The sequence below is a fragment of the Myxine glutinosa genome, chromosome 7 (genome assembly GCF_964187855.1).
Source record: "Myxine glutinosa chromosome 7, kmMyxGlut1.1, whole genome shotgun sequence".
Classification (NCBI taxonomy): domain Eukaryota; kingdom Metazoa; phylum Chordata; class Myxini; order Myxiniformes; family Myxinidae; genus Myxine; species Myxine glutinosa.
Genome location: NC_136267.1, coordinates 34,148,041 through 34,290,849, shown reverse-complemented (window position 1 = coordinate 34,290,849; position 142,809 = coordinate 34,148,041). Strand labels below are relative to the sequence as shown.

General features: G+C 44.5%; 6 protein-coding genes and 2 long non-coding RNA genes across 10 annotated transcripts in view; 1 reads left to right on the top strand and 7 right to left on the bottom strand.

Moving 5' to 3' along the window:
• The window catches only part of LOC144892796 (uncharacterized), a 4,841-nt gene extending 132 nt beyond the window's left edge, over positions 1-4,709 (bottom strand). The window contains exons 1-3 of the long non-coding RNA XR_013623948.1: positions 4,571-4,709; positions 3,393-3,937; positions 1-8 (exon numbers count right to left, since the gene is read on the bottom strand). The exon at positions 1-8 is cut by the window's left edge and continues 132 nt beyond it. This is a non-coding gene — a long non-coding RNA (uncharacterized LOC144892796). The remainder of the gene's footprint in view (positions 9-3,392; positions 3,938-4,570) is intronic.
• Positions 4,710-4,890: 181 nt separating this feature from the next.
• Positions 4,891-26,849, bottom strand: LOC144893051 (uncharacterized). Its single transcript, XM_078782666.1, has 14 exons — positions 26,808-26,849; positions 26,423-26,482; positions 25,487-25,549; positions 24,965-25,001; positions 22,591-22,712; positions 22,205-22,247; positions 21,927-22,082; positions 21,115-21,248; positions 19,126-19,314; positions 16,478-16,666; positions 16,094-16,273; positions 15,783-15,962; positions 6,017-6,121; positions 4,891-5,019 (listed from the first exon to the last, which is right to left on the bottom strand). The coding sequence occupies exons 1-14, from the start codon at positions 26,847-26,849 to the stop codon at positions 4,891-4,893; spliced, it is 1,629 nt and encodes a 542-aa protein (XP_078638792.1).
• A 25,837-nt stretch (positions 26,850-52,686) lies between these two features.
• Positions 52,687-58,181, bottom strand: LOC144892795 (eukaryotic translation initiation factor 4 gamma 3-like). Of its 2 annotated transcripts, XM_078781126.1 has the most exons (4): positions 57,990-58,181; positions 56,992-57,315; positions 56,771-56,869; positions 52,687-53,095 (listed from the first exon to the last, which is right to left on the bottom strand). In XM_078781126.1, the coding sequence occupies exons 1-4, from the start codon at positions 58,149-58,151 to the stop codon at positions 53,009-53,011; spliced, it is 672 nt and encodes a 223-aa protein (XP_078637252.1). In that variant the 5' UTR covers positions 58,152-58,181; the 3' UTR covers positions 52,687-53,008. The 2 variants fall into 2 exon arrangements, with proteins under 2 accessions (XP_078637252.1, XP_078637251.1); XM_078781125.1 differs by lacking the exon at positions 52,687-53,095 and having other exon boundaries at positions 56,470-56,869.
• Positions 58,182-58,309: 128 nt separating this feature from the next.
• On the bottom strand, positions 58,310-74,225 carry LOC144893050 (uncharacterized). The gene is made up of 12 exons (XM_078782665.1): positions 73,927-74,225; positions 73,405-73,441; positions 71,039-71,160; positions 70,653-70,695; positions 70,375-70,530; positions 69,563-69,696; positions 67,289-67,477; positions 64,652-64,840; positions 64,268-64,447; positions 63,957-64,136; positions 58,661-58,765; positions 58,310-58,438 (listed from the first exon to the last, which is right to left on the bottom strand). Exons 1-12 carry the CDS (start codon positions 74,026-74,028, stop codon positions 58,310-58,312), a joined length of 1,566 nt encoding a protein of 521 aa, XP_078638791.1. The 5' UTR covers positions 74,029-74,225.
• Positions 74,226-79,963: 5,738 nt separating this feature from the next.
• On the top strand, positions 79,964-84,373 carry LOC144892794 (uncharacterized). Its single transcript, XR_013623947.1, has 2 exons — positions 79,964-80,039; positions 84,039-84,373. It is a non-coding gene; the product is annotated as an uncharacterized LOC144892794 (long non-coding RNA).
• A 12,104-nt stretch (positions 84,374-96,477) lies between these two features.
• LOC144892793 (eukaryotic translation initiation factor 4 gamma 3-like) lies at positions 96,478-101,808 on the bottom strand. 2 transcript variants are annotated; one of them, XM_078781123.1, is made up of 4 exons: positions 101,617-101,808; positions 100,583-100,906; positions 100,362-100,460; positions 96,478-96,944 (listed from the first exon to the last, which is right to left on the bottom strand). In XM_078781123.1, exons 1-4 carry the CDS (start codon positions 101,776-101,778, stop codon positions 96,858-96,860), a joined length of 672 nt encoding a protein of 223 aa, XP_078637249.1. In that variant the 5' UTR covers positions 101,779-101,808; the 3' UTR covers positions 96,478-96,857. The 2 variants fall into 2 exon arrangements, with proteins under 2 accessions (XP_078637249.1, XP_078637248.1); XM_078781122.1 differs by lacking the exon at positions 96,478-96,944 and having other exon boundaries at positions 100,061-100,460.
• A 128-nt stretch (positions 101,809-101,936) lies between these two features.
• Positions 101,937-117,691, bottom strand: LOC137411800 (uncharacterized). Its single transcript, XM_078782664.1, has 12 exons — positions 117,393-117,691; positions 116,871-116,907; positions 114,496-114,617; positions 114,110-114,152; positions 113,832-113,987; positions 113,020-113,153; positions 110,747-110,935; positions 108,109-108,297; positions 107,724-107,903; positions 107,413-107,592; positions 102,288-102,392; positions 101,937-102,065 (listed from the first exon to the last, which is right to left on the bottom strand). The coding sequence occupies exons 1-12, from the start codon at positions 117,492-117,494 to the stop codon at positions 101,937-101,939; spliced, it is 1,566 nt and encodes a 521-aa protein (XP_078638790.1). The 5' UTR covers positions 117,495-117,691.
• A 23,646-nt stretch (positions 117,692-141,337) lies between these two features.
• LOC137430524 (eukaryotic translation initiation factor 4 gamma 3-like) overlaps positions 141,338-142,809 on the bottom strand; it is a 5,321-nt gene continuing 3,849 nt past the window's right edge. The window contains exon 4 of the mRNA XM_068121341.2: positions 141,338-141,822. Within this exon, the coding sequence (XP_067977442.2) occupies positions 141,736-141,822 (87 nt within the window). The 3' untranslated portion in view covers positions 141,338-141,735. The remainder of the gene's footprint in view (positions 141,823-142,809) is intronic.

Genomic DNA, 142,809 nt, shown 5'->3' with positions numbered 1-142,809 from the left:
CAATTATGCTAAGGAAGGGAAGAGCATACCTGTGTTTATGGATGCAGGTGGTTTGTTATTTATTTTATTTTCAAACAAAGTCAAGGCTCGTATAAGCGCCAACACACACTCGTATAAAAACATATAATAAAGGGAGCAGGACACAAGAGGGGGAGAGAGGGAAGCACAACAGTAGAGAACATGCACATTGGGAGATCTGTGGAAGGGAGAGGGCTGTGGCGGGGTACACGGTATAAACAAGATGGACGCTACAGGGGATTTCAGGAAAGAAAACGGAATTTCAAGAGGTGGGCTTGGCATGGATTAACGGGGGTGAAAAAGATCAATGTTTTGGATGTGGGAACACAAGAGATGGTGGTGAACAGCTGTTTTGAAGACCTGGAGGTAGAAGTGGGATTGAAGAGAGTGAAGGAGTTTGTTGCAGATGCGGGAGAAAAGAGGAATGAAAGAGTGAAGGTGAGCAGAGAGCCTAGATTTTGGCAGTTTAACCATAAGAGGGTTGCAGGCAGATCTTGTGCGACCTGTAGGAATATTTGGGGTTCAGAGCACAGACAGAGCTGTGGGAGCAAGGCCGGAGAGGAGTCGGTAGAAGACAGAAAGACCACCAACCTGCCTGCAGTGAGTAAGTGAAAGGCCCTCGGAGTTAACTTCATCACAGGAGATTCCAATGATGCTGAAAGCTTTCGTTTCAACAGCGTGAAGCCGAGCTAGGTGTGAGGCAGGAGCACCGGCTCAGAGGGGAGAACAGTATTCCATTGAGCTGCGGATGAAAGCCTTGTATGTGATGAGAAGCTCAGGTGTGCCAAGGAAGGACTTCGCACGACGGAGGATGCCCAGTCGGCGACTGGCTTTGGAGGCCAGCTTGGAAATGTGGTCTTCCCAAGAAAGATCATGGCAGATAGTGAGACCCAAGAGCTTGAGCGACAGAACTTCTTGGAGAGGATTGTTGAGAAAGTAGATGGGAGGGTTGTCCAGTCGGTCTTTTCGGAGAGACATAGTAAGAGTGTGAGATTTGTCAGGATTGAAAGGCATGTTCCACTTGTTTGCCCAGTCTGTGATTTTGTCTAGGTCTGCAGAGAGTGAGGAGGCTGCAGACTGCCGATCTGAGGGATGAGGAATGGAGCGGCAGAGAGTGGAGTCATCAGCAAAGAGATAGAGAGGATTTTCAAGAGAGTCGGAGAAATCATTGATGAAGCCCAGAAAAAGCACAGGGCCCAGAACACTGCCTTGGGGATCTCCAGCCTGAACAGGAAGGGGAGATGAGAAAAACCCATTCAGGGCCACACGTTGACTATGACCGGAGAGGAAGTCCGCAAGCCATGAGTGGAGGTTTCCATAGATACCATAGGATGGGAGATTGGTGAGCAGAGCTGGGTGCCAGACCGTATCGAAGGCACGTGATATGTCAAGGGGGACAGCTCTGATTTCCTGTTTGGCATTGAGGACCTCCATCCATTGCTGAGACGGCAGAAGCAGCATGTCCAGAGTGGAGTGACCTGGTCTGAATCCAAATTGATGATCAGAGATCAAGCCATTAGTGAAGAGGAAGGATTTGATATCAGAAGCAATATTGGATTCCATGAGCTGATAATTGGGAGCAGGCTGATTGGTCTGTAGTTGCAAGGATCTGTTTTTGCACCTTTTTTGTGAAAAACGGTAATGTTGGCTGATTTCCAAGCAGATGGCAGATGCCCTTGAGCAAAAGAGAGGGTGAAGAGAATAGAGAGAGGGTGAAGAGAATAGAGAGAGGGTGAGATAGAGCGGCAGAGCAGGATCTTAGGACCCGTGGGCTGATGTCGTCTGGTCCAGTTGCAGAATCAGAGTCGAGGTTTGAAAAAACTTCTCCACCTTGTCGGGAGAGAAGGACACAGAGCAGCTGGGTATGACTGGGTAAGGTGGGAACAGAGAGAGATGGGTTTGGGACATAAGATTTTGAAGCAAACAGAGTTGAGGCATTTGACTTTGTCACGTGCGGTGTCAACTGTGTCACCATTTGAGGTAAGGGAGGGGGAACAAACACCAGAAACGGATTTGACCAGACGCCACCAGGATTTGGAGGAAGGAGACAGGTTTGAGAGTTCATTCTTGAGTTTGGAGAGATAGTGCTTCCTGGCACTCCTGAGGGTAGACACACACTTGTTCCGAGTTTGGTGGAAGGAACTGAGATTGCCTTCAGTTGGATTAGCCTTCGAAGAGGCAAAGGCAAGTTGTTTCAGGGCAACTGCCTCAACACAAGACTCAGTGTACCATGGACGGGAGGAAGGGTAAGACAACTGAAGACGAGATGGGATAAATCTGTGCATGAGAGAGAGCAGTTTGCTTTGGAAGAATTCCCAGGAAGAATTGATGTCAGAGGCAGTAGAGATGGGAGACCAGTCCAGGTGATTGATGGCTGCTTGCAGACCGTGCCAGTCGGCCTGAGTGAAATGCCAGACTCGTCGGCGCTGAGGAGGCTCTCTGAGAATGGCCAGAGAGATGTTCACTTTAACAAGCACATGATCAGAATAACCGATTGGAGCAGAAGAAGAGCAGCAGACATTTGCAGGGAAGTTTGTCATAACCAAGTCTAGAAGAGAAGATACTCCATTGACTGAGATCCGGGTCGGGAAATTTACAGATTGTGTCAGTCCCAGTGTGTCACAGAAGTCCTTTGCCGCGATGCCATGGCTTGTGAGAGAGGAACCCACACCCAACCAGCTGGCGTGATGACATTTGAAGGGGAGGGTTGAGGGGGGAGATTAGAAGGCAAGGGGTGTGGGGGGGGGGGTATTTAAAGGGGAGAGTTTATGGGGGAGAAATGAAGGGAAAGGGTGTGGGGGGAGTTTTGAAAGGGAGTGGTAGCGGGCAGGTAGTGATGGAATGGGGGTATAGAGTGGGATGCTGGTAAGAGATAGGGTTGGTAGGATCGGGGCGAGTACCAGGAGAGGAGGGAACAGACAGGGAAGGGTTTGGCACTGAAGATGTACAAAAGTAGCGATTAATGAAATACGAACATCAACTGCAAACAAACTGGGGTTCTCGGGATTTTCAAGTCAGATACATTTGAAAACGTTGGAGGAAGGGTGGAATGAAAGTGAGTTTAGAGTTTTGAGAAGGGAAAAACTGTAAGAGGTTAAACTTTTATAAAGGGAATGATTTAAAAGAGCGATTTGAAAACAGCCTTTTGAAAAGAAGAAGAAGAGTGAATTGTAATAGAAGAGAGTAAACAACGCGGAAGAAGGAAGTTTAAACATTTTAAAACAAAACAGTGAAGACCGTCTGGGAATTCACTGAAAAGAGGGCAGGGAGTCTAAAGATCAGCATGACCGAGCTCGAGGAACCGGGACGGTAGACGGCTTGAGACAGGTATTCATTGTGAATTGGCACACCTGAGGACGATAGGTGTGACTTACCATACGAAGATCTACCAGATCCTGGAGCATGAAACGGATGCGTGGCACCATTTTCCGCTCCTTCATTAATTTGTCCAAAAAAGTGAAATACTCATCCATCTGTGAAGACAGAAAAACATGGTGCTCGGTGAGCAAAACGAAGACGAGCAAGAAGGATGATTTTAAAGGGGAAGTTGAAGAGTAAAGGTGTTTATGGAAACTCCAAAGTGAAGGTTCATTACCATTTTGGCTTGCGTCGAGTCGATGACCTTTCCAGCAATTCCAATGAGACGACAGAAGCACTCGAGAGATTGCTCATTCCCATCCTGGAGCAATCCCTTACCTGTGTTGGTGATAAATGATTCGTCCAATACCTGTGCGTTGAAAAGCTCCCCGATGAAGACCACGTGGCCCAGCGCGCGCTGTCGACCTTTCTCTTTGGATGCGTCATCATCCGAGCTGGAGTTCGCATCATTCCCCATTCTCAACTCATTCTTGCAGCTTTCAATGAGGAGCGTGTGGAAGTTGAGGACCTTTCCAGGTTTATCTCTTCCTTGTACCTCAATCTATGAAAACATCAAAGAATGGTGGATGTTGTTGAAGAAAAGGGGGTACCTGTTTATTAAATACTTTCTAAACAGGTGTGGGTCAAGGGAGATAAATTGAGAAAATCAAAAGTGAAAAAAAGAAGGGAAGGAGTGCAGTGAGGCCTATAATAGAGGGAGTGAAAAAAAGAAGGGAAGGAGTGCAGTGAGGCCTGTAATGGAGGGTAAACAAGTTTGGGAGGAAATATCACCAAGGAAATGAGAGTAATGCACACTGTGTATCAGTTTGTGAAAGGGGAGTGGGGAAGGAGGGGGTGGTAGGAGGAGGTGGTTGGAGGTGGGAGGAGGAGGTGGTAAGAGGGGGTGGTAAGAGGGGGTGGTAGGGGGTGGTAGGAGGCGGTGGTCGGAGAAAATGGTAGGAGGGCAATGGTAAGAGGGGGTGGTAGGAGTAGGTGGTAGGAGATGGTAGGAGGAGGTGTTAGGAGGGGGTGGTAGGAGGGGGTAGGATGGGGTGGTGGTAGGAGGGGGTAGTAGGAGGTGGTAGGAGGTGATAGGAGGGGCGCAGAGCAGATATTTCACAAGTTTCAGAAAATGATGTCTGTTGGTATGGTGTTCTTCCTCTCATGAGTTGTGGTAGTGGTTAACTTAACTCACCTTTGCAAGGTGGTGACACACGTGTGCGTACACCTCAGAAAATTTGGATTCCTTTATCGCCTTGTCCAGGACAAGCTGTACAATGTCCTCAAGATCTTCTTCTTTGGTGATATTGACCGTCTTCATCTGATTTATGAGGCGGCCAAAATTTTCCGGTGTCATTTTGTTGAGGAGAACTCGAAACTGTCGACATACATCCTTGGGGAAGGAAATGGGAATAAAACAAAGGAGGTGTCATTGGTGAGGTGTCAAAATAATAAATGAGAGAAGAAAGGAAAGTTTGATGTTTTAACGTGAAATCGACACAAATGAGCATCCTCTCAAATAGAACACACCAAACTCACTTGATCACAACTTGTGATCCCTGTTTTCGTGCTGGGCCTCCAGGCATTGTTGGAAGTTTTGAGGTCCAGACCACTTGGGATGACGTACTTAACAACGCGGGCACCCTGTGGAAACAAATGAAGAGTTTTTCAAATAAAACAGCAGCAGAAAAACATGAAAGTGACAATACTGTAAAGTGGACACCGCACCTGCTCCAAAAATGATAATATTAATAATAATAATCATCTATCTATAATTCCAGTAATCTCTGTGTGTTTGTATGTGTGTATGTGTGTGTGTATGTTTGTCTGTGACCGCTGTTTCTCGACAACTTCCGGTCCGATATACTTGAAACTTGCCAGGTATATTGCTGGGGACCCGAGGATGTGCCTTTTCAAGGTTTGAAATTAATCGGACAAGTACTTACCGAGCTATGGCGATTTAGCCGTTCGCCGTTCGCTTTGGCGTTGCGAATGGACCAAACCATTCATGTAAATAGAGGGGGGGGGGGGGTTCTGTGGTCGTTCGCTTTGGCTTTGCGAATGGACCAAACCATTCATGTAAATAGAGGGGGGGGGTTCTGTGGTTGTTCGCTTTGGCTTTGCGAATGGACCAAACCACTCATGTAAATAGAGGGGGGGGTTCTGTGGTCGTTGCGAATGGACCAAACCATTCACATCGAATCATCGAATCACATCGAATGGACCAAACCGTTCGCTTTGGACCAAACCATTGCATGTAAATAGAGGGGGGGGTTCTGTGGTCGTTGCGAATGGACCAAACCATTCATGTAAATAGAGGGGGGGGTGGTTCTGTGGTCGTTACTGCCACGTGGTTTCAAAGTTTTTTTTTGTTGTTGTTGTTTGCACGCATGTTTTTTTGCACCCACGTACGGGCACGCCCTAGGATGTTTACACACACACACCCCTACACAAATTTTTTTTTTTTTTTTTTTTGGCAAGGAACGGGCACCCACGTACGGGCACGTCCTAGCTTATATATAGTACGGGCATGCCCGAGTAATAATAATCATAATAAATGAGAGAAGAAAGGAAAGTTTGATGTTTTAACGTGAAATCGACACAAATGAGCATCCTCTCAAATAGAACACACCAAACTCACTTGATCACAACTTGTCATCCCTGTTTTCGTGCTGGACCTCCAGGTATTGTTGGAAGTTTTGAGGTCCAGACCACTTGGGACGACGTGCTTAACAACGCGAGCACCCTGTGGAAACAAATGAAGAGTTTTTCAAATAAAACAGCAGCAGAAGAACATGAAATTGACAATACTGTAAAGTGAACACCGCACCTGCTCCAAAAATGATAATATTAATAATAATAATCATAATAATCATCATAATCATCATAATAATAGCAATCATCCAATTTATCACTGGAGAAGTCTTTGTTTGTGTGTTTGTTTGTGTGTTTGTCTGTTTGTGTGTTTGTTTGTGTGTTTGTTTGTGTGTTTGTCTGTTTGTTTGTCTGTTTGTGTGTTTGTCTGTTTGTGTGTTTGTTTGTTTGTGTGTTTGTTTGTGTGTTTGTTTGTGTGTTTGTTTGTGTGTTTGTTTGTTTGTGTGTTTGGTGTTTGTTTGTGTGTTTGTTTATTTGTTTGTCTGTTTGTGTGTTTATTTCTGTGTTTGGTGTTTGTTTGTGTGTTTGTCTGTTTGTGTGTTTGTTTGTTAGTGTGTTTGTTTGTGTGTTTGTTTGTGTGTTTGTCCATTTGTGTGTTTGTTTGTGTGTTTGTCCATTTATGTGTTTGTTTGTGTGTTTGTTTGTTTGTTTCTTTGTGTTTGTCTGTTTGTTTGTGTGGTTGTCTGTTTGTGTGTTTGTTTGTTTGTGTGTTTGTTTGATTGTTTGTTTATTTGTTTGTCTGTTTGTGTGTTTGTTACCTCCGCCACCAAAGGTGGATGGAGATTATATTTTCACCCCTGTCTGTCTGTCTGTCTGTCTGTCCGTTTGTCAGTTTGTCTGTCCGTTTGTGAACAAGATATCTCAAAAATTTGTGGATGGATGCGGACGAAATTTGTCAGAGACGTGAGCAGGACGAAATTATTAGATTTTGGTGAAGCTCCGGATCCAGCTACTATAATTTTTAAGCGATTCTTCACCATCGGGAGATTGGGCCAAAAATGCTACAAAGCCGGATTTGTCAAAAAGTTGTGGACGGATGATTTTGATTAAATGCGATTCTGTATTGTGATTTTCTGGTCTACTCTGGGATACAAAACGTGACCTGTTCACCTTGCGGAGGTATGTCTCTACTGAGTGCAGTTATAGTTTGTTGTACACCGCACATTTCTTATGTCATCTCCAGGCATTGCAAAACGTCATTGCCGGGCACCGAAGGGGGCTCGGCAGTGACGCACGCTGAAAGGGAGTACTCAGTTTTCACTCTGGTTGTTTGTTTTCTTGGTTGTTGAACACCGCACCTTTCCTATGCCATTTCCAGGCATTGCAAATCGTCATTGCCGGGCACCGAAGGGGGCTCGGCAGTGACGCATGCTGAAAGGGAGTACTCAGTTTTCACTCTGTTGTACACCGCTCCTTTCCTATGCCATCTCCAGGCATTGCAAATCGTCATTGCTGGGCACCGAAGGGAGCTCGGCAGTGACGAACGCTTTTTTTTTTTTTTTTTTTTTTTTTTTTTTTGTATACAATATCGAGGCTCGTGAAAGAGCGAACATTAATCACACAGAAAGACAAACCGACACATAAAACATATAACATAGGGAGCGGTAGACAAGATGGGGAGAGAGGGGGGAGGACACAAACACAACATTTGAGAGCAGGGACCGAGAGACATGGAGACATCGAGAGATCTGAGAGAGGGCGAGGGCTTTGGGGGGAGGGGGGGGCGTGGGAAGGGGGCAGTGGGAGAGGTATAAAACATATGGACACTGCCAGGACTTCCAGGAAAGAAGTTGGAATTTCAAACAAGGTGGATCTGGGGTGAATTAGCGGGGGTAGAAAAGATCAAGGTTTTGGATGGGGGAAGATAAGAGATGGTGGTGAACAGCTGTTTTAAAGACCTGGAGGGAGGAGTGGGATTGAAGGGAGTGAGGGAGTTTGTTCCAGAGGCGGGAGAAAAGAGGAATGAAAGAGTGAAGGTGAGCGGAGAGCCGAGATTTCGGCAGTTTAACCATCAGAGGGTTGCTGGCAGATCTTGTGCGACCTGTAGGAATATTTGGGGGACAGAGCACAGAGAGAGCTGGGGGTGCAAGGCCGGAGAGGAGTCGGTAGAAGACAGAAAGACCACCTACCTGCCTGCGGTGAGTGAGTGAAAGGCCCTCAGAGATAGCTTCATCGCGGGAGATTCCAATAATTCTGAAAGCTTTGGTTTCAACAGCGTGAAGCCGAGCTAGGTGTGAGGCAGGAGCACCGGCCCATAGGGGAGAACAGTATTCCATTGAGCTGCGGATGAAAGCCTTGTATGTGGTGAGGAGCTCAGGTGTGCCGAGGAAGGACTTCGCACGACGGAGGATGCCCAGTCGGCGACTGGCTTTGGAGGCCAGCTTGGAAATGTGGTTTTCCCAAGAAAGATCATGGCAGATAGTGAGACCCAAAATCTTGAGCGACAGAACTTCTTGGAGAGGATTGTTGAGAAAGTAGATGGGAGGGTTGTCCAGTCGATCTTTTCGGAGAGACATAGTAAGAGTGTGAGATTTGTCAGGATTGAAAGACATGTTCCACTTGTTTGACCAGTCTGTGATTTTGTCCAGGTCTTCAGAGAGTGAGGAGGCAGCAGACTGCCGATCTGAGGGAAGAGGAATGGAGCGGCAGAGAGTGGAGTCATCAGCAAAGAGATAGAGAGGATTTTCGAGAGAGTCAGAGAGATCATTGATGAAGACCAGAAAAAGCACGGGGCCCAGAACACTGCCTTGGGGAACTCCAGCCTGAACAGGAAGAGGAGATGAGAGAAACCCATTCAGGGCCACACGTTGACGACGACTAGAGAGGAAGTCCGCCAGCCATGCGTGGAGATTTCCATGGATACCAAAGGAGGAGAGTTTGGTGAGCAGAGCGGGGTGCCAGACCGTGTCGAAGGCACGTGATATGTCGAGGGAGACAGCTCTAATTTCCTGTTTGGCATTGAGGACCTCCATCCATTGTTGAGACAGCAGAAGCAGCATGTCCAGAGTAGAGTGACCTGGTCTGAAACCAAATTGATGATCAGAGATCAAGCCATTGGAGAAGAGGAAAGATTTCATATCAGAAGCAATGATGGATTCCATGACTTTGCTGATAATTGGGAGAAGGCTGATTGGTCTGTAGTTGCTAGGATCTGTTTTTGCACCTTTTTTGTGCAAAGCGGTGATGTTGGCTGATTTCCAAGCAGATGGCAGTTGACCTTGAGCAAAAGAGAGGGTGAAGAGAACAGAGAGAGGGTGAGATAGAGCAGCAGAGCAGGATTTTAGGACCCGTGGGCTGATGCCGTCGGGTCCAGTTGCAGAATCAGAGTCGAGGGTTGACAGAAACTTTTCCACCTTGTCAGGAGGAAAGGACACGGAGTCCAGGAGCAGCAGGGTACGACTGGGTATGGTGGGTACAGAGAGGGATGGGTTTGGGACACAAGATTTAGAGGCAAACACAGAGTTGAGGCATTCAGCTTTTTCACGTGCGGAGTCAGCTGTGTAGCCGTTTGAGGTAAGGGAGGGGATGGAGGGGGAACAAACACCAGAAACGGATTTGACCAGACGCCACCAGGATTTGGAAGAGGGAGACAGATAAGAGAGTTCGGTCTTGAGAACGGAGAGATATTGTTTCCTGGCTCTCCTGAGGGTGGACACACACTTGTTTCGGGCTTTGTGAAAGGAAATGAGATTTCCTTCCGTTGGATTTGCTTTCCAGGAGACGAAGGCAAGTTGTTTCTGGGCAACAGCCTCACCACAAGATTCCGTGTACCATGGACGGGAGGAAGGGTATGACAACTGAAGACGAGATGGGATAAATCTGTGCATGAGAGAGAGCAATTTACTTTGGAAGAATTCCCAGGATGAGTTGATGTCAGAGGTGGTAGAGATGGGAGACCAGTCCAGATGATTGATGGCTGCTTGAAGACCGTGCCAGTTGGCCTGAGTGAAATGCCAGACTCGTCGACGCTGAGCAGGCTCCCTGAGGATGGTCAGAGAGATGTCCACTTTAACAAGGACATGATCAGATGTTCCGATCGGAGCAGAAGAAGAGCAGCAGACATTTTCAGGGAAGTTAGTCATAACCAAGTCCAGAAGAGAAGATGTTCCGTTGACTGAGATCCGGGTCGGGAAATTGACAGATTGTGTCAGTCCCAGTGAGTCGCAGAAGTCCTTTGCTGAGGAGCCATGGCTGGTGAGAGAGGTACCCACACCCAGCCAACTGGCATGATGACAGTTGAAATCACCACATATGAGGAAGAGAGAGTTGGGATGACTAGATAGAAGTTGGTCCATATCATCAGACAGCGAGATGTAGATGGAGTCATCACTGTTTGGTGGACGGTACAACACACATATGAACAAGAGGTGGGAGCGAAGGGGAAGCCGTAGCCAGAGGTATTCCTGGGGGTGAGGTGGAGAGAGTGCAGTGCAGGGCGAGTGAGGAAGAGAGTTTTTGATAAAGATAGCAACCCCGCCTCCAGGACGAGGCTCAGGTCTATCATACCGGAGGAGGGAGTAGCCCGGGAGAGATACTATGGAATCAGAGACATCATAAAGGAGGAAAGTTTCTGTTAAGCAGATCACGTCTGGTTTGACAGAAGCAACCTGTATGGAGAGATCGGTTAAGTTTGAACGAAGGCCCCGGATGTTTGAGGTCCATACCGTTAATGAAGAGGAAGGGGGAGCATCAGATACAGAACAGGGGGGAGGAGGGGTAGGGTAAGATGTGGAAGAGGTGGAAGAGGTAGGGAGAGCTGTTGAAGGTGTGTCAGAGATTTCAGAATAGCTCGGAGAAAGGGAAGGATGGGGCGGACAAAAGGTTTGATGGTGATTGGGTGAGCCACAATGAGGTGTTATTTGAGGAGGGGGAAGAGCGAGGCAGAAGGTTGGGGGAGATGGAGGTGAGAGTTTGAAGGGGGAAGAAGCGGGGAGGACGCTTTGAGGAGGGGGAGTGAGCGGGGGGAAATTGAGAAGCAATGAGGGTGGGGAGATTTGAAGGGGAGGGGTGAGGGGGGAGTTTGGGAGGGAAGGGACAAGGGGAGGGATTTGAAAGGGATGGGATATGGGGGAGATTTGGAGGGGAGGGGTGAGGCAGGATTCTAGGAGGGGAGGGGCGAGGGGGCGTCTTGGCGGGGAGGGGTGAGGGGGTAGTTTAGGAGGGAGGGGGCAAGGGGGGAGATTTGAAAGGGATGGGTGATGGGGAAGATTTGGAGGGGAGGGGTGATGGGGAAGATTTGGAGGGGAGGGGTTATGGGGAAGATTTGGAGGGGAGGGGTGAGATTGGATTTTTGAAAGTGTACGATTTATGGGAAACGAACATTTATTGCAAAATGAGTTTCTTGTGACCTTCGAGTTAAAAATACGTTTAAGGACGCTGGATGGAGGATGGAGTGCAGGAGAGTTTAGGGAATGTAGAACAAAGGCACTATAGGAGATGGATATTTTTTTTGGGATGAATTGATTTGGTGAGCAAGTCGAAAGCAGCCTTTTAAAGAAGAAGAAGAAAAAGGTGTTATAAAATATGACGGAATACATAACTTGAGGGGAAAGTGTAAACATTGAAGGTTAATGAGTGAAAACTATCTGGGGAAATGGGGGAGAAACACGTGGTCGAAGAACGAACGAACGAATAAGAATGAATAAACGAATGAGAACAGAGAAGGAAATGTTTTTTTTTTTTTTTTTTTGAGTTGAGATTTACACAAGGAAGTAGGCTATGGGTGAAAAGCCTGGGAATACAGAGAACGAAAGTTATTGGATCACAAACGACGGACCACTGAGAGAAAAACAAAGCCTCAAGGTTGTACAGTGCACACTGTACAAGGCCTTGCTCACGACACGGCAAACAGACGATCAATTTATGAAAGATAAACACCGAGAAACAACCAAAGTTGCACACAATAACTTCACACACCGAAAGATAAATACAGTTTCGACGAAATACAATTGTGAACAGACTTAACTTCGAAAAACGTGGAGACCGTTTGGAGCTTCGAAAATCCCTGCCGCCGTCTCCAAGATCTCGCGAGATCGAGATCATGTTGTGATCAAGAACGCTGAAAGTGAGTACTCGGTTTTCACTCTGGTTGTTTTCTTGTTTTCTTTCTTGTTTGTTTGTCCAGACCAGTGTTTCCCAACCTGTGGTACACGTACCACTAGTGGTACGCGAGGGCCTTCCAGGTGGTTCGCGACAACCTTTAAAAAAAATGATTTGGCCTGATAATTTTTTTATTTCTGATTTCTGATATATTTCATGATTTCCGATGTGCTGTGAGCAAAGTTATGCCCCGCATCGACCAGCTGGTGGAGAAGAAACAGATGCAGCCCTCGCATTAAATTGAAATAAGCCTGATATCTTATCGAATTGAGTTTTTCTGGAACCAGGTGGTACGCGGATTGGGTTTTTCTGAAACCAGGTGGTACGCGGCGACGGTACGGGACCTCCAAGTGGTACTCGATCAGAAAACGGTTGGGAAACACTGGTCCGGACGATATCTCAGCCATCCTTTGAGCTAGGAAGCTGAAATTTCGGCACAGTAGTGAGCAAGTCCGTTGTCAAAAATATTATTTTTTTGTTTTTTGATTAATCAATTAATTGAGGAGTTATTTAATTATTAGCGATTAATTAAGTACTTATTTAATTAATTAAATTTCCTTTCTCTTCTGACCATTAACTCAGGCACCTTTTGAGTTAGGAAGCTGATATTTGGACATGCCAATGACCAGGTGATTTGGCTGCAAAGGCTATTTTTGATTTATTAATTAATCAATCAATTAATCGATTAATTATTTAATTATTCGATTAATGACTAAAAAATTTTTTTTTTATAAGTTACATATTCTGATGAAATGGTGGTGGTTTATGTGTTCTCTGACCGAATTGATTAATAATTTAATTTGTTTATTATTATTATTCATTTATTAATTTATTAATTATTTAATTATTTAATTATTTGATTCATGACAAAAAAAATTTTTTTTTTAAAGTTACAGATTCTGATGAAATGGTGGTGGTTTATTTGTTCTCTGACCGAATTGATTTATAATTTAATTTTTTATGATTATTATTTATTTATTTTCATTATTAATCATTTATTTATCTTCTTTCTCATTTGGCCAATATCTCAGGCACCTTTTGAGCTCAAAAGCTAATATTTGGACATGAGTGACCAAGTGATGTGGCTATCAAGGATATTTTTGATTTATTGATTAATAAATTATTAATTAATCAATTAATCAATTAATGGATTAATTATTTGATTAATGACAATTTTTTTTTTTCTTCCCAGTTACAGATTCTGATGAAATGGTGGTGGTTTATGTGTTCTGTGACCGAATTGATTGATAGTGCAATTTTTAAATGATTATTATTTATTTATTTTCATTATTAATCATTTATTTATTTTCTTTCTCATTTGGCCAATATCTCAGGCACCTTTTGAGCTGGGAAGCTAATATTTGGACATGACAGTGACCAAGTGATGTGGCTATCAAGGATATTTTTGATTTATTGATTAATCATTTAATCGATTAATTATTTATTGGTGAATCAATTAATTATTTAATTTTTTATTAATGACTTATTTAATTAAATTTCTAAAAGATACATCTTCGGATGAACACGAGTGGTTTAGTTATGCTATTAGCCAATTGATTAAGAAAATAATTTGTGATAATCTTTTATTGATTTTAATTCTACAATTAATCAATCAATTAGCGTACACCTCTCCCTCCCAATGCAGCCTCGATGAGGTGCACTGCGGTATTGTCGGGCGCCAGAGGCGCCCCGGCAATGCCGCGCTGTAGGATATTTAATTATTTGGCATGGGGGCGGTGTACTTTGAATGTATCTGTACTTGTCTTTCTTTCTTGTCAATCAATTAATCAATTAATCGATTAATTATTTAATTATTCGATTAATGACCAAAAAAATTTTTTTTTAAGTTACAAATTCTGATGAAATGGTGGTGGTTTATGTGTTCTATGACCGAATTGATTAATAATTTAATTTTTTAATGATTTTTATTCATTTATTTTCATTATCAATCATTTATTTATTTTCTTTCTCATTTTGCCAATATCTCAGGTACCTTTTGAGCTCAGAAGCTAATATTTGGACATGAGTGACCAAGTGATTTGGCTGCAAAGGCTATTTTTGATTTATTAATTAATCAATTAATCGATTAATTATTTAATTATTCGATTAATGACCAAAATTTTTATTTTTTCAGTTACAGATTCTGATGAAATGATGGTGGTTTATGTGTTCTGTGACCGAAATGATTGATAATTTAATTTTTTAATGATTTTTATTTATTTATTTTCATTATTAATCATTTATTTATTTTCTTTCTCATTTGGCCAATATCTCAGGCACCTTTTGAGCTGGGTAGCTAATATTTGGACATGAGTGACCAAGTGATGTGGCTATCAAGGATATATTTGATTTATTGATTAATCATTTAATTATTCGATTAATGACCCAAATTTTTTTTTTTCAGTTACAGATTCTGATGAAATGGTGGTGGTTTATGTGTTCTGTGACCAAAATGATTGATAATTTAATTTTTTAATGATTATTATTTATTTATTTTCATTATTCATCATTTATTTATTTTCTTTCTCATTTGGCCAATATCTCAGGCACCTTTTGAGCTGGGTAGCTAATATTTGGACATGACAGCGACCAAGTGATGTGGCTATCAAGGATATATTTGATTTATTGATTAATCATTTAATCGATTAATTATTTATTGATTAATCAATCAATTATTTAATTTTTTATTGATGACATATTTAATTACATTTCTAAAAGAAACATCTTCGGATGAAGCACTAGTGGTTTAGTTATGCTATTAGCCAATTTATTAAGAAAATATTTTGTGATAATCTTTTATTGATTTTAATTATACAATTAATCAATCAATTAGCGTACACCTCTCCCTCCCAATGCAGTCTCTATGAGCTGCACTGCGGTATTGTCGGGCGCCATGGGCGCCCGGACATGCCGCGCTGTAGGATATTTAATTATTTGGCATTGGGTCGGTGTACTTGAATGTATCTGTACTTGTTTGTGTGTTTGTTTGACATCCATGCACTCCTGAACCACTGGACAGAATGAGTTGAAAACCTTTGGTTGTATGAAGGGTGTGCACAGGAAAGTTTTAGAGGGTAAAAACAATTCAGTCCCCAGGGTTCAGGGTGGACGTGTACACCAATTCTCTCTATGTAAATGTTTATCGTGTCGCGCCTCCTGGTGGTGAAAGTCGATATTACAAGTTAGACTAAAATACGCCATTTTCGACGGAATTAACCCGAACCTGAGGACGAGTTCTTCACCAGTAAATATCGTGTTCCAAAGTAAAACCAGATTGGAAAATGATTCGAATGTTCAGAAATGCGAGTTGGTTTCCGTGTTTTGATGACTGCCCAACAATGTTGTTTTTAACCTTTAAAGTTACCCCATAAACTGTTATCATAAACATTGTCAACCCATAAGCATTGTCAACCCATAAAGAGCGTTGGGCCACTATCCTCCAGTAAATGAGTTTAAACTGACGTCAACCAAAAGAACGAATCATGACTTTTCTTACAATGTGTAATTCCCAGGTAACTTATGGAAATCTTGCTTCTAATTGGTGGAGAAAAGCCGTTAACAAAAAGCATTTATGGCCGAACGAGCAGTAAATGGAGCACTTCATGGGTTAACTGTAGTATTTGTGTTGGCTTCTTGAGATTGTGCTGCGGTACCTTATTTGGCTGTGATCGATACACCTGCTGCTGGTTCTTTCGGCACACCTGTTCCTTCTCTTTCAATTTCTCCATCCACTTGAACAGCTCGTACATCGCTTTCATGGCGTTGTGGTTTTTAACGGCCACGTCTCTCCAGCGGTTGTCTCGATCCTCCAAATCCGTCTCCAGCTGCGTCACCTGCAAGTGATTAAAACACATAAGACACATCAAGGGAAACATTATCTTCAACTCTTTGGTATCTGCTCTTTTGTGTTCACCAGTTACACATTGCAGAGCAAGTCCCACATTGTTTGATAACGGTTGCTCACCTGTTGATGGTAATCAACATCCTGGTGCTCCTGCCTCTCTCGCTGTTCTTGCTGCTGCTGTTCCAATGCAGCAAACCTGCTGCTCAGGTGTGATTGATGCCCTGAAAGTCCTTCAAATTGGACAGCGAGCCCATGGTGTTTATGCTCATTTGCTTTCAACAGCTCAGGTAGCAGGTCGACCTGTGCGACAGAAACATGACGGTGTCATTGACAGGAAAGTTTGTTTTCTGTTCTACTTTCAATCAACAGTCTTCCACTTGTGAAAGTCTCATGAGCAGCATGAATCCTACAAGGTGTTAAAACTCATCAGAACATGTGCAGGTGAGCATGATGTTCACCACCTTGGCCATCTGTAATCCAACATGTTGGATAACGGTTCTTTACCTGTTGGCAGCTCTCAACGTTCTTCTGTTGCTGCTCCTCATGTTGTTGTTGCTGCTCCTCGAGCTGAAGTTCCACTTCCGACAAGGTGCTGGAAACTTTCGTGAGATCCGCCGAAAGTTCGTTGTTTTTCACGGTGATCTCATCGAATTGATCATCTTGCATGATCAAGCGTTGTGAAAGAACCTCGACCTGTGTGGTAGAAACATGACAGTGTAATCAACAGTTAAAGTTACTGTTTTCTGATCTACACATAATCAATACTTTATGGAGGTGTCTTCTCAAGTCTAAAGTGGGATCAATTCTGGTTTCAGTGCAAAGTTCACATGGAATCACACTAAATACGCCATTTCGTGTCTGATCTGATGAATTTTTGACGCCAACACATTCTGTCGTTACTTATCCAAGACCAATCTCAACCAAACCTGACAGGATGACGAAGGGTTGCACAATGACGGTTGTAGCACATTCATTTGCCCCGCTCCCCAAGGGGGTTTTCTCCCCCCGGGCGAGTTTCCCCGCCATTGCCGTCAATGGGGTTGAACGTTGAGGTGTATATAAATGTTAAATTAGCTTTATCGTGGCGTTTTTCCAAAGAAGATTTATCGTGGCGTTTTTCCAAAGACGCTTTTAATAACAAAATTAATGATAATCGCATATTATTGATGCTAATACAAAATAATATTCATACTAATAATGTCCGACTTCCCCAAGGTGTTTTTCCTGCAGTGATAACGTGTATAAATATCTTATTGCTATAATGGCGTTTCTGTGTGAATTGTGATCAACAGCTTCTACTGGAAGTAAAAATACTAGTACCGACTGCAAAGCCGCAATGAGCTGGCGAAGCCAAAGCCTCTTGCCACTATTTTACCCATCACTATGGTATCAGTAGGTTAGGTAGTTGATAGTAGGTCGGTGTAGGTACCGTACCTGGTATGACTTGGTAAAAGAGAAGAGCAGACAGTCCTCCCCAATACCTGCATACAATAAATGTCACAAGAAGCTTAAGGAAGTAACTATACGATGTGCTAGCTTAAGGCCTATTTTAAGAAATTTTAACTGGGCTTAACATACGTTTTCACAGTATGTGTGTAGTCTTCTAACTTCAGTCGCTGTCAGGACTGGTTCTCTCCGGGCACTGCGGCTTCCTCCACCAGAAGAAGTTAGCTTGCAGTGATGAATTCGGTGAATTCCGTCTCAACTTCGGATATTTCCGGCCGTGACAAACTATCCGTATTTCTAAACTAAATATGTAAACGCTTATACCGTATTTCTGGCCGTGAAAAACTATCCGTATTTCTAAACTAAATATGTAAACCGCTTATACCATATTTCTGGCAGTGAAAAACTATCCCCGACGACCACGAGATTTCTAAAAAATAATTCTTCGTCAATTTTAGAATATTGGATGCCGATTTCACCCTCCGAAACACGTAATAAGCTTTGAAATTTTCCTTTTTCAAATGCTCGAATCTCATTGGTTTTGGTGTTTGGTGACGATTTTCGGTGAAGATAACGAGGTTGGTCTTAACGTATTTTAATTACAAATTAGAGGTTCATGAGATGGTGAATCAAAGAAAGACGGGTGAAACAAACTCATATTGAACTTTTTCGCAATTGGTTTATGCAAACTTCCGCATCCGGTCAATGGCGGCCTCCAGTGCGTGATTTGGTTTTAGAAATATTTTTTCAAATGCTCGACTCTCATTGGGTCCGGTGTTTGGTGACGCGTTTCGTTGAAGATAACCAGGCCCGTGTGGGCCGAGGTTGGTCTTAAAGTATTTTAATAATAAATTAGAGGTGCATAAGATTGTGAATCAAACAATGACGGGTGAAAGAAATTCCTATTGAACGTTTTCAATTTGTTATGCATACTTCCGCATCCGCAAGATGGCGGCCTCCATTGCGCTTCGGAATTCTCAAGCCAAGGCATAATCAGGTTTTCGACATAATACGTACGCGTTTATTGACAACACCGGCTTCGCCGGCTATTATGAACTACAAACACGTGTGATTAACTTTTTAAACAGTCGCTAATGCTCTTTAAAACACTAAATTAAGAAATTTGGAGGAATCCCAACATCCGTGAAGTAAGGTTTACTTACAGAACTGAGCGAAGATCTACTGTACTCTAAATAACCCACAAATGTTGGGTTAATAACATGGCCTTTCCTGGCGCTAACGTGGCGTTTTTCGTAGTGAACTTTTGAAACAAGCTCCTTCTGTTTAACGCGAAACTGAAAGGGACAAGCTCGGGCTGTGCTCCTTTACCAAGCAGCTAGCTCGCGCTTGCCAAGCCAGCCGTTCCTTCACGGTTTTGAATGGAGTGCTTGCTTAAATGCTTAAACCACTTGACGATCTCTCCACAAGAAGCTTGGTAAATGAACACACACCCAATGTTCTTGAGACCCGACCATAGATCGACTGTAATCGAAATACCCCAAAGAGGAATGACCCTTCCTGGCTCTCCTGTAGTTAGCAGGTGGACTAGTTTCACAAATCTCAATCAACAGTCTTCCATTTGTGAAAGTCTCAAGAGCAGCATGAACCGTGCAAGGTGTTAAAACTCATCAGAACATGTGCAGGTGAGCATGATGTTCACCACCTTGGCCATCTGTAGTCCCACATGTTTGATAACGGTTATTTACCTTTTGGCAGCTCTCAACATTCTTCTGTTGCTGTTCCTCATGTTGTTGTTGCTGCTCCTCGAGCTGAAGTTCCACTTCCGACAAGGTGCTGGAAACTTTTTTGAGATCCGCCGAAAGTTTGTTGTTTTTCACGGTGATCTCATCGAATTGATCATCTTGCATGATCAAGCGTTCTGAAAGAACCTCGACCTGTGTGGTAGAAACATTGCGCTCACGAAGAGACAGAAATAGCATAATGAAGATAATAATTCACACATACAAGCAACGATAATTATAATTGGTTGGTAATTAGTGGTAATTAGTGGATTCCAGCTCTAATTGGTGTTCCTTTTTCTGTCCCTTCTGCAGCTCTCGTTTCGCTAGCAATGCATCTTTTTCTTCCTTTCCCTGATTCTCTTCTTCCTTTACTCCTTGCATCTCCTCTTCTTCCTTTTATTGAAACTCCTAGTCTCGGCAGAGCAGATATTTGGCCACATTGCTGGTCAGGTCACCACTCCAGCTCAGCGTACGAAGTTGGGGCAGGAATTTGAAATGTGTTCAGGTTGCCAGCGATAGTTTGCCTCCTCTTTGTGAAGTACATCGTGGGATCTTTAATGTCCACCAACTAATTCCGGCATACGGATGACCAGTTTAACGTCCATCCGAAGGACGACACACACATTGATGAATCACAGGGCCTATGAAACACCGGAATGACAGTTTATAGCTGGGTTGGGATTCAAACCCAGGCTAGACAGCTCACACCAACGACTAAGATATCTCATGGGAACTAAAAAGGAAGAAATAATTGGAATAATAAATAAATGGAGTAATACCACCAATTATGTCATCACGTAATTATAGCACCACCGACTTGCGTCGCCTCAACTCACACGTACATCACTTGATAAGACTGAACTTTTATTCTCGAACGTTTTCAGAACTTACAAGACTGATAGAAACACCATAATACATCACAAAGTACAAAATTGGGAAATCGCAAAATCGTCGACAGAACGACTGTACGTTTGTGAACTTGAAACTTGTACCAAGTTTGATTTAAATCCATTCAGAAGATCTCAAGAATCACATTTTACCTGACAATGACCTCTGACCTCACTAAAATCACAAAATCACCTCAATTCTCACATTTGATGCCAAAATATAAGAAGTTCATCTTTGCATCATAATATATACTTGTACCAAGTTTGGGCAAAATCCCATTGCCGGTTCACAAGTTAGAACAGCAAAAGATTTTTTCCGAAACAGGACCTCTGACCTCTTCCCCCCAAAATTTAATCGGTTCATGTTTACATCATTATAATACCTGCACCAAGTTTGATTTAAATCCCATCAGCTGTTCTCAAGTTATCACATTTTTACCTGGCGTGACCTCTGAACTTTAATTTGTTGATGCCACAATCCAATCAGTTCATGTTTGTATCATAAACACTAACACCAAGTGTGTTCAAAATCCCATTACTGGTTCAGGAGTTGGCGCAGCAACATAATTTTTTACTTAACATGACCTGTGACCTTTGACCTCTTGACCAGAAAATCTAATCAGTTCATCTTTACATCATTATACATACCTGTGCCAAGTTTGAATTAGATCGCTTCAGTCATTCTCAAGTTGTAGACCTATCACAGATACCTTTTGACCCTTTAACCTCTTGACGCCAAAATCAAATAATTTAATCTCAGCATCATAATACATCCTTGTATCAACTTTGGGCAGATCACATCACTGGTTCACAAGTTATTGCGGTAACAGGATTTTACCAAACATGACCTCTGACCTTTCACCTCGTGACCCCAAAATCTAATCAGTTAATCTTTACCTCATTATACATACCTGCACCAAGTTTGACTAAGATCCCTTCAGCAGTTCTCAAGTTATCGCGGTAATGAAAACCTATCACGGACGGACGGACGGACAACCTGAAAACATAATGCCTCCGGCGACTTCGGTAACAGAGGCACAAAAAGGAAATTGAATGTCTTGCTTACCACCACCTGCTGTACCTCGTACTCTCCAAGATCAGGTCTGCAATAACTACCATCAATGGAAGTAGTCTCATCACCGGAAGTACTCTCATCACCGGAAGAACTCTCATCATCTTCACCATGACAGAGAGAAGATCCTGGAAAGAAGAGGAAAAATGAACATGAAACAGATATTGTGACAGAAAAAGATCAATGGACAGAATATCACTAAGTTCAGATATGGGGGAGATTGGGAGGGGAGGGGTGAGTTTGGAGATTAGGAGGGGAGGGGTGAGTTTGGAGGAGAGGGGAAATTGGGAGGGGAGGGTGGAGTTTGGATTGTAGAAAGTGTTGGACGGTTAGTGGAAAACGAACATTTATTGCAAAATGAGTGTTGCCTTGTTCAGTTACATTATCTGATACTAGTGATACCAGATGGTGAGTAATATCAGACCATCCCTGTTGCTCAAGGACTGGGGAGGAACTTTTAGATGTCAGGATGTATTTAGTTGATCCAGGTGATCCCAGTGCATTCTTACAGGCTGACTGGCCAAGTTCACACTGTACAGGTATTCCTAGTTGGTTGGGTATTCCGATTCTGACTGAATCCGATTCAATCATACACCATCGGGTGTTTACATGTCGGGATGCATGAACAGTGATGATCACTTGCTGATTGTTTGTCGTGAACCAAATGGACATCAAATTGAGGATTGTACAAAACTCTAAATTTCCATTCTCCATTCCATGAGACACAAGAGACACATTCTCTCGGGCCTCTGATCTGATGCCATATGATCTGAAGCCGCTCTGCATCACTGTGGATAAACCATCACCTCTCTGTAGCATGGCCGTCTGATTCTGAAGAGCTGGTGGTCGCGATGTGTGATGCTGCTGTGATTCCATGATCACCATAAGAGCATCCACTTCCGGGATCCCATCATTCCGTCTCCCGGTGCTTCTGCTCTTCGTGTAGTTTTTTCCCGTGCAGGCTGTGAATGAGTTAACAAAATCATTACCAGATGGAGTGGCAATTCCTCAAGTTAATTTAATTTTATTATTAGTGTACTTTCGTAAAATGTCCCCAATCTCAATTCCAGAAGCTTGAACTTACAGCATTTGTTGCGATGTCGGTGATTCTGGAAGCCATTTATGATCTGTAACACAAAGAGCAGCAAACAATACACATTAAGAGAGGACCTTGTGTCTTGGCATATTTTTGTTGGGTTGTTGTTTTGGGATATTTTAAAATTTAAAACCTGACATTTCTCAATCTTGACTGAGACTAATCACAAACCCCACGGTCTACTCCTCCACCAAGTAGCGATGGATCCTTGGGTATATGACCTCCTGCTGTTTAGCATCACTTGTTCAATCTGAGGTGTAATTCCGTTTGGGACTGCATTTTATCACTTGAACTTTTTCACCCAAAATAAACTCTGAAATGGTCTGTCAACGAGATTGTTAACCAAAGCCCATGAGCTTATATCACTTTTATACCTCGATGATGAGGCTGAGGAACACGACAAGTGTAATAAATTTTTGGTAATTCATCATCATTCCCATCTGCCAGTGTTGAGTGGCGGCTCGGTTGAAGTACTCGCTCCAGGAAGATGTTAGTCCTGTAAACAAGAGCAAAGAGAGTGTTAAAAGGCTTATTTCAACTTTCATTGATTCAAAGATACATACATCAATTAGGGGACAAGGATATTGATATAAACATCTGTGTACTTGAATGTGAATTACAAAGACATTGGTAGACAATGAACAATTCCATCGCACGAGGGACCTGAACACCTATCTTCCTTGGCAACATGAGCGAGGAGTTCAGATAAAGACCACCAGCAGATTAACCCAGAGAAAGTGGTTTCTTGGTTTCATTGTGCTTCAAATAATAGGAGATAAGTTATAAATGATCAAAACTAGACAAGGTAATTTACCCAAAGTTTTACCTGAAGAAAAGGTAATTTACCTGAAATTTGCCTGAAGAAGGGAACTTCCGCTTCCGGTTTTGCAGGCGAAGTTGTGTTTTTTCGAAGATCTCCACGCTCTCCATGCTATCAAAGTTAAGTAATTGTTCCCGTTTGTATTTTTGTCAAAACTGTATTTTTATGTCACGGTGTGTGTACCTACTGTGTGTCTCTAGGAAGATCTTGGTGTAAATCATGCACACCTGTATAAAATCGTCGGTTATTTCCTGCCGCGATTTTGAGGCCTGGTCTTTCAAGTTTACTGCCTTGAGGCCTTGTTGTCTTCTCTCAGCGGTCGATTGTGGTCCATTTATTTTCGTTCTCTCACAGTTTTTCCGAGTCTTCTTTTCACCCCATACTTCCCCCGAACATCTTACCCTTTGTTTAAAATCTTAATTAAAAAAATACATATATATACATTATTTATTTCCTTCTTTGTTCGTGTTCGTTCGTTCTTCCAACGTTTTCAAAAGGATCTCTGACTTGAAAATCACAAGAAACTAATTTTGCAATAAATGTTCGTTTTCCATTTATAATTGTCCAACACTTTCTAAAATCCAAACTCATCCCTCCCCTCATAAACTCCACCCTCGCCCCTCCCCTCCTAAACATCCCCCTCACCCCTCCTCTCCTAAACTCCCCCCTCACCATCCCCTCCCAAACTCCCCCCTCACCTCGCTCCTCCTAAATTACACCTTCACCCCTCTCCTTAAAAACTCCCCTCTCCCCTTCAAATCTCCCCACCCGACTTTTTTTTCTCCAATTCTCCCTTCTCCCCCCTCCTCCTCAAAGCGTCCTCCCTGCTTCCTCTCCCTTCCAACTGTCAACCTCCATCTCCTCCAACCTTCTTCCTCTCTCTGCCCCCCCCCCCCTCAAACAACACCTTGCTGTGCCTCACCCAATCACCATCAAACCCCTTGTCCTCCTCATCCTTCCCTTCCTCCAAACTATTCTGAAATCTCTGACACACCTTCAACAGCTCTCCCTACCTCCTCCTCCTCTTCCACATCTTACCCGACCCCCCCCCCCTCCCCTGTCCTGTATCCGATGCTCCCCCTTCCTCTTCATTAACGGTATGGACCTCAAACATCTGGGGCCTTCGCTCAAACTTGATTGATCTCTCCATTCAGGTTGCTTCTGACAAACCAGACTTGATCTGCTTAACAGAAACTTTCCTCCTTGAAGATGTCTCTGATTCCTTAATATCTCTCCCTGGTTACTCCCTCCTCCGGTATGATAGACCTGAGCCTTGTCTTGGTGGTGTGGTTGCTATCTTTATCAAAAACTCTCTTCCTCACTCGCCCTGCACTGCCCTCTCTCCATCTCACCCCCAGGAGTACCTCTGGCTACGGCATCCCCTTCGCTCCCACCGTTTTTTCATGTGTGTGTTGTACCGTCCACCAAACAGTGATGACTCCATCTACATCTCGCTGTCTGACAACATGGACCAACTTCTATCCACTCATCCCAACCGTCTCTTCCTCATATGTGGTGATTTCAACTGTCACCATGCCAGTTGGCTGGGTGTGGGTACCTCTCTCACTAGTCATGGCTCTTCAGCAAAGGACTTCTGCGACCAACGGGGACTGGCACAATCTGTCAATTTCCCGACCCGGATCTCAGTCAATGGAGTATCTTCTCTTCGAGACTTGGTTATGACGAACTTCACTGCAAATGTCTGCTGCTCTTCTTCTGCTCCAATCGGTTCATCTTACCACATGCTTGTTCAAGTGTAAGCTCTTTCACGAGCCTCGATCTTGTATACAAAAAAAAGAAGTGAATAAACATACTTACATTTGTGGTGTTCTGTTCAATGCGTGTGAATTCGATTCAATCTGCAATCTCATCATGTATGGCAAATAGAACAAAGATGAAAATGAACATAATGGAACATAATGACTTACCCTGAGAGAGTTTTGATATCCAGTTTGTTTTCCGGGGCTGCGTTAGAATAGAAAGAGCAACAATGTCAAAAAGGATAGGTTTTCACTCATCTTCTTCTTCGAGTTTGAGTCCTCGAGTCAAAGTTGTACTCTCTCACACAACAAGCGCACACAGATGCACTCATGCACACAGACGTGCACACACACCACAGGATGGTCTACCAGCCAATCTCCTCAGCCCAAGGGGTATCCACTCCATGCTGATGACAACCAGTGAGCCAGAAATATGTCCCTGGATTGATCCATTTCCTCAAGAGGTGGGCTCCTGATTTGCCAAATAAAAGCCTTCTGAAGGCGTCTAGGCTGATTGTTGCTACAGTTAGCGGTGTAGCAGCTGGTACTGTATCAGGCAGCGGTGGTTCTGTGTTTTATTACAAACTGCAACTGAACTGGTTTACCGGTTTAATGTTATATATAAATTTTAACCTTCATCCCAATATGGTATTTTATATCACGTACCTGGAGTCATCCATGCCATCTTACCTTCAAGAAAGGAACAAGGTTGAAGAGTCTTTTCAAGGGATGGTCGGAAAAACTTTGAGGTTTCTGGAGGACAGACACAAACAAAATATCTTGATGTACCATCTGCACTGCTAATCCCAGTGAACATGCAAATAAATAACAAGACGCAATCACGTCTCTCACCCACAATTGGAGGGTATAACCAATCCGCTCTCACCTAACCAATTACCCCAGGTGGCTAGGATTATCAAATAAATCAAGTCCCATGCTCTTCCAGCGAAGAAAGCTGCATCAAGTAACCAAGAAAAGCTACACACGGTTATAATCTCATACAAACATGGGAATCCCAATGCCCCCCCCCCCCCTCTCGAAACCATCTTATCTTCAAGAAGGGAACATAGTTGAAGAATCTTTCCCAAAGATGGTCAGAAAGACCTGGAGGCTCCTGTACGACAGACAGAGATAAACAAAACATCTTGTATCAGTCAAAGTGAATTTCCTGAATTGTGTTTTACTGTCGAAGGGAAAGTACCACCCGGAAATGTGTACGATGTAAACTCAGAGCTCGATACAAATTGTCCATCAGCTCTTTCTGATGCACATGTGGTCACTCAGAAGAACAACATTGGGACGATTGTACTTGACGAGATTGTTTATGTTTGTGGCGAATGATGTGTGGAGACCACAAGGTTTTAAAACACCACGTCATAAGCTCTGTCTGGACAATGTTATTATGTTGTGGAAGTGTGCGGTGGAAGAGATATCGACTCAGGAGATACAAAGTTATTCCACAGCCGACTCACCTGCCTTTCCCACTTCCCTACCTGTTTGTAAGGTTCCTGCTGGTGTCCTTTATCTCTGCTCTTTGAATTTTACCTCCTCTTATAAAACACTTGTGTACTGTTGCTTACACGGAAAATTTGTCACATATTGATGGAGTGTTGTTTGACGTCATACCTGAAACGTAACGAGGTTTACCAGACTCTCGGAGATGTATCCGAAATATCCTGGCAGCTTCTATATGAGAGATGGAAGCAAAAAACATTTTGGATCAGGAAAACTTATTTGGACCAATTGGTGGTGAAATCGGACACACACACACACACACACACACACACACACACACACACACACACACACACACACACACACACACACACACACACACACACACACACACACACACACACACACACACGACGAAGTCGGTTCGAAAAACTCAGCTCCAGCGAGGTGGAAACGAGCACTTGCACATTTTACCATCCACATGGAAGGTTTTCAAACCGCACCTTTAAACCAGGTAAAACGTACACGTAAATCTTCTCACTCGTTTAAGGCTCACCTGTTGAAGTCCTAGCAGGTAACCGAGGTTGAAGTAGAGCATGAAACAACAAATCAAAGCAACGAGAAAGAAACACGTCCTCGCCATCTTGAAGCAATGTTTCAAATGCGATAAATAACTGTCGCTCTGTGACGTCACACACTCATGCAGTCACGCCCATTGATGACTTCACAATGAAGGATTCTGTTGGCTGTCGGTTCTAATAGTCGAATTGAAGTCGAATTTCACCCCAAATCCACTTTTTTGAAATACCAACTTCTTTCCTGGAAGTTCTTGGTGTCCTTTCGTTTTATACCTATCCTGCCTCCCCCCAATCCCTCTCCCTCCCACACATCTCCCGATGTCCCTGCTCTCAAATGTTGTGTTTGTGTGCCTCCTCCCCTTCTCTCCCCATCTTGTCGACCGCTCCCCTTTTTATATACTTTGTTTGCTTGTTTGTTTGTTTGATAAATGTTAGCTCTTTCACGAGCCTCGACTCTGTATACAAAAACAAACCAAAAAAAAAATGGAATTTAATGTCGAGTATGTTCGTTAACCCATTGATGATGAGTGCTCGTCATTTGTTTCCGTATATTTTCCATTATAATTATTGTGTTATCGTGTTATTCCGTCATTTTAAAATTATTGTCACCATGGTTACCAGTCATTTCAGAGCCGGTCTATCCCTCTGCCGATGTAATGAATGTCTTCAGGACTGTCTATATATTATGTACGCATTTCTGCTAAATTTTACGAATCATGAGCTTTGGCAGGGCTGGGAGGATTGTACGTTCGTTATTATTATTGCCAAATGATGTTACTCTTATTATTGTTGTTAATATTATTAGTATTAATTATTATATACTTTGTTACAATGTTATGATTCTTTTTGTTGTTTATTTTGAATGACATGCCATGGAAGGACCTATTAAGCTGCTCTCTATACACCTGAACATGATGTGTGTTAAAAACATTGAAAGCCTAATCAACTCAGGAGGTCATAACGATCATTCTGTTGTATCACATTCCACATCAGAACGCTCAAGTAAAACTCCACAAAAAACATGGCACACACACACACAAAGGTGGATATATCGAGACCTGGCAGGAATCCGTTCAACCTCTGAAACCCGCATGTGGAGATAACAACCAACGTCACACACATTGACACACACACACACACAAACAGGACCATTCGGTTCAGAAAACTCAGCTCCAGCGAGGTGGGAACGAGCAGCTAGCTGTGCATGTCACCATCCACTTGGAAGCTTCGATTCTCAAACCACACTTCTAAACACGTTAAAACGTACACGTAAATCTTCCCACTCGTTTAAAGCTCACCTGTTGAAGTACTTGCAGGTAACCGAGGTTGAAGTAGAGTGTGAAACAGAAAAGCAAGGCAACGAGGAAGAAACACGTCCTCACCATCTTGAAGCAATGTTTCAAATGCGATAAATAACTGTCGCTCTGTGACGTCACACACTCATGCAGTCACGCCCATTGGTGACTTCATAATTAAGGGTTCTGATGGCTGTCGCTTCTAATAGTCGAATTGAAATGGAATTTAATTTCGAGTATGTTCGTTAACCCATTGATGATGAGCCCTCTTCATTTGTTTCCATATATTTACGCCCGCCAGGAAGTAATGCATCCGATGGTGTCCGTCCGTGTGTGTGTGTGCGTGTCTGTGTTTGTGTGTTTGTGAACAAGATATCTGGAAAAGTTCTGAACGGATTTGGATGAAAGTTGGTGGGATGATTTCCCTTGGGATAAGGAAGAATTGATTAGTTTTTGGTGAAGCTCAGGATGTTATTCCGGATCCAGGAATTTTCTTTGGGAATTTTTTCGGGAATTTTTTTTTCTGTTTTCCTTTAAAAACCATTTTCTCTGCAATAATTGGAGCGATTGAGAGCAAATTTTCACCATAGGAGGGACTCGGTCTGTACAATATTTTTATGGTAATTATGACGTCACAGGCCATGTGGTTCGGCCGCCATATTGTTTTGAGTGAAAAACACTAAAATCCAATTTTCTCCAAAACGCCTGAACAGATCGAGGCCAAACTTTGCAGGCAGAATCGCATACCCATGACGAAAAAAAAAGTCAACGAGCATGACGTCATGCATCACATGGTTTCAGAGTTATATAACGTTTTTAAGCACAAACATTTAAAACCTAGCTCCTCCCTCATTTGTGATCCAATCGAGGGGAAACTTCACAGATCTGTTCAGCATATCAGTCTACTAAAATGTCCTTTTGGAATTTGCGATAGGTCACGTGGTTTGGCAGACATCGTTAATTAAACGCAAATAATAAAAACATTTATATCTCTTGAACCGTGAAACGGTTCATTGATTGCATTGCAAACGATCATTGATCGCTGTGAAACTTCATACTGTAGTAGAAGTCATGAAGAGTAACAAGTGTGCAAAATTTGAAGATCATTGGATGTATGGTCTGGAAGCTAGAAGTTGTTATTGTGTGAAGAAGAAGAGTCTTCGACCGTGGCGGATTAATTATTTATCACATGTACAGACTTGCAGGCATCGTTTGACACAATCTCCCGGGATAATTTGAACCTCAAATAAAATTATAATTCCAGATTTGTCAATGGCTGAGGTATATTAACAAACGAATAAAACAGATTTGGCAAAATTCGAACTTTTTTTTAAAAGATCGTATATTCACCCAGGGTTGTGAGAGGCTGAAGAAGAAGAAACCTCGCATGGGCTTCCCAGACCAAATAAATAATTCTCGTTCTGGCTCTGCGATTTTCAGGTTTATTACTCCCGCAAGGGAGTCCGTGTGTGTGTTCGTATGTTCATGTGTTCGTGTGTTTGTGAACAAGATATCTGGAAAAGTTCTGAACGGATTTGGATGAAAGTTGGTGAGATGATTGCCCTTGGGATAAGGAAGAATTGATCATTAGTTTTTGGTGAAGCTCAGGATATTATTCCGGATCAAGGAATTTTTTTGGGAAAGATTTTTCTGTTTTACTGCATTAAATCTTTTATTCTTATTCTTAAATGATGTTTTTCTCCTCCAATTCCGAGATATATCAAAATAAATTCTCTGACAGTTAGGGCCTACTTTCTTTTTCATTTATTGTTTTGGGGAGAAGGGATGTTAAACAAAACGTATTATTCCAACTAAACCCACAGCGGGAGTATGCGCTCTACTTAGTGGCGTTCTAGTTCCCATTATAATTATTGTGGTATCCTGTTATTCCGTCATTTTTCAAATATTGTCACCATGGTTACCAGTCATTTCAGAGCCGGTCAATCCCTTGGCCTATGTAATTAACATCTTCAGAACTGTCTATATTTTTGCGGCCCTGGGTTTCGTGGCTACTAACGTGGCTACTAACAGTTACTGTTTCTCAGCTGTCCCATTGCAATTCCTGCAATTTGGCATGAATGCAGACGTTTCTTATCACCTCAAACATGTTTTTAATAAAGCTTGCTCATGTTCAGCTTCTAAATCATTTGGTGAATGATGGCTGTTTGCTTTGACCTTCTGATGGGAAGAGATGGTAAAGCTACTGTGATCTCAATGCAAATTTGATGGATTGTGCTCCCAAACCAACAGAAATCTCTTCCATTGAACTTCAAGTGTTGACCACAGCAGAGGAACGAAATCTGCACAATTCATTTGTGGGTTTTGCAGTAGCTTAATAGGATTTGTGTTTACCCAATAACCATTGGAGCACATGACATTGTATGCGTGCGTTCCCACAGTCCGGGCTTTTTGCGCTTTGTGAATGTGCTTTGCAAGATGGCCCCGCACGAACGCGAGGCCTTGCTGCAGTTCACTACAAGTTGTTCATCGCTACCTCCTGGTGGCATGTCGAACCTACATCCCCGTCTCACGATTGTCAGAAAGGTGAGTGAAGTGCAAAGTGCAGAGTATTCCAATTAGAACCCCTCCTATCGTGCGTGGCAATGACATGTGCTTGTCTGTGTTGTTATTGCATAGTCTTATTAAAAGTTTTTTACTGCGTAGCCCATCGGGCAAAGCCATCTATAACAGTGTTTGTCTGTCCGTATGTATGTATGTATGTATGTATGAATGTATGCCCCCTCAAACGTACACCAATCAGAGTTGAGGATCTGGTCACGTGACAGGGGTGATGTGATGTCATTTCGGCAGTGCGACGGCTGACTCCACACACCGCCATTTTGATTCCTATGCCGTTTGATTCCTATGGTGCATCCTGATTCAGAAAGTGGATGGGAGGGTTGTCCAGTCGGTCTTTTCGGAGAGACATCGTAAGAGTGTGAGATTTGTCAGGATTCAAAGACATGTTCCACTTGTTTGCCCAGTCTGATTTTGTCTAGGTCTGCAGAGAGTGAGGAGGCTGCAGACTGCCGATCTGAGGGATGAGGAATGGAGCGGCAGAGAGTGGAGTCATCAGCAAAGAGATAGAGAGGATTTCCAAGAGAGTCGGAGAGATCATTGATGAAGACCAGAAAAAGCACGGGGCCCAGAACACTGCCTTGGGGAACTCCAGCCTGAACAGGAAGAGGAGATGAGAGAAACCCATTCAGGGCCATGCGTTGACTACGACTAGAGAGGAAGTCCGCCAGCCATGCGTGGAGATTTCCACAGATACCAAAGGAGGAGAGTTTGGTGAGCAGAGCGGGGTGTCAGACCGTATCGAAGGCACATGATATGTCGAAGGAGACAGCTCTAATTTCCTGTTTGGCATTGAGGACCTCCATCCATTGTTGAGACAGCAGAAGCAGCATGTCCAGAGTAGAGTGACCTGGTCAGAAACCAAATTGATGATCAGAGATCAAGCCAATGGAGAAGAGGAAAGATTTCATATATGAAGCAATGATGGATTCCATGACTTTGCTGATAATTTGGGAGAAGGCTGATTGGTCTGTTGTTGCTAGGATCTGTTTTTGCACCTTTTTTCTGTAAAGCGGAAGAACAGGATTTTAGGACCCGTGGGCTGATGCCGTCAGGTCCAGTTGCAGAATCAGAGTCGAGGGTTGACAGAAACTTTTGCACCTTGTCAGGAGGAAAGGACACAGAGTCCAGGAGCAGCTGGGTACGACTGGGTACGGTGGGTACAGAGTGATGGGTTTGGGACACAAGATTTAGAGGCAAACACAGAGTTGAGGCATTCAGCTTTCACGTTTCACGTGCCATTTTTCACGTTTTTCACCCTCTCATCAACTGGCAGAATACTCAGGTCCTGTGGAAACAATGATGTTAAGGATAAATGAATTATGGATAAAACCACAGAATGGTAAATAATTTGGTATAATTTTAATAATAAAGGCACTGTAATTATTTATTTATGACTAAGGCTAATATAGTTAAAGATATGGTACTTTGAAATAAAGTTTTTTTTGAAGATAGTCAATGAATGACCTTCAAAAATTAATGGTCTTCAAGAACTTTAAAAGGATGATTGCTCCGAAAAGTCTAGCAGAAGACAATGGGAAACAGATGTGCCTCATTAAAAGATTTGATATGTGGACCTACTCGGCGGGAAGTCCACCCATCGCAGCATTCACTCGACCAATCACATTGTATCCCTCAATCTTTGCTCCCTCCCACCCCAATATTTCATTCGACCAATCCCCACTTCCCTCATCCCTCCCACCTACACTTTGCTTAACCAATCCTACTGCTCTCCTCCCCTTTTCTTCATGCGACCAATCCCATCTTCGCTCCTCCCTCTCCACTTTCTCCTCCCAGTTTCAGCAAGTATAAAAGTTATGACTAACTTCAAATGTTAGGATTTTCACTTGGGCTGTCGATACTGTATGTTGATGTAATTAGGATTTCACTTATTTTTTATGTTGATGTAATTATGATTTCACTTATTTTGTATGTTGATATTGTACTTAGGATTGCACTTGGTTTGTAAATACAGTATGTTGTTCTGTGCACGAGCCACAAGCTTGCTGGCAGATCTTTTCTTTTTTAAATGAACAATGTAAAATGTTCAATTGTTTTGACGGTTCTTGTAAGGTTCTAGCATGACTAATTGAGTCAAGACATGGATAGAAACAATCACAAGCTTTCACCTCATTCTATCCAGCGGTTTAGGAATGCATAAACGTCAAATAAAGAAACGTGCAATGAAACAGACACTTCTCACATTATAGTAGAATGACAAGTAAAGAGTGCGGTACAGGATTATGTGTACATGTAAAGTTGTATTTACTCCTGTTCACAAGTTCCTTCAGCATTAAAAATGTATTTCTCCAACGAATAGGAATATGCATGGAGTATAAATGTATTGTTATGTTTATGGAGGTAGGTAAGGTAGGTTTGAGTTAGGAATAGCATGGACCGTGTGATGTGTAGGAGCATTTCGTCGGGAAATAGGTCGGGAAAATGTCGCTTAAAGTTCTCACATTATAGAAGAATCGTTGCACATATGTACATGTCAAAGTAAAAGTTTGTTTTTGTCTTTAACCACTTCATGTGCTAATCATAACAGAGACGGAGAACTTCAGTTGTTTCATATTTTTTGATAAAACGTTTGTTAATATTTCTTCACATACACTGTATGACATTACGTGCTTTAGAACAATTTATAACAATTTATAAGACTTTTTTCAAGTTACAGTTATAATTTAAAACAAAACTTGTGTGGAACAAGTCTCTTTTGGTTTGGTTGGAACAAGAGACAACCTGTCATCAAACTTTTCGGGGGTTCCCTTGAGCGGTCTTTTAAACCATGTTCGTACCAATATTTCCACTCATTACCACGAAAAATACTGTCCTGTCCACAGCTGGGTTACCACCAAGCCTTGGATGGATGAGCCGAACCAGCTTTAACTCCCGAGGTGATTTACAATTTTGGCGGTTATTGACCCGCGGGACTGAAGAACCACGAAGCGTTTATTCTCGTGAACGCACGGGTTTATTTTGAAACCCAATCAAGAATAATACAACAAAAAATGTAACAATAATTATTTTCAATAAAATAAGGCACGGAATGAAAATAAAGAAAATAAATGCCGAGGTAAAAATGATAAGGGAGGATCCTCCATACAGACACAAAAACACACACAGGGTAAGGTAAGAAAGTAAAGTTCACACTCCTGCACTCAACTGGCCCAAAATGGATCCCATGCTAAGTCGGCAGTTGTTGGAGCCCGAAGCCACACAGGTGGGAAGCCTAGAAAGGTGGCGGCAAAACCAAAAGCCGATGGCACCCGGGATCGAGGCGATCAGGGAGCACAGCCCTCGTTCTTTTCTCCTCTGTCCACCACTTCACACTCGTTCACGAGAGATATTTTTTTAAAATCTTGTTCTTTGCGAAAGGAAGCACGACCACATCCTGCAGCATACCAGCACACCCGAGACAACGGGCCTCCTCACAGTCACACTGCCAAAGCCAGAATCTCGAAGCTTCTTCTTCACACTTCGCCCACCTCATCGGGCCACATCACTCTGGAGGGGTGGGGGGACGTGGCCTGCCGACCCTGTCCAAGCCTTCCCCCCCACCCACCCGCCCATAAAACCATTGTAGCTCCGCCTCTTCTAGGCAGGTCTTTTTGCTATCGTGTCCATTGGAGCATGAATAGCTTGCCCGGCTGATGTTATAAGTGTTAGGGATAGCCACAGAGGGTATTGCGAACAGGGGAAAGTATCCTTAACCCCGACTACGAATTAACACGGCATTAGCCCCGTGCTCATATTCTGGGTCGCTGTCTTCTTTGGCTGTTGTTTCCTCCATGCGATGCAATTCTTTCAAAATGGTTCACGTGGACTGTGAAGGACGAAGGACGGGAACAGTGGTGAGTTTGAGGTGAAGGTGGGAGTGCATCAGGGGTCGGTACTAAGTCCACTACTATTTGTATCTGTGATGGAGGTGCTGGCTCGGAACGTAAAGGAGGGTTTACTGTGGGAATTGTTGTATGCAGATGATCTGGTGTTGATTGCAGAAAGTATGGATGGACTGAAGCAGAAGATGAACAAGTGGAAGGAATGTATGGAGACAAAAGGTCTGAAGGTGAATGTTAGAAAGTCTCTGATATTATGCGTACGATATACGTGAACGTTTCCTGCTTTGCTTATGAATGTTTTCTTGCAATATGTTGATGCCATGTTGGTGTAGTGCGAGCCTGTAATTCTTACTTTTTTCTCTTAATTTGCACCGGAAAGGGAGGAGACTTCCGGCTTCTTGCTGATGGCTCATGTGAGCCACTGAACTATAACACTACGTGGAACGGACGGTGCCCGTGATCCGCTGAAGCCACCGACATGTATGGCGCCCCCTATCGTATGCACCCAGAAAAATGAATGCCCCCATAGCCTTTGTGGGTAGGTGTAAGTTTTCCAAGATAAATTTTGCCATTATTTTCATCGCAAGAACGTACTAAAAATATTGAATCCATGATTATCAATGTTACACACATGACTAATACTGTAATGTACACTGTACTTGCACAAAATACAAGGCAAAACATGGCTATCAAGGTCGAGTTTAGGTAATTTTGTGGCATACTGTCCATAATTCACACACAAAGCAAATTACAATAAACATGTCAAAAAAAATTAAAGGAAGTGTAGCACAACAAAGCGCTTAAATTGCATCATATACTTCATACATGTACACATACATAGATATAATAGTGAGTAAACATGCATAAATGTCCATGATAGGTACATGAACATTTTCTGTACAGTGTATACAGTAACAAATATGTTGCATTTCAGAAATGAGCTGATGAGAGTGAGGCAAGAACTTTCAACTGTAGTTATACAAATAACAAGGCAAATTACTGTACACAGTCAAGTGTCAAAGCTTCATACTATTAAAAAAATTACCAGTGACAATAATTTTCACTATCATTAAGATCATACATGTCTTTGAAATATCTGGATGTTGTATGCTAATAAAAAAAAAAATCCAATTTATTATCATTTTCTACATAATATAAAGTCCATGTCTACTGATGACGAAACAAAATTGTTTTGGCTAGGAGCTTCCTTACTTTGGGCCCGGTAGCAGCATCTGTTTTTACCCTTCCTAAGTGGTAGAGCTTGATCTGTCCATACCGTGATGCAATTTTCTTGATCAGGCTGTGAATGTGGTTGTTGTCAATTGTAGTATCAAACTGGTGACGGTGCAACTGAGGAAATAAGTTCATGTGGCTTGTGTTCTCCAGAACTGAGGAAGAGATAGCAGATGTCACTCCACGGCCTTGAGGAAGCTTTCCTTGAGTTATTCTTAGAAGTCGCTGGAAACATTTCTCTGTTTCTCTACATACAGATACTACGCTAGCTGATGGCCTCTGCAGCCTCCCGCGATCTTTCATGGTGACAAAGTCATGAGCATTGCCATCAGAAGATGACATTGCATTGGCACATTCCATACAGTCCATATGCAGCCTAAGAGATTTCACAATGTATCCACTGATGTAGTTGACAGCCGCATCCTTATATTCTGATAAGGGCTCAATATGTGGCATGTCACTGTAGTCATGATCTGTCTTGCTGGGTTGTCTGGGAATGAGATCATACTTTCGAGTAATGTTCATAGTTGTGACATCATTGACGCTCTCAGTGTGAAGAATGGCTGTGTCATCACGAAGAATACAGTTCCCAGTGCCATTTTTTATGTGATGTCTCATCAACAGGCGTTTGTATGCAGCTTTGAACTGTCTTGCAGTGGGGTTGTTGTTGAATCCTCCACGTGCTCTGAGGGCGGAAAAGAACAATTCAATGTGATCCTGAGAGAATTTATACGTTAGTAGGTATTTGAGTGGGGCATCGGTTGGTGCGACAAGTTCTTGATACATGTTTAAAATGCTTCTGATGCTAACAACGAAGCCAACAAAACCAGTCTTTCTTGGTCCTTCACACATTTTCCTACCAGATCCATCTTTGAGACCGAGAAGGAAGACTTCAGCATCATGCAATCGTTGTTGAATGGATGCATGGTTGTCCCCTTTCAATGGTGCTTTCAGCCCCCTTCCAAACGGATTTCTGCTGTTTAAAGCATCGAAGGCTGAATCAACATGCCGAAGAAACTCTATAGTTGCACTGCAGCCCTGGAATTGTGGAAGTTGAAGTTTTTCTTCGCAATATTGCAGAGCATCAGCAACACTGGCACTGAATATTTGTGCTGCCAGGTTCACTTTCATTTTCTGCGTTCTCCACTGAATGTGGGCATTTTTTACCTTGTTCCCAAGTCGGAGTCCTTCAGATCCTTGAAGTTTGTGAAGCTCTTCAATGTATGTCCATTTCACACTTTGACCATCCTGCGTTCTAAAAATCCCACCATCTGCAAATGAATTGCGAAGTAGTTTCAGCATATGGCAGACGTCAAGTATCACATATACGCGCACGGAAGGGTCAGCTGGGTGTGGAAATGAAGGATCCATTCCATTGATGTTCACGTTTGCTCCTAGTACCTTCATCATTGCAATATGGCAGGATGGCCCATCGCACGTTAATGACACAGCACGTACACCAATGTTATTCAGTCGCAACAGACATTCCAGAACCAAATTTGCCCTTTCTGCTCCCGTCATTCCATCTATGAGGAAATATGCTAATGGTATTTTCCAAGATTCATTCACTGAGACTGCCATGAGAACAAGGGCATCTTTAGCTAATGGGGTGGCATCATCTGTTGCACCATTTCCAACATCTACATAGCCATGATATTTGCCTTCAGCAAATTCCACATGCTTGTGAATAGACATCTCGTCCAACATCAAGGCGATGATAGTCTCCTTTCCAGTTTCTCTGTTTCTGGTCACTTTTCCTGCTAGTGAGGAGAATGCCTGTTTCGTGAAACCTGGATCACCATCAATCCTACTGTACCATCTCCGAAGTTGGCGTGGGTGGGGTATGCTCAAGTCAAAAGTTTTTCTGACATATTCATAAGCCTTTGCCGAGTAGAATTGTAGTGTGAGTGCAAAGGACTTCAGCTCCTCAGGATAAGCAGATGATCCCTTTCCCTTTTTGCATTCAACGATTCTTGTCATCAAATCTTTAGGTATGCCATCAATGGTGCCATCAAGCAAGTCCGCGCAATTGGTGGAAATCAGGTTTTCATTCCGTAGCTTTGTGCTGTGAAGTGCTTGGAGCATAGCACAGACCTGGCTGTTGGCATCCATCTGTCCCTCCGCATGTTTATCAGCCATTGCCTCAACCGATCTGGGTTGCATCGTGGAAACCTGAAAAAAAAAGTGATTACATGTAAGTGACAAAAGGGTGACAAGGGAAAAAAATGGAAAAAAATTGGCGTTTCCTTACCTGTGAAATGTCAACCCTTTCTCGCGATTTTCACGAACATCTCGATTCGTGCAGTTGATTGCAGAACAGGATGGCATTCTGTTTTACTCTAGTATCATGTCACCGAAGTGAAACAACTAAGAACAAATGTGCAATTATGAAAGAAATCTCTATATAAATCTTGCAAGATGTGTACGTCGTTCAATCACAGCGATACAAAAGCAATACGCTTTTTGCGTGACTAAATCCCATAATGCATTGCGATCCCGTGGCTTCATGTAAAACTCACTGCCTATGGGCCTTTTGTGTGTGTGTTCGCAGACTGTCCGTTCCACGTAGTGTTATAGTTCAGTGATGTGAGCGAGTTGATTGCCGCCATCTTTGCCTTGTTTTATTAAATGTTGTGCTGAAAGGGAGTTTAGTGTCTCGTCCTGTCCGAACCGTTTGATCACGGCCCTTTTCCTGGATCCACTGTTCTCTAGTATCCTCCGTACTAGCTAGCCTTTACCGTAGGATTTCAGACCCTACTTTTCATGGTCCTTTGAGCCGGATAACGAACAGCTGGACAAGGAAATCATGGACGAGAATGTCGCCGCTACCCTGACTGCGGAGTGTACTCAAACAGCAGACAATACCAGCGACATTATCCCGGTTAGTCCTTTAACGACTCATGGCACGAATCCATTTGTCTCTGTTTCGGTGGCCGCCGTCAGCCCCGCGCCTGTATCAGCCACCGAATTACCGGATCCGGCCATCATCAGCATTGGCAATGAATTAACGGCGTCTTCCCGACCGGAAAAGAATATACGTATCCCTGAACGTTTGAAAGACTATGTTCTTAACTACGTACCTTCAAACACGAGTGGTTCTTCCCTTAATCAGGAGTGTGGGCCGAGTTCTTCTTCCCGACGACATTCGTCAGGAAGCCACCGACCAAAGACTGCCTCACTATGCAGTGCACATAGCTCACGACGCAGCTATTGTTCCAGCTACAGCCGTACATCCATTACATCCCAACTCAGTGGTGTACAATCAGCTATTCTAATGGAAAAACGAAAACAGTATGAACTGGAGGAACTGACATGTCAAGTTGGGGAGGATGAGAGAGCTGAGAAACGTGGACAGCAGCTGCAGGATGAAGTCCTTCAGGCTCAGGAGATGGAGCGCCAGGCTCAGGAGATGGAGTGCCAGGCTCAGGAGATGGAGCGCCAGGCTCAGGAGATGGAGCGCCAGGCTCTGAGGGAACGCGAGACCTTGTCCGTCCAGCTAACAAGACAGAGACATCTGAGGAAGGCCGAATAAGAACTGGAGGAAGCACGGTTGATAGTGTCGTTCTTAAATGCAGGAGATGAAGCGCCCACCTCTCCAACCGGGCGTCCAACCGTTACCGCCCAGCATACGATTCTGCACGGTGGTGGAGCGTCATGTACTCCCTCAGTTCAACCAAACAAACCATTGCCAACGCAGCTGCCGCTACTGCGGCCAGAGCCGGAAATTGCCATCACTGCCGACCTGCAATCCACATCTACTCCTCGATTAATCATCAATGACAATCCATCACCGAAAGAGAAGGTGAAGCAAACTCATCCAACTGCATATTCATCCGCAACCACAGCTCCATTCCAAGCTTCAAATTTTCATCCTAACATGTTACCATGTCATCATGCACCCTATCTACCACCCTCGACTTTACCACATGGGCATCCAGTTCACCCATCTGAGACGCCTGCAACACCCAACCTCATGGACCTACTAATAGCTTCATCCTATAATAATAATAATGCATTTATTTTATATAGCGCTTTTCAGGAAGCCCAAAGACGCTTTGACAGAGTGCAAAACATAATGCATAGCAAAACATAAAAACAATTGCAAAAAAAGAAGAATCAATAGGGAAATATTCAAAGCACAAAGGAGGGAGAAGGAGAGGAGATAGTCAGGGGTTAGATGCTGTGGGTTAAATGTTGAATGCAGTGTTGAACAGGTGGGTCTTGAGTGATGTTTTGAATGTGGTGAGTGAGGAGGAGTCTCTGATGGTGTGAGGTAGCGAGCTCCAGAGGGTGGGAGCAGCGATGGAGAAGGCCCTGTCCCCCCAGGATCTAAATTTTGTCCGGATGGGGGGGGGTCAGGAGGTTGGTACCAGCAGAGCGGAGGTTGCGGGTGGGAGTGTGTCTGGAGAGGAGGTCAGCCAGGTAGGATGGGGCCAGGTTATGGAGGGCTTTGTAGGTCAAGAGGAGGATTTTGTACTGGATTCTCTGGGAGATGGGGAGCCAGTGAAGCTTGTAAAGGACGGGGGTGATGTGGTCACGGGTCCGGGAATGGGTGAGTAGACGGGCAGCGGAGTTCTGAATGTATTGGAGTTTATTGGTGATTGTTGAGGGTGAACCATAAAGGAGGCTATTGCAGTAGTCCAGACGGGAAGTGATGAAGGCGTGGATGAGGGTTTCTGCAGCCACGGAGGAGAGGGATGGACGGAGACGGGCGATGTTTTTCAGGTGAAAGAAGGCTGTCTTTGTGATCTGTTTAGTGTATTTGTCGAAGGAGAGGGTTTGGTCAAAGATGATGCCAAGATTCCGGATGTGAGGGGAGGTGGATACTGGGAAACCGTCGATGTTGAGGGCAAAGTTATGGGTGGACTTGGTGAGCGTTTTTGGGCCAATGATGATTATTTCAGATTTATCACAGTTAAGTTTGAGGAAGTTGATTTGAAGCCAGGATTTTATTTCAGTGATGCAGTTTGTCAGGATAGAGTGGGTGGCGGTGGAGATGGACTTGGTGGAGATGAAAAGCTGGATGTCATCGGCGAAGCAGTGGAATTGGAGACCATGACGGCAGATTAAGTGACCGAGGGGGGACAGGTAAAGGATGAAGAGGAGGGGGCCAATAACTGAACCTTGGGGGAGACCTTGGGGGAGGGGAGCAGTGGGGGATTTGCAGTTATTGATGGAGATGAATTGACGTCTGTCAGAGAGGTATGATTTAATCCAAGAGAGGGCAGTGCCGGTAATGTTAAAGGTGGTTTCAAGTCGGGTGAGGAGGATGGTGTGATCGATGGTGTCAAAGGCGGCGCTGAGGTCGAGGAGGATGAGAATGTTGAGGTTGCCAGCGTCAGAGGAGAGGAGAAGGTCGTTGGTGATTTTGAGGAGAGCAGTTTCAGTACTGTGGTTGGAGCGGAATCCGGATTGGAATGTTTCATACAGGTTATTGGCAGAGAGGTGACGTTTGAGTTGAGTGGCTACAGCGCGTTCCAAAACCTTTGACAGAAAGGGTAGGTTGGAGATGGGTCTGAAGTTATTTAGGGTGTCAGGGTTTAGTCCAGGTTTTTTCAGAATGGGGGTAACAGCAGCAATTTTGAGGGATGGTGGGACGATGCCTGTAGACAGGGAGGAGTTTATTGTTGCAATGATAAGTGGAGAGAGAGCAGGAAGGGAGGCCTTGACAAAGCTGGAGGGGATGGGGTCAAGAGTGCAGGTGGCAGTTTTCATTCCGATGAGGAGTTCAGAGAGGTCAGTAGGGGAGACTGGGGAGAATTGAGACAGGGGATGGCAGGATAAGGGGGGGCAGGTGGTTTGAGGGGTAGCGGGTGCGGCGGTGGTCAAGCTGTTGTAGATGTTTTCAATTTTGCGTTGGAAGAATGAAAGGAAGGAGATGCAGTTGTCTATTGTGAATGACTGGGTGGTGGTGTTCAGGGGGCTGAGGAGTTTGTTTATTGTAGAGAAGAGTGCTTTTGGGTTTCCGGAGCCAGAGTGGATAATTTGAGAGTAGTAGGCGGAGCGGGCGCGGGAGAGGGCATCTTTATAGTGTTGTATGTGGTCCTTGTAGGCCTGGGAGTGAACTGTGAGACCTGTTTTATTGCGGAGTCTTTCAAGTTGGCGAGCACGAGTTTTCATCAGGCGGAGTTCAGGGGTAAACCAGGGAGCAGAATGGGTGAAAGAAACTGTTTTGGTTTTTATAGGCGCAAGTTGGTCAAGGCAGGAGGAGAGAGTGTGGTTGTAGTAGTCAGTGAGGTCAGAAGGGGTGTGGAGGTCAACGAAGGGAGAAGTGGACATTTTTTCAGAGAGGGTGGATGAGAATGAGGTAGGTGAAAGAGCGTTTAGCTTACGGAAGTTGATAGTGCGATAATGCCTTGGTGCTGGGGTGGGGATGTTGATGGTCATAGTGATGGCTAAGTGGTCAGAGAGGGTGAGGTCAGAGCCAGAGAGATGGTGCAAAATTAATCCAGTAGAGCAGACAAGGTCCAGAATGTGACCACGGTTATGGGTAGGAAAGTTGACATGTTAAGTGAGGTTAAAGCAGGTGAGTAAATCAGTGAAGTCAGTGGTTATTGTGGAGTCAGTGGAGTCCATGTGGATATTGAAATCACCGAGGAGGAGGATTGAGGGAGAGAGGGAACATAGCTGGGTCAGAAAGTAGGAGAAGTCAGACAGGAATGATGGGTGTGGTTTGGCGTACCAAAACCGAGTCTGCCTTATTTCCACAGTGGCAGAGAAAGTGACTTTGCCCTTCTCAAGCTTGCATTGGATCGCCTGATAAGTAATCACACCTACTTGTCAGGGGAGTACAAATATCAAGTACTCTTAACCCACCTGAAGCTACCAAGTGCATACAAACTTGCTCAGGCCTACGTGCATGATCCAAAGCCATACACGGTGGCCTTACGGGCCCTGCGGGACAAGTATGGACAGCCAAGGCAACTCGTACAGAGCGAAATTGGTGCCATCATGAACATGGCACCAGTGAGGACTGGAGATGCAGAAGCCTTTGAAGAATTTGCTCTCGCAGTGCACTCCCTTGTGGGTATGTTACAATCCCTCGAGGGTGAGCATGGATCTGAACTACGATGTGGCTCACATGTAGAAAGGCTAATTAGCAAACTGCCTCCGAGCTATCGTGATGGATTTATTGAGCACTGCATTAACCAAGGACTTTTAAATGCAGATTCTAATCAGACCTACACGTTGCACCATCTGGCAGCTTGGCTGCAGGCGAAGGCCCGAGCTAAACGTATAGCGAACCAAGCTGCTGTCCTCTACAAATGTGAGGGCCAGGGATTAGAGAGAAAGGAACAGCATTCTTCATCTTTCAAGAAGAAAGAATCACAGGCCTCAGTGTTTCACAACTCTGAGTCACCAATAGCTGGCACGAGGCCACAGCCATTGCGTAATGTTTCTTCAACAACCAAGACCCAGCCTTATTGCCCTCATTGTGACACCAGTGATCATTACCTCGGTTCCTGTGCGGAATTCAAGAAGCTTTCCACAGACCATATTATTAAGTGGATAAGGGAACATGACTGTTGCTGGAGGTGCGGTAGGTCACACCCAGCTGATGGCTGTACACTTCGGAAGCCATGCATTGCTTGCAACGAGTTGCACCTAACCATCCTACATGATGCAGCGCAGAGATCCAGCGATACCGTCCTCATGACAGGCTCTGCACCATCTGCAGTGTACCTTGACAAGCCTTCCCGTCCACATGATGTCCTGTTAAAGGTCGTAAAGGTGCTTCTTCGTGGCCCACAAGGGTCCATAGAGACCTATGCCATTCTAGACGATAGTTCAGAAAGGACTATGCTTTTGAATTCAATAACGGAGCGGCTGAACCTGGTGGGTAAACCTGAAGCATTACTGCTCAAGACAGTGCGAGAAGATAAGTTGCAGTGTACCGGGGCTTCTGTCAAGCTTCAGATATCATCGGTCGAGAACCCGAACCAGAGGTATGGGATAGATGCAGCATTCACTGCCACAATGCTGCGCTTATCTGAGTATTCGTACCCAGTGGCCGATCTTCAGAAACGGCACCCCCACCTAGCTGGGATATCACTCCCTTTGATTAACAAGGCTCAACCAACAATATTGATCGGGTCAGACTATCCGCACCTCATCTTACCAAAGCAACCTGTGCGATTTGGCCCCATGGGTGCTCCAGTAGCAGTTTGTACCAACCTGGGCTGGTCACTACAAGGACCGGTCAGCGTACTAGAGCAAAGTGATGTGACTGAGCTCCGGAAGTCAACCTTCTCTGGAACAATGTCGGTGGACATTCAGGCCTTCCCTGACCCTTCACAGTACAAGACTTGGAACACTATGGTTGTGGCTGCACAGCAGTGTCCCAACGGGGTGGACTACGATCAAGACTATCTTACCTTAAGCGCTCACCAGCATGGGGAGATAGAGAATCTTCTGCTTCAACGCTCACAGCACAATAGTTTTCCGGACGAAGTCCAGATACTTGCCACGGGTAGGGATTTACCCATCAGAGGTCGACTGGCATCTCTCTCACCTAAATTTTTTTTTTTTTTTTTTTTTTATTTTTTTTTGTATACAAGATCGAGGCTCGTGAAAGAGCGAAAATTAATCACACAGAAAGACAAACAGACACATAAAACAAATAACATCGGGAGCGGTAGACAAGATGGGGAGAGAGGGGGAAGGACACAAACACAACATTTGAGAGCAGGGACCGAGAGACATGGAGACATCGAGAGATCTGTGGGAGGGAGAGGGCTTTGGGGGGGAGGCATGTGAAGGGGGGAGGCATGTGAAGGGGGGGAGGCATGTGAAGGGGGGGGGGGGGGGTGGGAGAGGTATAAACATATGGACACTGCCAGGATTTCCAGGAAATAAGTTGGAATTTCAAACAAGGTGGATCTGGGGTGAATTAGTGGGGGTAGAAAAGATCAAGGTTATGGATGGGGGAAGATAAGAGATGGTGGTGAACAGCTGTTTTAAAGACCTGGAGGGAGGAGAGGGATTGAAGGGAGTGTGGGAGTTTGTTCCACAGGCGGGAGAAAAGAGGAATGAAAGAGTGAAGGTGAGCAGAGAGCCGAGATTTCGGCAGTTTAACCATCAGAGGGTTGCTGGCAGATCTTGTGCGACCTGTAGGAATATTTGGGGGACAGAGCACGGAGAGAGCTGGGGGAGCAAATATGATATGAAAAATAAAGAATATGACCGTACCCTTGGTCTCATCAGAGTAGGAGGAAGACTACGCCATGCGGATGTCCTTACACAAGATGCTGTGCATCCTATTGTTTTAGATCCTCCTCATCCAGTAACCAAGCTCCTCATTCAAGAATGTGATGACCAACTGCTTCACTGTGGTCCGGAGAGAATTCTTGCTGAAGTACGGAGCAAGTACGGGATTCTGCGTGGTTGAGAGGCTATTCGTTGACACCAACATCAATGCCACGAGTGCCGAAGATGGCGTGCCAATCCAGAGGTGCCAAGGATGGCTGATCTACCTTCTGCTCGGTTACGACTATACAAGCCTGCCTTCTACTCTACTGGAGTGGACTGCTTCGGTCCTTTCACCATAAAAATTGGAAGACGAACGGAGAAGCGCTGGGGTATAATCCTCAAGTGCCTCACTACCCGCAGCGTACATCTGGGCCTCCTGGAGGGCCTTGATGCTGAAGCCTTCCTAATGTCCGTCCGTCGCCTCATCGCCCGTAGAGGGAAACCTCACGAGACCTTTCCGGGCTCAGATGACCGTGCTCGAACTGCCAGCGTTCAAGTTCGTGGCAAGAACTATGTTCGACCACTTGCTAAATTGATCCGGCTGTCGAAGCTTCAATATGATGGGTGAGGGGTGAATGGACTGAAAGACTTTCCCTTTTTTCAAATTTATTCCACAAATTTGGGGGTGGCTGTAAGAAAGTCTCTGATGTTATGCGTACGATATACGTGAACGTTTCCTGCTTTGCTTAGGAATGTTTTCTTGCAATATGTTGATGCCATGTTGGTGTAGTGTGAGCCTGTAATTCTTACTTTTTTCTCTTAATTTGCACCGGAAAGGGAGGAGACTTCCGGCTTCTTGCTGATGGCTCGTGTGAGCGAGTTGATTGCCGCCATCTTTGCCTCGTTTTATTAAATGTTGTGCCGAAAGGGAGTTTAGTGTCTCGTCCTGTCCGAACCGTTTGATCACGGCCCTTTTCCTGGATCCACTGTTCTCTATTATCCTCCATACTAGCTAGCCTTTACCGTAGGATTTCAAACCCTACTTTTCAGTGAATATCGGAAAGACGAAGGTGATAGCAAGTGGTAAAGCATGTGGTGAGGTGGAAAGAACTGGGAAGTGGCCGTGTGCTGCGTGCTGCTTTGACATGCAGGCCCTCATGGCGCAGCTACAGGCGGTCATACAATTGGAGATGGCAAAGAGTAGTAAGCAGATGGACAATAAAATGGATGCTCAGAGTAATAAACTTGAAGAGCAAGTGGGAAGCCAAATTGGGAAGTTAGACAGCAAAATTGGGGGAATGAGAAATGATTTGGGAAGCAAATTGGGGGGATTAGGAAGCAAATTCGGGGGATTAGGAAGCAGATTGGGGGATTAGGAAATCAAATTGAAGGGTTTAGAACCCGAATAGGTGGCCAGATAAAAGCATTTGGGAAGGACTTTGACCGCAGGTCAAGTGGGAATAGCGCATTTGTACGTGACAGGAGCGCAGGAGAAGCGACGTTGAGCAAGGCAAAGTCACGTGGACCGGGGTAGAGATCGTGACCCGGGGTATAGGGAAGCCGGCGACTGCCGAAGTAGAGAAAATTTTAATAGAGCCAGCGGTCGGCGAGGGAAAACACATTGAAATTAAAGAAAAAGAAATGAGAATCGAATCAATCGAACAAATAGTCGAAATTGAAAATGAAAAGACGACGGAGGTAGTCCAGGAATTGAAGGGAGAGATGGATAATGCACAGAGTCCGTGCTCGCATCATGATGCCGTGCTTAATCCTTATAAAGATTTGCAGGTGTTGGAGCGAGGAGGAAGAGGAAGCGCCCAGGTGAGTCGGGCTGTGGTTGGTGCAAAAACAATTTTCGCGCGCTTGGGATGCAGGCGTAACCCGGGCGCTCGTAAAAGGGCCATGGTGCGCTGTGTGAATGGCAATGGCGCGCGTGTGAGGAAAAGGTGTGTGAAGGTGAACGGCGCGCGTGTGCGAATGACGACAGAGTATGGGAGTGATGGGGTGAATGCGAGTATGCGACAGAGTAGTGCGAGAGTGAATGCACATCGGAGTGTGGAAGTGGAACGACGAGTGATACGGAGAGTGAGATGGATGAGGAGCGGGTGCGAGGATGCACACTTGGAATGGTTGAGCGTGTGCGAGGAGGCACACCTGAGTTGGTGGTGGAGCGCGTGATGGGGGGTGTTACAGGGGATGTAACGGAAGAGTGCACGCCCGTGGGGGTTACGGAATACGTAACGGGGGTGAGTGCACGTGAGGTGTGCGAACGAGTGTGCGCCAAGGTGTGTTATGGAGTGTGCGAACAGCGAGTGGTGTGTAACAGAGAGTGCGGTGGTGGAATTGACGGAGTGTATGGGATGTATGAGTAAAGAATGGAACGAGTGGTGTGAGCATGCGAGTAGGGCATTGACGTTGACCGGGGCAGCGTTTAAGGCTGACGGATAGCCGACACGAGCCCTCGGTCCGTGACGGGCGGTGTGTGCTGCGGGAACCGGCGGGGATCGGTGTCGCCTCGCTCCTGTTCGGAGAGTCGTGCACGATTCGGGCCGGGCCCCGCCCTGCACGGTCGAGTCAGCGCTTTGCCAGGCAAAGCGGGCGGCTCGGTTCGAGAGGAAGGAGGAGGGGCCGGCGCGGCGCCCCCTTGTGGTGGCGGCGCTCCACCCGGGCAAGGCTAGGCCATCGCGCTTGGGAGCGCAAGGCCCCGTGCCGGGATGGTGCTTGGAGCCTTGCCCCGAGCAAATCTCCCCCCCCCCCCTGAACCAAATGCCGGACGGACCCAACCTGCAGCAGACCAAACCACCCGTATTCATTGCTCGGCTTTGTGTAGCCGAGCTTTAATGATGTATTGACGTTCCGGGTGGCTCAAGTTTAATGGACTGTGATGGCGATAGTGATAGTGTAATAGGGAAATTGATGGCAAATGGTATATGGTGTAGAGGGATGGTAGATTTACCATCCCTCACATCGTATGCGGGGGCAGAGGAGCTATAGTTTTATGGGGTAGGGCAGTGAAAACCAAGCCAGGGAGGGTTTGGATAATGATAGGGATTTAGAAAGATGACCATAGGTAACTGTAGATTTAAGTAGCGACATCATACCTGTAGTAGGGGACGTAGGTAGATTAGTTTGGATGATAACGACGTGGGATGTGCAATAGTATAAGGGAAGACGGGAAGCACTAAGTTAGTGGGAAAACCAGGTAGATCAGATGATGCAGTGTGTGTGTAGGAAGTGATTGAGCAGAGTATTGTGAAAGGTGTGATTGTGCATTGAGTTGAGTGTATTGTATTGAGTGAATGGTCCTGGAGGGAAGGAGGGTGCAAGTGCCACCAGATGTGCAGGTGCCACCAGGTGTGCAAGTGCCACCAGGTGTGCAGGTGCCACCGGGTGTGCAAGTGCCACCAGGTGTGTGGGCACAAGGTGTGCAAGTGAAAGTACCGGTGAATGAAGAATGGTTACATGGAATAAATGGTATGGAATACATGGAGTATGGAATGGATGGTGTGGAGTGAGTAGTGTGGAATACATGGAGTGGAGTGGTTGGTGCGAAAGGAGTGGATGGGGAAGGATGGACCCCCCCTTCACGAGTACCCGGGTAGGGTAGTTTAAAAGTTAGGTAGAGGGAGTAGGTAAATTGTGTTTGGATATTGGCATCTGTGGTGCGAGAGTCGCAGAGTACTGCTTGGATGGGTGCATTCGTGGAACGAAATTGGCTGGGCATGTGGCCTGTTAGTACGTATGGTTAAATGGGCACTCCGCCACTGTTAGTCTGTCGGCCAGGTGAGGCCGCAGGTAGGCTCTGGGAGCCAGTAGAGTTGTTCAATGGTGCCCGACGATCCGGAGGACGGACCCGGGTAGCCCGACGCCAGAGAGGGCGGTAGTGGGGTAAGGGAGCCAGAGGGCCTTCCCCAGGTAGGTTACGGTAAGGAGCAGGTAAGCTCGGGAGACAACTGCAGTGGCGAAGGTGTGCAGGTGAGCGGACCTGCTGGGAGCTCCACACGACCCAGCCTTGAAATTGTGCGAGGGCACAGGGTGAAGAATCGGGGGAGTGAGACCCCAAATTGGTGAGCACCAGTTTGGTCAATGGGAGTTCGATTTTTAGAACCACATAGTGTAAAATGGCCAATGGTTTTGCAGGGAAAGACCCCGGGTAGAGTAAAAGTGTTAAAGTCATTTAGAAGATAGTTAGGATTGAAGTCTCTTCGCACCATCTGCATCCACTCACCAGGGTGATAGGACTCAACACCACCGGTTTTTTGCAAATGTCTGGTATGTTTTTTTTTTTTTTGTTTTTTTTTGTATACAAGATCGAGGCTCGTGAAAGAGCGAACATTAATCACACAGAAAGACAAACAGACACATAAAACAAATAACATCGGGAGCGGTAGACAAGATGGGGAGAGAGGGGGAAGGACACAAACACAACATTTGAGAGCAGGGACCGAGAGACATGGAGACATCGAGAGATCTGTGGGAGGGAGAGGGCTTTGGGGGGAGGCATGGGAAGGGGGGGGGGGGGGTGGGAGAGGTATAAAACATATGGACACTGCCAGGACTTCCAGGAAAGAAGTTGGAATTTCAAACAAGGTGGATCTGGGGTGAATTAGTGGGGGTAGAAAAGATCAAGGTTTTGGATGGGGGAAGATAAGAGATGGTGGTGAACAGCAGTTTTAAAGACCTGGAGGGAGGAGTGGGATTGAAGGGAGTGTGGGAATTTGTTCCAGAGGCGGGAGAAAAGAGGAATGAAAGAGTGAAGGTGAGCAGAGAGCCGAGATTTCGGCAGTTTAACCATCAGAGGGTTGCTGGCAGATCTTGTGCGACCTGTAGGAATATTTGGGGGACAGAGCACAGAGAGAGCTTGGGGAGCAAGGCCGGAGAGGAGTCGGTAGAAGACAGAAAGACCACCTACCTGCCTACCTGTGAGTGAGTGAAAGGCCCTCAGAGATAGCTTCATCGCGGGAGATTCCAATGATTCTGAAAGCTTTGGATTCAACAGCGTGAAGCCGAGCCAAGTGTGAGGCAGGAGCACCAGCCCATAGGGGAGAACAGTATTCCATTGAGCTGCGGATGAAAGCCTTGTATGTGGTGAGGAGCTCAGGTGTGCCTAGGAAGGACTTCGCACGACGGAGGATGCCCAGTCGGCGACTGGCTTTGGAGGCCAGCTTGGAAATGTGGTTTTCCCAAGAAAGATCATGGCAACAAGAAATCTATGTTGCAATCCTTCTTGGAGAGGATTGTTGAGAAAGTAGATGGGAGGGTTGTCCAGTCGATCTTTTCGGAGAGACATAGTAAGAGTGTGAGATTTGTCAGGATTGAAACACATGTTCCACTTGTTTGACCAGTCTGTGATTTTGTCCAGGTCTTCAGAGAATGAGGAGGCTGCAGACTGCCGATCTGAGGGAAGAGGAATGGAGCGGCAGAGAGTGGAGTCATCAGCAAAGAGATAGAGAGGATTTTCCAGAGAGTCGGAGAGATAATGTAAGACGCATCATGACGTGGGGGTGACATTGTGCTTGCTATTCCATCTCTTCCGCCTTATGAGGGATTGATGGTAAATTCGGAATAAAGGGATTAATGAGAAATTGAGATTGATGACGAATTTGGTGTCGAGGGGAGATATGGGGAAGACAAGACGTAGCGACGAATTTGTAAATTGTGTAAATATGGGGTAAGGGCAAGGGTAGATTAGGTGACAGGGGGGGAGCATATGCTAGGGCCGATCTCTCTCCGCTCGCTCTCCAACGCACCTCACCTCTGCATTACCTTGTGTTAACGTGTACTCTTGCGCCCTTGCACCCCGCTAACCCTGCTTTGTCTTCCTTCCCCACTCATGGACCGTGGGCTTTGTGTGCCGAGGGGAAAGTGTGCAGGTGTCGCAGTTGTGTGCCCGCACCCTCGCTGCTGCCTGCCTGGACCGGTACCACACTTATGGACCGCACGTTGTTGTGGCCGAGCACCACCATATGGACCACAGGTCTGTGGCCGAGCACCACATTCATGGACCCCACATTTTGGGGCCTGGCACCTCTGCTGGGGACCGGCCGTTGTGGCCAGGGAGATCTTGCTTGCGGACCACGGCAAAGGTGGCACCTAAGCCAAGCAGGTGAACCACCTTTAGTTGGCCCCTGCTGGCCCTAATTTAAAAAAAGTGGACGCGTTTTGTGCCTTTTTAAATTATTACCAAATAGGCCACAAGCAAAGAAGTCATCCAGAACCAGCGGCCCAGCAGAGGAGACGTCGCAAGGCTTCGTTTATTGCAATGTATGACTGTGCACCGGATGGTGCTTTTGGTGCTTTTTGTGCATATTGGTGTTTTGGTGCTTTTTGTTCTATGGTGCTTATTGGTGCTGGTGGTATCGGTGCAGTGCAGTGTATGCTTTCCTCTTTTCAAAACATCTTCTTTTTGTTTCCCAAAAGACAGGTCCTGGGTTCACGTTTGTAAATACCAAATCGTGTCTTTGTAAATAATGCTCCCCACCGTCCATGTTTAGTTTTGAAATTAATTCCGTGATTCGGTTATCCTGTGGGCGTGAATCTGTTCGATAGAATGCAACGCAGCAGGCGGGACATACTTAATGGTTTTAAAAATGTCGCACTCAGGGTGAAGTTAATAGTAGAGGGTTACCACACCTGAGTGTCACACTAAGTTAAAGTTCTTTCGGGCCGGGACGGCCCTGGAGGTAATGAGGGTGCAGTGTTGTGGTTTTTAGAACCCTCCACTTTGTAAATATCTGTAATATTCCCTTATAAATAATCCCCTGTAAATAATCCCATTTTTGGTGTAAAGGTCAAAGGTCGCACCCTAGTTAGGCCACGAGCAACACGTAGCACACCTTAGGATCTCTATAGATATCTCATTAGTATGTGTGTAATTAAGGCTGTGTTCCCAATAGTTTGAATCTATGTTGCATCAAGATCCGGATTCGGCTCCTAGAATTTTTTAAGTGATTCTTCACCATCGGGAGATTGGGCCAAGAACGACATAGCAGGATATCTCAAAAAGTTGTGGACTGATGATTTTGATTAAATGTGATTCTGTATTGTGATTTTCTGAAGCGCGTGCGATTTGGTCTCTTCCGAAGACAGAAGCCTCTTCCGGAAGATTGCTTTGCGCCGAACAGGCAGCAGAGAAGCAAGATGGCGGCCAAACATGTATTACTCGCGCTCATGATGGAATAATTAGACAAAGATGACAGGACATCACAAGTTGATGCAAATATCCAGATTGTGTTTTCACTTGCAAGTTTTGCTGCTTAAGTATAACCTCTTCTCTTCCGCCTCTTCCTCTTCTAACCGCCTCTTCTGCTGGATAACGGAAGAGGCAGAAGAACTTCCGAGAAGAGAAGAGTCCATATCAAACGACGGGAAGGTCTACTCTGGGATCTCCGTTCTTATTTCATTCAGCATTATTATCCGGAAGTAAAGGTTCACGTGTTCATTTCACGTGTGCAAAAACAAACTCCATTTTACGTGTGCATGGACGTGTAATTCACATATGTAAAATAAATAAATTATCAGATGGGAAATTGCTGATTGATATTTCGTTCGGGCGATTATACACCGCCCAAAGGAAAAATTTCACCGATAAACAGAGTGAATTCACCGAGCGAATTTCATCGAATTTCACCGAGTTTCAGGAAATTACAGAGATATTTCTTCGTTTTAATTTTATTAGTTACAAGCAGAAGTACACGGCGTTGCCGGGTGGGGGAGGGAGGAGGGAGGGACGGGGGAGGTGGGGGCGCAGGGGGATGGAGGGGGGAGAGGGGAAGGGCACGTACACTTTAAATATGTATATACATGTGGGATGTGTGTAGGTGTACATATGTGTGTGTGTGTGTGTGTGTGTGTGTATGTGTATATGTGTGTGTGTGTGTGTGTAAAAAATGTGCATATATATATATGCGTGTGTGTATGTGTATGCATGTGTGACGGTGTACGTGTGTGTGTGTGTATGTGTGTGTGTGTGTGTGTGTGTGTGCCATGTGCTGTGTCATAAAAGAGCAGCACATGGTAACTTCAGTGGTGGTGTGATCTCCTTCATCGCTGTTGTTCTGCACGAGCTTCCTCACGTATCGTTTGGAGGTAGTTTGGTCGCTCGACCTTTCGGCGTGGAATCCAATTATACTAAGGAAGGGAAGAGCATACCTGTGGTTATGGATGCAGGTGGTTTGTTATTTATTTTATTTTCAAACAAAGTCAAGGCTCGTATAAGCGCCAACACACACTCGTATAAAAACATATAATAACGGGAGCAGGAGACAAGAGGGGGAGAGAGGGAAGCACAACAACAGTAGAGAACATGCACATTGGGAGATCTGTGGAAGGGAGAGGGCTGTGGCGGGGTACACGGTATAAACAAGATGGACGCTACAGGGGATTTCAGGAAAGAAAACGGAATTTCAAGAGGTGGGCTTGGCATGGATTAACGGGGGTTAAAAAGATCAATGTTTTGGATGTGGGAACACAAGAGATGGTGGTGAACAGCTGTTTTGAAGACGTGGAGGTAGAAGTGGGATTGAAGAGAGTGAAGGAGTTTGTTGCAGATGCGGGAGAAAAGAGGAATGAAAGAGTGAAGGTGAGCAGAGAGCCTAGATTTTGGCAATTTAACCATAAGAGGGTTGCAGGCAGATCTTGTGCGACCTATAGGAATATTTGGGGTTCAGAGCACAGACAGAGCTGGGGGAGCAAGGCCGGAGAGGAGTCGGTAAAAGACAGAAAGACCACCAACCTGCCTGCAGTGAGTAAGTGAAAGGCCCTCGGAGTTAACTTCATCGCAGGAGATTCCAATGATGCTGAAAGCTTTCGTTTCAACAGCGTGAAGCCTAGCTAGGTGTGAGGCAGGAGCACCGGCTCAGAGGGGAGATCAGTATTCCATTGAGGTGCGGATGAAAGCCTTGTATGTGGTGAGAAGCTCAGGTGTGCCAAGGAAGGACTTCGCACGACGGAGGATGCCCAGTCGGCGACTGGCTTTGGAGGCCAGCTTGGAAATGTGGTCTTCCCAAGAAAGATCATGGCAGATAGTGAGACCCAAGAGCTTGGGCGACAGAACTTATTGGAGAGGATTGTTGAGAAAGTAGATGGGAGGGTCGTCCAGTCTGTCTTTTCGGAGAGACATAGTAAGAGTGTGAGATTTGTCAGGATTGAAAGACATGTTCCACTTGTTTGACCAGTCTGTGATTTTGTCCAGGTCTGCAGAGAGTGAGGATGCTGCAGACTGCCGATCTGAGGGATGAGGAATGGAGCGGCAGAGAGTGGAGTCATCAGCAAAGAGATAGAGAGGATTTTCAAGAGAGTCAGAGAGATCATTGATGAAGACCAGAAAAAGCACAGGGCCCAGAACACTGCCTTGGGGATCTCCAGCCTGAACAGGAAGGGGAGATGAGAGAAACCCATTCAGGGCCACACGTTGACTACGACCGGAGAGGAAGTCCGCAAGCCATGAGTGGAGGTTTCCATGGATACCATAGGATGGGAGATTGGTGAGCAGAGCTGGGTGCCAGACCGTATCGAAGGCATGTGATATGTCAAGGGGGACAGCTCTGATTTCCTGTTTGGCATTGAGGACCTCCATCCATTGCTGAGACGGCAGAAGCAGCATGTCCAGAGTGGAGTGACCTGGTCTGAATCCAAATTGATGATCAGAGATCAAGCCATTAGTGAAGAGGAAGGATTTGATATCAGAAGCAATATTGGATTCCATGAGCTGATAATTGGGAGCAGGCTGATTGGTCTGTAGTTGCAAGGATCTGTTTTTGCACCTTTTTGTGTAAAGCGGTAATGTTGGCTGATTTCCAAGCAGATGGCAGATGACCTTGAGCAAAAGAGAGGGTGAAGAGAATAGAGAGAGGGTGAAGAGAATAGAGAGAGGGTGAGATAGAGCGGCAGAGCAGGATCTTAGGACCCGTGGGCTGATGTCGTCTGGTCCAGTTGCAGAATCAGAGTCGAGGTTTGAAAAAACTTCTCCACCTTGTCGGGAGAGAAGGACACAGAGCACAGGAGCAGCTGGGTATGACTGGGTAAGGTGGGAACAGAGAGAGATGGGTTTGGGACATAAGATTTTGAAGCAAACACAGAGTTGAGGCATTTGACTTTGTCACGTGCGGTGTCAACTGTGTAACCATTTGAGGTAAGGAGATTCATCGCAGGAGATTCCAATGATGCTGAAAGCTTTCGTTTCAACAGCGTGAAGCCTAGCTAGGTGTGAGGCAGGAGCACCGGCTCAGAGGGGAGATCAGTATTCCATTGAGCTGCGGATGAAAGCCTTGTATGTGGTGAGAAGCTCAGGTGTGCCAAGGAAGGACTTCGCACGACGGAGGATGCCCAGTCGGCGACTGGCTTTGGAGGCCAGCTTGGAAATGTGGTCTTCCCAAGAAAGATCATGGCAGATAGTGAGACCCAAGAGCTTGGGCGACAGAATGACAAACACCAGAAACGGATTTGACCAGACGCCACCAGGATTTGGATGAAGGAGACAGGTTTGAGAGTTCATTCTTGAGTGTGGAGAGATAGTGCTTCCTGGCACTCCTGAGGGTAGACACACACTTGTTCCGAGCTTGGTGGAAGGAACTGAAATTGCCTTCAGTTGGATTAGCCTTCGAAGAGGCAAAGGCAAGTTGTTTCAGGGCAACTGCCTCAACACAAGATTCAGTGTACCATGGATGGGAGGAAGGGTAAGACAACTGAAGACGAGATGGGATAAATCTGTGCATGAGAGAGAGCAGTTTGCTTTGGAAGAATTCCCAGGAAGAATTGATGTCAGAGGCAGTAGAGATGGGAGACCAGTCCAGGTGATTGATGGCTGCTTGCAGACTGTGCCAGTCGTCCTGAGTGAAATGCCAGACTCGTCGGCGCTGAGGAGGCTCTCTGAGAATGGCCAGAGAGATGTTCACTTTAACAAGCACATGATCAGAATAACCGATTGGAGCAGAAGAAGAGCAGCAGACATTTGCAGGGAAGTTTGTCATAACCAAGTCTAGAAGAGAAGATACTCCATTGACTGAGATCCGGGTCGGGAAATTTACAGATTGTGTCAGTCCCAGTGAGTCACAGAAGTCCTTTGCTGAGATGCCATGGCTTGTGAGAGAGGAACCCACACCCAACCAGCTGGCGTGATGACATTTGAAGGGGAGGGTTTAGGGGGGAGATTAGAAGGGAAGGGGTGTGGGGGGGGGGGGGTATTTAAAGGGGAGAGTTTATGGGGGAGTTTTGAAGGGAAGGGGTGTGGGGGGAGTTTTGAAAGGGAATGGTAGCGGGCAGGTAGTGATGGAATGGGGGTATGGAGTGGGATGCTGGTAAGAGATAGGGTTGGTAGGATCGGGGCGAGTACCAGGAGAGGAGGAAACAGACAGGGAAGGGTTTGGCACTGAAGATGTACAAAAGTAACGATTAATGAAATACGAACATCAACTGCAAACAAACTGGGGTTCTCGGGATTTTCAAGTCAGATACATTTGAAAACGTTGGAGGAAGGGTGGAATGAAGGTGAGTTTAGAGTTTTGAGAAGGGAAAAACTGTAAGAGGTTAAACTTTTATAAAGGGAATGATTTAAAGAGCGATTTGAAAACAGCCTTTTGAAAAGAAGAAGAAGACTGAATTGTAATAGAAGAGAGTAAACAACGCGGAAGAAGGAAGTTTAAACATTTTAAAACAAAACAGTGAAGACCGTCTGGGAATTCACTGAAAAGAGGGCAGGGAGTCTAAAGATCAGCATGACCGAGCTCGAGGAACCGGGACGGTAGACGGCTTGAGACAGGTATTCATTGTGAATTGGCACACCTGAGGACGATAGGTGTGACTTACCATACGAAGATCTACCAGATCCTGGAGCATGAAACGGATGCGTGGCACAATTTTCCGCTCCTTCATTAATTTGTCCAAAAAGGTGAAATACTCATCCATCTGTGAAGACAGAAAAACATGGTGCTCGGTGAGCAAAACGAAGATGAGCAAGAAGGATGATTTTAGAGGGGAAGTTGAAGAGTAAAGGTGTTTATGGAAACTCCAAAGTGAAGGTTCATTACCATTTTGGCTTGCGTCGAGTCGATGACCTTTCCAGCAATTCCAATGAGACGACAGAAGCACTCGAGAGATTGCTCATTCCCATCCTGGAGCAATCCCTTACCTGTGTTGGTGATAAATGATTCGTCCAATACCTGTGCGTTGAAAAGCTCCCCGATGAAGACCACGTGGCCCAGCGCGCGCTGTCGACCTTTCTCTTTGGATGCGTCATCATCCGAGCTGGAGTTCCCATCATTCCCCATTCTCAACTCATTCTTGCAGCTTTCAATGAGGAGCGTGTGGAAGTTGAGGACCTTTCCAGGTTTATCTCTTCCTTGTACCTCAATCTATGAAAACATGAAAGAATGGTGGATGTTGTTGAAGAAAAGGGGGTACCTGTTTATTAAATACTTTCTAAACAGGTGTGGGTCAAGGGAGATAAATTGAGAAAATCAAAAGTGAAAAAAAGAAGGGAAGGAGTGCAGTGAGGCCTGTAATAGAGGGAGTGAAAAAAAGAAGGGAAGGAGTGCAGTGAGGCCTGCAATGGAGGGTAAACAAGTTTGGGAGGAAATATCACCAAGGAAATGAGAGTAATGCACACTGTGTATCAGTTTGTGAAAAGGGGAGTGGGGAAGGAGGGTGTGGTAGGGGGTGGTAGGAGGTGGTATGAGGAGATGGTAAGAGGGGGTGGTAGGAGGTGGAAGGAGGCGGTGGTCGGAGAAAATGGTAGGAGGGCAATGGTAAGAGGGGGTGGTAGGAGTAGGTGGTAGGAGGAGGTGGTAGGAGAAGGTGGTAGGACGGGATGGTAGGAGGTGGTGGTAAGATGGGGGTGGTAGGAGATGGTAGGCGGTGGTGTTAGGAGTGGGTGGTAGGAGAGGGTGGTGGTAGGAGGGGGTAGTAGGAGGTGGTAGGAGGTGATAGGAGGGGCGCAGAGCAGATATTTCACAAGTTTCAGAAAATGATGTCTGTTGGTATGGTGTTCTTCCTCTCATGAGTTGTGGTAGTGGTTAACTTAACTCACCTTTGCAAGGTGGTGACACACGTGTGCGTACACCTCAGAAAATTTGGATTCCTTTATCGCCTTGTCCAGGACAAGCTGTACAATGTCCTCAAGATCTTCTTCTTTGGTGATATTGACCCTCTTCATCTGATTTATGAGGCGGCCAAAATTTTCTGGTGTCATTTTGTTGAGGAGAACTCGAAACTGTCGACATACATCCTTGGGGAAGGAAATGGGAATAAAACAAAGGAGGTGTCATTGGTGAGGTGTCAAAATAATAAATGAGAGAAGAAAGGAAAGTTTGATGTTTTAACGTGAAATCGACACAAATGAGCATCCTCTCAAATAGAACACACCAAACTCACTTGATCACAACTTGTCATCCCTGTTTTCATGCTGGGCCTCCAGGCATTGTTGGAAGTTTTGAGGTCCAGACCACTTGGGATGACGTACTTAACAACGCGAGCACCCTGTGGAAACAAATGAAGAGTTTTTCAAATAAAACAGCAGCAGAAAAACATGAAATTGACAATACTGTAAAGTGGACACCGCACCTGCTCCAAAAATGATAATATTAATAATAATAATCATAATAATCATCATAATAAATGAGAGAAGAAAGGAAAGTTTGATGTTTTAACGTGAAATCGACACAAATGAGCATCCTCTCAAATAGAACACACCAAACTCACTTGATCACAACTAGTCATCCCTGTTTTCGTGCTGGACCTCCAGGTATTGTTGGAAGTTTTGAGGTCCAGACCACTTGGGACGACGTGCTTAACAACGCGAGCACCCTGTGGAAACAAATGAAGAGTTTTTCAAATAAAACAGCAGCAGAAGAACATGAAATTGACAATACTGTAAAGTGAACACCACACCTGCTCCAAAAATGATAATATTAATAATAATAATCATAATAATCATCATAATCATCATAATAATAGCAATCATCCAATTTATCACTGGAGAAGTCTTTGTTTGTGTGTTTGTTTGTGTGTTTGTCTGTTTGTGTGTTTGTTTGTCTGTTTGTGTGTTTGTTTGTCTGTTTGTGTGTTTGTTTGTTTGTGTGTTTGTTTGTGTGTTTGTTTGTTTGTGTGTTTGGTGTTTGTTTGTGTGTTTGTCTGTTTGTTTATTTGTTTGTCTGTTTGTGTGTTTATTTCTGTGTTTGGTGTTTGTTTGTGTGTTTGTCTGTTTGTGTGTTTGTTTGTTAGTGTGTTTGTTTGTGTGTTTGTTTGTGTGTTTGTCCATTTGTGTGTTTGTTTGTTTGTTTGTGTTTGTCTGTTTGTTTGTGTGGTTGTCTGTTTGTGTGTTTGTTTGTTTGTGTGTTTGTTTGATTGTTTGTTTATTTGTTTGTCTGTTTGTGTGTTTGTTACCTCCGCCACCAAAGGTGGATGGAGATTATATTTTCACCCCTGTCTGTCTGTCTGTCTGTCTGTCCGTTTGTCAGTTTGTCTGTCCGTCTGTCCATTTGTGAACAAGATATCTCAAAAATTTGTGGATGGATGCGGACGAAATTTGTCAGAGACGTGAGCAGGACGAAATTATTAGATTTTGGTGAAGCTCCGGATCCGGCTACTATAATTTTTAAGCGATTCTTCACCATCGGGAGATTGGGCCAAAAATGCTACAAAGCCGGATTTGTCAAAAAGTTGTGGACGGATGATTTTGATTAAATGTGATTCTGTATTGTGATTTTCTGGTCTACTCTGGGATACAAAACGTGACCTGTTCACCTTGCGGAGGTATGTCTCTACTGAGTGCAGTTATAGTTTGTTGTACACCGCACCTTTCTTATGTCATCTCCAGGCATTGCAAAACGTCATTGCCGGGCACCGAAGGGGGCTCGGCAGTGACGCACGCTGAAAGGGAGTACTCAGTTTTCACTCTGGTTGTTTGTTTTCTTGGTTGTTGAACACCGCACCTTTCCTATGCCATCTCCAGGCATTGCAAATCGTCATTGCTGGGCACCGAAGGGAGCTCGGCAGTGACGCACGCTGAAAGGGAGTACTCAGTTTTCACTCTGGTTGTTTGTTTTCTTGGTTGTTGAACACCGCTCCTTTCCTATGCCATCTCCAGGCATTGCAAATCGTCATTGCTGGGCACCGAAGGGAGCTCGGCAGTGACGAACGCTGAAAGGGAGTACTCAGTTTTCACTCTGGTTGTTTGTTTTCTTGGTTGTTGAACACCGCACCTTTCCTATGCCATCTCCAGGCATTGCAAATCGTCATTGCTGGGCACCGAAGGGAGCTCGGCAGTGACGAACGCTGAAAGGGAGTACTCAGTTTTCACTCTGGTTGTTTTCTTGTTTTCTTTCTTGTTTGTTTGTCCGGACCAGTGTTTCCCAACCTGTGGTACACGTACCACTAGTGGTACGCGAGGGCCTTCCAGGTGGTTCGCGACAACCTTTAAAAAAAAATGATTTGGCCTGATAATTTTTTTATTTCTGATTTCTGATATATTTCATGATTTCCGATGTGCTGTGAGCAAAGTTATGCCCCGCATCGACCAGCTGGTGGAGAAGAAACAGATGCAGCCCTCGCATTAAATTGAAATAAGCCTGATATCTTATCGAATTGATTTTTCTGGAACCAGGTGGTACGCGGATTGGGTTTTTCTGAAACCAGGTGGTACGCGGCGACGGTACGGGACCTCCAAGTGGTACTCGATCAGAAAACGGTTGGGAAACACTGGTCCGGACGATATCTCAGCCATCCTTTGAGCTAGGAAGCTGAAATTTCGGCACAGTAGTGAGCAAGTCCGTTGTCAAAAATATTATTTTTTTGTTTTTTGATTAATCAATTAATTGAGGAGTTATTTAATTATTAGCGATTAATTAAGTACTTATTTAATTAATTAAATTTCCTTTCTCTTCTGACCATTAACTCAGGCACCTTTTGAGTTAGGAAGCTGATATTTGGACATGCCAATGACCAGGTGAATTGGCTGCAAAGGCTATTTTTGATTTATTAATTAATCAATCAATTAATCGGTTAATTATTTAATTATTCGATTAATGACTAAAAAAATTTTTTTTTATAAGTTACATATTCTGATGAAATGGTGGTGGTTTATGTGTTCTCTGACCGAATTGATTAATAATTTAATTTGTTTATTATTATTATTTATTTATTAATTTATTAATTCTTTAATTATTTAATTATTTGATTCATGACAAAAAAATTTTTTTTTTTAAAGTTACAGATTCTGATGAAATGGTGGTGGTTTACTTGTTCTCTGACCGAATTGATTTATAATTTAATTTTTTATGATTATTATTTATTTATTTTCATTATTAATCATTTATTTATCTTCTTTCTCATTTGGCCAATATCTCAGACACCTTTTGAGCTCAAAACTAATATTTGGACATGAGTGACCAAGTGATGTGGCTATCAAGGATATTTTTGATTTATTGATTAATAAATTATTAATTAATCAATTAATCAATTAATGGATTAATTATTTGATTAATGACAATTTTTATTTTTTTCCCAGTTACAGATTCTGATGAAATGGTGGTGGTTTATGTGTTCTGTGACCGAATTGATTGATAGTGCAATTTTTAAATGATTATTATTTATTTATTTGCATTATTAATCATTTATTTATTTTCTTTCTCATTTGGCCAATATCTCAGGCACCTTTTGAGCTGGGAAGCTAATATTTGGACATGACAGTGACCAAGTGATGTGGCTATCAAGGATATTTTTGATTTATTGATTAATCATTTAATCGATTAATTATTTATTGGTGAATCAATTAATTATTTAATTTTTTATTCATGACTTATTTAATTAAATTTCTAAAAGATACATCTTCGGATGAAGCACGAGTGGTTACCTTGGCAAAAGCGGAAGGTTATGTTTTAGTTATGCTATTAGCCAATTGATTAAGAAAATAATTTGTGATAATCTTTTATTGATTTTAATTCTACAATTAATCAATCAATTAGCGTACACCTCTCCCTCCCAATGCAGCCTCGATGAGGTGCACTGCGGTATTGTCGGGCGCCAAAGGCGCCCCGGCAATGCCGCGCTGTAGGATATTTAATTATTTGGCATGGGGGCGGTGTACTTTGAATGTATCTGTACTTGTCTTTCTTTCTTGTCAATCAATTAATCAATTAATCGATTAATTATTTAATTATTCGATTAATGACCAAAAATTTTTTTTTTAAGTTACAAATTCTGATGAAATGGTGGTGGTTTATGTGTTCTATGACCGAATTGATTAATAATTTAATTTTTTAATGATTTTTATTCATTTATTTTCATTATTAATCATTTATTTATTTTCTTTCTCATTTTGCCAATATCTCAGGTACCTTTTGAGCTCAGAAGCTAATATTTGGACATGAGTGACCAAGTGATTTTGCTGCAAAGGCTATTTTTGATTTATTAATTAATCAATTAATCGATTAATTATTTAATTATTCGATTAATGACCAAAATTTTTATTTTTTCAGTTACAGATTCTGATGAAATGATGGTGGTTTATGTGTTCTATGACCGAAATGATTGATAATTTAATTTTTTAATGATTATTATTTATTTATTTTCATTATTAATCATTTATTTATTTTCTTTCTCATTTGGCCAATATCTCAGGCACCTTTTGAGCTGGGTAGCTAATATTTGGACATGAGTGACCAAGTGATGTGGCTATCAAGGATATATTTGATTTATTGATTAATCATTTAATTATTTGATTAATGACCCAAATTTTTTTTTTTCAGTTACAGATTCTGATGAAATGGTGGTGGTTTATGTGTTCTGTGACCAAAATGATTGATAATTTAATTTTTTAATGATTATTATTTATTTATTTTCATTATTCATCATTTATTTATTTTCTTTCTCATTTGGCCAATATCTCAGGCACCTTTTGAGCTGGGTAGCTAATATTTGGACATGACAGCGACCAAGTGATGTGGCTATCAAGGATATATTTGATTTATTGATTAATCATTTAATCGATTAATTATTTATTGATTAATCAATCAATTATTTAATTTTTTATTGATGACATATTTAATTACATTTCTAAAAGAAACATCTTTGGATGAAGCACTAGTGGTTTAGTTATGCTATTAGCCAATTTATTAAGAAAATATTTTGTGATAATCTTTTATTGATTTTAATTATACAATTAATCAATCAATTAGCGTACACCTCTCCCTCCCAATGCAGTCTCTATGAGCTGCACTGCGGTATTGTCGGGCGCCATAGGCACCCGGACATGCCGCGCTGTAGGATATTTAATTATTTGGCATTGGGTCGCTGTACTTTGAATGTATCTGTACTTGTTTGTGTGTTTGTTTGACATCCATGCACTCCTGAACCACTGGACAGAATGAGTTGAAAACTTTTGGTTGTATGAAGGGTGTGCACAGGAAAGTTTTAGAGGGTAAAAACAATTCAGTCCCCAGGGTTCAGGGTGGACGTGTACACCAATTCTCTCTATGTAAATGTTTATCGTGTCGCGCCTCCTGGTGGTGAAAGTCGATATTACAAGTTAGACTAAAATACGCCATTTTCGACGGAATTAACCCGAACCTGAGGACGAGTTCTTCACCAGTAAATATCGTGTTCCAAAGTAAAACCGGATTGGAAAATGATTCGAATGTTCAGAAATGCGAGTTGGTTTCCGTGTTTTGATGACTGCCCAACAATGTTGTTTTTAACCTTTAAAGTTACCCCATAAACTGTTATCATAAACATTGTCAACCCATAAGCATTGTCAACCCATAAAGAGCGTTGGGCCACTATCCTCCGGTAAATGAGTTTAAACTGACGTCAACCAAAAGAACGAATCATGACTTTTCTTACAATGTGTAATTCCCAGGTAACTTATGGAAATCTTGCTTCTAATTGGTGGAGAAAAGCCGTTAACAAAAAGCATTTATGGCCGAACGAGCAGTAAATGGAGCACTTCATGGGTTAACTGTAGTATTTGTGTTGGCTTCTTGAGATTGTGCTGCGGTACCTTATTTGGCTGTGATCGATACACCTGCTGCTGGTTCTTTCGGCACACCTGTTCCTTCTCTTTCAATTTCTCCATCCACTTGAACAGCTCGTACATCGCTTTCATGGCGTTGTGGTTTTTAACGGCCACGTCTCTCCAGCGGTTGTCTCGATCCTCCAAATCCGTCTCCAGCTGCGTCACCTGCAAGTGATTAAAACACATAAGACACATCAAGGGAAACATTATCTTCAACTCTTTGGTATCTGCTCTTTTGTGTTCACCAGTTACACATTGCAGAGCAAGTCCCACATTGTTTGATAACGGTTGCTCACCTGTTGATGGTAATCAACATCCTGGTGCTCCTGCCTCTCTCGCTGTTCTTGCTGCTGCTGTTCCAATGCAGCAAACCTGCTGCTCAGGTGTGATTGATGCCCTGAAAGTCCTTCAAATTGGACAGCGAGCCCATGGTGTTTATGCTCATTTGCTTTCAACAGCTCAGGTAGCAGGTCGACCTGTGCGACAGAAACATGATGGTGTCATTGACAGGAAAGTTTGTTTTCTGTTCTACTTTCAATCAACAGTCTTCCACTTGTGAAAGTCTCATGAGGAGCATGAATCCTACAAGGTGTTAAAACTCATCAGAACATGTGCAGGTGAGCATGATGTTCACCACCTTGGCCATCTGTAATCCAACATGTTGGATAACGGTTCTTTACCTGTTGGCAGCTCTCAACGTTCTTCTGTTGCTGCTCCTCATGTTGTTGTTGCTGCTCCTCGAGCTGAAGTTCCACTTCCGACAAGGTGCTGGAAACTTTCGTGAGATCCGCCGAAAGTTCGTTGTTTTTCACGGTGATCTCATCGAATTGATCATCTTGCATGATCGAGCGTTGTGAAAGAACCTCGACCTGTGTGGTACATGACAGTGTAATCAACAGTTAAAGTTACTGTTTTCTGATCTACACATAATCAATACTTTATGGAGGTGTCTTCTCAAGTCTAAAGTGGGATCAATTCTGGTTTCAGTGCAAAGTTCACATGGAATCACACTAAATACGCCATTTCGTGTCTGATCTGATGAATTTTTGACGCCAACACATTCTGTCGTTACTTATCCAAGACCAATCTCAACCAAACCTGACAGGATGACGAAGGGTTGCACAATGAAGGTTGTAGCACATTCATTTGCCCCGCTCCCCAAGGGGGTTTTCTCCCCCTGGGCGAGTTTCCCCGCCATTGCCGTCAATGGGGTTGAACGTTGAGGTGTATATAAATGTTAAATTAGCTTTATCGTGGCGTTTTTCCAAAGAAGATTTATCGTGGCGTTTTTCCAAAGACGCTTTTAATAACAAAATTAATGATAATCGCATATTATTGATGCTAATACAAAATAATATTCATACTAATAATGTCCGACTTCCCCAAGGTGTTTTTCCTGCAGTGATAACGTGTATAAATATCTTATTGCTATAATGGCGTTTCTGTGTGATCAACAGCTTCTACTGGAAGTAAAAATACTAGTACCGACTGCAAAGCCGCAATGAGCTGGCGAAGCCAAAGCCTCTTGCCACTATTTTACCCATCACTATGGCATCAGTAGGTTAGGTAGTTGATAGTAGGTCGGTGTAGGTACCGTACCTGGTATGACTTGGTAAAAGAGAAGAGCAGACAGTCCTCCCCAATACCTGCATACAATAAATGTCACAAGAAGCTTAAGGAAGTAACTATACGATGTGCTAGCTTAAGGCCTATTTTAAGAAATTTTAACTGGGCTTAACATACGTTTTCACAGTATGTGTGTAGTCTTCTAACTTCAGTCGCTGTCAGGACTGGTTCTCTCCGGGCACTGCGGCTTCCTCCACCAGAAGAAGTTAGCTTGCAGTGATGAATTCGGTGAATTCCGTCTCAACTTCGGATTTTTCCGGCCGTGACAAACTATCCGTATTTCTAAACTAAATATGTAAACGCTTATACCGTATTTCTGGCCGTGAAAAACTATCCGTATTTCTAAACTAAATATGTAAACCGCTTATACCATATTTCTGGCGGTGAAAAACTATCCCCGACGACCACGAGATTTCTAAAATATAATTCTTCGTCAATTTTAGAATATTGGATGCCGATTTCACCCTCCGAAACACGTAATAAGCTTTGAAATTTTTCTTTTTCAAATGCTCGAATCTCATTGGTTTTGGTGTTTGGTGACGATTTTCGGTGAAGATAACGAGGTTGGTCTTAACGTATTTTAATTACAAATTAGAGGTTCATGAGATGGTGAATCAAAGAAAGACGGGTGAAACAAACTCATATTGAACTTTTTCGCAATTGGTTTATGCAAACTTCCGCATCCGGTCAATGGCGGCCTCCAGTGCGTGATTTGGTTTTAGAAATATTTTTTCAAATGCTCGACTCTCATTGGGTCCGGTGTTTGGTGACGCGTTTCGTTGAAGATAACCAGGCCCGTGTGGGCCGAGGTTGGTCTTAAAGTATTTTAATAATAAATTAGAGATGCATAAGATTGTGAATCAAACAATGACGGGTGAAAGAAATTCCTATTGAACGTTTTCAATTTGTTATGCATACTTCCGCATCCGCAAGATGGCGGCCTCCATTGCGCTTCGGAATTCTCAAGCCAAGGCATAATCAGGTTTTCGACATAATACGTACGCGTTTATTGACAACACCGGCTTCGCCGGCTATTATGAACTACAAACACGTGTGATTAACTTTTTAAACAGTCGCTAATGCTCTTTAAAACACTAAATTAAGAAATTTGGAGGAATCCCAACATCCGTGAAGTAAGGTTTACTTACAGAACTGAGCGAAGATCTACTGTACTCTAAATAACCCACAAATGTTGGGTTAATAACATGGCCTTTCCTGGCGCTAACGTGGCGTTTTTCGTAGTGAACTTTTGAAACAAGCTCCTTCTGTTTAACGCGAAACTGAAAGGGACAAGCTCGGGCTGTGCTCCTTTACCAAGCAGCTAGCTCGCGCTTGCCAAGCCAGCCGTTCCTTCACGGTTTTGAATGGAGTGCTTGCTCAAATGCTTAAACCACTTGACGATCTCTCCACAAGAAGCTTGGTAAATGAACACACACCCAATGTTCTTGAGACCCGACCATAGATCGACTGTAATCGAAATACCCCAAAGAGGAATGACCCTTCCTGGCTCTCCTGTAGTTAGCAGGTGGACTAGTTTCACAAATCTCAATCAACAGTCTTCCATTTGTGAAAGTCTCAAGAGCAGCATGAACCGTGCAAGGTGTTAAAACTCATCAGAACATGTGCAGGTGAGCATGATGTTCACCACCTTGGCCATCTGTAGTCCCACATGTTTGATAACGGTTATTTACCTTTTGGCAGCTCTCAACGTTCTTCTGTTGCTGTTCCTCATGTTGTTGTTGCTGCTCCTCGAGCTGAAGTTCCACTTCCGACAAGGTGCTGGAAACTTTTTTGAGATCCGCCGAAAGTTTGTTGTTTTTCACGGTGATCTCATCGAATTGATCATCTTGCATGATCAAGCGTTCTGAAAGAACCTCGACCTGTGTGGTCGAAACATTGCGCTCACGAAGAGACAGAAATAGCATAATGAAGATAATAATTCACACATACAAGCAACGATAATTATAATTGGTTGGTAATTAGTGGTAATTAGTGGATTCCAGCTCTAATTGGTGTTCCTTTTTCTGTCCCTTCTGCACCTCTCGTTTCGCTAGCAATGCATCTTTTTCTTCCTTTCCCTGATTCTCTTCTTCCTTTACTCCTTGCATCTCCTCTTCTTCCTTTTATTGAAACTCCTAGTCTAGGCAGAGCAGATATTTGGCCACAATGCTGGTCAGGTCACCACTCCAGCTCAGCGTACGAAGTTGGGGCAGGAATTTGAAATGTGTTCAGGTTGCCAGCGATAGTTTGCCTCCTCTTTGTGAAGTACATCGTGGGATCTTTAATGTCCACCAACTAATTCCGGCATACGGATGACCAGTTTAACGTCCATCCGAAGGACGACACACACATTGATGAATCACAGGGCCTATGAAACACCGGAATGACAGTTTATAGCTGGGTTGGGATTCAAACCCAGGCTAGACAGCTCACATCAACGACTAAGATATCTCATGGGAACTAAAAAGGAAGAAATAATTGGAATAATAAATAAATGGAGTAATACCACCAATTATGTCATCACGTAATTATAGCACCACCCGACTTGCGTCGCCTCAACTCACACGTACATCACTTGATAAGACTGAACTTTTATTCTCGAACGTTTTCAGAACTTACAAGACTGATAGAAACACCATAATACATCACAAAGTACAAAATTGGGAAATCGCAAAATCGTCGACAGAATGACTGTACGTTTGTGAACTTGAAACTTGTACCAAGTTTGATTTAAATCCATTCAGAAGATCTCAAGAATCACATTTTACCTGACAATGACCTCTGACCTCACTAAAATCACAAAATCACCTCAATTCTCACATTTGATGCCAAAATATAAGAAGTTCATCTTTGCATCATAATATATACTTGTACCAAGTTTGGGCAAAATCCCATTGCCGGTTCACAAGTTAGAACACCAACAGATATTTTCCGAAACAGCACCTCTGACCTCTTCACCCCAAATTGAATCAGTTCATGTTTACATCATAATAATACCTGCACCAAGTTTGATTTAAATCCCATCAGCTGTTCTCAAGTTATCACATTTTACCTGACATGACCTCTGACCTCACTAAAATCACCAAATCACCTCAATTCTCACATTTGATGCCAAAATATAAGAAGTTCATCTTTGCATCATAATATATACTTGTACCAGGTTTGGGCAAAATCCCAATGCCGGTTCACAAGTTAGAACAGCAAAAGATTTTTTCCGAAACAGGACCTCTGACCTCTTCCCCCCCAAAATGTAATCAGTTCATGTTTACATCATTATAATACCTGCACCAAGTTTGATTTAAATCCCATCAGCTGTTCTCAAGTTATCACATTTTTACCTGGCGTGACCTCTGAACTTTAATTTGTTGATGCCACAATCCAATCAGTTCATGTTTGTATCATAAACACTAACACCAAGTGTGTTCAAAATCCCATTACTGGTTCAGGAGTTGGCGCAGCAACATAATTTTTTACTTAACATGACCTGTGACCTTTGACCTCTTGACCAGAAAATCTAATCAGTTCATCTTTACATCATTATACATACCTGTGCCAAGTTTGAATTAGATCGCTTCAGTCATTCTCAAGTTGTAGACCTATCACAGATACCTTTTGACCCTTTAACCTCTTGACGCCAAAATCAAATAATTTAATCTCAGCATCATAATACATCCTTGTATCAACTTTGGGCAGATCACATCACTGGTTCACAAGTTATTGCGGTAACAGGAATTTTCCAAACATGACCTCTGACCTTTCACCTCGTGACCCCAAAATCTAATCAGTTAATCTTTACCTCATTATACATACCTGCACCAAGTTTGACTAAGATCCCTTCAGCAGTTCTCAAGTTATCGCGGTAATGAAAACCTATCACGGACGGACGGACGGACAACCTGAAAACATAATGCCTCCGGCGACTTCGGTAACAGAGGCACAAAAAGGAAATTGAATGTCTTGCTTACCACCACCTGCTGTACCTCGTACTCTCCAAGATCAGGTCTGCAATAACTACCATCAATGGAAGTAGTCTCATCACCGGAAGTACTCTCATCACCGGAAGAACTCTCATCATCTTCACCATGACAGAGAGAAGATCCTGGAAAGAAGAGGAAAAATGAACATGAAACAGATATTGTGACAGAAAAAGATCAATGGACAGAATATCACTAAGTTCAGATATGGGGGAGATTGGGAGGGGAGGGGTGAGTTTGGAGATTAGGAGGGGAGGGGTGAGTTTGGAGGAGAGGGGAAATTGGGAGGGGAGGGTGGAGTTTGGATTGTAGAAAGTGTTGGACGGTTAGTGGAAAACGAACATTTATTGCAAAATGAGTGTTGCCTTGTTCAGTTACATTATCTGATACTAGTGATACCAGATGGTGAGTAATATCAGACCATCCCTGTTGCTCAAGGACTGGGGAGGAACTTTTAGATGTCAGGATGTATTTAGTTGATACAGGTGATCCCAGTGCATTCTTACAGGCTGACTGGCCAAGTTCACACTGTACAGGTATTCCTAGTTGGTTGGGTATTCCGATTCCGACTGAATCCGATTCAATCATACACCATCGGGTGTTTACATGTCGGGATGCATGAACAGTGATGATCACTTGCTGATTGTTTGTCGTGAACCAAATGGACATCAAATTGAGGATTGTACAAAACTCTAAATTTCCATTCTCCATTCCATGAGACACAAGAGACACATTCTCTCGGGCCTCTGATCTGATGCCATATGATCTGAAGCCGCTCTGCATCACTGTGGATAAACCATCACCTCTCTGTAGCATGGCCGTCTGATTCTGAAGAGCTGGTGGTCGCGATGTGTGATGCTGCTGTGATTCCATGATCACCATAAGAGCATCCACTTCCGGGATCCCATCATTCCGTCTCCCGGTGCTTCTGCTCTTCGTGTAGTTTTTTCCCGTGCAGGCTGTGAATGAGTTAACAAAATCATTACCAGATGGAGTGGCAATTCCTCAAGTTAATTTAATTTTATTATTAGTGTACTTTCGTAAAATGTCCCCAATCTCAATTCCAGAAGCTTGAACTTACAGCATTTGTTGCGATGTCGGTGATTCTGGAAGCCATTTATGATCTGTAACACAAAGAGCAGCAAACAATACACATTAAGAGAGGACCTTGTGTCTTGGCATATTTTTGTTGGGTTGTTGTTTTGGGATATTTTAAAATTTAAAACCTGACATTTCTCAATCTTGACTGAGACTAATCACAAACCCCACGGTCTACTCCTCCACCAAGTAGCGATGGATCCTTGGGTATATGACCTCCTGCTGTTTAGCATCACTTGTTCAATCTGAGGTGTAATTCCGTTTGGGACTGCATTTTATCACTTGAACTTTTTCACCCAAAATAAACTCTGAAATGGTCTGTCAACGAGATTGTTAACCAAAGCCCATGAGCTTATATCACTTTTATACCTCGATGATGAGGCTGAGGAACACGACAAGTGTAATAAATTTTTGGTAATTCATCATCATTCCCATCTGCCAGTGTTGAGTGGCGGCTCGGTTGAAGTACTCGCTCCAGGAAGATGTTAGTCCTGTAAACAAGAGCAAAGAGAGTGTTAAAAGGCTTATTTCAACTTTCATTGATTCAAAGATACATACATCAATTAGGGGACAAGGATATTGATATAAACATCTGTGTACTTGAATGTGAATTACAAAGACATTGGTAGACAATGAACAATTCCATCGCACGAGGGACCTGAACACCTATCTTCCTTGGCAACATGAGCGAGGAGTTCAGATAAAGACCACCAGCAGATTAACCCAGAGAAAGTGGTTTCTTGGTTTCATTGTGCTTCAAATAATAGGAGATAAGTTATAAATGATCAAAACTAGACAAGGTAATTTACCCGAAGTTTTACCTGAAGAAAAGGTAATTTACCTGAAATTTGCCTGAAGAAGGGAACTTCCGCTTCCGGTTTTGCAGGCGAAGTTGTGTTTTTTCGAAGATCTCCACGCTCTCCATGCTATCAAAGTTAAGTAATTGTTCCCGTTTGTATTTTTGTCAAAACTGTATTTTTATGTCACGGTGTGTGTACCTACTGTGTGTCTCTAGGAAGATCTTGGTGTAAATCATGCACACCTGTATAAAATCGTCGGTTATTTCCTGCCGCGATTTTGAGGCCTGGTCTTTCAAGTTTACTGCCTTGAGGCCTTGTTGTCTTCTCTCAGCGGTCGATTGTGGTCCATTTATTTTCGTTCTCTCACAGTTTTTCCGAGTCTTCTTTTCACCCCATACTTCCCCCGAACATCTTACCCTTTGTTTAAAATCTTAATTAAAAAAATACATATATATACATTATTTATTTCCTTCTTTGTTCGTGTTCGTTCGTTCTTCCAACGTTTTCAAAAGGATCTCTGACTTGAAAATCACAAGAAACTAATTTTGCAATAAATGTTCGTTTTCCATTTATAATTGTCCAACACTTTCTAAAATCCAAACTCATCCCTCCCCTCATAAACTCCACCCTCGCCCCTCCCCTCCTAAACATCCCCCTCACCCCACCTCTCCTAAACTCCCCCCTCACCATCCCCTCCCAAACTCCCCCCTCACCTCGCTCCTCCTAAATTACACCTTCACCCCTCTCCTTAAAAACTCCCCTCTCCCCTTCAAATCTCCCACCCGACTTTTTTTTCTCCAATTCTCCCTTCTCCCCCCTCCTCCTCAAAGCGTCCTCCCTGCTTCCTCTCCCTTCCAACTGTCAACCTCCATCTCCTCCAACCTTCTTCCTCTCTCTGCCCCCCCCCCCCTCAAACAACACCTCGCTGTGCCTCACCCAATCACCATCAAACCCCTTGTCCTCCTCATCCTTCCCTTCCTCCGAACTATTCTGAAATCTCTGACACACCTTCAACAGCTCTCCCTACCTCCTCCTCCTCTTCCACATCTTACCCGACCCCCCCCCCCCCCTCCCCTGTCCTGTATCCGATGCTCCCCCTTCCTCTTCATTAACGGTATGGACCTCAAACATCTGGGGCCTTCGCTCAAACTTGATTGATCTCTCCATTCAGGTTGCTTCTGACAAACCAGACTTGATCTGCTTAACAGAAACTTTCCTCCTTCAAGATGTCTCTGATTCCTTAATATCTCTCCCTGGTTACTCCCTCCTCCGGTATGATAGACCTGAGCCTCGTCTTGGTGGTGTGGTTGCTATCTTTATCAAAAACTCTCTTCCTCACTCGCCCTGCACTGCCCTCTCTCCATCTCACCCCCAGGAGTACCTCTGGCTACGGCATCCCCTTCGCTCCCACCTTTTTTTCATGTGTGTGTTGTACCGTCCACCAAACAGTGATGACTCCATCTACATCTCGCTGTCTGACAACATGGACCAACTTCTATCCACTCATCCCAACCGTCTCTTCCTCATATGTGGTGATTTCAACTGTCACCATGCCAGTTGGCTGGGTGTGGGTACCTCTCTCACCAGTCATGGCTCTTCAGCAAAGGACTTCTGCGACCAACGGGGACTGGCACAATCTGTCAATTTCCCGACCCGGATCTCAGTCAATGGAGTATCTTCTCTTCGAGACTTGGTTATGACGAACTTCACTGCAAATGTCTGCTGCTCTTCTTCTGCTCCAATCGGTTCATCTTACCACATGCTTGTTCAAGTGTAAGCTCTTTCACGAGCCTCGATCTTGTATACAAAAAAAAGAAGTGAATAAACATACTTACATTTGTGGTGTTCTGTTCAATGCGTGTGAATTCGATTCAATCTGCAATCTCATCATGTATGGCAAATAGAACAAAGATGAAAATGAACATAATGACTTACCCTGAGAGAGTTTTGATATCCAGTTTGTTTTCCGGGGCTGCGTTAGAATAGAAAGAGCAACAATGTCAAAAAGGATAGGTTTTCACTCATCTTCTTCTTCGAGTTTGAGTCCTCGAGTCAAAGTTGTACTCTCTCACACAACAAGCGCACACAGATGCACTCATGCACACAGACGTGCACACACACCACAGGATGGTCTACCAGCCAATCTCCTCAGCCCAAGGGGTATCCACTCCATGCTGATGACAACCAGTGAGCCAGAAATATGTCCCTGGATTGATCCATTTCCTCAAGAGGTGGGCTCCTGATTTGCCAAATAAAAGCTTTCTGAAGGCGTCTAGGCTGATTGTTGCTACAGTTAGCGGTGTAGCAGCTGGTACTGTATCAGGCAGCGGTGGTTCTGTGTTTTATTACAAACTGCAACTGAACTGGTTTACCGGTTTAATGTTATATATAAATTTTAACCTTCATCCCAATATGGTATTTTATATCACGTACCTGGAGTCATCCATGCCATCTTACCTTCAAGAAAGGAACAAGGTTGAAGAGTCTTTTCAAGGGATGGTCGGAAAAACTTTGAGGTTTCTGGAGGACAGACACAAACAAAATATCTTGATGTACCATCTGCACTGCTAATCCCAGTGAACATGCAAATAAATAACAAGACGCAATCACGTCTCTCACCCACAATTGGAGGGTATAACCAATCCGCTCTCACCTAACCAATTACCCCAGGTGGCTAGGATTATCAAATAAATCAAGTCCCATGCTCTTCCAGCGAAGAAAGCTGCATCAAGTAACCAAGAAAAGCTACACACGGTTATAATGTCATACAAACATGGGAATCCCAATGCCCCCCCCCCCCCTCTCGAAACCATCTTATCTTCAAGAAGGGAACATAGTTGAAGAATCTTTCCCAAAGATGGTCAGAAAGACCTGGAGGCTCCTGTACGACAGACAGAGATAAACAAAACATCTTGTATCAGTCAAAGTGAATTTCCTGAATTGTGTTTTATTGTCGAAGGGAAAGTACCACCCGGAAATGTGTACGATGTAAACTCAGAGCTCGATACAAATTGTCCATCAGCTCTTTCTGATGCACATGTGGTCACTCAGAAGAACAACATTGGGACGATTGTACTTGACGAGATTGTTTATGTTTGTGGCGAATGATGTGTGGAGACCACAAGGTTTTAAAACACCACGTCATAAGCTCTGTCTGGACAATGTTATTATGTTGTGGAAGTGTGCGGTGGAAGAGATATCGACTCAGGAGATACAAAGTTATTCCACAGCCGACTCACCTGCCTTTCCCACTTCCCTACCTGTTTGTAAGGTTCCTGCTGGTGTCCTTTATCTCTGCTCTTTGAATTTTACCTCCTCTTATAAAACACTTGTGTACTGTTGCTTACACGGAAAATTTGTCACATATTGATGGAGTGTTGTTTGACGTCATACCTGAAACGTAACGAGGTTTACCAGACTCTCGGAGATGTATCCGAAATATCCTGGCAGCTTCTATATGAGAGAGATGGAAGCAAAAAACATTTTGGATCAGGAAAACTTATTTGGACCAATTGGTGGTGAAATCGGACACACACACACACACACACACACACACACACACACACACACACACACACACACGACGAAGTCGGTTCGAAAAACTCAGCTCCAGCGAGGTGGAAACGAGCACTTGCACATTTTACCATCCACATGGAAGGTTTTCAAACCGCACCTTTAAACCAGGTAAAACGTACACGTAAATCTTCTCACTCGTTTAAGGCTCACCTGTTGAAGTCCTAGCAGGTAACCGAGGTTGAAGTAGAGCATGAAACAACAAATCAAAGCAACGAGAAAGAAACACGTCCTCGCCATCTTGAAGCAATGTTTCAAATGCGATAAATAACTGTCGCTCTGTGACGTCACACACTCATGCAGTCACGCCCATTGATGACTTCACAATGAAGGATTCTGTTGGCTGTCGGTTCTAATAGTCGAATTGAAGTCGAATTTCACCCCAAATCCACTTTTTTGAAATACCAACTTCTTTCCTGGAAGTTTTTGGTGTCCTTTCGTTTTATACCTATCCTGCCTCCCCCCAATCCCTCTCCCTCCCACACATCTCCCGATGTCCCTGCTCTCAAATGTTGTGTTTGTGTGCCTCCTCCCCTTCTCTCCCCATCTTGTCGACCACTCCCCTTTTTATATACTTTGTTTGCTTGTTTGTTTGATTTGTTTGTTTGATAAATGTTAGCTCTTTCACGAGCCTCGACTCTGTATACAAAAACAAACAAAAAAAAAAATGGAATTTAATGTCGAGTATGTTCGTTAACCCATTGATGATGAGTGCTCGTCATTTGTTTCCGTATATTTCCCATTATAATTATTGTGTTATCGTGTTATTCCGTCATTTTAAAATTATTGTCACCATGGTTACCAGTCATTTCAGAGCCGGTCTATCCCTCTGCCGATGTAATGAATGTCTTCAGGACTGTCTATATATTATGTACGCATTTCTGCTAAATTTTACGAATCATGAGCTTTGGCAGGGCTGGGAGGATTGTACGTTCGTTATTATTATTGCCAAATGATGTTACTCTTATTATTGTTGTTAATATTATTAGTATTAATTATTATTATATACTTTGTTACAATGTTATGATTCTTTTTGTTGTTTATTTTGAATGACATGCCATGGAAGGACCTATTAAGCTGCTCTCTATACACCTGAACATGATGTGTGTTAAAAACATTGAAAGCCTAATCAACTCAGGAGGTCATAACGATCATTCTGTTGTATCACATTCCACATCAGAACGCTCAAGTAAAACTCCACAAAAAACATGGCACACACACACACAAAGGTGGATATATCGAGACCTGGCAGGAATCCGTTCAACCTCTGAAACCCGCATGTGGAGATAACAACCAACGTCACACACATTGACACACACACACACAAACAGGACCATTCGGTTCAGAAAACTCAGCTCCAGCGAGGTGGGAACGAGCAGCTAGCTGTGCATGTCACCATCCACTTGGAAGCTTCGATTCTCAAACCACACTTCTAAACACGTTAAAACGTACACGTAAATCTTCCCACTCGTTCAAAGCTCACCTGTTGAAGTACTAGCAGGTAACCGAGGTTGAAGTAGAGTGTGAAACAGAAAAGCAAGGCAACGAGGAAGAAACACGTCCTCACCATCTTGAAGCAATGTTTCAAATGCGATAAATAACTGTCGCTCTGTGACGTCACACACTCATGCAGTCACGCCCATTGGTGACTTCACAATTAAGGGTTCTGATGGCTGTCGCTTCTAATAGTCGAATTGAAATGGAATTTAATTTCGAGTATGTTCGTTAACCCATTGATGATGAGCCCTCGTCATTTGTTTCCATATATTTACGCCCGCCAGGGAGTAATGCATCCGATCGTGTCCGTCCGTGTGTGTGTGTGCGTGTCTGTGTTTGTGTGTTTGTGAACAAGATATCTGGAAAAGTTCTGAACGGATTTGGATGAAAGTTGGTGGGATGATTTCCCTTGGGATAAGGAAGAATTGATTAGTTTTTGGTGAAGCTCAGGATGTTATTCCGGATCCAGGAATTTTCTTTGGGAATTTTTTTTTCTGTTTTCCTTTAAAAACCATTTTCTCTGCAATAATTGGAGCGATTGAGAGCAAATTTTCACCATAGGAGGGACTCGGTCTGTACAATATTTTTATGGTAATTATGACGTCACAGGCCATGTGGTTCGGCCGCCATATTGTTTTGAGTGAAAAACACTAAAATCCAATTTTCTCCAAAACGCCTGAACAGATCGAGGCCAAACTTTGCAGGCAGAATCGCATACCCATGACGAACAAAAAAGTCAACGAGCATGACGTCATGCATCACATGGTTTCAGAGTTATATAACGTTTTTAAGCACAAACATTTAAAACCTAGCTCCTCCCTCATTTGTGATCCAATCGAGGGGAAACTTCACAGATCTGTTCAGCATATCAGTCTACTAAAATGTCCTTTTGGAATTTGCGATAGGTCACGTGGTTTGGCAGACATCGTTAATTAAACGCAAATAATAAAAACATTTATATCTCTTGAACCGTGAAACGGTTCATTGATTGCATTGCAAACGATCATTGATCGCTGTGAAACTTCATACTGTAGTAGAAGTCATGAAGAGTAACAAGTGTGCAAAATTTGAAGATCATTGGATGTATGGTCTGGAAGCTAGAAGTTGTTATTGTGTGAAGAAGAAGAGTCTTCGACTGTGGCGGATTAATTATTTATCACATGTACAGACTTGCAGGCATCGTTTGACACAATCTCCCGGGTTAATTTGAACCTCAAATAAAATTATAATTCCAGATTTGTCAATGGCTGAGGTATATTAACAAACGAATAAAACAGATTTGGCAAAATTCGAACTTTTTTTTAAAAGATCGCATATTCACCCAGGGTTGTGAGAGGCTGAAGAAGAAGAAACCTCGCATGGGCTTCCCAGACCAAATAAATAATTCTCGTTCTGGCTCTGCGATTTTCAGGTTTATTACTCCCGCAAGGGAGTCCGTGTGTGTGTTCGTATGTTCATGTGTTCGTGTGTTTGTGAACAAGATATCTGGAAAAGTTCTGAACGGATTTGGATGAAAGTTGGTGGGATGATTGCCCTTGGGATAAGGAAGAATTGATCATTAGTTTTTGGTGAAGCTCAGGATATTATTCCGGATCAAGGAATTTTTTTGGGAAAGATTTTTCTGTTTTACTGCATTAAATCTTTTATTCTTATTCTTAAATGATGTTTTTCTCCTCCAATTCCGAGATATATCAAAATAAATTCTCTGACAGTTAGGGCCTACTTTCTTTTTCATTTATTGTTTTGGGGAGAAGGGATGTTAAACAAAACGTATTATTCCAACTAAACCCACAGCGGGAGTATGCGCTCTACTTAGTGGCGTTCTAGTTCCCATTATAATTATTGTGGTATCCTGTTATTCCGTCATTTTTCAAATATTGTCACCATGGTTACCAGTCATTTCAGAGCCGGTCAATCCCTTGGCCTATGTAATTAACATCTTCAGAACTGTCTATATTTTTGCGGCCCTGGGTTTCGTGGCTACTAACAGGGGTAGCATCAGTTGACCTCAAATTTACAGGGCCTGAGGCTACCGCGCATGAACTTCTTGTGCCGCAGCAGGTCGATAAATCAACCGTGGATACCAACCAGTCAATCAGTGCTTCAGTGTCCGCCGTCTAATACCGTTTAACTACTTTTGTTGTGCTTTTGTGCTTCCCTCTCTTCCCCATCTTGTCTCCTGCTCCCTTTATTATATGTTTTATGTGTCTGTGTTTTTTGTGATTAATGTTAGCTCTTACACGAGCCTCGATCTTATATACAATTTTTAAAATAAAAACAAAAGTAACAAAGGGCACACTATATTAATTATTATGCATAGGGGCTTTGTGGCCACCCTGTACAGGTGCAGGTGAGGTGCGTGTAATGCGGATGATGCAAGAGGACGCGCGAAATTGTGTGTGTGTTTAAGAAAGAACGATAAAAATAAAAGAAAGCTGAGAGAAGAAAGTGTCAGAGTAAACTCAAGAACCAATAAAGAAAATAAATTTTCAACCTTTAAAAATCGTGCGAGTAAATTCTGATTTTTTGTTCTTATTGTACAAATTATTCACCTGTACAAATGAGCTGTGGACACTAATGAGGCGTGAATGGCGATTTGCTTAGTTTCCCGGCATGCCACACGATCCTTTTTCCCGCCTCCTCTCTCGGGGATATCGTTGGCCGCAATTATATGTCCGGATTTGTGGACGGTGGCTTGCAAACCGAGCCTCAAGGTCGGTGTACGGTGGCGTTTTTTAAAAATAACAATAAATACACAGTGTAGGGAGGTGAAATTCGCTGAACGTGACGTGCAAAGTGTGCAGAGTAAACTGATTCTTCATTTACGTCTGTGGGATGTCAATCCAAAACACCAAAAAGACCCTTAAAGATCCTGAGGGTGCAGTGGATCTCAAAGACCAAAATTACCCAAAGAGCCAAAATACCCCAAAGACCCATATGACCGAAAATACACGAGGACCCCAAAGATCCAGAGGACCCAAAAGACTTTACTGTTTCTCAGCTGTCCCATTGCAATTCCTGCAATTTGGCATGAATGCAGACGTTTCTTATCACCTCAAACATGTTTTTAATAAAGCTTGCTCATGTTCAGCTTCTAAATCATTTGGTGAATGATGGCTGTTTGCTTTGACCTTCTGATGGGAAGAGATGGTAAAGCTACTGTGATCTCAATGCAAATTTGATGGATTGTGCTCCCAAACCAACAGAAATCTCTTCCATTGAACTTCAAGTGTTGACCACAGCAGAGGAACGAAATCTGCACAATTCATTTGTGGGTTTTGCAGTAGCTTAATAGGATTTGTGTTTACCCAATAACCATTGGAGCACATGACATTGTATGCGTGCGTTCCCACAGTCCGGGCTTTTTGCGCTTTGTGAATGTGCTTTGCAAGATGGCCCCGCACGAACGCGAGGCCTTGCTGCAGTTCATTACAAGTTGTTCATCGCTACCTCCTGGTGGCATGTCGAACCTACATCCCCGTCTCACGATTGTCAGAAAGGTGAGTGAAGTGCAAAGTGCAGAGTATTCCAATTAGAACCCCTCCTATCGTGCGTGGCAATGACATGTGCTTGTCTGTGTTGTTATTGCATAGTCTTATTTAAAGTTTTTTACTGCGTAGCCCATCGGGCAAAGCCGTCTAGAACAGTGTTTGTCTATCCGTATGTATGTATGTATGTATGAATGTATGCCCCCTCAAACGTACACCAATCAGAGTTGAGGATCTGGTCACGTGACAGGGGTGATGTGATGTCATTTCGGCAGTGCGACGGCTGACTCCACACACCGCCATTTTGATTCCTATGCCGTTGATTCCTATGGTGCATCCTGATTCAGAAAGTGGATGGGAGGGTTGTCCAGTCGGTCTTTTCGGAGAGACATCGTAAGAGTGTGAGATTTGTCAGGATTGAAAGACATGTTCCACTTGTTTGCCCAGTCTGATTTTGTCTAGGTCTGCAGAGAGTGAGGAGGCTGCAGACTGCCGATCTGAGGGATGAGGAATGGAGCGGCAGAGAGTGGAGTCATCAGCAAAGAGATAGAGAGGATTTCCAAGAGAGTCGGAGAGATCATTGATGAAGACCAGAAAAAGCACAGGGCCCAGAACACTGCCTTGGGGAACTCCAGCCTGAACAGGAAGAGGAGATGAGAGAAACCCATTCAGGGCCACGCGTTGACTACGACTAGAGAGGAAGTCCGCCAGCCATGCGTGGAGATTTCCACAGATACCAAAGGAGGAGAGTTTGGTGAGCAGAGCGGGGTGTCAGACCGTATCGAAGGCACATGATATGTCGAAGGAGACAGCTCTAATTTCCTGTTTGGCATTGAGGACCTCCATCCATTGTTGAGACAGCAGAAGCAGCATGTCCAGAGTTGAGTGACCTGGTCAGAAACCAAATTGATGATCAGAGATCAAGCCAATGGAGAAGAGGAAAGATTTCATATATGAAGCAATGATGGATTCCATGACTTTGCTGATAATTTGGGAGAAGGCTGATTGGTCTGTTGTTGCTAGGATCTGTTTTTGCACCTTTTTTCTGTAAAGCGGAGGAACAGGATTTTAGGACCCGTGGGCTGATGCCGTCAGGTCCAGTTGCAGAATCAGAGTCGAGGGTTGACAGAAACTTTTGCACCTTGTCAGGAGGAAAGGACACAGAGTCCAGGAGCAGCTGGGTACGACTGGGTATGGTGGGTACAGAGGGATGGGTTTGGGACACAAGATTTAGAGGCAAACACAGAGTTGAGGCATTCAGCTTTCACGTTTCACGTGCCATTTTTCACGTTTTTCACCCTCTCATCAACTGGCAGAATACTCAGGTCCTGTGGAAACAATGATGTTAAGGATAAATGAATTATGGATAAAACCACAGAATGGTAAATAATTTGGTATAATTTTAATAAAAAAGGCACTGTAATTATTTATTTATGACTAAGGCTAATATAGTTAAAGATATGGTACTTTGAAATAAAGTTTTTTTTGAAGATAGTCAATGAATGACCTTCAAAAATTAATGGTCTTCAAGAACTTTAAAAGGATGATTGCTCCGAAAAGTCTAGCAGAAGACAATGGGAAACAGATGTGCCTCATTAAAAGATTTGATATGTGGACCTACTCGGCGGGAAGTCCACCCATCGCAGCATTCACTCGACCAATCACATTGTATCCCTCAATCTTTGCTCCCTCCCACCCCAATATTTCATTCGACCAATCCCCACTTCCCTCATCCCTCCCACCTACACTTTGCTTAACCAATCCTACTGCTCTCCTCCCCTTTTCTTCATGCGACCAATCCCATCTTCGCTCCTCCCTCTCCACTTTCTCCTCCCAGTTTCAGCAAGTATAAAAGTTATGACTAACTTCAAATGTTAGGATTTTCACTTGGGCTGTCGATACTGTATGTTGATGTAATTAGGATTTCACTTATTTTTTATGTTGATGTAATTATGATTTCACTTATTTTGTATGTTGATATTGTACTTAGGATTGCACTTGGTTTGTAAATACAGTATGTTGTTCTGTGCACGAGCCACAAGCTTGCTGGCAGATCTTTTCTTTTTAAAATGAACAATGTAAAATGTTCAATTGTTTTGACGGTTCTTGTAAGGTTCTAGCATGACTAATTGAGTCAAGACATGGATAGAAACAATCACAAGCTTTCACCTCATTCTATCCAGCGGTTTAGGAATGCATAAACGTCAAATAAAGAAACGTGCAATGAAACAGACACTTCTCACATTATAGTAGAATGACAAGTAAAGAGTGCGGTACAGGATTATGTGTACATGTAAAGTTGTATTTACTCCTGTTCACAAGTTCCTTCAGCATTAAAAATGTATTTCTCCAACGAATAGGAATATGCATGGAGTATAAATGTATTGTTATGTTTATGGAGGTAGGTAAGGTAGGTTTGAGTTAGGAATAGCATGGACCGTGTGATGTGTAGGAGCATTTCGTCGGGAAATAGGTCGGGAAAATGTCGCTTAAAGTTCTCACATTATAGAAGAATCGTTGCACATATGTACATGTCAAAGTAAAAGTTTGTTTTTGTCTTTAACCACTTCATGTGCTAATCATAACAGAGACGGAGAACTTCAGTTGTTTCATATTTTTTGATAAAACGTTTGTTAATATTTCTTCACATACACTGTATGACATTACGTGCTTTATAACAATTTATAAGACTTTTTTCAAGTTACAGTTATAATTTAAAACAAATCTTGTGTGGAACAAGTCTCTTTTGGTTTGGTTGGAACAAGAGACAACCTGTCATCAAACTTTTCGGGGGTTCCCTTGAGCGGTCTTTTAAACCATGTTCGTACCAATATTTCCACTCATTACCACGAAAAATACTGTCCTGTCCACAGCTGGGTTACCACCAAGCCTTGGATGGATGAGCCGAACCAGCTTTAACTCCCGAGGTGATTTACAATTTTGGCGGTTATTGACCCGCGGGACTGAAGAACCACGAAGCGTTTATTCTCGTGAACGCATGGGTTTATTTTGAAACCCAATCAAGAATAATACAACAAAAAATGTAACAATAATTATTTTCAATAAAATAAGGCACGGAATGAAAATAAAGAAAATAAATGCCGAGGTAAAAATGATAAGGTGAGGATCCTATACACAGACACAAAAACACACACAGGGTAAGGTAAGAAAGTAAAGTTCACACTCCGGCACTCAACTGGCCCAAAATGGATCCCATGCTAAGTCGGCAGTTGTTGGAGCCCGAAGCCACACAGGTGGGAAGCCCAGAAAGGTGGCGGCAAAACCAAAAGCCGATGGCACCCGGGATCGAGGCGATCAGGGAGCACAGCCCTCGTTCTTTTCTCCTCTGTCCACCACTTCACACTCGTTCACGAGAGATATTTTTTAAAAATCTTGTTCTTTGCGAAAGGAAGCACGACCACATCCTGCAGCATACCAGCACACCCGAGACAACGGGCCTCCTCACAGTCACACTGCCAAAGCCAGAATCTCGAAGCTTCTTCTTCACACTTCGCCCACCTCATCGAGCCACATCACTCTGGAGGGGTGGGGGGACGTGGCCTGCCGACCCTGTCCAAGCCTTCCCCCCCACCCACCCGCCCATAAAACCATTGTAGCTCCGCCTCTTCTAGGCAGGTCTTTTTGCTATCGTGTCCATTGGAGCATGAATAGCTTGCCCGGCTGATGTTATAAGTGTTAGGGATAGCCACAGAGGGTATTGCGAACAGGGGAAAGTATCCTTAACCCCGACTACGAATTAACACGGCATTAGCCCCGTGCTCATATTCTGGGTCGCTGTCTTCTTTGGCTGTTGTTTCCTCCATGCGATGCAATTCTTTCAAAATGGTTCACGTGGACTGTGAAGGACGAAGGACGGGAACAGTGGTGAGTTTGAGGTGAAGGTGGGAGTGCATCAGGGGTCGGTACTAAGTCCACTACTATTTATATCTGTGATGGAGGTGCTGGCTCGGAACGTAAAGGAGGGTTTACTGTGGGAATTGTTGTATGCAGATGATCTGGTGTTGATTGCAGAAAGTATGGATGGACTGAAGCAGAAGATGAACAAGTGGAAGGAATGTATGGAGACAAAAGGTCTGAAGGTGAATGTTAGAAAGTCTCTGATGTTATGCGTACGATATACGTGAACGTTTCCTGCTTTGCTTATGAATGTTTTCTTGCAATATGTTGATGCCATGTTGGTGTAGTGCGAGCCTGTAATTCTTACTTTTTTCTCTTAATTTGCACCGGAAAGGGAGGAGACTTCCGGCTTCTTGCTGATGGCTCATGTGAGCGAGTTGATTGCCGCCATCTTTGCCTTGTTTTATTAAATGTTGTGCTGAAAGGGAGTTTAGTGTCTCGTCCTGTCCGAACCGTTTGATCACGGCCCTTTTCCTGGATCCACTGTTCTCTAGTATCCTCCGTACTAGCTAGCCTTTACCGTAGGATTTCAGACCCTACTTTTCATGGTCCTTTGAGCCGGATAACGAACAGCTGGACAAGGAAATCATGGACGAGAATGTCGCCGCTACCCTGACTGCGGAGTGTACTCAAACAGCAGACAATACCAGCGACATTATCCCGGTTAGTCCTTTAACGACTCATGGAACGAATCCATTTGTCTCTGTTTCGTTGGCCGCCGTCAGCCCCGCGCCTGTATCAGCCACCGAATTACCGGATCCGGCCATCATCAGCATTGGCAATGAATTAACGGCGTCTTCCCGACCGGAAAAGAATATACGTATCCCTGAACGTTTGAAAGACTATGTTCTTAACTACGTACCTTCAAACACGAGTGGTTCTTCCCTTAATCAGGAGTGTGGGCCGAGTTCTTCTTCCCGACGAATTTCGTCAGGAAGCCACCGACCAAAGACTGCCTCACTATGCAGTGCACATAGCTCACGACGCAGCTATTGTTCCAGCTACAGCCGTACATCCATTACATCCCAACTCAGTGGTGTACAATCAGCTATTCTAATGGAAAAACGAAAACAGTATGAACTGGAGGAACTGACATGTCAAGTTGGGGAGGATGAGAGAGCTGAGAAACGTGGACAGCAGCTGCAGGATGAAGTCCTTCAGGCTCAGGAGATGGAGCGCCAGGCTCAGGAGATGGAGTGCCAGGCTCAGGATATGGAGCGCCAGGCTCAGGAGATGGAGCGCCAGGCTCTGAGGGAACGCGAGACCTTGTCCGTCCAGCTAACAAGACAGAGACATCTGAGGAAGGCCGAATAGGAACTGGAGGAAGCACGGTTGATAGTGTCGTTCTTAAATGCAGGAGATGAAGCGCCCACCTCTCCAACCGGGCGTCCAACCGTTACCGCCCAGCATACGATTCTGCACGGTGGTGGAGCGTCATGTTCTCCCTCAGTTCAACCAAACAAACAATTGCCAACGCAGCTGCCGCTACTGCGGCCAGAGCCGGAAATTGCCATCACTGCCGACCTGCAATCCACATCTACTCCTCGATTAATCATCAATGACAATCCATCACCGAAAGAGAAGGTGAAGCAAACTCATCCAACTGCATATTCATCCGCAACCACAGCTCCATTCCAAGCTTCAAATTTTCATCCTAACATGTTACCATGTCATCATGCACCCTATCTACCACCCTCGACTTTACCACATGGGCATCCAGTTCACCCATCTGAGACGCCTGCAACACCCAACCTCATGGACCTACTAATAGCTTCATCCTATAATAATAATAATAATAATGCATTTATTTTATATAGCGCTTTTCAGGAAGCCCAAAGACGCTTTGACAGAGTGCAAAACATAATGCATAGCAAAACATAAAAACAATTGCAAAAAAAGAAGAATCAATAGGGAAATATTCAAAGCACAAAGGAGGGAGAAGGAGAGGAGATAGTCAGGGGTTAGATGCTGTGGGTTAAATGTTGAATGCAGTGTTGAACAGGTGGGTCTTGAGTGATGTTTTGAATGTGGTGAGTGAGGAGGAGTCTCTGATGGTGTGAGGTAGCGAGTTCCAGAGGGTGGGAGCAGCGATGGAGAAGGCCCTGTCCCCCCAGGATCTAAATTTGGTCCGGATTGGGGGGGGGGGGGGGGTCAGGAGGTTGGTACCAGCAGAGCGGAGGTTGCGGGTGGGAGTGTGTCTGGAGAGGAGGTCAGCCAGGTAGGATGGGGCCAGGTTATGGAGGGCTTTGTAGGTCAAGAGGAGGATTTTGTACTGGATTCTCTGGGAGATGGGGAGCCAGTGAAGCTTGTAAAGGACGGGGGTGATGTGGTCACGGGTCCGGGAATGGGTGAGTAGACGGGCAGCGGAGTTCTGAATGTATTGGAGTTTATTGGTGATTGTTGAGGGTGAACCATAAAGGAGGCTATTGCAGTAGTCCAGACGGGAAGTGATGAAGGCGTGGATGAGGGTTTCTGCAGCCACGGAGGAGAGGGATGGACGGAGACGGGCGATGTTTTTCAGGTGAAAGAAGGCTGTCTTTGTGATCTGTTTAGTGTATTTGTCGAAGGAGAGGGTTTGGTCAAAGATGATGCCAAGATTCCGGATGTGAGGGGAGGTGGATACTGGGAAACCGTCGATGTTGAGGGCAAAGTTATGGGTGGACTACTTGGTGAGCGTTTTTGGGCCAATGATGATTATTTCAGATTTATCACAGTTAAGTTTGAGGAAGTTGATTTGAAGCCAGGATTTTATTTCAGTGATGCAGTTTGTCAGGATAGAGTGGGTGGCGGTGGAGATGGACTTGGTGGAGATGAAAAGCTGGATGTCATCGGCGAAGCAGTGGAATTGGAGACCATGATGGCGGATTAAGTGACCGAGGGGGGACAGGTAAAGGATGAAGAGGAGGGGGCCAAGAACTGAACCTTGGGGGAGACCTTGGGGGAGGGGAGCAGTTGGGGATTTGCAGTTATTGATGGAGATGAATTGACGTCTGTCAGAGAGGTATGATTTAATCCAAGAGAGGGCAGTGCCGGTAATGTTAAAGGTGGTTTCAAGTCGGGTGAGGAGGATGGTGTGATCGATGGTGTCAAAGGCTGCGCTGAGGTCGAGGAGGATGAGAATGTTGAGGTTGCCAGCGTCAGAGGAGAGGAGAAGGTCGTTGGTGATTTTGAGGAGAGCAGTTTCAGTACTGTGGTTGGAGCGGAATCCGGATTGGAATGTTTCATACAGGTTATTGGCAGAGAGGTGATGTTTGAGTTGAGTGGCTACAGCGCGTTCCAAAACCTTTGACAGAAAGGGTAGGTTGGAGATGGGTCTGAAGTTATTTAGGGTGTCAGGGTTTAGTCCAGGTTTTTTCAGAATGGGGGTAACAGCAGCAATTTTGAGGGATGGTGGGACGATGCCTGTAGACAGGGAGGAGTTTATTGTTGCAATGATAAGTGGAGAGCGAGCAGGAAGGGAGGCCTTGACAAAGCTGGAGGGGATGGGGTCAAGAGTGCAGGTGGCAGTTTTCATTCCGATGAGGAGTTCAGAGAGGTCAGTAGGGGAGACTGGGGAGAATTGAGACAGGGGATGGCAGGATAAGGGGGGGGCAGGTGGTTTGAGGGGGAGCGGGTGCGGCGGTGGTCAAGCTGTTGTAGATGTTTTCAATTTTGCGTTGGAAGAATGAAAGGAAGGAGATGCAGTTGTCTATTGTGAATGACTGGGTGGTGGTGTTCAGGGGGCTGAGGAGTTTGTTTATTGTAGAGAAGAGTGCTTTTGGGTTTCCGGAGCCAGAGTGGATAATTTGAGAGTAGTAGGCGGAGCGGGCGCGGGAGAGGGCATCTTTATAGTGTTGTATGTGGTCCTTGTAGGCCTGGGAGTGAACTGTGAGACCTGTTTTATTGCGGAGTCTTTCAAGTTGGCGAGCACGAGTTTTCATCAGGCGGAGTTCAGGGGTAAACCAGGGAGCAGAATGGGTGAAAGAAACTGTTTTGGTTTTTATAGGCGCAAGTTGGTCAAGGCAGGAGGAGAGAGTGTGGTTGTAGTAGTCAGTGAGGTCAGAAGGGGTGTGGAGGTCAACGAAGGGAGAAGTGGACATTTTTTCAGAGAGGGTGGATGAGAATGAGGGAGGTGAAAGAGCGTTTAGCTTACGGAAGTTGATAGTGCGATAATGCCTTGGTGCTGGGGTGGGGATGTTGATGGTCATAGTGATGGCTAAGTGGTCAGAGAGGGTGAGGTCAGAGCCAGAGAGATGGTGCAAAATTAATCCAGTAGAGCAGACAAGGTCCAGAATGTGACCACGGTTATGGGTAGGAAAGTTGACATGTTGAGTGAGGTTAAAGCAGGTGAGTAAATCAGTGAAGTCAGTGGTTATTGTGGAGTCAGTGGAGTCCATGTGGATATTGAAATCACCGAGGAGGAGGATTGAGGGAGAGAGGGAACATAGCTGGGTCAGAAAGTAGGAGAAGTCAGACAGGAATGATGGGTGTGGTTTGGCGTACCAAAACCGAGTCTGCCTTATTTCCACAGTGGCAGAGAAAGTGACTTTGCCCTTCTCAAGCTTGCATTGGATCGCCTGATAAGTAATCACACCTACTTGTCAGGGGAGTACAAATATCAAGTACTCTTAACCCACCTGAAGCTACCAAGTGCATACAAACTTGCTCAGGCCTACGTGCATGATCCAAAGCCATACACGGTGGCCTTACGGGCCCTGCGGGACAAGTATGGACAGCCAAGGCAACTCGTACAGAGCGAAATTGGTGCCATCATGAACATGGCACCAGTGAGGACTGGAGATGCAGAAGCCTTTGAAGAATTTGCTCTCGCAGTGCACTCCCTTGTGGGTATGTTACAATCCCTCGAGGGTGAGCATGGATCTGAACTACGATGTGGCTCACATGTAGACAGGCTAATTAGCAAACTGCCTCCGAGCTATCGTGATGGATTTATTGAGCACTGCATTAACCAAGGACTTTTAAATGCAGATTCTAATCAGACCTACACGTTGCACCATCTGGCAGCTTGGCTGCAGGCGAAGGCCCAAGCTAAACGTATAGCGAACCAAGCTGCTGTCCTCTACAAATGTGAGGGCCAGGGATTAGAGAGAAAGGAACAGCATTCTTCATCTTTCAAGAAGAAAGAATCACAGGCCTCAGTGTTTCACAACTCTGAGTCACCAATAGCTGGCACGAGGCCACAGCCATTGCGTAATGTTTCTTCAACAACCAAGACCAAGCCTTATTGCCCTCATTGTGACACCAGTGATCATTACCTCGGTTCCTGTGCGGAATTCAAGAAGCTTTCCACAGACCATATTATTAAGTGGATAAGGGAACATGACTGTTGCTGGAGGTGCGGTAGGTCACACCCAGCTGATGGCTGTACACTTAGGAAGCCATGCATTGCTTGCAACGAGTTGAACCTAACCATCCTACATGATGCAGCGCAGAGATCCAGCGATACCGTCCTCATGACAGGCTCTGCACCATCTGCAGTGTACCTTGACAAGCCTTCCCGTCCACATGATGTCCTGTTAAAGGTCGTAAAGGTGCTTCTTCGTGGCCCACAAGGGTCCATAGAGACCTATGCCATTCTAGACGATAGTTCAGAAAGGACTATGCTTTTGAATTCAATAACGGAGCGGCTGAACCTGGTGGGTAAACCTGAAGCATTACTGCTCAAGACAGTGCGAGAAGATAAGTTGCAGTGTACCGGGGCTTCTGTCAAGCTTCAGATATCATCGGTCGAGAACCCGAACCAGAGGTATGGGATAGATGCAGCATTCACTGCCACAATGCTGCGCTTATCTGAGTATTCGTACCCAGTGGCCGATCTTCAGAAACGGCACCCCCACCTAGCTGGGATACCACTCCCTTTGATTAACAAGGCTCAACCAACAATATTGATCGGGTCAGACTATCCGCACCTCATCTTACCAAAGCAACCTGTGCGATTTGGCCCCATGGGTGCTCCAGTAGCAGTTTGTACCAACCTGGGCTGGTCACTACAAGGACCGGTCAGCGTACTAGAGCAAAGTGATGTGACTGAGCTCCGGAAGTCAACCTTCTCTGGAACAATGTCGGTGGACATTCAGGCCTTCCCTGACCCTTCACAGTACAAGACTTGGAACACTATGGTTGTGGCTGCACAGCAGTGTCCCAACGGGGTGGCCTACGATCAAGACTATCTTACCTTAAGCGCTCACCAGCATGGGGAGATAGAGAATCTTCTGCTTCAACGCTCACAGCACAATAGTTTTCCGGACGAAGTCCAGATACTTGCCACGGGTAGGGATTTACCCATCAGAGGTCGACTGGCATCTCTCTCACCTGAATATGACCGTACCCTTGGGCTCATCAGAGTAGGAGGAAGACTACGCCATGCGGATGTCCTTACACAAGATGCTGTGCATCCTATTGTTTTAGATCCTCCTTACCCAGTAACCAAGCTCCTCATTCAAGAATGTGATGACCAACTGCTTCACTGTGGTCCAGAGAGAATTCGAATTCGAAGAGAGAACATTGAAATTAAAGAAAAAGAAATTAGAATCGAATCAATCGAACAAATAGTCGAAATTGAAAATGAAAAGACGACGGAGGTAGTCCAGGAATTGAAGGGAGAGATGGATAATGCACAGAGTCCGTGCTCGCATCATGATGCCGTGCTTAATCCTTATAAAGATTTGCAGGTGTTGGAGCGAGGAGGAAGAGGAAGCGCCCAGGTGAGTCGGGCTGTGGTTGGTGCAAAAACAATTTTCGCGCGCTTGGGATGCAGGCGTAACCCGGGCGCTCGTAAAAGGGCCGTGGTGCGCTGTGTGAATGGCAATGGCGCGCGTGTGAGGAAAAGGTGTGTGAAGGTGAACGGCGCGCGTGTGCGAATGACGACAGAGTATGGGAGTGATGGGGTGAATGCGAGTATGCGACAGAGTAGTGCGAGAGTGAATGCACATCGGAGTGTGGAAGTGGAACGACGAGTGATACGGAGAGTGAGATGGATGAGGAGCGGGTGCGAGGATGCACACTTGGAATGGTTGAGCGTGTGCGAGGAGGCACACCTGAGTTGGTGGTGGAGCACGTGATGGGGAGTGTTACAGGGGATGTAACGGAAGAGTGCACGCCCGTGGGGGTTACGGAATACGTAACGGGGGTGAGTGCACGTGAGGTGTGCGAACAACGAGTGTGCGCCAAGGTGTGTTATGGAGTGTGCGAACAGCGAGTGGTGTGTAACAGAGAGTGCGGTGGTGGAATTGACGGAGTGTATGGGATGTATGAGTAAAGAATGGAACGAGTGGTGTGAGCATGCGAGTAGGGCATCGACGTTGACCGGGGCAGCGTTTAGGCTGACGGATAGCCGACACGAGCCCTCGGTCCGTGACGGGCGGTGTGTGCTGCGGGAACCGGCGGGGATCGGTGTCGCCTCGCTCCTGTTCGGAGAGTCGTGCACGATTCGGGCCGGGCCCCGCCCTGCACGGTCGAGTCAGCGCTTTGCCAGGCAAAGCGGGCGGCTCGGTTCGAGAGGAAGGAGGAGGGGCCGGCGCGGCGCCCCCTTGTGGTGGCGGCGCTCCACCCGGGCAAGGCTAGGCCATCGCGCTTGGGAGCGCAAGGCCCCGCGCCGGGATGGTGCTTGGAGCCTTGCCCCGAGCAAATCTCCCCCCCCCCTGAACCAAATGCCGGACGGACCCAACCTTCAGCAGACCAAACCACCCGTATTCATTGCTCGGCTTTGTGAAGCCGAGCTTTAATGATGTATTGACGTTCCGGGTGGCTCAAGTTTAATGGACTGTGATGGCGATAGTGATAGTGTAATAGGGAAATTGATGGCAAATGGTATATGGTGTAGAGGGATGGTAGATTTACCATCCCTCACATCGTATGCGGGGGCAGAGGAGCTATAGTTTTATGGGGTAGGGCAGTGAAAACCAAGCCAGGGAGGGTTTGGATAATGATAGGGATTTAGAAAGATGACCATAGGTAACTGTAGATTTAAGTAGCGACATCATACCTGTAGTAGGGGACGTAGGTAGATTAGTTTGGATGATAACGACGTGGGATGTGCAATAGTATAAGGGAAGACGGGAAGCACTAAGTTAGTGGGAAAACCAGGTAGATCAGATGATGCAGTGTGTGTGTAGGAAGTGATTGAGCAGAGTATTGTGAAAGGTGTGATTGTGCATTGAGTTGAGTGTATTGTATTGAGTGAATGGTCCTGGAGGGAAGGAGGGTGCAAGTGCCACCAGGTGTGCAGGTGCCACCAGGTGTGCAAGTGCCACCAGGTGTGCAGGTGCCACCAGGTGTGCAAGTGCCACCAGGTGTGTGGGCACAAGGTGTGCAAGTGAAAGTACCGGTGAATGAAGAATGGTTACATGGAATAAATGGTATGGAATACATGGAGTATGGAATGGATGGTGTGGAGTGAGTAGTGTGGAATACATGGAGTGGAGTGGTTGGTGCGAAAGGAGTGGATGGGGAAGGATGGACCCCCCCTTCACGAGTACCCGGGTAGGGTAGTTTAAAAGTTAGGTAGAGGGAGTAGGTAAATTGTGTTTGGATATTGGCATCTGTGGTGCGAGAGTCGCAGAGTACTGCTTGGATGGGTGCATTAGTGGAACGAAATTGGCTGGGCATGTGGCCTGTTAGTACGTATGGTTAAATGGGCACTCCGCCACTGTTAGTCTGTCGGCCAGGTGAGGCCGCAGGTAGGCTCTGGGAGCCAGTAGAGTTGTTCAATGGTGCCCGACGATCCGGAGGACGGACCCGGGTAGCCCGACGCCAGAGAGGGCGGTAGTGGGGTAAGGGAGCCAGAGGGCCTTCCCCAGGTAGGTTACGGTAAGGAGCAGGTAAGCTCGGGAGACAACTGCAGTGGCGAAGGTGTGCAGGTGAGCGGACCTGCTGAGAGCTCCACACGACCCAGCCTTGAAATTGTGCGAGGGCACAGGGTGAAGAATCGGGGGAGTGAGACCCCAAATTGGTGAGCACCAGTTTGGTCAATGGGAGTTCGATATTTAGAACCACATAGTGTAAAATGGCCAATGGTTTTGCAGGGAAAGACCCCGGGTAGAGTAAAAGTGTTAAAGTCATTTAGAAGTTAGTTAGGATTGAAGTCTCTTCGCACCATCTGCATCCACTCACCAGGGTGATAGGACTCAACACCACCGGTTTTTTGCAAATGTCTGGTATGTTTTTTTTTGTTTTTTTTTGTATACAAGATCGAGGCTCGTGAAAGAGCGAACATTAATCACACAGAAAGACAAACAGACACATAAAACAAATAACATCGGGAGCGGTAGACAAGATGGGGAGAGAGGGGGAAGGACACAAACAACATTTGAGAGCAGGGACCGAGAGACATGGAGACATCGAGAGATCTGTGGGAGGGAGAGGGCTTTGGGGGGAGGCATGGGAAGGGGGGGGGGGGTGGGAGAGGTATAAAACATATGGACACTGCCAGGACTTCCAGGAAAGAAGTTGGAATTTCAAACAAGGTGGATCTGGGGTGAATTAGTGGGCGTAGAAAAGATCAAGGTTTTGGATGGGGGAAGATAAGAGATGGTGGTGAACAGCAGTTTTAAAGACCTGGAGGGAGGAGTGGGATTGAAGGGAGTGTGGGAATTTGTTCCAGAGGCGGGAGAAAAGAGGAATGAAAGAGTGAAGGTGAGCAGAGAGCCGAGATTTCGGCAGTTTAACCATCAGAGGGTTGCTGGCAGATCTTGTGCGACCTGTAGGAATATTTGGGGGACAGAGCACAGAGAGAGCTTGGGGAGCAAGGCCGGAGAGGAGTCGGTAGAAGACAGAAAGACCACCTACCTGCCTACCTGTGAGTGAGTGAAAGGCCCTCAGAGATAGCTTCATCGCGGGAGATTCCAATGATTCTGAAAGCTTTGGATTCAACAGCGTGAAGCCGAGCCAAGTGTGAGGCAGGAGCACCAGCCCATAGGGGAGAACAGTATTCCATTGAGCTGCGGATGAAAGCCTTGTATGTGGTGAGGAGCTCAGGTGTGCCTAGGAAGGACTTCGCACGACAGAGGATGCCCAGTCGGCGACTGGCTTTGGAGGCCAGCTTGGAAATGTGGTTTTCCCAAGAAAGATCATGGCAACAAGAAATCTATGTTGCAATCCTTCTTGGAGAAGATTGTTGAGAAAGTAGATGGGAGGGTTGTCCAGTCGATCTTTTCGGAGAGACATAGTAAGAGTGTGAGATTTGTCAGGATTGAAACACATGTTCCACTTGTTTGACCAGTCTGTGATTTTGTCCAGGTCTTCAGAGAATGAGGAGGCTGCAGACTGCCGATCTGAGGGAAGAGGAATGGAGCGGCAGAGAGTGGAGCCATCAGCAAAGAGATAGAGAGGATTTTCCAGAGAGTCGGAGAGATAATGTAAGACGCATCATGACGTGGGGGTGACATTGTGCTTGCTATTCCATCTCTTCCTCCTTATGAGGGATTGATGGTAAATTCGGAATAAAGGGATTAATGAGAAATTGAGATTGATGACGAATTTGGTGTCGAGGGGAGATATGGGGAAGACAAGACGTAGCGACGAATTTGTAAATTGTGTAAATATGGGGTAAGGGCAAGGGTAGATTAGGTGACAGGGGGGGAGCATATGCTAGGGCCGATCTTTCTCCGCTCGCTCTCCAACGCACCTCACCTCTGCATTACCTTGTGTTAACGTGTACTCTTGCGCCCTTGCACCCCGCTAACCCTGCTTTGTCTTCCTTCCCCACTCATGGACCGTGGTCTTTGTGTGCCGAGGGGAAAGTGTGCAGGTGTCGCAGTTGTGTGCCCGCACCCTCGCTGCTGCCTGCCTGGACCGGTACCACACTTATGGACCGCACGTTGTTGTGGCCGAGCACCACCATATGGACCACAGGTCTGTGGCCGAGCACCACATTCATGGACCCCACATTTTGGGGCCTGGCACCTCTGCTGGGGACCGGCCGTTGTGGCCAGGGAGATCTTGCTTGCGGACCACGGCAAAGGTGGCACCTAAGCCAAGCAGGTGAACCACCTTTAGTTGGCCCCTGCTGGCCCTAATTTTAAAAAAGTGGACGCGTTTTGTGCCTTTTTTAATTATTACCAAATAGGCCACAAGCAAAGAAGTCATCCAGAACCAGCGGCCCAGCAGAGGAGACGTCGCAAGGCTTCGTTTATTGCAATGTATGACTGTGCACCGGATGGTGCTTTTGGTGCTTTTTGTGCATATTGGTGTTTTGGTGCTTTTTGTTCTATGGTGCTTATTGGTGCTGGTGGTATCGGTGCAGTGCAGTGTATGCTTTCCTCTTTTCAAAACATCTTCTTTTTGTTTCCCAAAAGACAGGTCCTGGGTTCACGTTTGTAAATACCAAATCGTGTCTTTGTAAATAATGCTCCCCACCGTCCATGTTTAGTTTTGAAATTAATTCCGTGATTCGGTTATCCTGTGGGCGTGAATCTGTTCGATAGAATGCAACGCAGCAGGCGGGACATACTTAATGGTTTTTAAAATGTCGCACTCAGGGTGAAGTTAATAGTAGAGGGTTACCACACCTGAGTGTCACACTAAGTTAAAGTTCTTTCGGGCCGGGCCGGCCCTGGAGGTAATGAGGGTGCAGTGTTGTGGTTTTTAGAACCCTCCACTTTGTAAATATCTGTAATATTCCCTTATAAATAATCCCCTGTAAATAATCCCATTTTTGGTGTAAAGGTCAAAGGTCGCACCCTAGTTAGGCCACGAGCAACACGTAGCACACCTTAGGATCTCTATAGATATCTCATTAGTATGTGTGTAATTAAGGCTGTGTTCCCAATAGTTTGAATCTATGTTGCATCAAGATCCGGATTCGGCTCCTAGAATTTTTAAAGTGATTCTTCACCATCGGGAGATTGGGCCAAGAACGACATAGCAGGATATCTCAAAAAGTTGTGGACTGATGATTTTGATTAAATGTGATTCTGTATTGTGATTTTCTGAAGCGCGTGCGATTTGGTCTCTTCCGAAGACAGAAGCCTCTTCCGGAAGATTGCTTTGCGCCGAACAGGCAGAAGAGAAGCAAGATGGCGGCCAAACATGTATTACTCGCGCTCATGATGGAATAATTAGACAAAGATGACAGGACATCACAAGTTGATGCAAATATCCAGATTGTGTTTTCACTTGCAAGTTTTGCTGCGTAAGTATAACCTCTTCTCTTCCGCCTCTTCCTCTTCTAACCGCCTCTTCTGCTGGATAACGGAAGAGGCAGAAGAACTTCCGAGAAGAGAAGAGTCCATATCAAACGACGGGAAGGTCTACTCTGGGATCTCCGTTCTTATTTCATTCAGCATTATTATCCGGAAGTAAAGGTTCACGTGTTCATTTCACGTGTGCAAAAACAAACTCCATTTTACGTGTGCATGGACGTGTAATTCACATATGTAAAATAAATAAATTATCAGATGGGAAATTGCTGATTGATATTTCGTTCGGAGCGATTATACACCGCCCAAAGGAAAAATTTCACCGATAAACAGAGTGAATTCACCGAGCGAATTTCATCGAATTTCACCGAGTTTCAGGAAATTACAGAGAGATATTTCTTCGTTTTAATTTTATTAGTTACGAGCAGAAGTACACGGCGTTGCCGGGTGGGGGAGGGAGGAGGGAGGGACGGGGGAGGTGGGGGCGCAGGGGGATGGAGGGGGGAGAGGGGAAGGGCACGTACACTTTAAATATGTATATACATGTGGGATGTGTGTAGGTGTACATATGTGTGTGTGTGTGTGTGTGTGTATGTGTATATGTGTGTGTGTGTGTGTGTGTAAAAAATGTGCATATATATATATGCGTGTGTGTATGTGTATGCATGTGTGACGGTGTACGTGTGTGTGTGTGTATGTGTGTGTGTGTGTGTGTGCCATGTGCTGTGTCATAAAAGAGCAGCACATGGTAACTTCAGTGGTGGTGTGATCTCCTTCATCGCTGTTGTTCTGCACGAGCTTCCTCACGTATCGTTTGGAGGTAGTTTGGTCGCTCGACCTTTCGGCGTGGAATCCAATTATACTAAGGAAGGGAAGAGCATACCTGTGGTTATGGATGCAGGTGGTTTGTTATTTATTTTATTTTCAAACAAAGTCAAGGCTCGTATAAGCGCCAACACACACTCGTATAAAAACATATAATAACGGGAGCAGGAGACAAGAGGGGGAGAGAGGGAAGCACAACAACAGTAGAGAACATGCACATTGGGAGATCTGTGGAAGGGAGAGGGCTGTGGCGGGGTACACGGTATAAACAAGATGGACGCTACAGGGGATTTCAGGAAAGAAAACGGAATTTCAAGAGGTGGGCTTGGCATGGATTAACGGGGGTTAAAAAGATCAATGTTTTGGATGTGGGAACACAAGAGATGGTGGTGAACAGCTGTTTTGAAGACCTGGAGGTAGAAGTGGGATTGAAGAGAGTGAAGGAGTTTGTTGCAGATGCGGGAGAAAAGAGGAATGAAAGAGTGAAGGTGAGCAGAGAGCCTAGATTTTGGCAATTTAACCATAAGAGGGTTGCAGGCAGATCTTGTGCAACCTATAGGAATATTTGGGGTTCAGAGCACAGACAGAGCTGGGGGAGCAAGGCCGGAGAGGAGTCGGTAAAAGACAGAAAGACCACCAACCTGCCTGCAGTGAGTAAGTGAAAGGCCCTCGGAGTTAACTTCATCGCAGGAGATTCCAATGATGCTGAAAGCTTTCGTTTCAACAGCGTGAAGCCTAGCTAGGTGTGAGGCAGGAGCACCGGCTCAGAGGGGAGATCAGTATTCCATTGAGCTGCGGATGAAAGCCTTGTATGTGGTGAGAAGCTCAGGTGTGCCAAGGAAGGACTTCGCACGACGGAGGATGCCCAGTCGGCGACTGGCTTTGGAGGCCAGCTTGGAAATGTGGTCTTCCCAAGAAAGATCATGGCAGATAGTGAGACCCAAGAGCTTGGGCGACAGAACTTCTTGGAGAGGATTGTTGAGAAAATAGATGGGAGGGTCGTCCAGTCTGTCTTTTCGGAGAGACATAGTAAGAGTGTGAGATTTGTCAGGATTGAAAGACATGTTCCACTTGTTTGACCACTCTGTGATTTTGTCCAGGTCTGCAGAGAGTGAGGATGCTGCAGACTGCCGATCTGAGGGATGAGGAATGGAGCGGCAGAGAGTGGAGTCATCAGCAAAGAGATAGAGAGGATTTTCAAGAGAGTCAGAGAGATCATTGATGAAGACCAGAAAAAGCACAGGGCCCAGAACACTGCCTTGGGGATCTCCAGCCTGAACAGGAAGGGGAGATGAGAGAAACCCATTCAGGGCCACACGTTGACTACGACCGGAGAGGAAGTCCGCAAGCCATGAGTGGAGGTTTCCATGGATACCATAGGATGGGAGATTGGTGAGCAGAGCTGGGTGCCAGACCGTATCGAAGGCACGTGATATGTCAAGGGGGACAGCTCTGATTTCCTGTTTGGCATTGAGGACCTCCATCCATTGCTGAGACGGCAGAAGCAGCATGTCCAGAGTGGAGTGACCTGGTCTGAATCCAAATTGATGATCAGAGATCAAGCCATTAGTGAAGAGGAAGGATTTGATATCAGAAGCAATATTGGATTCCATGAGCTGATAATTGGGAGCAGGCTGATTGGTCTGTAGTTGCAAGGATCTGTTTTTGCACCTTTTTGTGTAAAGCGGTAATGTTGGCTGATTTCCAAGCAGATGGCAGATGACCTTGAGCAAAAGAGAGGGTGAAGAGAATGGAGAGAGGGTGAAGAGAATAGAGAGAGGGTGAAGAGAATAGAGAGAGGGTGAGATAGAGCGGCAGAGCAGGATCTTAGGACCCGTGGGCTGATGTCGTCTGGTCCAGTTGCAGAATCAGAGTCGAGGTTTGAAAAAACTTCTCCACCTTGTCGGGAGAGAAGGACACAGAGCACAGGAGCAGCTGGGTATGACTGGGTAAGGTGGGAACAGAGAGAGATGGGTTTGGGACATAAGATTTTGAAGCAAACACAGAGTTGAGGCATTTGACTTTGTCACGTGCGGTGTCAACTGTGTAACCATTTGAGGTAAGGGAGGGGGAACAAACACCAGAAACGGATTTGACCAGACGCCACCAGGATTTGGATGAAGGAGACAGGTTTGAGAGTTCATTCTTGAGTGTGGAGAGATAGTGCTTCCTGGCACTCCTGAGGGTAGACACACACTTGTTCCGAGCTTGGTGGAAGGAACTGAAATTGCCTTCAGTTGGATTAGCCTTCGAAGAGGCAAAGGCAAGTTGTTTCAGGGCAACTGCCTCAACACAAGATTCAGTGTACCATGGATGGGAGGAAGGGTAAGACAACTGAAGACGAGATGGGATAAATCTGTGCATGAGAGAGAGCAGTTTGCTTTGGAAGAATTCCCAGGAAGAATTGATGTCAGAGGCAGTAGAGATGGGAGACCAGTCCAGGTGATTGATGGCTGCTTGCAGACTGTGCCAGTCGGCCTGAGTGAAATGCCAGACTCGTCGGCGCTGAGGAGGCTCTCTGAGAATGGCCAGAGAGATGTTCACTTTAACAAGCACATGATCAGAATAACCGATTGGAGCAGAAGAAGAGCAGCAGACATTTGCAGGGAAGTTTGTCATAACCAAGTCTAGAAGAGAAGATACTCCATTGACTGAGATCCGGGTCGGGAAATTTACAGATTGTGTCAGTCCCAGTGAGTCACAGAAGTCCTTTGCTGAGATGCCATGGCTTGTGAGAGAGGAACCCACACCCAACCAGCTGGCGTGATGACATTTGAAGGGGAGGGTTGAGGGGGGAGATTAGAAGGGAAGGGGTGTGGGGGGGGGGGGGTATTTAAAGGGGAGAGTTTATGGGGGAGTTTTGAAGGGAAGGGGTGTGGGGGGAGTTTTGAAAGGGAATGGTAGCGGGCAGGTAGTGATGGAATGGGGGTATGGAGTGGGATGCTGGTAAGAGATAGGGTTGGTAGGATCGGGGCGAGTACCAGGAGAGGAGGGAACAGACAGGGAAGGGTTTGGCACTGAAGATGTACAAAAGTAACGATTAATGAAATACGAACATCAACTGCAAACAAACTGGGGTTCTCGGGATTTTCAAGTCAGATACATTTGAAAACGTTGGAGGAAGGGTGGAATGAAGGTGAGTTTAGAGTTTTGAGAAGGGAAAAACTGTAAGAGGTTAAACTTTTATAAAGGGAATGATTTAAAGAGCGATTTGAAAACAGCCTTTTGAAAAGAAGAAGAAGACTGAATTGTAATAGAAGAGAGTAAACAACGCGGAAGAAGGAAGTTTAAACATTTTAAAACAAAACAGTGAAGACCGTCTGGGAATTCACTGAAAAGAGGGCAGGGAGTCTAAAGATCAGCATGACCGAGCTCGAGGAACCGGGACGGTAGACGGCTTGAGACAGGTATTCATTGTGAATTGGCACACCTGAGGACGATAGGTGTGACTTACCATACGAAGATCTACCAGATCCTGGAGCATGAAACGGATGCGTGGCACAATTTTCCGCTCCTTCATTAATTTGTCCAAAAAGGTGAAATACTCATCCATCTGTGAAGACAGAAAAACATGGTGCTCGGTGAGCAAAACGAAGACGAGCAAGAAGGATGATTTTAGAGGGGAAGTTGAAGAGTAAATGTGTTTATGGAAACTCCAAAGTGAAGGTTCATTACCATTTTGGCTTGCGTCGAGTCGATGACCTTTCCAGCAATTCCAATGAGACGACAGAAGCACTCGAGAGATTGCTCATTCCCATCCTGGAGCAATCCCTTACCTGTGTTGGTGATAAATGATTCGTCCAATACCTGTGCGTTGAAAAGCTCCCCGATGAAGACCACGTGGCCCAGCGCGCGCTGTCGACCTTTCTCTTTGGATGCGTCATCATCCGAGCTGGAGTTCCCATCATTCCCCATTCTCAACTCATTCTTGCAGCTTTCAATGAGGAGCGTGTGGAAGTTGAGGACCTTTCCAGGTTTATCTCTTCCTTGTACCTCAATCTATGAAAACATGAAAGAATGGTGGATGTTGTTGAAGAAAAGGGGGTACCTGTTTATTAAATACTTTCTAAACAGGTGTGGGTCAAGGGAGATAAATTGAGAAAATCAAAAGTGAAAAAAAGAAGGGAAGGAGTGCAGTGAGGCCTGTAATAGAGGGAGTGAAAAAAAGAAGGGAAGGAGTGCAGTGAGGCCTGCAATGGAGGGTAAACAAGTTTGGGAGGAAATATCACCAAGGAAATGAGAGTAATGCACACTGTGTATCAGTTTGTGAAAAGGGGAGTGGGGAAGGAGGGTGTGGTAGGGGGTGGTAGGAGGTGGTATGAGGAGATGGTAAGAGGGGGTGGTAGGAGGTGGAAGGAGGCGGTGGTCGGAGAAAATGGTAGGAGGGCAATGGTAAGAGGGGGTGGTAGGAGTAGGTGGTAGGAGGAGGTCGTAGGAGAAGGTGGTAGGAGAAGGTGGTAGGACGGGATGGTAGGAGGTGGTGGTAAGATGGGGGTGGTAGGAGATGGTAGGCGGAGGTGTTAGGAGTGGGTGTTAGGAGTGGGTGGTAGGAGGGGGTAGGAGGGGGTGGTGGTAGGAGGGGGTAGTAGGAGGTGGTAGGAGGTGATAGGAGGGGCGCAGAGCAGATATTTCACAAGTTTCAGAAAATGATGTCTGTTGGTATGGTGTTCTTCCTCTCATGAGTTGTGGTAGTGGTTAACTTAACTCACCTTTGCAAGGTGGTGACACACGTGTGCGTACACCTCAGAAAATTTGGATTCCTTTATCGCCTTGTCCAGGACAAGCTGTACAATGTCCTCAAGATCTTCTTCTTTGGTGATATTGACCCTCTTCATCTGATTTATGAGGCGGCCAAAATTTTCTGGTGTCATTTTGTTGAGGAGAACTCGAAACTGTCGACATACATCCTTGGGGAAGGAAATGGGAATAAAACAAAGGAGGTGTCATTGGTGAGGTGTCAAAATAATAAATGAGAGAAGAAAGGAAAGTTTGATGTTTTAACGTGAAATCGACACAAATGAGCATCCTCTCAAATAGAACACACCAAACTCACTTGATCACAACTTGTCATCCCTGTTTTCATGCTGGGCCTCCAGGCATTGTTGGAAGTTTTGAGGTCCAGACCACTTGGGATGACGTACTTAACAACGCGAGCACCCTGTGGAAACAAATGAAGAGTTTTTCAAATAAAACAGCAGCAGAAAAACATGAAATTGACAATACTGTAAAGTGGACACCGCACCTGCTCCAAAAATGACAATATTAATAATAATAATCATAATAATCATCATAATAAATGAGAGAAGAAAGGAAAGTTTGATGTTTTAACGTGAAATCGACACAAATGAGCATCCTCTCAAATAGAACACACCAAACTCACTTGATCACAACTTGTCATCCCTGTTTTCGTGCTGGACCTCCAGGTATTGTTGGAAGTTTTGAGGTCCAGACCACTTGGGACGACGTGCTTAACAACGCGAGCACCCTGTGGAAACAAATGAAGAGTTTTTCAAATAAAACAGCAGCAGAAAACATGAAATTGACAATACTGTAAAGTGAACAACGCACCTGCTCCAAAAATGATAATATTAATAATAATAATCATAATAATCATCATAATCATCATAATAATAGCAATCATCCAATTTATCACTGGAGAAGTCTTTGTTTGTGTGTTTGTTTGTGTGTTTGTCTGTTTGTGTGTTTGTTTGTCTGTTTGTGTGTTTGTCTGTTTGTGTGTTTGTTTGTTTGTGTGTTTGTTTGTGTGTTTGTTTGTTTGTGTGTTTGGTGTTTGTTTGTGTGTTTGTCTGTTTGTTTATTTGTTTGTCTGTTTGTGTGTTTATTTCTGTGTTTGGTGTTTGTTTGTGTGTTTGTCTGTTTGTGTGTTTGTTTGTTAGTGTGTTTGTTTGTGTGTTTGTTTGTGTGTTTGTCCATTTGTGTGTTTGTTTGTGTGTTTGTCCATTTGTGTGTTTGTTTGTGTGTTTGTTTGTTTGTTTGTGTTTGTCTGTTTGTTTGTGTGTTTGTTTGATTGTTTGTTTATTTGTTTGTCTGTTTGTGTGTTTGTTACCTCCGCCACCAAAGGTGGATGGAGATTATATTTTCACCCCTGTCTGTCTGTCTGTCTGTCTGTCCGTTTGTCAGTTTGTCTGTCCATCTGTCCATTTGTGAACAAGATATCTCAAAAATTTGTGGATGGATGCAGACGAAATTTGTCAGAGACGTGAGCAGGACGAAATTATTAGATTTTGGTGAAGCTCCGGATCCAGCTACTATAATTTTTAAGCGATTCTTCACCATCGGGAGATTGGGCCAAAAATGCTACAAAGCCGGATTTGTCAAAAAGTTGTGGACGGATGATTTTGATTAAATGTGATTCTGTATTGTGATTTTCTGGTCTACTCTGGGATACAAAACGTGACCTGTTCACCTTGCGGAGGTATGTCTCTACTGAGTGCAGTTATAGTTTGTTGTACACCGCACCTTTCTTATGTCATCTCCAGGCATTGCAAAACGTCATTGCCGGGCACCGAAGGGGGCTCGGCAGTGACGCACGCTGAAAGGGAGTACTCAGTTTTCACTCTGGTTGTTTGTTTTCTTGGTTGTTGAACACCGCACCTTTCCTATGCCATCTCCAGGCATTGCAAATCGTCATTGCTGGGCACCGAAGGGAGCTCGGCAGTGACGCATGCTGAAAGGTAGTACTCAGTTTTCACTCTGTTGTACACCGCTCCTTTCCTATGCCATCTCCAGGCATTGCAAATCGTCATTGCTGGGCACCGAAGGGAGCTCGACAGTGACGAACGCTGAAAGTGAGTACTCAGTTTTCACTCTGGTTGTTTTCTTGTTTTCTTTCTTGTTTGTTTGTCCGGACCAGTGTTTCCCAACCTGTGGTACACGTACCACTAGTGGTACGCGAGGGCCTTCCAGGTGGTTCGCGACAACCTTTAAAAAAAATGATTTGGCCTGATAATTTTTTTATTTCTGATTTCTGATATATTTCATGATTTCCGATGTGCTGTGAGCAAAGTTATGCCCCGCATCGATCAGCTGGTGGAGAAGAAACAGATGCAGCCCTCGCATTAAATTGAAATAAGCCTGATATCTTATCGAATTGAGTTTTTCTGGAACCAGGTGGTACGCGGATTGGGTTTTTCTGAAACCAGGTGGTACGCGGCGACGGTACGGGACCTCCAAGTGGTACTCGATCAGAAAACGGTTGGGAAACACTGGTCCGGACGATATCTCAGCCATCCTTTGAGCTAGGAAGCTGAAATTTCGGCACAGTAGTGAGCAAGTCCGTTGTCAAAAATATTATTTTTTTGTTTTTTGATTAATCAATTAATTGAGGAGTTATTTAATTATTAGCGATTAATTAAGTACTTATTTAATTAATTAAATTTCCTTTCTCTTCTGACCATTAACTCAGGCACCTTTTGAGTTAGGAAGCTGATATTTGGACATGCCAATGACCAGGTGATTTGGCTGCAAAGGCTATTTTTGATTTATTAATTAATCAATCAATTAATCGGTTAATTATTTAATTATTCGATTAATGACTAAAAAATTTTTTTTATATAAGTTACATATTCTGATGAAATGGTGGTGGTTTATGTGTTCTCTGACCGAATTGATTAATAATTTAATTTGTTTATTATTATTATTTATTTATTAATTTATTAATTCTTTAATTATTTAATTATTTGATTCATGACAAAAAAAAAAAATTTTTTTAAGTTACAGATTCTGATGAAATGGTGGTGGTTTATTTGTTCTCTGACCGAATTGATTTATAATTTAATTTTTTATGATTATTATTTATTTATTTTCATTATTAATCATTTATTTATCTTCTTTCTCATTTGGCCAATATCTCAGGCACCTTTTGAGCTCAAAAGCTAATATTTGGACATGAGTGACCAAGTGATGTGGCTATCAAGGATATTTTTGATTTATTGATTAATAAATTATTAATTAATCAATTAATCAATTAATGGATTAATTATTTGATTAATGACAATTTTTTTTTTTTCCCCAGTTACAGATTCTGATGAAATGGTGGTGGTTTATGTGTTCTGTGACCGAATTGATTGATAGTGCAATTTTTAAATGATTATTATTTATTTATTTGCATTATTAATCATTTATTTATTTTCTTTCTCATTTGGCCAATATCTCAGGCACCTTTTAACTTTTGAGCTGGGAAGCTAATATTTGGACATGACAGTGACCAAGTGATGTGGCTATCAAGGATATTTTTGATTTATTGATTAATCATTTAATCGATTAATTATTTATTGGTGAATCAATTAATTATTTAATTTTTTATTAATGACTTATTTAATTAAATTTCTAAAAGATACATCTTCGGATGAAGCACGAGTGGTTTAGTTATGCTATTAGCCAATTGATTAAGAAAATAATTTGTGATAATCTTTTATTGATTTTAATTCTACAATTAATCAATCAATTAGCGTACACCTCTCCCTCCCAATGCAGCCTCGATGAGGTGCACTGCGGTATTGTCGGGCGCCGAAGGCGCCCCGGCAATGCCGCGCTGTAGGATATTTAATTATTTGGCATGGGGGCGGTGTACTTTGAATGTATCTGTACTTGTCTTTCTTTCTTGTCAATCAATTAATCAATTAATCGATTAATTATTTAATTATTCGATTAATGACCAAAAAATTTTTTTTTTAAGTTACAAATTCTGATGAAATGGTGGTGGTTTATGTGTTCTATGACCGAATTGATTAATAATTTAATTTTTTAATGATTTTTATTCATTTATTTTCATTATTAATCATTTATTTATTTTCTTTCTCATTTTGCCAATATCTCAGGTACCTTTTGAGCTCAGAAGCTAATATTTGGACATGAGTGACCAAGTGATTTGGCTGCAAAGGCTATTTTTGATTTATTAATTAATCAATTAATCGATTAAATATTTAATTATTCGATTAATGACCAAAATTTTTATTTTTTCAGTTACAGATTCTGATGAAATGATGGTGGTTTATGTGTTCTGTGACCGAAATGATTGATAATTTAATTTTTTAATGATTATTATTTATTTATTTTCATTATTAATCATTTATTTATTTTCTTTCTCATTTGGCCAATATCTCAGGCACCTTTTGAGCTGGGTAGCTAATATTTGGACATGAGTGACCAAGTGATGTGGCTATCAAGGATATATTTGATTTATTGATTAATCATTTAATTATTTGATTAATGACCCAAATTTTTTTTTTTCAGTTACAGATTCTGATGAAATGGTGGTGGTTTATGTGTTCTGTGACCAAAATGATTGATAATTTAATTTTTTAATGATTATTATTTATTTATTTTCATTATTCATCATTTATTTATTTTCTTTCTCATTTGGCCAATATCTCAGGCACCTTTTGAGCTGGGTAGCTAATATTTGGACATGACAGCGACCAAGTGATGTGGCTATCAAGGATATATTTGATTTATTGATTAATCATTTAATCGATTAATTATTTATTGATTAATCAATCAATTATTAATTTTTTTATTGATGACATATTTAATTACATTTCTAAAAGAAACATCTTCGGATGAAGCACTAGTGGTTTAGTTATGCTATTAGCCAATTTATTAAGAAAATATTTTGTGATAATCTTTTATTGATTTTAATTATACAATTAATCAATCAATTAGCGTACACCTCTCCCTCCCAATGCAGTCTCTATGAGCTGCACTGCGGTATTGTCGGGCGCCATAGGCACCCGGACATGCCGCGCTGTAGGATATTTAATTATTTGGCATTGGGTCGGTGTACTTTGAATGTATCTGTACTTGTTTGTGTGTTTGTTTGACATCCATGCACTCCTGAACCACTGGACAGAATGAGTTGAAAACTTTTGGTTGTATGAAGGGTGTGCACAGGAAAGTTTTAGAGGGTAAAAACAATTCAGTCCCCAGGGTTCAGGGTGGACGTGTACACCAATTCTCTCTATGTAAATGTTTATCGTGTCGCGCCTCCTGGTGGTGAAAGTCGATATTACAAGTTAGACTAAAATACGCCATTTTCGACGGAATTAACCCGAACCTGAGGACGAGTTCTTCACCAGTAAATATCGTGTTCCAAAGTAAAACCAGATTGGAAAATGATTCGAATGTTCAGAAATGCGAGTTGGTTTCCGTGTTTTGATGACTGCCCAACAATGTTGTTTTTAACCTTTAAAGTTACCCCATAAACTGTTATCATAAACATTGTCAACCCATAAGCATTGTCAACCCATAAAGAGCGTTGGGCCACTATCCTCCAGTAAATGAGTTTAAACTGACGTCAACCAAAAGAACGAATCATGACTTTTCTTTCAATGTGTAATTCCCAGGTAACTTATGGAAATCTTGCTTCTAATTGGTGGAGAAAAGCCGTTAACAAAAAGCATTTATGGCCGAACGAGCAGTAAATGGAGCACTTCATGGGTTAACTGTAGTATTTGTGTTGGCTTCTTGAGATTGTGCTGCGGTACCTTATTTGGCTGTGATCGATACACCTGCTGCTGGTTCTTTCGGCACACCTGTTCCTTCTCTTTCAATTTCTCCATCCACTTGAACAGCTCGTACATCGCTTTCATGGCGTTGTGGTTTTTAACGGCCACGTCTCTCCAGCGGTTGTCTCGATCCTCCAAATCCGTCTCCAGCTGCGTCACCTGCAAGTGATTAAAACACATAATACACATCAAGGGAAACATTATCTTCAACTCTTTGGTATCTGCTCTTTTGTGTTCACCAGTTACACATTGCAGAGCAAGTCCCACATTGTTTGATAACGGTTGCTCACCTGTTGATGGTAATCAACATCCTGGTGCTCCTGCCTCTCTCGCTGTTCTTGCTGCTGCTGTTCCAATGCAGCAAACCTGCTGCTCAGGTGTGATTGATGCCCTGAAAGTCCTTCAAATTGGACAGCGAGCCCATGGTGTTTATGCTCATTTGCTTTCAACAGCTCAGGTAGCAGGTCGACCTGTGCGACAGAAACATGACGGTGTCATTGACAGGAAAGTTTGTTTTCTGTTCTACTTTCCAATCAACAGTCTTCCACTTGTGAAAGTCTCATGAGCAGCATGAATCCTACAAGGTGTTAAAACTCATCAGAACATGTGCAGGTGAGCATGATGTTCACCACCTTGGCCATCTGTAATCCAACATGTTGGATAACGGTTCTTTACCTGTTGGCAGCTCTCAACGTTCTTCTGTTGCTGCTCCTCATGTTGTTGTTGCTGCTCCTCGAGCTGAAGTTCCACTTCCGACAAGGTGCTGGAAACTTTCGTGAGATCCGCCGAAAGTTCGTTGTTTTTCACGGTGATCTCATCGAATTGATCATCTTGCATGATCAAGCGTTGTGAAAGAACCTCGACCTGTGTGGTACATGACAGTGTAATCAACAGTTAAAGTTACTGTTTTCTGATCTACACATAATCAATACTTTATGGAGGTGTCTTCTCAAGTCTAAAGTGGGATCAATTCTGGTTTCAGTGCAAAGTTCACATGGAATCACACTAAATACGCCATTTCGTGTCTGATCTGATGAATTTTTGACGCCAACACATTCTGTCGTTACTTATCCAAGACGAATCTCAACCAAACCTGACAGGATGACGAAGGGTTGCACAATGAAGGTTGTAGCACATTCATTTGCCCCGCTCCCCAAGGGGGTTTTCTCCCCCTGGGCGAGTTTCCCCCGCCATTGCCGTCAATGGGGTTGAACGTTGAGGTGTATATAAATGTTAAATTAGCTTTATCGTGGCGTTTTTCCAAAGAAGATTTATCGTGGCGTTTTTCCAAAGACGCTTTTAATAACAAAATTAATGATAATCGCATATTATTGATGCTAATACAAAATAATATTCATACTAATAATGTCCGACTTCCCCAAGGTGTTTTTCCTGCAGTGATAACGTGTATAAATATCTTATTGCTATAATGGCGTTTCTGTGTGATCAACAGCTTCTACTGGAAGTAAAAATACTAGTACCGACTGCAAAGCTGCAATGAGCTGGCGAAGCCAAAGCCTCTTGCCACTATTTTACCCATCACTATGGCATCAGTAGGTTAGGTAGTTGATAGTAGGTCGGTGTAGGTACCGTACCTGGTATGACTTGGTAAAAGAGAAGAGCAGACAGTCCTCCCCAATACCTGCATACAATAAATGTCACAAGAAGCTTAAGGAAGTAACTATACGATGTGCTAGCTTAAGGCCTATTTTAAGAAATTTTAACTGGGCTTAACATACGTTTTCACAGTTTGTGTGTAGTCTTCTAACTTCAGTCGCTGTCAGGACTGGTTCTCTCCGGGCACTGCGGCTTCCTCCACCAGAAGAAGTTAGCTTGCAGTGATGAATTCGGTGAATTCCGTCTCAACTTCGGATATTTCCGGCTGTGACAAACTATCCGTATTTCTAAACTAAATATGTAAACGCTTATACCGTATTTCTGGCCGTGAAAAACTATCCGTATTTCTAAACTAAATATGTAAACCGCTTATACCATATTTCTGGCGGTGAAAAACTATCCCCGACGACCACGAGATTTCTAAAAAATAATTCTTCGTCAATTTTAGAATATTGGATGCCGATTTCACCCTCCGAAACACGTAATAAGCTTTGAAATTTTTCTTTTTCAAATGCTCGAATCTCATTGGTTTTGGTGTTTGGTGACGATTTTCGGTGAAGATAACGAGGTTGGTCTTAACGTATTTTAATTACAAATTAGAGGTTCATGAGATGGTGAATCAAAGAAAGACGGGTGAAACAAACTCCGATTGAACTTTTTCGCAATTGGTTTATGCAAACTTCCGCATCCGGTCAATGGCGGCCTCCAGTGCGTGATTTGGTTTTAGAAATATTTTTTCAAATGCTCGACTCTCATTGGGTCCGGTGTTTGGTGACGCGTTTCGTTGAAGATAACCAGGCCCGTGTGGGCCGAGGTTGGTCTTAAAGTATTTTAATAATAAATTAGAGGTGCATAAGATTGTGAATCAAACAATGACGGGTGAAAGAAATTCCTATTGAACGTTTTCAATTTGTTATGCATACTTCCGCATCCGCAAGATGGCGGCCTCCATTGCGCTTCGGAATTCTCAAGCCAAGGCATAATGAGGTTTTCGACATAATACGTACGCGTTTATTGACAACACCGGCTTCGCCGGCTATTATGAACTACAAACACGTGTGATTAACTTTTTAAACAGTCGCTAATGCTCTTTAAAACACTAAATTAAGAAATTTGGAGGAATCCCAACATCCGTGAAGTAAGGTTTACTTACAGAACTGAGCGAAGATCTACTGTACTCTAAATAACCCACAAATGTTGGGTTAATAACATGGCCTTTCCTGGCGCTAACGTGGCGTTTTTCGTAGTGAACTTTTGAAACAAGCTCCTTCTGTTTAACGCGAAACTGAAAGGGACAAGCTCGGGCTGTGCTCCTTTACCAAGCAGCTAGCTCGCGCTTGCCAAGCCAGCCGTTCCTTCACGGTTTTGAATGGAGTGCTTGCTCAAATGCTTAAACCACTTGACGATCTCTCCACAAGAAGCTTGGTAAATGAACACACACCCAATGTTCTTGAGACCCGACCATAGATCGACTGTAATCGAAATACCCCAAAGAGGAATGACCCTTCCTGGCTCTCCTGTAGTTAGCAGGTGGACTAGTTTCACAAATCTCAATCAACAGTCTTCCATTTGTGAAAGTCTCAAGAGCAGCATGAACCGTGCAAGGTGTTAAAACTCATCAGAACATGTGCAGGTGAGCATGATGTTCACCACCTTGGCCATCTGTAGTCCCACATGTTTGATAACGGTTATTTACCTTTTGGCAGCTCTCAACGTTCTTCTGTTGCTGTTCCTCATGTTGTTGTTGCTGCTCCTCGAGCTGAAGTTCCACTTCCGACAAGGTGCTGGAAACTTTTTTGAGATCCGCCGAAAGTTTGTTGTTTTTCACGGTGATCTCATCGAATTGATCATCTTGCATGATCAAGCGTTCTGAAAGAACCTCGACCTGTGTGGTAGAAACATTGCGCTCACGAAGAGACAGAAATAGCATAATGAAGATAATAATTCACACATACAAGCAACGATAATTATAATTGGTTGGTAATTAGTGGTAATTAGTGGATTCCAGCTCTAATTGGTGTTCCTTTTTCTGTCCCTTCTGCACCTCTCGTTTCGCTAGCAATGCATCTTTTTCTTCCTTTCCCTGATTCTCTTCTTCCTTTACTCCTTGCATCTCCTCTTCTTCCTTTTATTGAAACTCCTAGTCTAGGCAGAGCAGATATTTGGCCACAATGCTGGTCAGGTCACCACTCCAGCTCAGCGTACGAAGTTGGGGCAGGAATTCGAAATGTGTTCAGGTTGCCAGCGATAGTTTGCCTCCTCTTTGTGAAGTACATCATGGGATCTTTAATGTCCACCAACTAATTCCGGCATACGGATGACCAGTTTAACGTCCATCCGAAGGACGACACACACATTGATGAATCACAGGGCCTATGAAACACCGGAATGACAGTTTATAGCTGGGTTGGGATTCAAACCCAGGCTAGACAGCTCACATCAACGACTAAGATATCTCATGGGAACTAAAAAGGAAGAAATAATTGGAATAATAAATAAATGGAGTAATACCACCAATTATGTCATCATGTAATTATAGCACCACCCGACTTGCGTCGCCTCAACTCACACGTACATCACTTGATAAGACTGAACTTTTATTCTCGAACGTTTTCAGAACTTACAAGACTGATAGAAACACCATAATACATCACAAAGTACAAAATTGGGAAATCGCAAAATCGTCGACAGAACGACTGTACGTTTGTGAACTTGAAACTTGTACCAAGTTTGATTTAAATCCATTCAGAAGATCTCAAGAATCACATTTTACCTGACAATGACCTCTGACCTCACTAAAATCACAAAATCACCTCAATTCTCACATTTGATGCCAAAATATAAGAAGTTCATCTTTGCATCATAATATATACTTGTACCAAGTTTGGGCAAAATCCCATTGCCGGTTCACAAGTTAGAACACCAACAGATATTTTCCGAAACAGCACCTCTGACCTCTTCACCCCAAATTGAATCAGTTCATGTTTACATCATAATAATACCTGCACCAAGTTTGATTTAAATCCCATCAGCTGTTCTCAAGTTATCACATTTTACCTGACATGACCTCTGACCTCAATAAAATCACAAAATCACCTCAATTCTCACATTTGATGCCAAAATATAAGAAGTTCATCTTTGCATCATAATATATACTTGTACCAAGTTTGGGCAAAATCCCATTGCCGGTTCACAAGTTAGAACAGCAAAATATTTTTTCCGAAACAGGACCTCTGACCTCTTCCCCCCAAAATTTAATCAGTTCATGTTTACATCATTATAATACCTGCACCAAGTTTGATTTAAATCCCATCAGCTGTTCTCAAGTTATCACATTTTTACCTGGCGTGACCTCTGAACTTTAATTTGTTGATGCCACAATCCAATCAGTTCATGTTTGTATCATAAACACTAACACCAAGTGTGTTCAAAATCCCATTACTGGTTCAGGAGTTGGCGCAGCAACATAATTTTTTACTTAACATGACCTGTGACCTTTGACCTCTTGACCAGAAAATCTAATCAGTTCATCTTTACATCATTATACATACCTGTGCCAAGTTTGAATTAGATCGCTTCAGTCATTCTCAAGTTGTAGACCTATCACAGATACCTTTTGACCCTTTAACCTCTTGACGCCAAAATCAAATAATTTAATCTCAGCATCATAATACATCCTTGTATCAACTTTGGGCAGATCACATCACTGGTTCACAAGTTATTGCGGTAACAGGATTTTTCCAAACATGACCTCTGACCTTTCACCTCGTGACCCCAAAATCTAATCAGTTAATCTTTACCTCATTATACATACCTGCACCAAGTTTGACTAAGATCCCTTCAGCAGTTCTCAAGTTATCGCGGTAATGAAAACCTATCACGGACGGACGGACGGACAACCTGAAAACATAATGCCTCCGGCGACTTCGGTAACAAAGGCACAAAAAGTAAATTGAATGTCTTGCTTACCACCACCTGCTGTACCTCGTACTCTCCAAGATCAGGTCTGCAATAACTACCATCAATGGAAGTAGTCTCATCACCGGAAGTACTCTCATCACCGGAAGAACTCTCATCATCTTCACCATGACAGAGAGAAGATCCTGGAAAGAAGAGGAAAAATGAACATGAAACAGATATTGTGACAGAAAAAGATCAATGGACAGAATATCACTAAGTTCAGATATGGGGGAGATTGGGAGGGGAGGGGTGAGTTTGGAGATTAGGAGGGGAGGGGTGAGTTTGGAGGAGAGGGGAAATTGGGAGGGGAGGGTGGAGTTTGGATTGTAGAAAGTGTTGGACGGTTAGTGGAAAACGAACATTTATTGCAAAATGAGTGTTGCCTTGTTCAGTTACATTATCTGATACTAGTGATACCAGATGGTGAGTAATATCAGACCATCCCTGTTGCTCAAGGACTGGGGAGGAACTTTTAGATGTCAGGATGTATTTAGTTGATCCAGGTGATCCCAGTGCATTCTTACAGGCTGACTGGCCAAGTTCACACTGTACAGGTATTCCTAGTTGGTTGGGTATTCCGATTCCGACTGAATCCGATTCAATCATACACCATCGGGTGTTTACATGTCGGGATGCATGAACAGTGATGATCACTTGCTGATTGTTTGTCGTGAACCAAATGGACATCAAATTGAGGATTGTACAAAACTCTAAATTTCCATTCTCCATTCCATGAGACACAAGAGACACATTCTCTCGGGCCTCTGATCTGATGCCACATGATCTGAAGCCGCTCTGCATCACTGTGGATAAACCATCACCTCTCTGTAGCATGGCCGTCTGATTCTGAAGAGCTGGTGGTCGCGATGTGTGATGCTGCTGTGATTCCATGATCACCATAAGAGCATCCACTTCCGGGATCCCATCATTCCGTCTCCCGGTGCTTCTGCTCTTCGTGTAGTTTTTTCCCGTGCAGGCTGTGAATGAGTTAACAAAATCATTACCAGATGGAGTGGCAATTCCTCAAGTTAATTTTATTTTATTATTAGTGTACTTTCGTAAAATGTCCCCAATCTCAATTCCAGAAGCTTGAACTTACAGCATTTGTTGCGATGTCGGTGATTCTGGAAGCCATTTATGATCTGTAACACAAAGAGCAGCAAACAATACACATTAAGAGAGGACCTTGTGTCTTGGCATATTTTTGTTGGGTTGTTATTTTGGGATATTTTAAAATTTAAAACCTGACATTTCTCAATCTTGACTGAGACTAATCACAAACCCCACGGTCTACTCCTCCACCAAGTAGCGATGGATCCTTGGGTATATGACCTCCTGCTGTTTAGCATCACTTGTTCAATCTGAGGTGTAATTCCGTTTGGGACTGCATTTTATCACTTGAACTTTTTCACCCAAAATAAACTCTGAAATGGTCTGTCAACGAGATTGTTAACCAAAGCCCATGAGCTTATATCACTTTTATACCTCGATGATGAGGCTGAGGAACACGACAAGTGTAATAAATTTTTGGTAATTCATCATCATTCCCATCTGCCAGTGTTGAGTGGCGGCTCGGTTGAAGTACTCGCTCCAGGAAGATGTTAGTCCTGTAAACAAGAGCAAAGAGAGTGTTAAAAGGCTTATTTCAACTTTCATTGATTCAAAGATACATACATCAATTAGGGGACAAGGATATTGATATAAACACCTGTGTACTTGAATGTGAATTACAAAGACATTGGTAGACAATGAACAATTCCATCGCACGAGGGACCTGAACACCTATCTTCCTTGGCAACATGAGCGAGGAGTTCAGATAAAGACCACCAGCAGATTAACCCAGAGAAAGTGGTTTCTTGGTTTCATTGTGCTTCAAATAATAGGAGATAAGTTATAAATGATCAAAACTAGACAAGGTAATTTACCCAAAGTTTTACCTGAAGAAAAGGTAATTTACCTGAAATTTGCCTGAAGAAGGGAACTGCCGCTTCCGGTTTTGCAGGCGAAGTTGTGTTTTTTCGAAGATCTCCACGCTCTCCATGCTATCAAAGTTAAGTAATTGTTCCCGTTTGTATTTTTGTCAAAACTGTATTTTTATGTCACGGTGTGTGTACCTACTGTGTGTCTCTAGGAAGATCTTGGTGTAAATCATGCACACCTGTATAAAATCGTCGGTTATTTCCTGCCGCGATTTTGAGGCCTGGTCTTTCAAGTTTACTGCCTTGAGGCCTTGTTGTCTTCTCTCAGCGGTCGATTGTGGTCCATTTATTTTCGTTCTCTCACAGTTTTTCCGAGTCTTCTTTTCACCCCATACTTCCCCCGAACATCTTACCCTTTGTTTAAAATCTTAATTAAAAAAATACATATATATACATTATTTATTTCCTTCTTTGTTCGTGTTCGTTCGTTCTTCCAACGTTTTCAAAAGGATCTCTGACTTGAAAATCACAAGAAACTAATTTTGCAATAAATGTTCGTTTTCCATTTATAATTGTCCAACACTTTCTAAAATCCAAACTCATCCCTCCCCTCATAAACTCCACCCTCGCCCCTCCCCTCCTAAACATCCCCCTCACCCCTCCCTCTCCTAAATTCCCCCCTCACCATCCCCTCCCAAACTCCCCCCTCACCTCGCTCCTCCTAAATTACACCTTCACCCCTCTCCTTAAAAACTCCCCTCTCCCCTTCAAATCTCCCCACCCGACTTTTTTTTCTCCAATTCTCCCTTCTCCCCCCTCCTCCTCAAAGCGTCCTCCCTGCTTCCTCTCCCTTCCAACTGTCAACCTCCATCTCCTCCAACCTTCTTCCTCTCTCTGCCCCCCCCCCCCTCAAACAACACCTCGCTGTGCCTCACCCAATCACCATCAAACCCCTTGTCCTCCTCATCCTTCCCTTCCTCCGAACTATTCTGAAATCTCTGACACACCTTCAACAGCTCTCCCTACCTCCTCCTCCTCTTCCACATCTTACCCGACCCCCCCTCCCTCCCCTGTCCTGTATCCGATGCTCCCCCTTCCTCTTCATTAACGGTATGGACCTCAAACATCTGGGGCCTTCGCTCAAACTTGATTGATCTCTCCATTCAGGTTGCTTCTGACAAACCAGACTTGATCTGCTTAACAGAAACTTTCCTCCTTCAAGATGTCTCTGATTCCTTAATATCTCTCCCTGGTTACTCCCTCCTCCGGTATGATAGACCTGAGCCTCGTCTTGGTGGTGTGGTTGCTATCTTTATCAAAAACTCTCTTCCTCACTCGCCCTGCACTGCCCTCTCTCCATCTCACCCCCAGGAGTACCTCTGGCTACGGCATCCCCTTCGCTCCCACCGTTTTTTCATGTGTGTGTTGTACCGTCCACCAAACAGTGATGACTCCATCTACATCTCGCTGTCTGACAACATGGACCAACTTCTATCCACTCATCCCAACCGTCTCTTCCTCATATGTGGTGATTTCAACTGTCACCATGCCAGTTGGCTGGGTGTGGGTACCTCTCTCACCAGTCATGGCTCTTCAGCAAAGGACTTCTGCGACCAACGGGGACTGGCACAATCTGTCAATTTCCCGACCCGGATCTCAGTCAATGGAGTATCTTCTCTTCGAGACTTGGTTATGACGAACTTCACTGCAAATGTCTGCTGCTCTTCTTCTGCTCCAATCGGTTCATCTTACCACATGCTTGTTCAAGTGTAAGCTCTTTCACGAGCCTCGATCTTGTATACAAAAAAAAGAAGTGAATAAACATACTTACATTTGTGGTGTTCTGTTCAATGCGTGTGAATTCGATTCAATCTGCAATCTCATCATGTATGGCAAATAGAACAAAGATGAAAATGAACATAATGGAACATAATGACTTACCCTGAGAGAGTTTTGATATCCAGTTTGTTTTCCGGGGCTGCGTTAGAATAGAAAGAGCAACAATGTCAAAAAGGATAGGTTTTCACTCATCTTCTTCTTCGAGTTTGAGTCCTCGAGTCAAAGTTGTACTCTCTCACACAACAAGCGCACACAGATGCACTCATGCACACAGACGTGCACACACACCACAGGATGGTCTACCAGCCAATCTCCTCAGCCCAAGGGGTATCCACTCCATGCTGATGACAACCAGTGAGCCAGAAATATGTCCCTGGATTGATCCATTTCCTCAAGAGGTGGGCTCCTGATTTGCCAAATAAAAGCCTTCTGAAGGCGTCTAGGCTGATTGTTGCTACAGTTAGCAGTGTAGCAGCTGGTACTGTATCAGGCAGCGGTGGTTCTGTGTTTTATTACAAACTGCAACTGAACTGGTTTACCGGTTTAATGTTGTATATAAATTTTAACCTTCATCCCAATATGGTATTTTATATCACGTACCTGGAGTCATCCATGCCATCTTACCTTCAAGAAAGGAACAAGGTTGAAGAGTCTTTTCAAGGGATGGTCGGAAAAACTTTGAGGTTTCTGGAGGACAGACACAAACAAAATATCTTGATGTACCATCTGCACTGCTAATCCCAGTGAACATGCAAATAAATAACAAGACGCAATCACGTCTCTCACCCACAATTGGAGGGTATAACCAATCCGCTCTCACCTAACCAATTACCCCAGGTGGCTAGGATTATCAAATAAATCAAGTCCCATGCTCTTCCAGCGAAGAAAGCTGCATCAAGTAACCAAGAAAAGCTACACACGGTTATAATGTCATACAAACATGGGAATCCCAATGCCCCCCCCCCCCTCTCGAAACCATCTTATCTTCAAGAAGGGAACATAGTTGAAGAATCTTTCCAAAGATGGTCAGAAAGACCTGGAGGCTCCTGTACGACAGACAGAGATAAACAAAACATCTTGTATCAGTCAAAGTGAATTTCCTGAATTGTGTTTTACTGTCGAAGGGAAAGTACCACCCGGAAATGTGTACGATGTAAACTCAGAGCTCGATACAAATTGTCCATCAGCTCTTTCTGATGCACATGTGGTCACTCAGAAGAACAACATTGGGACGATTGTACTTGACGAGATTGTTTATGTTTGTGGCGAATGATGTGTGGAGACCACAAGGTTTTAAAACACCACGTCATAAGCTCTGTCTGGACAATGTTATTATGTTGTGGAAGTGTGCGGTGGAAGAGATATCGACTCAGGAGATACAAAGTTATTCCACAGCCGACTCACCTGCCTTTCCCACTTCCCTACCTGTTTGTAAGGTTCCTGCTGGTGTCCTTTATCTCTGCTCTTTGAATTTTACCTCCTCTTATAAAACACTTGTGTACTGTTGCTTACACGGAAAATTTGTCACATATTGATGGAGTGTTGTTTGACGTCATACCTGAAACGTAACGAGGTTTACCAGACTCTCGGAGATGTATCCGAAATATCCTGGCAGCTTCTATATGAGAGAGATGGAAGCAAAAAACATTTTGGATCAGGAAAACTTATTTGGACCAATTGGTGGTGAAATCGGACACACACACACACACACACACACACACACACACACACGACGAAGTCGGTTCGAAAAACTCAGCTCCAGCGAGGTGGAAACGAGCTCTTGCACATTTTACCATCCACATGGAAGGTTTTCAAACCGCACCTTTAAACCAGGTAAAACGTACACGTAAATCTTCTCACTCGTTTAAGGCTCACCTGTTGAAGTCCTAGCAGGTAACCGAGGTTGAAGTAGAGCATGAAACAACAAATCAAAGCAACGAGAAAGAAACACGTCCTCGCCATCTTGAAGCAATGTTTCAAATGCGATAAATAACTGTCGCTCTGTGACGTCACACACTCATGCAGTCACGCCCATTGATGACTTCACAATGAAGGATTCTGTTGGCTGTCGGTTCTAATAGTCGAATTGAAGTCGAATTTCACCCCAAATCCACTTTTTTGAAATACCAACTTCTTTCCTGGAAGTTCTTGGTGTCCTTTCGTTTTATACCTATCCTGCCTCCCCCCAATCCCTCTCCCTCCCACACATCTCCCGATGTCCCTGCTCTCAAATGTTGTGTTTGTGTGCCTCCTCCCCTTCTCTCCCCATCTTGTCGACCGCTCCCCTTTTTATATACTTTGTTTGCTTGTTTGTTTGATTGATAAATGTTAGCTCTTTCACGAACCTCGACTCTGTATACAAAAACAAACAAAAAAAAAAATGGAATTTAATGTCGAGTATGTTCGTTAACCCATTGATGATGAGTGCTCGTCATTTGTTTCCGTATATTTCCCATTATAATTATTGTGTTATCGTGTTATTCCGTCATTTTAAAATTATTGTCACCATGGTTACCAGTCATTTCAGAGCCGGTCTATCCCTCTGCCGATGTAATGAATGTCTTCAGGACTGTCTATATATTATGTATGCATTTCTGCTAAATTTTACGAATCATGAGCTTTGGCAGGGCTGGGAGGATTGTACGTTCGTTATTATTATTGCCAAATGATGTTACTCTTATTATTGTTGTTAATATTATTAGTATTAATTATTATATACTTTGTTACAATGTTATGATTCTTTTTGTTGTTTATTTTGAATGACATGCCATGGAAGGACCTATTAAGCTGCTCTCTATACACCTGAACATGATGTGTGTTAAAAACATTGAAAGCCTAATCAACTCAGGAGGTCATAACGATCATTCTGTTGTATCACATTCCACATCAGAACGCTCAAGTAAAACTCCACAAAAAACATGGCACACACACACACAAAGGTGGATATATCGAGACCTGGCAGGAATCCGTTCAACCTCTGAAACCCGCATGTGGAGATAACAACCAACGTCACACACATTGACACACACACACACAAACAGGACCATTCGGTTCAGAAAACTCAGCTCCAGCGAGGTGGGAACGAGCAGCTAGCTGTGCATGTCACCATCCACTTGGAAGCTTCGATTCTCAAACCACACTTCTAAACACGTTAAAACGTACACGTAAATCTTCCCACTCGTTTAAAGCTCACCTGTTGAAGTACTAGCAGGTAACCGAGGTTGAAGTAGAGTGTGAAACAGAAAAGCAAGGCAACGAGGAAGAAACACGTCCTCACCATCTTGAAGCAATGTTTCAAATGCGATAAATAACTGTCGCTCTGTGACGTCACACACTCATGCAGTCACGCCCATTGGTGACTTCACAATTAAGGGTTCTGATGGCTGTCGCTTCTAATAGTCGAATTGAAATGGAATTTAATTTCGAGTATGTTCGTTAACCCATTGATGATGAGCCCTCGTCATTTGTTTCCATATATTTACGCCCGCCAGGGAGTAATGCATCCGATCGTGTCCGTCCGTGTGTGTGTGTGCGTGTCTGTGTTTGTGTGTGTGTGTTTGTGAACAAGATATCTGGAAAAGTTCTGAACGGATTTGGATGAAAGTTGGTGGGATGATTTCCCTTGGGATAAGGAAGAATTGATTAGTTTTTGGTGAAGCTCAGGATGTTATTCCGGATCCAGGAATTTTCTTTGGGAATTTTTTTTTCTGTTTTCCTTTAAAAACCATTTTCTCTGCAATAATTGGAGCGATTGAGAGCAAATTTTCACCATAGGAGGGACTCGGTCTGTACAATATTTTTATGGTAATTATGACGTCACAGGCCATGTGGTTCGGCCGCCATATTGTTTTGAGTGAAAAACACTAAAATCCAATTTTCTCCAAAACGCCTGAACAGATCGAGGCCAAACTTTGCAGGCAGAATCGCATACCCATGACGAACAAAAAAGTCAACGAGCATGACGTCATGCATCACATGGTTTCAGAGTTATATAACGTTTTTAAGCACAAACATTTAAAACCTAGCTCCTCCCTCATTTGTGATCCAATCGAGGGGAAACTTCACAGATCTGTTCAGCATATCAGTCTACTAAAATGTCCTTTTGGAATTTGCGATAGGTCACGTGGTTTGGCAGACATCGTTAATTAAACGCAAATAATAAAAACATTTATATCTCTTGAACCGTGAAACGGTTCATTGATTGCATTGCAAACGATCATTGATCGCTGTGAAACTTCATACTGTAGTAGAAGTCATGAAGAGTAACAAGTGTGCAAAATTTGAAGATCATTGGATGTATGGTCTGGAAGCTAGAAGTTGTTATTGTGTGAAGAAGAAGTCTTCGACTGTGGCGGATTAATTATTTATCACATGTACAGACTTGCAGGCATCGTTTGACACAATCTCCCGGGTTAATTTGAACCTCAAATAAAATTATAATTCCAGATTTGTCAATGGCTGAGGTATATTAACAAACGAATAAAACAGATTTGGCAAAATTCGAACTTTTTTTTAAAAGATCGCATATTCACCCAGGGTTGTGAGAGGCTGAAGAAGAAGAAACCTCGCATGGGCTTCCCAGACCAAATAAATAATTCTCGTTCTGGCTCTGCGATTTTCAGGTTTATTACTCCCGCAAGGGAGTCCGTGTGTGTGTTCGTATGTTCATGTGTTCGTGTGTTTGTGAACAAGATATCTGGAAAAGTTCTGAACGGATTTGGATGAAAGTTGGTGGGATGATTGCCCTTGGGATAAGGAAGAATTGATCATTAGTTTTTGGTGAAGCTCAGGATATTATTCCGGATCAAGGAATTTTTTTGGGAAAGATTTTTCTGTTTTACTGCATTAAATCTTTTATTCTTATTCTTAAATGATGTTTTTCTCCTCCAATTCCGAGATATATCAAAATAAATTCTCTGACAGTTAGGGCCTACTTTCTTTTTCATTTATTGTTTTGGGGAGAAGGGATGTTAAACAAAACGTATTATTCCAACTAAACCCACAGCGGGAGTATGCGCTCTACTTAGTGGCGTTCTAGTTCCCATTATAATTATTGTGGTATCCTGTTATTCCGTCATTTTTCAAATATTGTCACCATGGTTACCAGTCATTTCAGAGCCGGTCAATCCCTTGGCCTATGTAATTAACATCTTCAGAACTGTCTATATTTTTGCGGCCCTGGGTTTTGTGGCTACTAACAGGGGTAGCATCAGTTGACCTCAAATTTACAGGGCCTGAGGCTACCGCGCATGAACTTCTTGTGCCGCAGCAGGTCGATAAATCAACCGTGGATACCAACCAGTCAATCAGTGCTTCAGTGTCCGCCGTCTAATACCGTTTAACTACTTTTGTTGTGCTTTTGTGCTTCCCTCTCTTCCCCATCTTGTCTCCTGCTCCCTTTATTATATGTTTTATGTGTCTGTGTTTTTTGTGATTAATGTTAGCTCTTACACGAGCCTCGATCTTATATACAATTTTTAAAATAAAAACAAAAGTAACAAAGGGCACACTATATTAATTATTATGCATAGGGACTTTGTGGCCACCCTGTACAGGTGCAGGTGAGGTGCGTGTAATGCGGATGATGCAAGAGGACGCGCGAAATTGTGTGTGTGTTTAAGAAAGAACGATAAAAATAAAAGAAAGCTGAGAGAAGAAAGTGTCAGAGTAAACTCAAGAACCAATAAAGAAAATAAATTTTCAACCTTTAAAAATCGTGCGAGTAAATTCTGATTTTTTTGTTCTTATTGTACAAATTATTCACCTGTACAAATGAGCTGTGGACACTAATGAGGCGTGAATGGCGATTTGCTTAGTTTCCCGGCATGCCACACGATCCTTTTTCCCGCCTCCTCTCTCGGGGATATCGTTGGCCGCAATTATATGTCCGGATTTGTGGACGGTGGCTTGCAAACCGAGCCTCAAGGTCGGTGTACGGTGGCGTTTTTTAAAAATTACAATAAATACACGGTGTAGGGAGGTGAAATTCGCTGAACGTGACGTGCAAAGTGTGCAGAGTAAACTGATTCTTCATTTACGTCTGTGGGATGTCAATCCAAAACACCAAAAAGACCTTTAAAGATCCTGAGGGTGCAGTGGATCTCAAAGACCAAAATTACCCAAAGAGCCAAAATACCCCAAAGACCCATATGACCGAAAATACACGAGGACCCCAAAGATCCAGAGGACCCAAAAGACTTTACTGTTTCTCAGCTGTCCCATTGCAATTCCTGCAATTTGGCATGAATGCAGACGTTTCTTATCACCTCAAACATGTTTTTAATAAAGCTTGCTCATGTTCAGCTTCTAAATCATTTGGTGAATGATGGCTGTTTGCTTTGACCTTCTGTTGGGAAGAGATGGTAAAGCTACTGTGATCTCAATGCAAATTTGATGGATTGTGCTCCCAAACCAACAGAAATCTCTTCCATTGAACTTCAAGTGTTGACCACAGCAGAGGAACGAAATCTGCACAATTCATTTGTGGGTTTTGCAGTAGCTTAATAGGATTTGTGTTTACCCAATAACCATTGGAGCACATGACATTGTATGCGTGGGTTCCCACAGTCCGGGCTTTTTGCGCTTTGTGAATGTGCTTTGCAAGATGGCCCCGCACGAACGCGAGGCCTTGCTGCAGTTCACTACAAGTTGTTCATCGCTACCTCCTGGTGGCATGTCGAACCTTCATCCCCGTCTCACGATTGTCAGAAAGGTGAGTGAAGTGCAAAGTGCAGAGTATTCCAATTAGAACCCCTCCTATCGTGCGTGGCAATGACATGTGCTTGTCTGTGTTGTTATTGCATAGTCTTATTAAAAGTTTTTTACTGCGTAGCCCATCGGGCAAAGCCGTCTATAACAGTGTTTGTCTGTCCGTATGTATGTATGTATGTATGAATGTATGCCCCCTCAAACGTACACCAATCAGAGTTGAGGATCTGGTCACGTGACAGGGGTGATGTGATGTCATTTCGGCAGTGCGACGGCTGACTCCACACACCGCCATTTTGATTCCTATGCCGTTTGATTCCTATGGTGCATCCTGATTCAGAAAGTGGATGGGAGGGTTGTCCAGTCGGTCTTTTCGGAGAGACATCGTAAGAGTGTGAGATTTGTCAGGATTGAAAGACATGTTCCACTTGTTTGCCCAGTCTGATTTTGTCTAGGTCTGCAGAGAGTGAGGAGGCTGCAGACTGCCGATCTGAGGGATGAGGAATGGAGCGGCAGAGAGTGGAGTCATCAGCAAAGAGATAGAGAGGATTTCCAAGAGAGTCGGAGAGATCATTGATGAAGACCAGAAAAAGCACAGGGCCCAGAACACTGCCTTGGGGAACTCCAGCCTGAACAGGAAGAGGAGATGAGAGAAACCCATTCAGGGCCACGCGTTGACTACGACTAGAGAGGAAGTCCGCCAGCCATGCGTGGAGATTTCCACAGATACCAAAGGAGGAGAGTTTGGTGAGCAGAGCGGGGTGTCAGACCGTATCGAAGGCACATGATATGTCGAAGGAGACAGCTCTAATTTCCTGTTTGGCATTGAGGACCTCCATCCATTGTTGAGACAGCAGAAGCAGCATGTCCAGAGTAGAGTGACCTGGTCAGAAACCAAATTGATGATCAGAGATCAAGCCAATGGAGAAGAGGAAAGATTTCATATATGAAGCAATGATGGATTCCATGACTTTGCTGATAATTTGGGAGAAGGCTGATTGGTCTGTTGTTGCTAGGATCTGTTTTTGCACCTTTTTTCTGTAAAGCGGAGGAACAGGATTTTAGGACCCGTGGGCTGATGCCGTCAGGTCCAGTTGCAGAATCAGAGTCGAGGGTTGACAGAAACTTTTGCACCTTGTCAGGAGGAAAGGACACAGAGTCCAGGAGCAGCTGGGTACGACTGGGTACGGTGGGTACAGAGGGATGGGTTTGGGACACAAGATTTAGAGGCAAACACAGAGTTGAGGCATTCAGCTTTCACGTTTCACGTGCCATTTTTCACGTTTTTCACCCTCTCATCAACTGGCAGAATACTCAGGTCCTGTGGAAACAATGATGTTAAGGATAAATGAATTATGGATAAAACCACAGAATGGTAAATAATTTGGTATAATTTTAATAATAAAGGCACTGTAATTATTTATTTATGACTAAGGCTAATATAGTTAAAGATATGGTACTTTGAAATAAAGTTTTTTTTGAAGATAGTCAATGAATGACCTTCAAAAATTAATGGTCTTCAAGAACTTTAAAAGGATGATTGCTCCGAAAAGTCTAGCAGAAGACAATGGGAAACAGATGTGCCTCATTAAAAGATTTGATATGTGGACCGACTCGGCGGGAAGTCCACCCATCGCAGCATTCACTCGACCAATCACATTGTATCCCTCAATCTTTGCTCCCTCCCACCCCAATATTTCATTCGACCAATCCCCACTTCCCTCATCCCTCCCACCTACACTTTGCTTAACCAATCCTACTGCTCTCCTCCCCTTTTCTTCATGCGACCAATCCCATCTTCGCTCCTCCCTCTCCACTTTCTCCTCCCAGTTTCAGCAAGTATAAAAGTTATGACTAACTTCAAATGTTAGGATTTTCACTTGGGCTGTCGATACTGTATGTTGATGTAATTAGGATTTCACTTATTTTTTATGTTGATGTAATTATGATTTCACTTATTTTGTATGTTGATATTGTACTTAGGATTGCACTTGGTTTGTAAATACAGTATGTTGTTCTGTGCACGAGCCACAAGCTTGCTGGCAGATCTTTTCTTTTAAAAATGAACAATGTAAAATGTTCAATTGTTTTGACGGTTCTTGTAAGGTTCTAGCATGACTAATTGAGTCAAGACATGGATAGAAACAATCACAAGCTTTCACCTCATTCTATCCAGCGGTTTAGGAATGCATAAACGTCAAATAAAGAAACGTGCAATGAAACAGACACTTCTCACATTATAGTAGAATGACAAGTAAAGAGTGCGGTACAGGATTATGTGTACATGTAAAGTTGTATTTACTCCTGTTCACAAGTTCCTTCAGCATTAAAAATGTATTTCTCCAACGAATAGGAATATGCATGGAGTATAAATGTATTGTTATGTTTATGGAGGTAGGTAAGGTAGGTTTGAGTTAGGAATAGCATGGACCGTGTGATGTGTAGGAGCATTTCGTCGGGAAATAGGTCGGGAAAATGTCGCTTAAAGTTCTCACATTATAGAAGAATCGTTGCACATATGTACATGTCAAAGTAAAAGTTTGTTTTTGTCTTTAACCACTTCATGTGCTAATCATAACAGAGACGGAGAAGTTCAGTTGTTTCATATTTTTTGATAAAACGTTTGTTAATATTTCTTCACATACACTGTATGACATTACGTGCTTTAGAACAATTTATAACAATTTATAAGACTTTTTCAAATTACAGTTATAATTTAAAACAAATCTTGTGTGGAACAAGTCTCTTTTGGTTTGGTTGGAACAAGAGACAACCTGTCATCAAACTTTTTGGGGGTTCCCTTGAGCGGTCTTTTAAACCATGTTCGTACCAATATTTCCACTCATTACCACGAAAAATACTGTCCTGTCCACAGCTGGGTTACCACCAAGCCTTGGATGGATGAGCCGAACCAGCTTTAACACCCGAGGTGATTTACAATTTTGGCGGTTATTGACCCGCGGGACTGAAGAACCACGAAGCGTTTATTCTCGTGAACGCACGGGTTTATTTTGAAACCCAATCAAGAATAATACAACAAAAAATGTAACAATAATTATTTTCAATAAAATAAGGCACGGAATGAAAATAAAGAAAATAAATGCCGAGGTAAAAATGATGAGGTGAGGATCCTCCATACAGACACAAAAACACACACAGGGTAAGGTAAGAAAGTAAAGTTCACACTCCGGCACTCAACTGGCCCAAAATGGATCCCATGCTAAGTCGGAAGTTGTTGGAGCCCGAAGCCACACAGGTGGGAAGCCCAGAAAGGTGGCGGCAAAACCAAAAGCCGATGGCACCCGGGATCGAGGCGATCAGGGAGCACAGCCCTCGTTCTTTTCTCCTCTGTCCACCACTTCACACTCGTTCACGAGAGATATTTTTAAAAAATCTTGTTCTTTGCGAAAGGAAGCACGACCACATCCTGCAGCATACCAGCACACCCGAGACAACGGGCCTCCTCACAGTCACACTGCCAAAGCCAGAATCTCGAAGCTTCTTCTTCACACTTCGCCCACCTCATCGGGCCACATCACTCTGGAGGGGTGGGGGGACGTGGCCTGCCGACCCTGTCCAAGCCTTCCCCCCCACCCACCCGCCCATAAAACCATTGTAGCTCCGCCTCTTCTAGGCAGGTCTTTTTGCTATCGTGTCCATTGGAGCGTGAATAGCTTGCCCGGCTGATGTTATAAGTGTTAGGGATAGCCACAGAGGGTATTGCGAACAGAGGAAAGTATCCTTAACCCCGACTACGAATTAACACGGCATTAGCCCCGTGCTCATATTCTGGGTCGCTGTCTTCTTTGGCTGTTGTTTCCTCCATGCGATGCAATTCTTTCAAAATGGTTCACGTGGACTGTGAAGGACGAAGGACGGGAACAGTGGTGAGTTTGAGGTGAAGGTGGGAGTGCATCAGGGGTCGGTACTAAGTCCACTACTATTTGTATCTGTGATGGAGGTGCTGGCTCGGAACGTAAAGGAGGGTTTACTGTGGGAATTGTTGTATACAGATGATCTGGTGTTGATTGCAGAAAGTATGGATGGACTGAAGCAGAAAATGAACAAGTGGAAGGAATGTATGGAGACAAAAGGTCTGAAGGTGAATGTTAGAAAGTCTCTGATGTTATGCGTACGATATACGTGAACGTTTCCTGCTTTGCTTATGAATGTTTTCTTGCAATATGTTGATGCCATGTTGGTGTAGTGCGAGCCTGTAATTCTTACTTTTTTCTCTAATTTGCACCGGAAAGGGAGGAGACTTCCGGCTTCTTGCTGATGGCTCATGTGAGCGAGTTGATTGCTGCCATCTTTGCCTTGTTTTATTAAATGTTGTGCTGAAAGGGAGTTTAGTGTCTCGTCCTGTCCGAACCGTTTGATCACGGCCCTTTTCCTGGATCCACTGTTCTCTAGTATCCTCCGTACTAGCTAGCCTTTACCGTAGGATTTCAGACCCTACTTTTCATGGTCCTTTGAGCCGGATAACGAACAGCTGGACAAGGAAATCATGGACGAGAATGTCGCCGCTACCCTGACTGCGGAGTGTACTCAAGCAGCAGACAATACCAGCGACATTATCCCGGTTAGTCCTTTAACGACTCATGGCACGAATCCATTTGTCTCTGTTTCGGTGGCCGCCGTCAGCCCCGCGCCTGTATCAGCCACCGAATTACCGGATCCGGCCATCATCAGCATTGGCAATGAATTAACGGCGTCTTCCCGACCGGAAAAGAATATACGTATCCCTGAACGTTTGAAAGACTATGTTCTTAACTATGTACCTTCAAACACGAGTGGTTCTTCCCTTAATCAGGAGTGTGGGCCGAGTTCTTCTTCCCGACGACATTCGTCAGGAAGCCACCGACCAAAGACTGCCTCACTATGCAGTGCACATAGCTCACGACGCAGCTATTGTTCCAGCTACAGCCGTACATCCATTACATCCCAACTCAGTGGTGTACAATCAGCTATTCTAATGGAAAAACGAAAACAGTATGAACTGGAGGAACTGACATGTCAAGTTGGGGAGGATGAGAGAGCTGAGAAACGTGGACAGCAGCTGCAGGATGAAGTCCTTCAGGCTCAGGAGATGGAGCGCCAGGCTCAGGAGATGGAGTGCCAGGCTCAGGAGATGGAGCGCCAGGCTCAGGAGATGGAGCGCCAGGCTCTGAGGGAACGCGAGACCTTGTCCGTCCAGCTAACAAGACAGAGACATCTGAGGAAGGCCGAATAGGAACTGGAGGAAGCACGGTTGATAGTGTCGTTCTTAAATGCAGGAGATGAAGCGCCCACCTCTCCAACCGGGCGTCCAACCGTTACCGCCCAGCATACAATTCTGCACGGTGGTGGAGCGTCATGTACTCCCTCAGTTCAACCAAACAAACCATTGCCAACGCAGCTGCCGCTACTGCGGCCAGAGCCGGAAATTGCCATCACTGCCGACCTGCAATCCACATCTACTCCTCGATTAATCATCAATGACAATCCATCACCGAAAGAGAAGGTGAAGCAAACTCATCCAACTGCATATTCATCCGCAACCACAGCTCCATTCCAAGCTTCAAATTTTCATCCTAACATGTTACCATGTCATCATGCACCCTATCTACCACCCTCGACTTTACCACATGGGCATCCAGTTCACCCATCTGAGACGCCTGCAACACCCAACCTCATGGACCTACTAATAGCTTCATCCTATAATAATAATAATAATGCATTTATTTTATATAGCGCTTTTCAGGAAGCCCAAAGATGCTTTGACAGAGTGCAAAACATAATGCATAGCAAAACATAAAAACAATTGCAAAAAAAGAAGAATCAATAGGGAAATATTCAAAGCACAAAGGAGGGAGAAGGAGAGGAGATAGTCAGGGGTTAGATGCTGTGGGTTAAATGTTGAATGCAGTGTTGAACAGGTGGGTCTTGAGTGATGTTTTGAATGTGGTGAGTGAGGAGGAGTCTCTGATGGTGTGAGGTAGCGAGTTCCAGAGGGTGGGAGCAGCGATGGAGAAGGCCCTGTCCCCCCAGGATCTAAATTTGGTCCGGATGGGGGGGGGGGGTCAGGAGGTTGGTACCAGCAGAGCGGAGGTTGCGGGTGGGAGTGTGTCTGGAGAGGAGGTCAGCCAGGTAGGATGGGGCCAGGTTATGGAGGGCTTTGTAGGTCAAGAGGAGGATTTTGTACTGGATTCTCTGGGAGATGGGGAGCCAGTGAAGCTTGTAAAGGACGGGGGTGATGTGGTCACGGGTCCGGGAATGGGTGAGTAGACGGGCAGCGGAGTTCTGAATGTATTGGAGTTTATTGGTGATTGTTGAGGGTGAACCATAAAGGAGGCTATTGCAGTAGTCCAGACGGGAAGTGATGAAGGCGTGGATGAGGGTTTCTGCAGCCACGGAGGAGAGGGATGGACGGAGACGGGCGATGTTTTTCAGGTGAAAGAGGCTGTCTTTGTGATCTGTTTAGTGTATTTGTCGAAGGAGAGGGTTTGGTCAAAGATGATGCCAAGATTCCGGATGTGAGGGGAGGTGGATACTGGGAAACCGTCGATGTTGAGGGCAAAGTTATGGGTGGACTTGGTGAGCGTTTTTGGGCCAATGATGATTATTTCAGATTTATCACAGTTAAGTTTGAGGAAGTTGATTTGAAGCCAGGATTTTATTTCAGTGATGCAGTTTGTCAGGATAGAGTGGGTGGCGGTGGAGATGGACTTAGTGGAGATGAAAAGCTGGATGTCATCGGCGAAGCAGTGGAATTGGAGACCATGACGGCGGATTAAGTGACCGAGGGGGGACAGGTAAAGGATGAAGAGGAGGGGGTCAAGAACTGAACCTTGGGGGAGACCTTGGGGGAGGGGAGCAGTGGGGGATTTGCAGTTATTGATGGAGATGAATTGACGTCTGTCAGAGAGGTATGATTTAATCCAAGAGAGGGCAGTGCCGGTAATGTTAAAGGTGGTTTCAAGTCGGGTGAGGAGGATGGTGTGATCGATGGTGTCAAAGGCGGCGCTGAGGTCGAGGAGGATGAGAATGTTGAGGTTGCCAGCGTCAGAGGAGAGGAGAAGGTCGTTGGTGATTTTGAGGAGAGCAGTTTCAGTACTGTGGTTGGAGCGGAATCCGGATTGGAATGTTTCATACAGGTTATTGGCAGAGAGGTGATGTTTGAGTTGAGTGGCTACAGCGCGTTCCAAAACCTTTGACAGAAAGGGTAGGTTGGAGATGGGTCTGAAGTTATTTAGGGTGTCAGGGTTTAGTCCAGGTTTTTTCAGAATGGGGGTAACAGCAGCAATTTTGAGGGATGGTGGGACGATGCCTGTAGACAGGGAGGAGTTTATTGTTGCAATGATAAGTGGAGAGAGAGCAGGAAGGGAGGCCTTGACAAAGCTGGAGGGGATGGGGTCAAGAGTGCAGGTGGCAGTTTTCATTCCGATGAGGAGTTCAGAGAGGTCAGTAGGGGAGACTGGGGAGAATTGAGACAGGGGATGGCAGGATAAGGGGGGGCAGGTGGTTTGAGGGGGAGCGGGTGCGGCGGTGGTCAAGCTGTTGTAGATGTTTTCAATTTTGCGTTGGAAGAATGAAAGGAAGGAGATGCAGTTGTCTATTGTGAATGACTGGGTGGTGGTGTTCAGGGGGCTGAGGAGTTTGTTTATTGTAGAGAAGAGTGCTTTTGGGTTTCCGGAGCCAGAGTGGATAATTTGAGAGTAGTAGGCGGAGCGGGCGCGGGAGAGGGCATCTTTATAGTGTTGTATGTGGTCCTTGTAGGCCTGGGAGTGAACTGTGAGACCTGTTTTATTGCGGAGTCTTTCAAGTTGGCGAGCACGAGTTTTCATCAGGCGGAGTTCAGGGGTAAACCAGGGAGCAGAATGGGTGAAAGAAACTGTTTTGGTTTTTATAGGCGCAAGTTGGTCAAGGCAGGAGGAGAGAGGGTGGTTGTAGTAGTCAGTGAGGTCAGAAGGGGTGTGGAGGTCAACGAAGGGAGAAGTGGACATTTTTTCAGAGAGGGTCGATGAGAATGAGGTAGGTGAAAGAGCGTTTAGCTTACGGAAGTTGATAGTGCGATAATGCCTTGGTGCTGGGGTGGGGATGTTGATGGTCAGAGTGATGGCTCGGTGGTCAGAGAGAGTGAGGTCGGAGCCAGAGAGATGGTGCAAAATTAGTCCAGTAGAGCAGACAAGGTCCAGAATGTGACCACGGTTATGGGTAGGAAAGTTGACATGTTGAGTGAGGTTAAAGCAGGTGAGTAAATCAGTGAAGTCAGTGGTTAGCGTGGAGTCAGTGGAGTCCATGTGGATATTGAAATCACCAAGGAGGAGGATTGAGGGGGAGAGGGAACATAGCTGGGTCAGAAAGTAGGAGAAGTCAGACAGGAATGATGGGTGTGGTTTGGCGTACCAAAACCGAGTCTGCCTTATTTCCACAGTGGCAGAGAAAGTGACTTTGCCCTTCTCAAGCTTGCATTGGATCGCCTGATAAGTAATCACACCTACTTGTCAGGGGAGTACAAATATCAAGTACTCTTAACCCACCTGAAGCTACCAAGTGCATACAAACTTGCTCAGGCCTACGTGCATGATCCAAAGCCATACACGGTGGCCTTACGGGCCCTGCGGGACAAGTATGGACAGCCAAGGCAACTCGTACAGAGCGAAATTGGTGCCATCATGAACATGGCACCAGTGAGGACTGGAGATGCAGAAGCCTTTGAAGAATTTGCTCTCGCAGTGCACTCCCTTGTGGGTATGTTACAATCCCTCGAGGGTGAGCATAGATCTGAACTACGATGTGGCTCACATGTAGACAGGCTAATTAGCAAACTGCCTCCGAGCTATCGTGATGGATTTATTGAGCACTGCATTAACCAAGGACTTTTAAATGCAGATTCTAATCAGACCTACACGTTGCACCATCTGGCAGCTAGGCTGCAGGCGAAGGCCCGAGCTAAACGTATAGCGAACCAAGCTGCTGTCCTCTACAAATGTGAGGGCCAGGGATTAGAGAGAAAGGAACAGCATTCTTCATCTTTCAAGAAGAAAGAATCACAGGCCTCGGTGTTTCACAACTCTGAGTCACCAATAGCTGGCACGAGGCCACAGCCATTGCGTAATGTTTCTTCAACAACCAAGACCAAGCCTTATTGTCCTCATTGTGACACCAGTGATCATTACCTCGGTTCCTGTGCGGAATTCAAGAAGCTTTCCACAGACCATATTATTAAGTGGATAAGGGAACATGACTGTTGCTGGAGGTGCGGTAGGTCACACCCAGCTGATGGCTGTACACTTAGGAAGCCATGCATTGCTTGCAACGAGTTGCACCTAACCATCCTACATGATGCAGCGCAGAGATCCAGCGATACCGTCCTCATGACAGGCTCTGCACCATCTGCAGTGTACCTTGACAAGCCTTCCCGTCCACATGATGTCCTGTTAAAGGTCGTAAAGGTGCTTCTTCGTGGCCCACAAGGGTCCATAGAGACCTATGCCATTCTAGACGATAGTTCAGAAAGGACTATGCTTTTGAATTCAATAACGGAGCGGCTGAACCTGGTGGGTAAACCTGAAGCATTACTGCTCAAGACAGTGCGAGAAGATAAGTTGCAGTGTACCGGAGCTTCTGTCAAGCTTCAGATATCATCGGTCGAGAACCCGAACCAGAGGTATGGGATAGATGCAGCATTCACTGCCACAATGCTGCGCTTATCTGAGTATTCGTACCCAGTGGCCGATCTTCAGAAACGGCACCCCCACCTAGCTGGGATACCACTCCCTTTGATTAACAAGGCTCAACCAACAATATTGATCGGGTCAGACTATCCGCACCTCATCTTACCAAAGCAACCTGTGCGATTTGGCCCCATGGGTGCTCCAGTAGCAGTTTGTACCAACCTGGGCTGGTCACTACAAGGACCGGTCAGCGTACTAGAGCAAAGTGATGTGACTGAGCTCCGGAAGTCAACCTTCTCTGGAACAATGTCGGTGGACATACAGGCCTTCCCTGACCCTTCACAGTACAAGACTTGGAACACTATGGTTGTGGCTGCACAGCAGTGTCCCAACGGGGTGGCCTACGATCAAGACTATCTTACCTTAAGCGCTCACCAGCATGGGGAGATAGAGAATCTTCTGCTTCAACGCTCACAGCACAATAGTTTTCCGGACGAAGTCCAGATACTTGCCACGGGTAGGGATTTACCCATCAGAGGTCGACTGGCATCTCTCTCACCTGAATATGACCGTACCCTTGGTCTCATCAGAGTAGGAGGAAGACTACGCCATGCGGATGTCCTTACACAAGATGCTGTGCATCCTATTGTTTTAGATCCTCCTCACCCAGTAACCAAGCTCCTCATTCAAGAATGTGATGACCAACTGCTTCACTGTGGTCCGGAGAGAATTCTTGCTGAAGTACGTAGCAAGTACGGGATTCTGCGTGGTTGAGAGGCTATTCGTCGACACCAACATCAATGCCACGAGTGCCGAAGATGGCGTGCCAATCCAGAGGTGCCAAGGATGGCTGATCTACCTTCTGCTCGGTTACGACTATACAAGCCTGCCTTCAACTCTACTGGAGTGGACTGCTTCGGTCCTTTCACCATAAAAATTGGAAGACGAACGGAGAAGCGCTGGGGTATAATCCTCAAGTGCCTCACTACCCGCAGCGTACATCTGGGCCTCCTGGAGGGCCTTGATGCTGAAGCCTTCCTAATGTCCGTCCGTCGCCTCATCGCCCGTAGAGGGAAACCTCACGAGACCTTTCCGGGCTCAGATGACCGTGCTCGAACTGCCAGCGTTCAAGTTCGTGGCAAGAACTATGTTCGACCACTTGCTAAATTGATCCGGCTGTCGAAGCTTCAATATGATGGGTGAGGGGTGAATGGACTGAAAGACTTTCCCTTTTTCAAATTTATTCCACAAATTTGGGGGTGGCTGTTAGAAAGTCTCTGATGTTATGCGTACGATATACGTGAACGTTTCCTGCTTTGCTTAGGAATGTTTTCTTGCAATATGTTGATGCCATGTTGGTGTAGTGTGAGCCTGTAATTCTTACTTTTTTCTCTTAATTTGCACCGGAAAGGGAGGAGACTTCCGGCTTCTTGCTGATGGCTCGTGTGAGCAAGTTGATTGCCGCCATCTTTGCCTTGTTTTATTAAATGTTGTGCCGAAAGGGAGTTTAGTGTCTCGTCCTGTCCGAACCGTTTGATCACGGCCCTTTTCCTGGATCCACTGTTCTCTATTATCCTCCATACTAGCTAGCCTTTACCGTAGGATTTCAAACCCTACTTTTCAGTGAATATCGGAAAGACGAAGGTGATGGCAAGTGGTAAAGCATGTGGTGAGGTGGAAAGAACTGGGAAGTGGCCGTGTGCTGCATGCTGCTTTGACATGCAGGCCCTCATGGCGCAGCTACAGGCGGTCATACAATTGGAGATGGCAAAGAGTAGTAAGCAGATGGACAATAAAATGGATGCTCAGAGTAATAAACTTGAAGAGCAAGTGGGAAGCCAAATTGGGAAGTTAGACAGCAAAATTGGGGGAATGAGAAATGATTTGGGAAGCAAATTGGGGGGATTAGAAAGCAAATTTGGGGGATTAGGAAGCAGATTGGGGGATTAGGAAATCAAATTGAAGGGTTTAGAACCCGAATAGGTGGCCAGATAAAAGCATTGGGGAAGGACTTTGACCGCAGGTCAAGTGGGAATAGCGCATTTGTACGTGACAGGAGCGCGGGAGAAGCGACGTTGAGCAAGGCAAAGTCACGTGGACCGGGGTAGAGATCGTGACCCGGGGTATAGGGAAGCCGGCGACCGCCGAAGTAGAGAAAATTTTAATAGAGCCAGCGGTCGTCGAGGGAAAACACATTGAAATTAAAGAAAAAGAAATTAGAATCGAATAAATCGAACAAATAGTCGAAATTGAAAATGAAAAGACGACGGAGGTAGTCCAGGAATTGAAGGGAGAGATGGATAATGCACAGAGTCCGTGCTCGCATCATGATGCCGTGCTTAATCCTTATAAAGATTTGCAGGTGTTGGAGCGAGGAGGAAGAGGAAGCGCCCAGGTGAGTCGGGCTGTGGTTGGTGCAAAAACAATTTTCGCGCGCTTGGGATGCAGGCGTAACCCGGGTGCTCGTAAAAGGGCCGTGGTGCGCTGTGTGAATGGCAATGGCGCGCGTGTGAGGAAAAGGTGTGTGAAGGTGAACGGCGCGCGTGTGCGAATGACGACAGAGTATGGGAGTGATACCGAGTGCGAGAGTGAATGCACATCGGAGTGTGGAAGTGGAACGACGAGTGATACGGAGAGTGAGATGGATGAGGAGCGGGTGCGAGGATGCACACTTGGAATGGTTGAGCGTGTGCGAGGAGGCACACCTGAGTTGGTGGTGGAGCGCGTGATGGGGAGTGTTACAGGGGATGTAACGGAAGAGTGCACGCCCGTGGGGGTTACGGAATACGTAACGGGGGTGAGTGCACGTGAGGTGTGCGAACGACGAGTGTGTGCCAAGGTGTGTTATGGAGTGTGCGAACAGCGAGTGGTGTGTACCAGAGAGTGCGGTGGTGGAATTGACGGAGTGTATGGGATGTATGAGTAAAGAATGGAACGAGTGGTGTGAGCATGCGAGTAGGGCATTGACGTTGACCGGGGCAGTGTTTAGGCTGACGGCTAGGCGACACGAGCCCTCGGTCCGTGACGGGCGGTGTGTGCTGCGGGAACCGGCGGGGATCGGTGTCGCCTCGCTCCTGTTCGGAGAGTCGTGCACGATTCGGGCCGGGCCCCGCCCTGCACGGTCGAGTCCGCGCTTTGCCAGGCAAAGCGGGCGGCTCGGTTCGAGAGGAAGGAGGAGGAGCCGGCGCGGCGCCCCCTTGTGGTGGCGGCGCTCCACCCGGGCAAGGCTAGGCCATCGCGCTTGGGAGCGCAAGGCCCCGCGCCGGGATGGTGCTTGGAGCCTTGGCCCGAGCAAACCTCCCCCCCCCTGAACCAAATGCCGGACGGACCCAACCTGCAGCAGACCAAACCACCCGTATTCATTGCTCGGCTTTGTGAAGCCGAGCTTTAATGATGTATTGACGTTCCGGGTGGCTCAAGTTGAATGGACTGTGATGGCGATAGTGATAGTGTAATAGGGAAATTGATGGCAAATGGTATATGGTGTAGAGGGATGGTAGATTTACCATCCCTCACATCGTATGCGGGGGCAGAGGAGCTATAGTTTTATGGGGTAGGGCAGTGAAAACCAAGCCAGGGAGGGTTTGGATAATGATAGGGATTTAGAAAGATGACCATAGGTAACTGTAGATTTAAGTAGCGACATCATACCTGTAGTAGGGGACGTAGGTAGATTAGTTTGGATGATAACGACGTGGGATGTGCAATAGTATAAGGGAAGACGGGAAGCACTAAGTTAGTGGGAAAACCAGGTAGATCAGATGATGCAGTGTGTGTGTAGGAAGTGATTGAGCAGAGTATTGTGAAAGGTGTGATTGTGCATTGAGTTGAGTGTATTGTATTGAGTGAATGGTCCTGGAGGGAAGGAGGGTGCAAGTGCCACCAGGTGTGCAGGTGCCACCAGGTGTGCAAGTGCCACCAGGTGTGCAGGTGCCACCAGGTGTGCAAGTGCCACCAGGTGTGTGGGCACAAGGTGTGCAAGTGAAAGTACCGGTGAATGAAGAATGGTTACATGGAATAAATGGTATGGAATACATGGAGTATGGAATGGATGGTGTGGAGTGAGTAGTGTGGAATACATGGAGTGGAGTGGTTGGTGCGAAAGGAGTGGATGGGGAAGGATGGACCCCCCCTTCACGAGTACCCGGGTAGGGTAGTTTAAAAGTTAGGTAGAGGGAGTAGGTAAATTGTGTTTGGATATTGGCATCTGTGGTGCGAGAGTCGCAGAGTACTGCTTGGATGGGTGCATTAGTGGAACGAAATTGGCTGGGCATGTGGCCTGTTAGTACGTATGGTTAAATGGGCACTCCGCCACTGTTAGTCTGTCGGCCAGGTGAAGCCGCAGGTAGGCTCTGGGAGCCAGTAGAGTTGTTCAATGGTGCCCGACGATCCGGAGGACGGACCCGGGTAGCCCGACGCCAGAGAGGGCGGTAGTGGGGTAAGGGAGCCAGAGGGCCTTCCCCAGGTAGGTTACGGTAAGGAGCAGGTAAGCTCGGGAGACAACTGCAGTGGCGAAGGTGTGCAGGTGAGCGGACCTGCTGGGAGCTCCACACGACCCAGCCTTGAAATTGTGCGAGGGCACAGGGTGAAGAATCGGGGGAGTGAGACCCCAAATTGGTGAGCAACAGTTTGGTCAATGGGAGTTCGATTTTTAGAACCACATAGTGTAAAATGGCCAATGGTTTTGCAGGGAAAGACCCCGGGTAGAGTAAAAGTGTTAAAGTCATTTAGAAGATAGTTAGGATTGAAGTCTCTTCGCACCATCTGCATCCACTTACCAGGGTGATAGGACTCAACACCACCGGTTTTTTGCAAATGTCTGGTATGTTTTTTTTTTTTTGTTTTTTTTGTATACAAGATCGAGGCTCGTGAAAGAGCGAACATTAATCACACAGAAAGACAAACAGACACATAAAACAAATAACATCGGGAGCGGTAGACAAGATGGGGAGAGAGGGGGAAGGACACAAACACAACATTTGAGAGCAGGGACCGAGAGACATGGAGACATCGAGAGATTTGTGGGAGGGAGAGGGCTTTGGGGGGAGGCATGGGAAGGGGGGGGGGGGTGGGAGAGGTATAAAACATATGGACACTGCCAGGACTTCCAAGAAAGAAGTTGGAATTTCAAACAAGGTGGATCTGGGGTGAATTAGTGGGGGTAGAAAAGATCAAGGTTTTGGATGGGGGAAGATAAGAGATGGTGGTGAACAGCAGTTTTAAAGACCTGGAGGGAGGAGTGGGATTGAAGGGAGTGTGGGAGTTTGTTCCAGAGGCGGGAGAAAAGAGGAATGAAAGAGTGAAGGTGAGCAGAGAGCCGAGATTTCGGCAGTTTAACCATCAGAGGGTTGCTGGCAGATCTTGTGCGACCTGTAGGAATATTTGGGGGACAGAGCACAGAGAGAGCTTGGGGAGCAAGGCCGGAGAGGAGTCGGTAGAAGACAGAAAGACCACCTACCTGCCTACCTGTGAGTGAGTGAAAGGCCCTCAGAGATAGCTTCATCGCGGGAGATTCCAATGATTCTGAAAGCTTTGGATTCAACAGCGTGAAGCCGAGCCAAGTGTGAGGCAGGAGCACCAGCCCATAGGGGGGAACAGTATTCCATTGAGCTGCGGATGAAAGCCTTGTATGTGGTGAGGAGCTCAGGTGTGCCTACGAAGGACTTCGCACGACGGAGGATGCCCAGTCGGCGACTGGCTTTGGAGGCCAGCTTGGAAATGTGGTTTTCCCAAGAAAGATCATGGCAACAAGAAATCTATGTTGCAATCCTTCTTGGAGAGGATTGTTGAGAAAGTAGATGGGAGGGTTGTCCAGTCGATCTTTTCGGAGAGACATAGTAAGAGTGTGAGATTTGTCAGGAGTGAAACACATGTTCCACTTGTTTGACCAGTCTGTGATTTTGTCCAGGTCTTCAGAGAATGAGGAGGCTGCAGACTGCCGATCTGAGGGAAGAGGAATGGAGCGGCAGAGAGTGGAGTCATCAGCAAAGAGATAGAGAGGATTTTCCAGAGAGTCGGAGAGATAATGTAAGACGCATCATGACGTGGGGGTGACATTGTGCTTGCTATTCCATCTCTTCCTCCTTATGAGGGATTGATGGTAAATTCGGAATAAAGGGATTAATGAGAAATTGAGATTGATGACGAATTTGGTGTCGAGGGGAGATATGGGGAAGACAAGACGTAGCGACGAATTTGTAAATTGTGTAAATATGGGGTAAGGGCAAGGGTAGATTAGGTGACAGGGGGGGAGCATACGCTAGGGCCGATCTTTCTCCGCTCGCTCTCCAACGCACCTCACCTCTGCATTACCTTGTGTTAACGTGTACTCTTGCGCCCTTGCACCCCGCTAACCCTGCTTTGTCTTCCTTCCCCACTCATGGACCGTGGTCTTTGTGTGCCGAGGGGAAAGTGTGCAGGTGTCGCAGTTGTGTGCCCGCACCCTCGCTGCTGCCTGCCTGGACCGGTACCACACTTATGGACCGCACGTTGTTGTGGCCGAGCACCACCATATGGACCACAGGTCTGTGGCCGAGCACCACATTCATGGACCCCACATTTTGGGGCCTGGCACCTCTGCTGGGGACCGGCCGTTGTGGCCAGGGAGATCTTGCTTGCGGACCACGGCAAAGGTGGCACCTAAGCCAAGCAGGTGAACCACCTTTAGTTGGCCCCTGCTGGCCCTAATTTTAAAAAAGTGGACGCGTTTTGTGCCTTTTTAAATTATTACCAAATAGGCCACAAGCAAAGAAGTCATCCAGAACCAGCGGCCCAGCAGAGGAGACGTCGCAAGGCTTCCTTTATTGCAATGTATGACTGTGCACCGGATGGTGCTTTTGGTGCTTTTTGTGCATATTGGTGTTTTGGTGCTTTTTGTTCTATGGTGCTTATTGGTGCTGGTGGTATCGGTGCAGTGCAGTGTATGCTTTCCTCTTTTCAAAACATCTTCTTTTTGTTTCCCAAAAGACAGGTCCTGGGTTCACGTTTGTAAATACCAAATCGTGTCTTTGTAAATAATGCTCCCCACCGTCCATGTTTAGTTTTGAAATTAATTCCGTGATTCGGTTATCCTGTGGGCGTGAATCTGTTCGATAGAATGCAACGCAGCAGGCGGGACATACTTAATGGTTTTTAAAATGTCGCACTCAGGGTGAAGTTAATAGTAGAGGGTTACCACATCTGAGTGTCACACTAAGTTAAAGTTCTTTCGGGCCGGGCCGGCCCTGGAGGTAATGAGGGTGCAGTGTTGTGGTTTTTAGAACCCTCCACTTTGTAAATATCTGTAATATTCCCTTATAAATAATCCCCTGTAAATAATCCCATTTTTGGTGTAAAGGTCAAAGGTCGCACCCTAGTTAGGCCACGAGCAACACGTAGCACACCTTAGGATCTCTATAGATATCTCATTAGTATGTGTGTAATTAAGGCTGTGTTCCCAATAGTTTGAATCTATGTTGCATCAAGATCCGGATTCGGCTCCTAGAATTTTTAAAGTGATTCTTCACCATCGGGAGATTGGGCCAAGAACGACATAGCAGGATATCTCAAAAAGTTGTGGACTGATGATTTTGATTAAATGTGATTCTGTATTGTGATTTTCTGAAGCGCGTGCGATTTGGTCTCTTCCGAAGACAGAAGCCTCTTCCGGAAGATTGCTTTGCGCCGAACAGGCAGAAGAGAAGCAAGATGGCGGCCAAACATGTATTACTCGCGCTCATGATGGAATAATTAGACAAAGATGACAGGACATCACAAGTTGATGCAAATATCCAGATTGTGTTTTCACTTGCAAGTTTTGCTGCGTAAGTATAACCTCTTCTCTTCCGCCTCTTCCTCTTCTAACCGCCTCTTCTGCTGGATAACGGAAGAGGCAGAAGAACTTCCGAGAAGAGAAGAGTCCATATCAAACGACGGGAAGGTCTACTCTGGGATCTCCGTTCTTATTTCATTCAGCATTATTATCCGGAAGTAAAGGTTCACGTGTTCATTTCACGTGTGCAAAAACAAACTCCATTTTACGTGTGCATGGACGTGTAATTCACATATGTAAAATAAATAAATTATCAGATGGGAAATTGCTGATTGATATTTCGTTCGGAGCGATTATACACCGCCCAAAGGAAAAATTTCACCGATAAACAGAGTGAATTCACCGAGCGAATTTCATCGAATTTCACCGAGTTTCAGGAAATTACAGAGATATTTCTTCGTTTTAATTTTATTAGTTACGAGCAGAAGTACACGGCGTTGCCGGGTGGGGGAGGGAGGAGGGAGGGACGGGGGAGGTGGGGGCGCAGGGGGATGGAGGGGGGAGAGGGGAAGGGCACGTACACTTTAAATATGTATATACATGTGGGATGTGTGTAGGTGTACATATGTGTGTGTGTGTGTGTGTGTATGTGTATATGTGTGTGTGTGTGTGTGTAAAAAATGTGCATATATATATATGCGTGTGTGTATGTGTATGCATGTGTGACGGTGTACGTGTGTGTGTGTGTATGTGTGTGTGTGTGTGTGTGTGTGTGTGTGTGTGTGTGTGTGCCATGTGCTGTGTCATAAAAGAGCAGCACATGGTAACTTCAGTGGTGGTGTGATCTCCTTCATCGCTGTTGTTCTGCACGAGCTTCCTCACGTATCGTTTGGAGGTAGTTTGGTCGCTCGACCTTTCGGCGTGGAATCCAATTATGCTAAGGAAGGGAAGAGCATAGCTGTGGTTATGGATGCAGGTGGTTTGTTATTTATTTTATTTTCAAACAAAGTCAAGGCTCGTATAAGCGCCAACACACACTCGTATAAAAACATATAATAAAGGGAGCAGGAGACAAGAGGGGGAGAGAGGGAAGCACAACAACAGTAGAGAACATGCACATTGGGAGATCTGTGGAAGGGAGAGGGCTGTGGCGGGGTACACGGTATAAACAAGATGGACGCTACAGGGGATTTCAGGAAAGAAAACGGAATTTCAAGAGGTGGGCTTGGCATGGATTAACGGGGGTTAAAAAGATCAATGTTTTGGATGTGGGAACACAAGAGATGGTGGTGAACAGCTGTTTTGAAGACCTGGAGGTAGAAGTGGGATTGAAGAGAGTGAAGGAGTTTGTTGCAGATGCGGGAGAAAAGAGGAATGAAAGAGTGAAGGTGAGCAGAGAGCCTAGATTTTGGCAATTTAACCATAAGAGGGTTGCAGGCAGATCTTGTGCAACCTATAGGAATATTTGGGGTTCAGAGCACAGACAGAGCTGGGGGAGCAAGGCCGGAGAGGAGTCGGTAAAAGACAGAAAGACCACCAACCTGCCTGCAGTGAGTAAGTGAAAGGCCCTCGGAGTTAACTTCATCGCAGGAGATTCCAATGATGCTGAAAGCTTTCGTTTCAACAGCGTGAAGCCTAGCTAGGTGTGAGGCAGGAGCACCGGCTCAGAGGGGAGAACAGTATTCCATTGAGCTGCGGATGAAAGCCTTGTATGTGGTGAGAAGCTCAGGTGTGCCAAGGAAGGACTTCGCACGACGGAGGATGCCCAGTCGGCGACTGGCTTTGGAGGCCAGCTTGGAAATGTGGTCTTCCCAAGAAAGATCATGGCAGATAGTGAGACCCAAGAGCTTGGGCGACAGAACTTCTTGGAGAGGATTGTTGAGAAAATAGATGGGAGGGTCGTCCAGTCTGTCTTTTCGGAGAG

Excerpts from the sequence above, each read along its gene's own strand:
- LOC144892795 (XM_078781125.1), bottom strand. The coding sequence starts at position 58,151 with ATGACACCAGAAAATTTTGGCCGCCTCATAAATCAGATGAAGAGGGTC. Across the intron at positions 57,316-57,989 it reads TGTGTCACCACCTTGCAAAG|ATTGAGGTACAAGGAAGAGA; the intron begins GTGAGTTAAGTT and ends ATGTTTTCATAG. Across the intron at positions 56,870-56,991 it reads ACTCGACGCAAGCCAAAATG|ATGGATGAGTATTTCACCTT; the intron begins GTAATGAACCTT and ends CTGTCTTCACAG.
- LOC137411800 (XM_078782664.1), bottom strand. The coding sequence starts at position 117,494 with ATGGTACATCAAGATATTTTGTTTGTGTCTGTCCTCCAGAAACCTCAA. Across the intron at positions 114,153-114,495 it reads TCCTCAGCCTCATCATCGAG|ATCATAAATGGCTTCCAGAA; the intron begins GTATAAAAGTGA and ends TTTGTGTTACAG. Across the intron at positions 110,936-113,019 it reads ACGAGGTACAGCAGGTGGTG|GTCGAGGTTCTTTCAGAACG; the intron begins GTAAGCAAGACA and ends TCTACCACACAG.
- LOC144892793 (XM_078781122.1), bottom strand. The coding sequence starts at position 101,778 with ATGACACCAGAAAATTTTGGCCGCCTCATAAATCAGATGAAGAGGGTC. Across the intron at positions 100,907-101,616 it reads TGTGTCACCACCTTGCAAAG|ATTGAGGTACAAGGAAGAGA; the intron begins GTGAGTTAAGTT and ends ATGTTTTCATAG. Across the intron at positions 100,461-100,582 it reads ACTCGACGCAAGCCAAAATG|ATGGATGAGTATTTCACCTT; the intron begins GTAATGAACCTT and ends CTGTCTTCACAG.
- LOC144893051 (XM_078782666.1), bottom strand. The coding sequence starts at position 26,849 with ATGCTCTACTTCAACCTCGGTTACCTGCTAGGACTTCAACAG. Across the intron at positions 25,002-25,486 it reads ACCTTGTTCCTTTCTTGAAG|CCCCGGAAAACAAACTGGAT; the intron begins GTAAGATGGCAT and ends ATTCTAACGCAG. Across the intron at positions 21,249-21,926 it reads GACGGCCATGCTACAGAGAG|GATCTTCTCTCTGTCATGGT; the intron begins GTGATGGTTTAT and ends TCTTCTTTCCAG.
- LOC144893050 (XM_078782665.1), bottom strand. The coding sequence starts at position 74,028 with ATGGTACATCAAGATATTTTGTTTGTGTCTGTCCTCCAGAAACCTCAA. Across the intron at positions 71,161-73,404 it reads GATATCAAAACTCTCTCAGG|GACTAACATCTTCCTGGAGC; the intron begins GTAAGTCATTAT and ends TCTTGTTTACAG. Across the intron at positions 70,696-71,038 it reads TCCTCAGCCTCATCATCGAG|ATCATAAATGGCTTCCAGAA; the intron begins GTATAAAAGTGA and ends TTTGTGTTACAG.